General features: G+C 48.0%; 1 protein-coding gene and 1 long non-coding RNA gene across 4 annotated transcripts; one reads left to right on the top strand and one right to left on the bottom strand.

Annotated features, from left to right (window-relative positions):
- Positions 1-41,025: 41,025 nt before the first annotated feature.
- Positions 41,026-126,588, bottom strand: ZFP64 (ZFP64 zinc finger protein). Of its 3 annotated transcripts, XM_079784389.1 has the most exons (9): positions 126,448-126,588; positions 123,059-123,298; positions 109,505-109,666; positions 108,190-108,252; positions 103,770-104,021; positions 59,768-59,917; positions 59,486-59,548; positions 45,532-45,783; positions 41,041-42,866 (listed from the first exon to the last, which is right to left on the bottom strand). In XM_079784389.1, the coding sequence occupies exons 1-9, from the start codon at positions 126,491-126,493 to the stop codon at positions 42,163-42,165; spliced, it is 1,932 nt and encodes a 643-aa protein (XP_079640515.1). In that variant the 5' UTR covers positions 126,494-126,588; the 3' UTR covers positions 41,041-42,162. The 3 variants fall into 3 exon arrangements, with proteins under 3 accessions (XP_079640516.1, XP_079640515.1, XP_079640514.1); XM_079784388.1 differs by lacking the exons at positions 41,041-42,866; positions 45,532-45,783; positions 59,486-59,548; positions 59,768-59,917 and adding an exon at positions 96,038-97,781; XM_079784390.1 differs by lacking the exons at positions 103,770-104,021; positions 108,190-108,252; positions 109,505-109,666; positions 123,059-123,298; positions 126,448-126,588 and adding an exon at positions 65,184-65,569 and having other exon boundaries at positions 41,026-42,866.
- A 65-nt stretch (positions 126,589-126,653) lies between these two features.
- LOC307107261 lies at positions 126,654-134,764 on the top strand. Its single transcript, XR_013814208.1, has 3 exons — positions 126,654-126,783; positions 129,105-129,360; positions 132,884-134,764. It is a non-coding gene; the product is annotated as an uncharacterized lncRNA (long non-coding RNA).
- Positions 134,765-144,179: the final 9,415 nt, after the last annotated feature.

Genomic DNA, 144,179 nt, shown 5'->3' with positions numbered 1-144,179 from the left:
TGAGCAATGGCTCACTCTCCGGGTTCCAGCTGGTTTCTGCCCCTGCGGCACCAGGGACCTTTGTGAGTTTTCAAATCATTTGCTCCTCGTGGTCCAACCCCAGGCGCTGTCTGAAGTGCCAGGCAGGTGGTTCTCTGTCATCCAGCGATGATGATGGCTTGGGGATAGCTTCCCTCGTTTTACAGGGAACTGAAAGTGAGACCATCTTTCAGATTGAGAGATACACGCTGCCAGGCCTTTCTGAGCTGCACTGTGTTTTTTATTTCTAGGGCCGGAAGGTCAGGCTTCATATCTTCAGATGGAAAATTGTAACAAGAGAAGAAGCAGGTACTTGTGTGCACAGCGTGGCACCTCGGAGGTGCTGCCAGTGCGAGGACTAGATCTGCGTGGCACATCTCTTTCTAAATGTGATCCTGGTGCACCTCAGGACCGCCCCTGGGGACAGAGAAGTTTTCCTCTTTGCATCTTTAATGGGAACAAGGGCTTTGATGGCTCCAGCCACACGGCTGTGGGTGAGGCCCCACTGAGCTCAGACGCAGGCACCCAGGCCCCGAGGCTGTGTCCACATGACTGAAAACGGTGGAGAGTTGAAAGATTTAGTCAGCCAGCACTTAGGGGTTGTGGAGGGAGGGAAATGCCATCAATGACTCGGCTTGCTTAGGTTTCTCCATCTGATCACTTATTATTATTTTAAAAACCAACAATAAGGCAAACAGGGGGCCAAGTGCGTTACAAATAGTAACTCGCTCAGATCTCACAGTAACTTTCCTTGTCCCCATTTTAATGATGAGGAAACTGAGGCACGAAGGACGGCAAAATCCAGCCCGAGGCTCGATTGTGTCCGATCTATAAGGAGTTTGAAAGGTTGGTAAAATGCACATTAAATTTGAGCTTCTGGCTTTTCTTGGAAAAGTGTCAAGACTGGGTAATTTCAGATTTCAGCATGGAGGCCACTGGCTGGAGCACATTGGAAAGAGCGAGAGACACCCACAGGCGTGGCCCCTGCATGGGACTGGCTTTCCCAGCCACCAGAGTCCCCCCCGCCCTGCTGTGCATGTTTCTGATCCTCCCCTGTGCCCCGAGGTCACTGGAGTTGGTGACTCGTGTTTCAAGCTTTGCGAGTTCATGGGAGGGAGGGGATCATTGACGGGGGCGGTGGGAGGGGATGGGGAAGTTGAGGAAGAAGAAAATATTCCTCGAATGCATGAATGAATGGGCTCTCCAGGCTTGAGTTTCTGGGTGAGGAGAGGAAGGAGAGGGAATGTTTTCCGCAGGAGAAAGCACCGGAAAACCTTCCTGTGGTGGCCGGCAGTGGGCTGCGTGTGGGCTGCTTGGGTTCTGATATGGGAATTGGGCAAGATAACGTACAACCATCCCAGTTACATTTGTCTAATTTTTAAAAAAATATATTTTTATTGATTTCAGAGAGGGAGAGGGAGAGAGAGATAGAAACATCAATGATGAGAGAGAATCACTGATCAGCTGCCCCCTGCACATCCCTCACTGGGGATCGAGCCCAAACCCGGGCATGTGCCCTGACCGAGAATCTAATCATGACCTCCTGGTTCATAGGTCAACACTCAACCACTGAGCCACGCCAGCTGGGCACTCATCTAATCTTTTAAAACTGTAAATGGCCTTTGTCATAACAGGATTCCACATGAAAACTACATACATGGCATCATTCCCATGCAGCGGCTTCTTGCCCTGAATCATAGGGCCAAGAGAGCTGGCGGCCACAGCTCCAAGCTGGATTCCCTTTGGAGTCTGAAGCACAACACCCTCACATGACAACAGCTGCGACCCGCTGAGAGGACACTGACAGGAGGAAGCATGATCGGGAGCACTGTGCTGTGAGCTCGGGGGGGGGGGGGGGGTGGGGGGGGGGGAGGCCCAGTCAGGGGCTCCGTGACTATCCCAGGAACCGAAACTGACATGGAATCACGCAGAGACCAAAAGGCCATCGTTGTTCTGTCCCTTGGAGCCAAACTACACAGCTTCCCTCAGCCAGTCTGAGCAGCAGTGGCACGTGGATGCGATGGATGCTGGTTGTGGAGCTGACAGAAGAACCTGGTTCAAATCCCAGCTCTTCCACCTGCCCTTAGCATAGCTCTGGGCAAACTGCTCAAAATCTCCGGGCCTCAGTTTCCCTCAGCTGTAAAATGAGGATAACAGTGCCTACCTTTGTGAAGTTATACCTAGAGAGCTGTTAGCATAGTGCTTGGGACCCAGGACATCTCAATAGGTGCTAGCTCTCAGATCCGGGCAGCAGTAACAGCATCTGCCTTCCCGTTCCTTCCGTGTTTGGTGGAACCAGGCTGCAAACCTGCTCATGCCTGGTGTGCACATGTGTGTGCACATGTTCGCTACCGACTCAGTTCCCCCTACAGCAAGCATGTCAAACTCGCAGCCCTACAGCATTAGGTCTATTTAGGTCTCTGCACACTCAGTTCAGTTTTGCTGATATTTCTCTAGGACATAGTTAATTTTGCCAAGTGCTCATGTTTTTTTGGCAAGAAATTTTTATACAGTATAAAATTTCCTCTCTTTTCCTCCTATCTGTAGTTTAGCCCTCTTTTTGTCCCTAATACTTATAGTTATGTGTTTTTTTAAAATTTGCTTTGACCAGTCTATTTAGACAATTTTCTTAGATTATTAGTCTTTACAAAGGACCAGGTTTTTCCTGACTAGTTTTTTTTCCCCTCTAAAATATATTTTTATTGATTTCAGAGAGGAAGGGAGAAAGAGATAGAAACATCCATGATGAGAGAGTATCATTGATCAGCTGCCTCCCTCACGCCCCCCACTGGGGATTGAGCCCACAACCCGAGCATGTGCCCTTGACTGGAATCGAACCCAGGACCTTCCAGTCCGCAGTCCATTGCTTTAGCCACTGAGCCAACCCAGCCAGGGCTTGACTAGTTTTTTCTCTCAAGATCTTTGTTTTCCATTTTGTTCCATTAAAAATGACCTTTGTTGCCCTCTTCCTTCTCCTTTCGTTGGATTGCTCTAAATTTTCCTCACTTAATAGCTTGCGTTTGTAAGGAGAATTAAGATGCGGCTGAAGCGATAGGAGTCACTTCCGAGACTGTGGTGAAAGGTAAGGCATGATGCATATGGAGGGCCATGGGGATGGCTAGCACAGAGTAGGTGCTTAAGAAGTGGGAACTTTGATTACTGTTGCCAAGCTTTATCACCTCTGAGATGGGTCCACGGAGATAATCTGTGTCAAACCCCTGGCACACGCATCACTGACTGGGACCAGCATTGTCCCCCGATGCACGATTCACCTGTCATCGCTGATAACATCGCCACGTGCCGGGTGCCGAGAGCTGGGCTTCCCTCCCAGGACTGGCGGAACGGCCGGGCCCAGTGCAGAATGAACGCGGGGGGCTCTCGTTCAGGTCTTCAGAGTTTCAATTTGGCGGCGGCAGAGCGTGAAACCAGGAGTGCGGCCCCTGAGCACGGGGACCGGGTACAGCCCTGAGGTCGGCCTGTCCTTTCCCGAGGTCACGGGGCAGAGCTGTTGTTTGGGTGGTGGAGCTGATTTTATAAAGGCCTCTTCCCTGCCCCTTTGCCCGCGGGCGCTCGCCACCCTTCCCACTGGTTCCCCTCGAAAGGCTGCTCCCAAAGCAATCGGGGACACGAGACCCAGAGTCCGGCTGGGTCAACGGCCGGGACAGAGCCTTGGACAAGTCACAGCTGCTCACCTGCCCCTGTGGGTACAGTCCCCCTCCCCCCCAGGGACGCCTGCACCGACAGCCCGGCTGCAGAGCCAGGCTGCTGGGGAGCAGTGATAAGGAGAGCAGGCTCCCACTGGAAGCCAAGCCATACATTTAAATACGCAGGGTTTTTTTTAAAAAAGAACGCGTGATGGTTTATACTGGTATGGCTCAGAATTACATTTTTCTACAAGAAATCGTTTAATGAATGTGCAAGACTAAGTCAGATTGTGTGCGGGATGTATGAGATGAGCCTCACTGAAATGATAGTTTTCCTCTACTGCAAACACCACTCCTCCCCAGTATGGATAGGAACCCCGCGAGGAGATGGATAAGAACCACGTCCCCCCACAGGAGATGGATAAGAACCACGCCCCCCACGGAGATGGATAAGAACCACGCCCCCCACGGGAGATGGATAAGAACCACGCCCCCCACGGGAGATGTCGCCCCCCACGGGAGATGGATAAGAACCACGTCCCCCCACAGGAGATGGATAAGAACCACATCCCCCCACGGGAGATGGATAAGAACCAAGCCCCCCACAGGAGATGGATAAGAACCACGCCCCCCACAGGAGATGGATAAGAACCACGCCCCACCACGGGAGATGGATAAGAACCACGCCCCCCACAGGAGATGGATAAGAACCACGCCCCCCACGGGAGATGGATAAGAACCACGCCCCCCACGGGAGATGGATAAGAACCACGCCCCCCACAGGAGATGGATAAGAACCACGCCCCCCACGGGAGATGGATAAGAACCACGCCCCCCACAGGAGATGGATAAGAACCACGCCCCCCACGGGAGATGGATAAGAACCACGCCCCCACGGGAGATGGATAAGAACCACGCCCCCCCACGGGAGATGGATAAGAACCACGCCCCCCCACGGGAGATGGATAAGAACCACGCCCCCCACGGGAGATGGATAAGAACCACGCCCCCCACGGGAGATGGATAAGAACCAGGCCCCCCACGGGAGATGGATAAGAACCACGCCCCCCCACGGGAGATGGATAAGAACCACGCCCCCCACGGGAGATGGGTAAGAACCACGCCCCCCCACGGGAGATGGATAAGAACCACGTCCCCCACGGGAGATGGATAAGAACCACGCCCCCCACAGGAGATGGATAAGAACCACGCCCCTCACAGGAGATGGATAAGAACCACGTCCCCCCTCCCCCCTCGGGAGATGGATAAGAACCACATCCCCCCACAGGAGATGGATAAGAACCACGCCCCCCACAGGAGAGGGATAAGAACCACGCCCCCCACGGGAGATGGATAAGAACCACGCCCCCCACGGGAGATGGATAAGAACCACGCCCCCCACAGGAGAGGGATAAGAACCACGCCCCCCACGGGAGATGGATAAGAACCACGCCCCCCACGGGAGATGGATAAGAACCACGCCCACCACGGGAGATGGATAAGAACCACGCCCCCCACGGGAGATGGATAAGAACCACGCCCCCCACGGGAGATGGATAAGAACCACGCCCCCCACGGGAGATGGATAAGAACCACGCCCCCCAAAGGAGATGGATAAGAACCACGCCCTCCCACGGGAGATGGATAAGAACCACGTCCCCCCTCCCCCCTCGGGAGATGGATAAGAACCACATCCCCCCACAGGAGATGGATAAGAACCACGCCCCCCACGGGAGATGGATAAGAACCACACCCCTCCCATGGGAGATGGATAAGAACCACGCCCCCCACGGGAGATGGATAAGAACCACGCCCCCCCAAAGGAGATGGATAAGAACCACGCCCTCCCACGGGAGATGGATAAGAACCACGCCCCCCACAGGCAGCATAGGCCAGCAGCAGTGACCACGGACAGGTCCCCTGCTAGGGGCTCTACAAGGAATCTTTTCTTAGTTCTTTCTACCACACTATGGCTAGTAAATTACCCAAATTCACTTTTGAAGTGTGATTATTTGACAAACCTGTGTCCTTTGCCACCACCCAATATAGTCATCCAGTCATTATGTGAATGACAAAAAGAGGTAAAGGCCCCAAAATAATGAATATGTATGTATGTAATGAAAAACGTGCTTTACACAGATTATTGCATTTGTGCCACACATTGGTTTTGTGAAGATTATTCGCACTATCCCCATTAGACAGAGGAGGAAACTGAGGCTTGGGGGAATTGGGCACTCAGGCCACACAGCTAGTGATGGAGTTAGAGAAAGGCCATCTGAGCAGTTACCTTAGTCAGCTAGGGCTGCCAGAACAAAAGACCAGGCTGGGCGGCTGAAGAGGCAGACGTTTACTTCTCACAGTTCCGGAGGCCAAGACGCCCAAAACCAAGGTGCCAGCAGATCTGCCGTCTAGTGAGGCTCTCTTCCTCATTTGCAGACGGCCGCCTGCTCATTGTGCTCTCCCGTGGCCGAGAGCAGAGAGAGAGGCGGCAAGCTCCCCAGGTCTCTTCTGACCAGGGCACTGATTCTATCCTGGGGCTCCACCCTCCGACCTAATCACCCCAAAGGCCCCTCTCCAAATCCCGTCACGGCGTGGGGGGGAAGGGGGGGAGCAGGGTTTCAGCATATGACCAAGGCGGGTAGGAGCACGGACATGCAGCCCAGAGCAGCGCTTAGCTCTTCAGAAACCAGGAAAGAGGAATTTATTTTCTTTGCCATAGAGAACTGTACTGACAACTCTGGAATAGTTACTTACGGATTTGCTCCACATGGAACATGTTTGGCCTTCTGTGCTCCAAATATTCAGTGAGAGGTACATGTGAGGCTTCAAATTCCTGAAGCCACAAAGAAAAAAAGAAGAAGAAGAAAAAAGGTGGCTTGATGCCAGCGGCGAAAGAGTTAAGAATCTTCTTGCTTGTCAGCCTCAGTCATTGCTGAACCAGGCCAGCAACTTTTCCCCTCAGAAAAGGTTATAAGTAAACACAGTATGTAACAGCAGCTCTGCACTCCCTAGCTCCACGCCAGGGCCAGCACTGGGAGGTTCCAGGACACGCAGGGACCAACAATGCCGGGTGGGGCAAAAGTAGGTTTACCGTGGTTTGTATGGAAAACACAATAGTTAATAAGTAACACAAGAATAAACTCAGGTTTTGCATACTCACAACTGTAAACCTACTTTTGCCCACCTCTGTATATGAGGACTGGGGGTGACAGAGGTTTCCCTTCTCTTAGGATAGTTGTTTTTTTTTAATGAAGAATATTCAAATCAACTGAAAAGTACAGAATATAGCATGGCAAACACTTATATTCCCAAAGCCCCAAATCACCAAATATAGTCATTGTGTTGCAATCTCTCAGATGTTTTTAAAATAAGAAAATAAAACCACTGCCAAGATTGTGCCCAGTGTCCCTTCCCTCGAGAACTCCCCGAAAGCAACTGTTATCATGAAACGGATGCGTCCTTCCAGCCTGATCCAGTACCTTACATACTGTGTATCTGTGTCTTTAAATGTTCTAAGGCACTCTCCTTTGTATGAATAGTTTCTCGTTCCACTGCTTTTGTTTTTGAGACATGGGGATACACGCGATCTTTTCAAACGCAGGATCCAGGATCGCATTGCCGCTGCAGAACGGATCGTGTTCTATTTGTCCTTCCTCTGACGGGCGCACACGGGCTGCGGGCAGTGTTTAGCTGTTCCAGCCGCGCTGTGAGCCTCCTTAGGACCTGCTGACAGCCGTGAGCGTGTGTCCCCAGGTTGCGTGGTGTGGACATGTGCGGTGTTACCGGAAGTCCGTGCGTCACTCTCGGAGCATCACAGCAACTTATCCCCACCCTGGGCCCTGTCGTCCGTTTGAGACAGACAAGTCACCCTCCTGTACTGGCCCCGTCCTCAGGTGCTCTCTCTCCCTCTGCTCGTCGCATACACCACTTCCAGCCCCCAGACCTCGTGCTGACTGGTCCTGGCCCGAGCTCTAGGTTCTGCAGGGACCTGAGCTGGCCGGTGGATCGCCACACGCCCCGGGGCCACCACACTGTGAAATGTAGCCCCTGCATCTGAGGGACGGATTTCTAACTTTACCTCATTGCAATTTAAATTAGAACTGCAAAACCGAGACTTAATCAGCTTTTAGAACACTTTTAAGGATATTTGGTACAATTGGGTCATATGCATCCACTTTTTCAACTGTGAATCTTATAAAATCTAAATCCAGATAAAACCTTGTGAACTTAGTATCCAAATTGAGATGTGCTATTGGTATAAAATATATACTAGGTTGCAAAGACTCAGTATGAAAAAAAAAGTTTAAAAAAATCTCATTTTTCCCCCCCAAAAGTCATTTTGAAATAATGTTTTGGATACACTGAGTTAAATATATTATCAAAACTAGCCTCACTTGCTTTTTTGTGTATGTGTATTAATCCTCAACTGAGGATATTTTTTCCATTGATTTTTAGAGACAGTAGAAAGGAGGGAGGGAGGGAGAAACATTGATGTGAGAAAGACACATCAATTGAGCCTGCAAATGAGGTACGTGCCCTTGATCGGCATCAAATCCAGGACCCTTCAGTCTGAGGGCTGATGCTCTACCCACTGAGCCAAACTGGCTAGGGCTCACTTGCTTTTTTTTTTTTAAACCTTTTTAAATCTGGCTACTAGAAAACAGCACATGTGGGGTTAAATATAACAAAATATATTATTAAATACAACTTTTAAAATAAAATGAAAATAAAACTAAAATAAACTTAAGTTTTTAAAACTAAAAATAAATTAAAATTATAATACAAATCACAGAAAATATACCATTAAAATAGAATATATAATATCTTTAAATTTTCTCCACCCATTTCTGTTTACCTTTTGCTAGAAAATTGAGCACAAATACGTGGTTTGCATTGTATTTTGAATGGGCCGTGCTGCCTAACTCTGCCCAAGGCTGGCTCCTGCTCATTCTGATCTTTGCTTTAACATCATCTTTTCAAGGGGGCCTTTCCGGGGACACAAACTTGAGCATCCCCCGTTCCTGAAGTAGCCAGCCCCCTCCCATTGCCTTGTCTGTTCTCATCATCACCGCCTGCCATTTGGGGGTTGTTTATTTCTTTGTTGTTTTTCTCAGCAGGAGGACACACACAAGCATCTCCCAACAGGAGTCTTCCCTCTCCTGTCGGAGCGGTCTGCATGGTGCTGGGAAGGTGTCTGCCTCACGGTTTGCGCTCAGAAATATCTGCGGAGTCAAACGCATCCCAGCCATTTCTTAGGCACGGCCCAAGAGTTTACAAAACGGACTACAAATTCACCTTGAAATCTAACGTGAGAGACACATCAATTTCTACCTGGGCTTCCTGGCACAATTTGATCTGATGATTTTTCATGTGTCACCCAGCCTTCCTGAAAGGCAGGGTCGGGGTGGGGGGAAGAAGATAGTTAGAATTTATGAAGGAAGCAAATTTGCCCGCAATTTGATAAAAGATCACGGCGGGAACAACAACAAAAAAACAATAAAAAAAAAAATCAATCAATCATTTCTTTCTTGATGGCTCTTTAAAATATTTAGCTGAAATTGTCCTCATCTGGCGTCAGCTGTTTTCTCTGCAAACACCGCGGCCGCCTGGTGCTCACACACAGGGCGGGCCACTCTCTGGGCCTTGCGCGTAAAGCCCTGGCCTGATCGCGCACATTAACCTGGACGGGAATATACAACGTTCGGGTTGAGAAAGCAGTTTTCACTCATAAAACCCTTTGATAGTTTGGCCATCTGGTCAGAGTGGAGCCCGGCCTGAAGGAGGCCCAAGGAAGGTGAAAGGGCACAGTCTCCCAGGGTCAAGGGGGCCTCCCAGTTTGCTCTCGCGGACTCCACTAAAGGGCGCCTGACAAATTATTGCGCATTCCACAGCCCTCTGCCTAAGTATTTGATTACAGTGGCAGGAATGTTGATATTTTCAGGCTTGAGTCAGGGAGGCGTGGGGTGTGTGTGTGTGTGTGTGTGTGTGCGCACTCTGTTCGTTGATGCCTCTCAGAAGGCCTGTCCCGGTCTGTGCCTGTCCCCGCCTGTGCGGGCGGGGATGCTCTGTGCGGACCGGCGCCCCGAGCCTTTGGCTTTGGCCATGGTGTGAGGGATGCTGCCTGCCCCTCGGGGAGAGGAGAAACCCACTGTGCCACCCGGAATTGCCAGGGGCAGCCCCTCTGCTATTTTCCTTGCTGCTTAGTAATAAAATACGAAAGGAAGCCGCAATACTTGGGAGCTCTGTGCTCTTTCCGGTGTGAATGTCAACAGAACTAAACATATTTATGGCTTTATTTCTCCGAGGGGATCACAGACAGCAGGGACTTTGCGGTGATTAAGTGGCGTTTTCTCCAGAGGCCTGGACAGACGCCGAGGAAACCACTCGGTTTTATGGGGTCTTTGATAACACGAGTACAGTGAGTGGACGGCGGGTCCGAGCCGCTCTCGGCACATCCTACATGTCTAAACCGTGCCAAGAAGGCACTCCCCCCCCCCCCCCCCCCTCAAAATGAGCACCAACGAGGACACTGTCTGTGAACACACTTCCTGCCGTGGCTTTAGACGGCGATGGTCCCTCGTTCCAGGGAAGGACAGCTTCATTCGGGGAAAAGTCCCAGGCCGGCCTTTCTGCTTACGACTTCTGCTTGTCTGTGTGTGTTTACTGTAACGTCAGGAGGAAAGGAAGAGCCGGGACAGGCAGATGCACAGGCGAGTCGTGAGGGGCCCTGGCCTCCACACTTGAGGGATGCGCTGGGGTGAGGGATCCGAGTGTCGGGACCCCCTCTCCCGGGTGCCCCTGAGAGGGACTGGAAAGTCCCTTGGGCCTCCCTGTATTTCTTATTGTGGTATAATACACACTATGTAAAACGTGCCATTTAAACTACTTCTAAGTGTAAAATCCAAGGGTGTATAAGAGACGGTACATTCACAATGTTGTGCCTCCTGCCACACTATTTCGTTCCAGAACATTTTTATTAACTGAAAGGGAAACCTTTCTGAAAACGTCAATTTAAATCCTAGTGGGGACAATGCAATAAGCCCAGCAAAGGTAGTGGGAACTGGCTTACTGGATCTGTTTCCTTCACTGAGTGCAGGGCAGTGAAGAATACGACCACTAGCAATTTGCTGACCAGGGGTCATTGGCGATTTTGCCCCCATTTGCTTTGGCACTGTTAGTGCAAATGTCCATACAATGAAAGGAGGCCAATAACTTTTTAGCATGATGATAAAAATCGTCTGACCTCGCAACCCCCTGACTCAGAGGGTCTCAGAGACCCCAGGATTCCATGCACTCTACTCTCTAAGGACCAGCTGGTCTGTATCAGTCAGAGGAATTCTGTTGCCTTTTCTCAGTGATGATTCTTGAGGAGGTCATGTGACCCAGTTCTGGCCAATGAGATGGATATCAGCTGGGGGCCTCTGAAAAGGTTTTTCTCCCTGACAAAAAAAAGGGGGAAAAAAACACTTTTGCCCTTTATTCCATTTCCCTTTGCTGGATGAGAATGTGACATTGGTGTGATGGCAGCCATTTGGGGACTATGAGGCAAGACATCAGGGAAATGCTGAGAAAGGGGAAAGCGGGGATGAAGAGCCCATGTCCTGGATGACATTACTGAACTGCTAAGTCAAATTGGAGATACAAGGTTTTTTGCTTTCTGAGACAACTAAAGTCTTTGTTTAAACCAAACAGGGGGACTTTTGTACACAAATGCATTCTACACCATATATCACCTTATGGAGATACCAGAGACCGGCAGCAGATTTTAGAAGGTACATGGTTAGAAATGTAGTTTATGACTTAAACCTAGGAATGTACGTACATACTGTTCACTCATTCAGTCAAGAAAAGTTATTGAGTCCTGAATGAGGTAGGGTTGGTTCTGGCTGTGCAGCATAGAAAACTCAAATTAAGAGTGGTTTAGCCCTGGCCGGTGTGGCTCAGTTGGTTGGGTATCCTCCCATGCACTGAGAGGTCGCTGGTTCAATTCCTAGACAGGGCACATGCCCGGGTTTAGGGCTCGATCCCCAATAGGGGGTGTGCAGGAGGCAACCAATCAATGGTTCTCATTCATCCATGTTTCTCTCTTTCTCCCACTTCTTTCCCCTCTCTCTCTAATCAATAAGAGATGAGTTTATTTCTGTCAAGTACACAGTAGAGTGCCAATATAGCAATTCCAGAATTATTAGGAACTGCGGCTATTCCTTCTAGCCTTTCTGTTACCATCAAATTGTGTTTCCCACTACAGGAGCTCCAGATATTATGCCAACATTTACTTACCTTCAAAGAGGAAGGAGAGAGACCATGGGCCTTCCCCAAGGCCATTACTGGGAAGTTACATGGGACACGTTCCTTTATGTCTCATAGGCCAGAGCGTAGTCATGTAACATCTAGCTGCAAGGGAGGCTGGGAAATGTGGCTTATTTCTAGACAGCAATGTGTCCTGCCATTAATCAGGGTTTTTGCTTTTGGAGAAGAATAGGAGAATGGCTACTTGGGGACAAGAGCAGCCTCTGCCACAGGAGCCCGCCATGTGCTGTTTATGAAACCCTGATGTCACCGTTTATTAATGCATCAGCTTGTACTAGGAGAATACAGCACACTTTCTATTCACTTATACATTCATTTATCCAACAACGATTGCTTGAGGGCTGTTTGTACAACCCATGAGATGTGAGATGGTTTGGTGACAGAAAAACAAAGCAAAACAAATTTGTATGCAATAAGAGAAATAGCCTGATTGTTTATAAATAAAAAGCCAACCACAAATGTTTTTTTCTTAAAGGAATAATTAAGGGTATATGCAAAGTCCTAGCTATAAGGAAGCTTACTGTACTTTTCTATAAACTCATGAGAAATGGAAAGCAATTAAATATCCAGCTACTGTTAAAATCAACTGTGGCACATAATTAACGATGCTATAAAACAACAATTGTAGTTAGCATTTGCTTATCATTCACTTTATGTCAGACACTGCACCAGCTCTTCGTATGTGTTAATTAAGGTAATCCTCACGACAGTCCTATGAGACAGATAATTATGATTCCCCCATTTTACTGATGAGGAAACCGAGGCACAGAAAAGTAACTTGAGCTCCAGGTTGCACGGCTCATAAATGGCAGAACTGGGATTTGAACACAGAATCCAAGCTCTTATCACTACTCATTTATCCACTGATAAATATTTTGTTGAGCCTCTATTATTACCAGTGTGATCTAGGTGCAGAGGGTACCTCCTTATGAAACATATGTCAGACAATGAATAACAGATATAACAACCCATATATATAAAAGCCTAAGCGACTGTTAAGATGAACCGACTGGAACGACCGAAACAACCAGTTGCTATAACGCACACTGACCACCAGGGGGCAGATGCTCACCGCAGGAGCTGCCCCCAGCCCACAGGCCCTGATCGCTGATGGGGCCTGCCGGCCAACCTCCCAGTTGGCAGGCCCCGATCACCTGATCAGAGCCGGGCCCCAGGCTGGGATGGGGAGTGGGGGTAGGAGGCGGCGGATGCGGGCAGCAAGGGGAGGAGGTGAGGAGGCGAGGAGGCGAGGAGGCAGGGAACCTGATCAGCCCTGATCGCCAGCCAGGCCTAGGGACCCCACTCATTCACAAAATTTGGTGCACCGGGCCTCCAGTCACATTATGAAATGTCAGAAGGCTATACATGCTATGGAAAAAAATAGAGCAACAAGAGAGGGCTCAGGGTCCAGTGGTGGTATAAGGTGTTATTTAAAATAGAGGGGTCAGAACTCTCATCGGGAACATGACATCTGAGCCAAGATTTGAAGGAGGTGAGGCCATATGGATGGATGTCTGCAGGAAGAGCATACAAGACAGAGGGAACAGCCAGTGCAAAGTCGCTGAGGCAGGTGCACATCTGAGATGCTAGGAGAATAGCAAAGCGGCGGGTGTGGCTGGAGCAGAGTGAGTGAGGGGAGAGTGATAAAAGCGACAAAAGCTTTAAGGAGTGTGGGTGTGGGTGCTGGGCCTCCCCATTCATTGCACAGACTTTGGCTTTGACTTTGCGCCCCTGAGGGTTTTGAGTAAAAGAGGGTTGAGATCAGCCTTAGGTTTTAACCAGTGCCTCTGGCCGCAGTGTGAAAACTAGACTGCAGGGGGCAAGCACCAGAAACATCACAGGCAGATGTTCACATTAGAGTAAGAACTTGTTCAAAGTTAGGCAACAGCATGCACAGGTGGGAGCTGTGACCCCTGGGGAAGCTGCATAAAGGGACCCCTGTGCTCTCTGCAGTATCCCATGAGTCTAAAATTATTTCCAAACAAGAAGTAAAATGCAAATAAAAACAATATGTACAGAACGATCCCATTTTTGTGTAACCATGTCTATGCAAAGAAAAAACACTGAAATCTTAACAGTGGTTCTCCCTGGATGGTGGGATAACAGGCAACCTTTTTTCTTCTAGGTGTATTTTGTAAGTTCCGGCAAAGTTCCCTTACTGCTTTTGCACTTTAAGGAAGCAGGCTTTCTAAGACCAGCTGGAATGGTCCAAACCCGAGCGGTCTGCACACAGACAGTCAGGCACTGGAGCGGGAGGGAGGCTCAGGACAACAGTTCTCGCTACAGAGGCTGCCCCGGGGCTGAGATAAGTGGGTTGACAGATTTGGAAACTGACCTGACCCAACGATGGCACATTTGAACATCATCCGATTTATGGCCAAGGCTTAACACGCTGCAGCGTCCAGCCCCCCGTCATCACATGCCATGCTAGCCTTGGAAGAGGCCGGCACCCCCCTGGTGGTTCCATTTGTCACCAGAAACTGACATGTTTGGATAACACTCTCGCCCCACGCTGCTCGCCAGCTCCCGGGCTCTCTGCCCAGTCCTTCCCTGACATCCTGCAGTTACCTATCTCTGCGTGAGAATCTCCCTCCAGCAGGTGAGCCCCTGAAGGCAGGACCGGGGTCTCCCTGGGCTTCGAGGAGGAGCTAACATGCAATCAGGCTGAAGAATGACTTTACCTTTTGCTCGCTCAGAAAGTGACAACTCAGTTTTGTCCATTCTTTGCATTTTCTCTCTCTCTTTTTTTTTTTTTAAAAGTATTTTTTATTGATTTGAGAGAGAGAGGAAGGGAGAGGGACAGAGAGATAGAAACATCAATGAGAGAGAAACATTGCTTGGCTGCCTCCTGCACGCCCTCTACTGGGGATCGAGCCCCAACCTGGGCATGTGCCCTGACCAGGAATCCATCTGGTGATCTCTTGGTTCATGGGTCAATGCTCAACCACCAATAATCAAAATTTCCCCTCAAGGTAACAATGAACCACAAACCAGCAAAATATGAGAGGTAATGCTTTCTAGTGACCCAAGGGGTATCCCTCCAAACCCCAGATGACGCCTGGACAAATTATTTCACTATTTTTTTTTTTTAAACAAAGCTTTGGATATAATTTTTTCCTCTTTCCTTCTTCCTGTCCCTTCTTCATCTAGCAAAAGCATACGGATAGTCTCCCCTCCCTGTTCTAGAACACACACTGAGCAGGTAGTGTAGCGAGGAGAAGACAAACCGGGTCCTTGCTCGCATGAAGCTCAGGGGAGGGGCAATCAGACGCTGAGCAAATGTGAACCAGGTACCTGCCGTGCGACGAGTGCAGGTTAGAGAAGTTCTCAGGACCGCGAGGGGGTAGCAGCAGCCCTGACCTAGATGTGAGGAGGATCCCAGAAGTAGTGACGTTTTGTTTTCTGGGTCAGAATATTCACATTTATTTCCCTATCCAAACGGTTGGGAGTACCATTCTAGAAAAGCATCAAAAGGAAACCTGACCATTCTTCCAAACAATGCGTTTGGAGCTAAAAGCAACAGGGAAGAGAAAGAGTAAGTGTGTGCGTGGACATAATTACAACTGGAACTAAGAGGCCGACTTGTTTGTACCAGAGAAGAGAGCCTGCAAATGGCCTGGATGGGTTGGGACAACAGGCCCGGGAGGTTACTGATTCACGCTGTGCACACCAGCCGTGCTATTCTTGCGGATGAGCCGGAGGTCCAGCATGAACGCCCGTGACACATTAGGAAGCTGGGCACGGCCCAGGTTCTCTCTTTGTGATGGAGGACATCTGTCACCCTGGACCCACCCACCAAATGTCAGAGGCAGCCCCTAGTTCGTGTGACAGCCACAAACGCCTCAACCATCTCCCACACACTTCTGTTTCCTGCCCGAAGTCCTCAGGTTAGTTTAAAGGTCACGTCTTTGCTTCCTTGGGGTCTCCTTCTGTAGACCAGGGCCATGTGGTGGCCCAAAGGTGGGGTAAGTGGCGGGGGCTCCGAGGAAGGGACAGATTAAACAAGGGCAGAGTCTTGCCAAGGTGCACTCTGAGCCTGGCACAGCAAGCACATTTCAGAGTGAGGAGGTGGGTTGTCTTTCCCTGGGACCCGGGGGTGTGACCCCCAAGCAGGGGACCCTGGGCCTGCAGAGGGAGGGCCTGAAGGGGCCAGCTGATGCGGGAAGGGCACCCGGTCTGAAGGACTAGTCAGGAATCAATATAAGAACGGAGGAGGGCACCATGCACAGAGGCCCCCTGCTCCCAGGGTGGGGTCTCTCCACGTTGGCACCACTGACGTTTGGGGCTGGATCATTCTCTGTAGTGGGGGCTGTCCCGTGCATTGCAGGATGTTTAGCGGCATCCCTGACCTCTATCCACTAGATGCCAGGAGCACCATCCAGGTGTGACAATCAAAACTGTCTTCAGCCCTGGCCGGTATGCTCAGTGGTTAGAGTGCTGTCCTGCACACCAACGGGTCTCGGGTTCGATTCCCGATTAGGGCATATACTTTGGGTGCAGGTTCGATCCCCGGCCCTGGTCAGGGTGTGTGCAGAAGGCAACCAATTCATGTGTCTCTCTCACATGGATATTTCTCTCTCTTCTCTCTTCCCGCTTCCTTCCCTCCCTTCCACTTTCTCTAAAAATCAATGGAAAAAATATCCTCACACGAGGATTAACCAAAAGTAAAATAAAGTAAAAATAAAATAAAAAGTATCTCCAGACACAGACAAATGTCCCCTGTGGGGAAGACGGCCCCCTCTGAGAACCACTGTCCTAGAGGAAATGACTCCAGGCTGAAGGAGGAGTAGGAACTGGCCTTCCTGTGGCCCGGAGAGTTGCTAATGGGCAGCAAACTCCGCAAAGTGACAGGATCCTGCCCTCATTCCCCAGCCAGCAGGTGTCCACTTAGGGCTCAAGTTGTTCCATCTCCCTTTCAAAGATCTCCGGGGTTAAGGAGGCTGGTGGAGCGGAGCGGGCTGGGCAGGGTGTGAGGAAGGCTGGGCAGGGTGTGAGGAAGGCTGGGCAGGGTGTGAGGAAGGCTGGGCAGGGTGCGAGGAGTGGGCATGGAGAGGGGAGCTGGGCCCAGGTCTTGGTCTTGATCCAGGTGGTGCGGGGGGCACCCAGGTCGCTGCTACATTATACTTTTGTCTTTAAAATAGTCATTGCAACATCATTGTTATTAAAAAAGAGTAGAACCATGTAAACGGCAATGAATTTCATGGTTAAGAACATTTAAGTGCAGCCATATACTGAAATACCATGCAGCTCTTTTTAAAAATGTGGTAGATAGCTCTCTCTATTCTGATGCCAAGATGTCTATGGAAGTGAAAAAAAAGCAAATATAGATCAGTGTGGCTAACATGTTTCCTCTGAAGCAACAAATAAAAAAAGAGTATAAAAATATCTGCTTGAGAATGCATAGAAATCTCCAGAAAGATGTATAAGAGACTAATAAAAGGCGGTGGCCTCCAAAGTGGGGACTGAGGGCTGGGACAAAATTTTTTCACCATATAGCTCTTTGTACCTTTAGAATATAGAACCACATGGAAGGTGAATGGATTACCTCTTTTAAATAAATAAGTCACACACACTAACAACAAACAAAAATCCAACCACCAAAATAACACGGGATTAGCAAAGGCATCCTGACCTGACAGAATTAAGAAAGTCTGGCTTAGAATTCTGCTCCCACTTTAAGTCCTTAGGGAATGAGCCTTCCTAATGGGATCCACTTAAGGACAGGATCCTTCTACTCATCGGGTGTCTGTTCCGAGTTCGCACTCAAATAATGGAGTGAAAGACCATATCAGTGCCTCCCTGTTTCCCAGGCGTTGGTATTCCCAGTGATTTGTTTTGCTTCTTTGTGGCTTAAAACATTTTTTTGGTGTGTGCTGCATATGTATTTGGTAATTAAGAGTGGGAAAATTAATGTTATTTGAAATTATTATAACAAATAGGTCCTGATAAGAAAATATGAAAAAGTCTTTAAAGTCAACAAGAAGAAGAAGAAGAAGAAGAAGAAGAAGAAGAAGGAGGAGGAGGAGGAGGAGGAGGAGGAGGAGGAGGAGGAGGAGGAGGAGGAGGAGGAGGAGGAGGAGGAGGAGGAGGAGGAGGAGGAGGAGGAAGAGGAGGAAGGAAGGAAGGAAGGAAGAAATACAGAGAGAAAGACGCTTTTGCTGAGACTGTGGGTGTCTTTTCTTTCTTAGGAATATGAAGCTTCCAACAAGCAGATTAAAAACTTTAATAAATCCTAACCCAGTGAAAGTGAGCGATCCACCTCCAGTGTCACATTCCTGGGGGGACAATGACTACCCACGTCTCTGGGGTCTGTAAGCTCCGGTAAGCCCTGTGAAGGAAGAACACTTTCAAGCTCCAAGAGACAATGAAGAGATTGCTGCAAGGGCATTCCTGAATAGAGGGCTGGGGCTTTAATTACACGCGAGCAGAAAGTAGTACTTTCCAGGCCTGGGTAAGAACACTCTTCGGAAGTAAAGCTGGGGGTCGTAAAAACTGGGGATGCCTTTCGCTAGTCATTTGTAACAGGTGACACTTCCTGGAATCAGGGCTGGAGAAGCAGAGGGGTGTCTGAGGAGGAGAGGAGAGTGCGGTTCAGGGAGGGGAAGGTTTTTATGAATTTTCACAGGGTTTCGAATTCATAAAAAACAAAGGTTTCATTGTAAGAAGGAGAGCAGTTAAGGATTAACCTGTGCATTTGTAAACAATCCATTGCATGTTGTTTATCCAGTGTGTTAACTCTTGCTGTAGGAAAGGCAAACATCTTACCAAAAGTTGGAAAGAAAAACTGGAAAAAGGTCACCAAATACTCAGGTGACTTGCAGGTCTAGCCCAGAGGTTTTTTGTTTGTTTTTTTAAATTAAATTTATTGGGGTGACATCGGTCAACTTGAACATAGAGGTTTCAGGTGTGGGTTTCTCTTACATTATCTGTACATTGCAAAGCCCAGAGGTTCTTGGGTGGGGCGATTGTGTCCCCCAGGGGACCTGTGTCTGGAGACATTTTTGGATTTCACAACTGCGGGTGCCGCTGGTATCTATCGGGTCAGGAATGCGGCCAACTATCCTGCGATGCACAGGCTGACCCTTGCAACAACCAGTCATCCGGCTCAAAATGCTGTTGGTGCTGAGGTGGAGCCTAGTGCAGTGGTCGGCAAACTCATTAGTCCACAGAGCCAAATATCAACAGTACAACGATTGAAATTTCTTTTCAGAGCCAAATTTTTAAAACTTAAACTTCTTCTAACGCCACTTCTTCAAAATAGACTCGCCCAGGCCGTGGTATTTTGTGGAAGAGCCACACTCAAGGGGCCAAAGAGCCGCATGTGGCTCGTGAGCCGTAGTTTGCTGACCACGGGCCTAGTGGAATGAGGTATTGACGGGACTCTGCTCTTGCATCCAATATTGTTTACATTCAGAGCAATGCTTCCTTTTTGGGAGTGGTCCCAGCCCGTGACATAGCATTTCATCCCCAGGAGGCCTTGCCAGGAAGCACCCCAACTGTGAAGATCAGCAGGGGAGCGAGGAAATGTGTCTGTCCCCATGATGGACAACACCCCATCCCCATAAAGGCACGAAAAAACAGAAACAAGATATTTAGTTCTTCCTTTGGTACGGAGGGTGGAAGGAAAGCTAGAACACAAGGTGAAAGAGGAAGTCTGGCCTGGTGGTAATCCCTCTAGGTGGAGAAGTATCCTTTAAAACATGAACTTTTCACAGACCTTGAAATAAAATGCAAAATACAGTCTGTAGGTGCAGAGGGACTGTCACTTTCGTCAGGTTCTGGGTGGGGTCTATACTCCCACAAAAGATTTAGGACCGTGATTGCAAAGGGTTCCAAATAACACGTGTGGCTAAATGCCCTTTCTTTTCTATTTTTGAATAAGGTTTGCCACATATTTGCATGTGGTGACAATAAGATCAGACGGTACTGAAGGGTAGCCAGAACCAAGAGGCGGGGAGGAGGTCCCTCACTCATCTTGGGTGCAACATTTACAGGGAGAGCTAAAAAAATCAGGAATCCAGATAAATAAGATTTTAATGCAATATTTTAAAAAACAAAGGTAATGGAAATAAAAAATTTATAGAAAAAAATCCATGATGAACCCTGGATTTAATTTTAATTAAAACCAGGGTCAGTATTACTGATTTTTCTTTTTGCTTCAAGCTCCACGCTGACTTGGATGGGCGCAGTCACCCATCACGGCTGTTGTAGGTTTCCTGTGTATTCTTCCAGAGGGATTCCATGCACATGCAACAAATATGTACAGATCTACCACCTTCATGCGTGCTTTTTGCTACACCACACACATCATTCATTCTATGACTTGCTTTCTTCAATTACTGTTATATTCAAGATTGGTCCACATGAGAATAAAACATATTACATAGTTGTTATAAATGTATATTTCACATATTACTAGAGGCCTGATGCATGAAATTCGTGCAATAGTAGGCCTTTCTTCCCCTGGCTGCCGGCACCGGCTTCCCTCTAGCCGCCGGCAGGCACCCGGGACCCCGGCTTCCCTCACAGTCCCGGCTTCATCCAGAAGGATGTTGGGTCTAATTAGCATATTACGCATTTATTATTATAGACTAGAGGCCCGGTGCACGAAATTTGTGCACAGGGGGCAGGCGTCCCTCAGCCCAGCTTGCAGCCTCTCACAATCCGGGACAGCTGACTTCTAACCACTCGCCTGCCTGCCTGATGCTCCTAACCACTTGCCTGCCTGCCTAATCGCCCCTAACTGCCTCTGACTGCCTGCCTGATCACCTCTAATCACTCTGCCTGATGCCCTAACCACTCTGCCTGCCTGCTTGATTGCCCCTAACTGCTCACCTGCCTAATCACCCCTAACTGCCTCTACCTGCCTGCCTGATGCCCCTAAACACTCTGCATGCCTGCCTGATCGCCCCTAACCACTTGCCTGCCTGCCTCATTGCCACTAATTGCCTCTGCCTGCCTGATCACCCCTAACAACTTGTCTGCATGCCTGATCACCCCTAACCCCTCTGCCTGCCTGCCTGATCACCCTTAACAGCTCACCTGCCTGCCTGATCTCCCCTAACTGCCTCTGCCTCAGCCCCTGCTGCCACAGCTTTGTCCGGAATGACGTCCAGAAGGTTGTTTGGCTGTCCAGTCTAATTAGCATATTATGCTTTTATTATTATAGATAATTATGCAAGAAAACTCACTTATTGTCTTCTCTTTTAAAGTACCGATTTAACCAATTGCTTTATATAATTAAACCTCCTTCTGCAAATCGCACTTTTCCTCTAAAATCCATTTCTCTAACACTGGATGCTTCATTTGTTTGCCCAGTCACATCATTTAAAAAACACCACCACCACCCTCCAGAGAACCATACTTAGCTTTGTTTTTAAAAAGCGCGCACCTTCCGCCCTGCGGCTGCTAGTGTCTAGAGTGGCGAGAGGGAAACTGAGTGTTCTGCAGGCCAGCTGGCCTCCTCCAGCTGGTCACTGTAATTGGCTTAGAGAATACAAACCCTTCATATTCACAAATTCCGTTTTCAAAGACACCGGAGGCTTAAGGCGCCACAGATGCGAATGATGGCACTAAGGGGGACCGCGTGAGCTGCAGTGGAAAATCCCGGGCAGCCCAGCGTCTCCAATGAATTCTGAAGAATACACGCCTCTTGTTTCAGTTCAAGGGCAAGGAAAAGAAGAAAGTGAAAAGGAACGCTGTAAAAAGGAATCTGGTTGGACACTTGACCAGTCTATTGGCACTGAGGGCAGTGATTTGGTAACACTTACTTTCTGTAGCTCCCTTTATTGCTCCCTGGTCACGTGTTTAGTACATACAATCACTCCACAGGTAAATGTGGAGGGTCTACTTTGTGCCTGGCCTGGGTCCAGGACCCGTGATCCAGGATGACAAAGGCAAACAAACAAAAACATCGAGTCTCATGGAGTAGGGATGTCCCATGGAAAGGAAAGACCATAGCGACTCGCTCTGGGATGATGGACGTCTCCAACATTTCCCCCTCAATGCAAAGGCTAACATAGATTTTACAACAATGGCGATTTCTTGTGTGTATATGCATACACTTATACAGCCGTATAGATATTCTCAATTAACACCTGTGAGGGGAATAAGATCTGCCAAAGAAGGGATTTAAAAAATATTCCTGATCATCTTTAAGCTTTACAAAGAATTGTCCTTTAAAATTGCTGAAACTTTGAACCTATATATATAAAAGCCTAATATACAAAGTGTCCCCTCGGGAATTCGACCAACTAGGAGTTCAATCACTCGCTATGATGTGCACTGACCACCAGGGGTTGGCGTGGAATGAAGGAAGGCCCAGGCCTTCAGCTGGCAGCCGACAGCAGCTAGGGACTCTAACCGTGCACAAATTTCATGCACTGGGCCTCTAGTATTCTATATTTAAAGGAATGCTCTGCCCTGGTCGGGTGGCTCAATTGGTTGGAACATCGTCCCTAGGCACCAGGGTTGTGGGTTCAATCCCCAGTCAGAATGTATGCAAGAGTCAGCCAGTGGATGCATGAATGGGTAGAACAACAAATCCGTGTCTCTCTCCCTTCATCTTTCTCTCTAAAAGATCAATCAAGACATACGAATTCTCTTACATAAAAGAATGCTCTGTCTTTGATCTTGGGTCCATGTTGTCATTTCAGTGGATAAAAATGACAGCAGTAACTAACCATAGAAACAGAAACGCTCGCTTACTGAGGTCTGCCTACCTGACAGGCACACGGCAAAGAGGTCGCTCAGGCTGGTGCTGGAGCCCACAGCAGCCTGGGGCAGGGCTGGGACACCCCCAGGTGGAGATGAGCGGGGGGGGGGGGGGGGGCGGGGGGGGGGGAGGCTCGGAGCAAGCACTCAGCCACCCTCCCGGGTCTGCTTGGCTGCCAAACAGCACTTCCTACTACAAAGCCATCGAAGCAAGGAAAGCATCCACAAAACCCGTAAATCTATACGTAGGACACCAGGCTCTTGCCAGCTGCTGTATTTATGTGACGGAGCAGATGCCACCAGAGGAATCAGGGTTTCTAAGCCCCAGTCCCGCCTTGTCACTGGCGGGGACAATAGATGAGCCGGGTCCCCTCTCATGACAAAATGAGATGAATATCCAAAATATGGGCCCCAAATGGGTCCTGTCCCAGAAAGATGGAGCCAGAGAGTGGACGTGAGAAAAAGAAAAAAAGTTTGGCAAATGTTTAAGTGCTTTCTAAAGCTTAATTACTCTATTATTTTTTTTAGAAGATCGTCTCATTTTACTTATTTTTTATTGAAGTGAAATTCACACAACATAAAAATGGACCATTTTAAAGTGTGCCATTAAGAGGCATTTCGTGTATTCGCGATGTTGCGCCATCACTGCCTTTATGAACATCTATGTTGCACGTGACTATTATTTTGTCCGTTAGTCATTCACCGCCCCTCAAAGACACTAGGCTCCCACAAGACTCTCCGGACCCCCAGGCCTCCAGTTCACCCAGGGATTCCTGCCTCTTCTGTCTCGTCATTGAATTTCAAAGCCTTACCATCACACCCAACACGCTGCTGTGGGTATTTATTTAGTCTCTGTGTCATGTGCCTGTTTTACAAAGCAAGCGAATGCCTGCATCTTTGATTGGCTCCAAAGCCAAAAATGATCCAAGGAACGAGAAAATTTCAACTGTGATCATACTTAGTTTTAAAGACACCCAAACACTGAATATTTGCACACAAATTAAGAATACCCCCCAATACCCCCCCGCCCCCCACCTTGTCAGGTTCCTTGGTGGAGGTTCCTTAGCGCTTCCTGTCGAAAATGGCTAGAAATAGAAGTCGGGCGCAACAATATTTAAGACCTTTAAGTGCCAGTTCAAGGCCTTTTCCACATTTGATAACCGGATATACCGTTTCTTCCCAAACGCCAATCAGTCATTCTGAGTATTATTAGGAAAAAACGGAACTATTTGCAGCGCAGTGTGGGAGGGCGGCTTTCCACGGGGCCCGGCCCCGCTTTAACTTCTAGGCGGGTCGTTCACAGACGCACACACTGCGAGAGGCCCCGGCTGTTTCTCTGAAGCCACAGCCTGGCCCTGTGTCTCTGTCCGTTCCTTTCTCCTCTAGGCAGTTTGTCTGTGGTCACACCGGCAACCAGTTCAAAGTCGGGGTGGGGGGGGGTTGGGGGGGTTGGGGTGCAATCTTAACAATGCAAGAATTTCCAAAAGTCCAAACATCCCCGGCCACACGGCTTCCACACATGGAAATGGTGTCAGATCTGCATCATAATTGATCCTCCAGATTTCCAGCCACAAAGGAAGGATGTGGTCAATAAGGACAAACACTACCCGGGCAACAGGAGCCTTTTGGCAAACGTTCCCCCCCCTCCACCCACCGAAGCTCAGCAGCCGACAACAACCTCAGCGTAATTGCTCCAGATACCGCTGGGGGTTCATAAAGTGGCCCCAAGAGCAGACCTGTGCTGTTTTTCCTCCCTGAGAGTGAAATGCTAATAAATAGCCACGTTAGGGAGTCGCCCCTCCGCACCTCCGCCCCTCGTAATTCTTTGATTCTTCAAAAGCAAAACCATTTGAGGAGTGAAAGCTTTTTGCCTCAGCCCTTCACAAAAACAAAGGGGAAGGGGGGGGGGGGGAAGAGGGCAAAAATGAGGGCGAGCGAGAGAAAAAAGGAAAAATTGGATAGATAAAAAGAAATTAAGCGCGTCATAAAGTCTGGCCTTTATTTTAACTGGGCTGCGGGGTCCAGCTGTGCGGCCCATAATCCAGCTGGGAGAGGGGCCCCTGCTGGGTGGCTAATTAAAACAATTATCAATACAAAGAGGGTATCAATGGCATTCCGAGAGTCAAACAAAGAGATAAAGCACTGAAGGTTTAAATTGTCAGTGGCCCGATCTCTTTTAAGGCGGCTCTGAAGAGGAGCCCGGGTCCCCAAGGCTGCCAGCTCCTTTCTGAACATGTTTGCTTCCCTGGGACCCTTCCTTCGGCCGGGTTTATAGACATCAAAACATGTCAGTGATGGAATTAAAGCATGTACTTAGAGGCTCAGAGACCTCATTGTCCTCGCCTGCCGGGACGGTGGGGCTGAATTTAAAAATAAGATCTTGTATGGGAGCAGGTCCCTGGCCCTCCTTCTTGGATCAGATTTTCAAAAACAAGAAACCAGAAAAGATCCTTTTGCCCCAAATCAAAGGGTCAAAGTGAACGTCTACGTAAAACGTGATTACATACGAGGTATTTAAAAAGTACTGTAGGTAATTTGAGGAATGTTAAACATGTAGCAAGTGTGTTAGAATGTGATTGGCAGAATTAAATGTATTACCCAACAAAAATGAAAATCTTTTTTAATTTTTTAGACCAAGCCTCCCCTCTCCCTCCACCTTCTGGCTTTTGTAGGTCGAACCCTGAGGGGAACACTCAGAGGCATAACGACCAAGAGCTGCATACACTGTTTCTCTGATTGTGGCAAATGTTCTCAAACGGTGTGGGACTGAAGCCACAGGTAAGACCGAGGAGAATGTCCGGCACCTTTGAGTGGTTACAGAGCAGGACGACATGTGGGTGGGACCCGGACTGAAATGTGGGAAGAGCGGTGCCCCGATTCCTGTGGGCAAAAGCAATCTGCCTTCTTGGAAACAGGCCAGCCTCCTACCTACGGAACAGGGTTCCAGGTATGACTCTGCGCACACCTTGCGACTTCTCAGCCTGCACGTGCAGCTGAGGAACCTCGGGGGCTGCAACCTGGCAAATGTTCCCCAGGGAGTCCCGTGGGGAGGGGCCCTCTGCTCTCAGAGCAGAGCCGGCTGTGACAGCGAGTCTGTGGGCTGTGCTCCAGGAGGAAGAACCAACAGCTCCAACGTGCCCAGGCTCACCCTACAAGGAGCAGGGCTCCTTAGAGGAGGAAGGCAGTGCGGGTCCAGGAGGCTGAGCTGAACACACCAGTGGGGGTAGGAGCCCTAAAGAACCTTTCCCTTCCTCCTCCCTTAACTCCTCCCCTGCCTCCCTCTCTCCTCCTCTTCCCTCTCACTCTTCTCACCTTCCCCCTCCTGTTATTTTGCCTCCAATTGTGTGTGCGTGGGGAACTTCAAGGGCCTCACTCTTGGCCTCTGTGCTGTTTTCTCTTACAGGTTTCTAGAAGGTTGTCTCCTCCTGGTGATGAAGCATCAGTACAGAGGTCGGAGAGACTGAGGGAAACGGGCCCAAAGCATCCGCACCACGCACCCCGGTCATCAGGAGAAGGAAGGAGCGGATCTGACCAGGATGAATGTCTTTTGCGGGGAGTGGGGGATAAAAATGTTGCCTCAGAAATAAGAGATGCTCTATTTTTAAATTATTATGTAACCAGAGCATTAATACAAACCACACAAGCTCCCCCAAATGAATGTTCAGTTCAGAATTTTTCCTGATTTGAACAAAACTCCACATGCAAGCAAAGGCTTGAGAACTCTGCCCAGTGCAACAGGAGGCGGTAGATGCTGGGGTGTGTCACTTGAGTCCCCTCAAATTGTTTAGGCGATGGGAAGACTGGAACTGAAATGTGCTCACTGGGCGGACCTTCCACCACCATCTGTGGGCCTCCGCCAGGTAACGTACGCCAGGATGTCGTAAACCAAGCCAAACAAAGCTCGCATGGAACACTTAATCCTCCTGCTCTGACACATCGACACCCTTCATGACAAAAGCCAAACACAGATATCATGCTATTAATTATGGCTCAAAGTCAGAAAACTATCCAAGATGAGAGAATTTACTTATTATTGCACATGTCTAGGCATTTTGTTGAGAGGCCTGTGATATTATTAGTATGAACAACAAATAGAACTTGTAAATTATATATTTATCCCATAATATTTCTTTTTGTTGCTTCAATTTCAGTAAAAAGTCACTAAGTATGTAGTTACAGTCAAGTTTTTACATAATTACATTCTACTAACCAAAGGTTGGCAAACTACTGTTGTAAAGAGCCATATAGTAAATGTTTTCGGCTTTGTGGTATATATATTTTCTCTTTCATGTATTTTTCTTGTTTTATAAACCTTTAAAAATATAAAAACCATTCTTAGCTCATGGGCTAAATATAGCCCTTAGAGGCCAGTGGTTCCTCAACCTTTCTAATGCCGCGACCCTTTAATACAGTTCCTCATGTTGTGGTGACCCCCAACCATAAAATTATTTTCGTTGCTACTTCATAACTGTAATTTTGCTACTGTTATGAATCGTAATGTAAATATCTGTGTTTTCCAATGGTCTTGGCGACCCTGCTAATGGTTCTCAACCTGTGAGTCGCCTTTGATCAGAACTGAGTTACTATTACAATCATCTTTATTTTTTTAAATCCTCACCAGAGGATATTTTTTCCACTGCTTTTCAGAAAGTAGAAAGGAGGGAGGGAGGGTGGGAGGGGGAGGGGAGAGAAAAGAGAGAGAGAGAGAGAGAGAGAGAGAGAGAGAGAGAGAGAGAGAGAGAGAAACATCAATGTGAGAGGGACACATTGACTGGTTGCCTCCTGCATATGCCCCAACCAGAGGGCAGGGAGCAAACCCAAAACCTAGATATGTGCCCTTGACTGCTTGACTGGAATCAAACCTGGGACCCTTCAGTCTGAGGGCCAACACTCTAACCACTGATCCACACAGGCTACGATCATCATTTTTAAGTCACTGATGAAAATAAGCTGAATGCACTACAAGATCAGAATGACTATTAACTGTTGAAGCTGGGTCATGGATGCAGACAGAGCATTGAGATTCTCCTCTGTATTGTTTGAAATTTTCCATAATAAACAGTTTAAAATCTTACTGAAGAAATTAGTATGACCCAAATGCTAGTTAACCATCCTAAACAAGAACAAATTTTTAAAAAATCTTCATCCAAGGATATGTTTATTGATTTTAGAGAGGGGGTGGGGAGAGAGAGAGAGAGGGAGAGAGAGAGAAAGAGACAAGAGAAACACTGGTCAGTTGCCTCCTGCACCCACCCTGACTAGGGATCGAACATGCAACCTTATTGGTATACGGGATGACCCTCCAACCAACTGAGCCATCGGCTGGGGCAAAAAGTAAAATTTTATTGGCAATAACATTTAAGAAGATGGGTATGACTTGAATGGTCCTTTTCTTTGATGCTGATCAAGGAGCAACTATTATCAGGATCTTTCCAGTGACAGTGGATGAATATCTAAACAAACACATACTTTTAAACATACAAATGGTAGCATATTGTATGTACATTCTGCACCATACTTTTTTTGCATATGTGTCTTCACATATGACCCTGTTCTATCAGTATCTATGTACACACACACATACATACACTTGCTTTACATCTATAATAATAAAAGCATAATATGCTAATTAGACCGGACGTCCTTCCATTCGACCTTCAGGATGAAGCTGGGGCTGCGAGGGAAGCCCGGGACCCGGGTGCCAGATGAAAGAGAATCATTGATCAGCTGCCTCCTGCACCGCCTTACTGGGGATCGAACCACAACCCGGGCATGTGCCCTTACCGGGAACTGAACCATGACCTGCTGTTTCATAGGTTGACGCTCAACCACTGAGTAACACCAACCAGGCCATTTGACATTTTTTAATGTCTTTAGAGAATTCCACAGAATGAATGACCATAGTTATCTAGCTAGGCCTCTCCCTACCTGGGGACATTTAGGCCGTTACCAATCTTTTGCTGCAGTAAATAGCCTTCACAAATACTGCTTTGCTCATCTCTGGGTTTAGCTTGGAAAACAACACAAGTTTTTAGGACTAGTTTCACTGGAAGCATGCCTTCTTTCAACAGCTTAAGAAATACCTTTCATCAATTTAAAAACGGATCAAAGTGGACTCTTGTGGCTCACATTCAGGGGGTTCCTAATCCCCCTTCCTGCTTTTCTAATTAACACTGGCCAACCTCCATGACTGGGTACACATCTCCCCTCTCATTATTCATTTTCCCAATACTCCAGTGCAGCTGGTTGCCCCTTTTCTGAAATGACGGACAGGGCAAAGCCAGCATTTATCCAGAACCTATGATGTGCAGGTACCAGAGCAGGAGATGTGTTACATGACATATGTTATCTCCTGGAGCCATCACAACAACCCTACAGAGCAGACATTGTTTAACCTTTTGCACTCGGATGTCGAGTGTGACTCAACACGGTTAGCATCGGTAGCAGCTCGTATGTCGAATTGTATTGAATGTATCAATAATTTTTGAAATATAAAAAAATCCAAATAAATAAGTTTGTATGAAAAGTAACTCCAGTTTTTTATTCTACTGCCGCGCTTTGTAAAATCTGGGGTATTTAAAAAATTAAATCCCTAGTAGAATAAAGGAATCGAGAAAAAAGCAAGCGAGTGCAAAGGGTTAAAAATAAGAAAACGGAGGCTGTGAGAGGACCCTTGTCGCAGAGCTGGTAAAGGGTGGGAATATTCATTCCCAGGTCTACTTGGTTTCAGGAATTCACTCATTGTCTTGGGAATCCTACAACATATGCCACACCATCCACACCACCACAGTCTTGCACACTTTAAAACAACTTAGACTTATGGGAGGGTCATGCAGAGAACTCCATAGATGCTTCCCCTAGCTCCTCCTAACAAACTAAGACATTAACAGGGTGCAGCTCTATTAATTAAACTAGACTTTTTTTTTTTTTTTTTGGTATTTTACCCATTTTCCCACTGATGTCCCTTTTTCCTGCTCTGGGATCTAATCCCAAATACCACGTTGCCTGCAGGATTTTCTATTACATTTAGTTCTTTCTTTCCTATGTCCCAGCTCCCCATGACTTGAGGGCAGAAATATCATTGGGAAGTCTACCCCAGGGCCCTGAGGGACAGAGGTGGGCCCGCAGCATGGAGTCAAACACGACATGATTTCCCAGGCTGGCCTGACTTAGGAAGGTTCTGGCTGCATGGAAGGTTCCGGGGCCCCGGGGTATCAGGTGTGCTAATGGGCGTCCTGCAAAGCCAGGGCACATCGGCACCCTGTCACCTTATCTGCCAGGCACTGGAGGAAGCGGGAGATTTGTTCCTAGCATCAGGTCATTTCCTCCCTTCCGGTCGGACCGCCCAGCTCTGTCACCACCAGCCAGCGGATGCCGTGGACAAGGCACTTAGTGACATCTGAAGATGAGGCCAAGAATTGGCAGGCTGCTGGTCCTACACTCGAGGGGACCTTCCAAATCCAGAGTCCCCCTCCCGGGGTTGCCACACAGCAATATGCGACGTCTAGACAGTGAATGGACAACAGGAAGTACTTTATAGAAGGAAAAGTCTGCCATGTACAGGTCCCCATGATTATCCAGTACCTACTACCCATAATAAGGTGATTTGTTTTTTCCCCCCAAAATGTGTGAGGTTCATTCATTTACTTGTTTAACAAATATTTACTGAATACTTACGATACTCCTGGCTCTTTTTTTAGGGGCTCGGTAAAAGCAATAAATGACAGAGTCCTAAGCTCAGCCTGAAAAGAGTTTATACGGATACAGAAAGCAGCACAGCAATCAATTAGTCAATCAATCAATCAATCAATCAATCCAGTACACAGGCAGGTGAAATGTTTGCCAGCTGTTTGGTAAGTGCTTTGAGCACCTCTGGGTGCCAGGCGCTGTTCTAAATCCCGGAGATGTGACCAGGAACCACACAGTCCCTTAGCTCTGAGACACTTAAGACAGAGTCTGATAAAAGGGGAGTTGTTTCACATAGGAAGGGTCAGGGAGGAACTCTCCAAGAGCATAGTACCCTTCAATCTGGGATCTAAAGATGCAAAAAGAGTTAGCCTTTGGAAGAGGGCTGAGAGCATTCCAAGCAAACAGGGCAGCATGTGTAAAGGGCCTGGGGTAGAAAAAAGTTGGCGGGCTTGAAGAACTGAGAGAGACAGAGAGAGAGGGGAACATGGTGGAGAGGGTGCCTGTCTCTAGAGGTTCATTTCCGAAAGCCAGGCCTGGTCTAGCCCCTGGGGCAGACACGCCCGTATCTGTCTGTCCACAGCCTTCGCCCATGCTTCTCCCGGTTGGATTGCTTGTCCTTTACTTTTGAGTTGGAAAGAGTTCTTTGTTCGTCCTGAATATGATTCATTTACTGTTACTGGTGTTTGCAATGTGGAGCTGTCAGATTTCTTTCTTTGATGGTTTTTGTGTCTGTTGAATAAAGTCATAAATGCACTCTTCCATATTTTCTCCCACAACTGTCAGTTTTGTTGTTTAGGTTTTGTTACTTATGTAACAACAGGATTTATTTTTTGCAACTAAAGTAGGAAATATATAACTTTATTTCTTTCCAACTCAAGTTTCCCCAGCCAATCTATTGAATTGTCCCCCATCTTTCTCTTTTTAAATTATAAGATTTAAATCTTTTACAAATGATCATGTATTTTTTATAATAACAATAAAATAAAGACAACTAGTTAAAAGGAATAAAGTCATATAGTGACGTCTATCTTGCATCTCAGTGTCTTGCACAATGCCAGGCACATAGTGTGTGCTTAATAAACACTTCTGAACTGACAGCATCAACTCTTCCGTTTTCTACGTAGTGTTTTGGCAACAGAATCTTATGTCAGCTACGGCATCATTACAGGTTTTTAGAGGCAAGATGACACCGGGGGTTTTGTTCTTCTAGTTTTTCGGAGAAATTGTACCGAATCCCATTCTACAGATATAAAAACAGTGATGTTGGGTGCCAGGATTCTCTATTTCAAAAGTGAAATCAGCAAACTGCATATAATCTTCCAGCTCTCTTATGCCCTTTTTTAATTTTATTTTTTCTCTCTTATGCCTTTAATCATTAACAGATTATTCATATCACTCATTTTTAGCTGTTCCTAAACTAAGCTTCTTTTCCTTCCTTTCAACTATGTAAAGTTTTACGTAATCGCCTCCCTCCATCTCCCCCACCCATTCCCAAGGCACCCATTCATTTTCTGACGTAAGCAGCTTTGTCAACCACTGCACATTTCCACTCTTCAGGCTGCCCTCAGTTACTGAAAACCCGGCAAAGCTGTTCATTCATTTTTCTGCGTGGCACCCATCCCCATCCCATTTCCTTGATCACTGCTTTGTTCAACTTTCTAGAATGACATTTAATTATAGGAGTAGAAGCGGTCTTTGAGGCTATTAGCAATGAAATATAATCAATTGAAAATGGTTTCCTGATGGGCAATTTCCAGGCAGAGTCATCAGCCAGCACCAACTGTGCTCACAGCGTTTGGTCGCCATGAGCATCACTGTCCAGCGAGGAGCCCTGTGATTTACATACAAATGCTATTTAATGTTGATGAAGCAAATGGAGGCCCATGGGATAAATGCCCAACATTCTTGGGGCAAAAAGGCCAGGTTTTAAATAATTTCCCTTTTTGCTGCTTACTGCAATAATTATGTGTTAAACGAAGTGGTGAAATGTCAAATGATTTTATGTCTACACAGTGCTTACTTTGCTGCTGGTAGAGGGGCTGGTGGACTTATGTTTGTTTTATTGTTGCTGCTGCTGTTAATCCTAACCCAAGGATATTTTTCCCATTGAGTTTTTTAGAGAGAGTGGGAGGGAGGGGGGGGGAGAGAGAGAGAAACATTGATGTGAGAGTGACACATCATTTAGTTGCCTCCTTCATATGCCCCAACTGGGGCCCGGATTGAACCTGCAACCCAGGCACATGCCCTTGACCAGGAATCAAACCCGTGACCCTTCTGTGAGTAGGCCGATGCTCTAACCACTGAGGACACCAGCCAGGGTGGGTTGGTAATTTTATATTTGCATAGTGACACCTTGGTATTTTTTGTTTTACATTATTTTATTTAATACTAGTGACCCAGTGCACGAAATTTGTGCACATTAAAAGGAGATTAATTAGAGGAAATAATTTAATATTGCTATGTATATGAAAACCTTCCTCCTGTCAGAGTTTGGGGCTCACCACAGGACCCAGAGTCAAGTCCCTGCACACCCACATGCACCTCAAAATCGCAGGAGACCCAGACCCGGCCACACACCCCCATTGGGCTAGATCCAGACCTGGCCCACCCTTGTCAAGCCCTGCCGGGCAGGGGGTGTAGCCTCAGGTCCCCTGGCCCGGTGCCAGGATGGGGGGCGTGGCCTGAGGTCTCGGCAAGCCCTGCCAGGCGGGGGGGGGGGGGGGGGCGTGCGCGCGTGCAGCCTCAGGTTCCCCGGCCCAGCACCAGGATGGGAAGCGCACCTTGAGGTCCCCTGTCAAGCCCTGCCAGGTGGGGGGCACAGCCTGAGGTCCCCTGGCAAGCCCTGCCGGGTGGGGGGTGCGGCCTGAGATCCCCTGTCAAGCCCCATGGAGGCGGGGGAGGGTGTAGCCTCAGGTCCCTGCTGATTGCTCGTTAAGGCTCCTTATGGGAACTTGGCCTCAGCTGTGGGTGCATCCATCTTTGTGACGGAGTGATGGTCATTGGCATATTCCCTCTTTATTAGATAGGATACTATACATCACTTAAACTATGCAAATATATGATCCCATATGTATTTTTTAAAAATATTTTTTAATTGATTTCAGAGAGGAAGGAAGAGGGAGAGATAGAAACATCAAAGAGAGACTCACTCTTTGATTGGCTGCCTCCTGCACTCCCCACACTGGGGATCGAGCCCACAACCCAGGCATGTGCCCTGACCAGGAATCCAACTGTGACCTCCTGGTTCATAGGTCGATGCTCAACCACTGAGCCACGCTGACTGGGCCATGTATGGGTATTTTTAAAGCTCCTCTACGAATGCCATTAAGAGTTACTGATGCAATAAAGATAAGCAGCTTATCTAAACTACACGGCACTTAATAATAACAGCCGGTTTTGGAGAAGGGGAAAGGATACTTGCTATTCTGCATTGCTGATGGGTGCAAACTGGCACAACCTTTGTGGGAAGCAATTTGGCAACATTTAGCAAGAGCCTTAAAGATGTTCACGAACTCTGATCCAGTCATTCCATTTCCGGGAATCTACCTGAAGAAAATAATCCTACACACGGAAAGAGATGCACACATTAAGATGACAGATGCGGCATTATTTTTAAGTCTAAATAACTAGGAGAAACCCAAATGTCCACTGAGAATAATGATAAGTAACTTACGTTTGTAAGTTGTATACGGCAACACGGGTAACTGTCATATTAGGTTTCAAAGTGCATACATTAACATATGCTAGATAATGATATAAAAACATACTTAGTCAAGCAAAAGACTAATAGAGGAACACACTAGCAACTATTGCCTATGGGTTTGGGACTAGGTTATAGATAATTTTACTTGTCTTTTTTAAAAATACATTTTTATTTACTTCAGAGAGGAAGGGAGATGGAAAGAGAGACAGAAACATCAATGATGAGAGAGAATCATTGATTGGCTGCTGCCCGCACGCCCCACACTGGGGATCGAGCCCCCATCCTGAGCATGTGCCTGACCTGGAATTGAACTGTGACCTCCTGGTTCATAGGTCAACACTCAACCACCGAGCCATGCTGGCCTGGAGGTAATTTTACTTTTCTACATTATTTTGTATTTTCCAAATTTTCTGTAAGCATGAATTTAACATATAATAGAAATAACTCACTTATTATAATTAAGGTGAATTTTTTCTTTTGGTGTGAAAATACCAATGATGTGTTGTACTATCCCCTCGTACAGTGTGACTTGTTCTTGGGAGTGATGTGCTTTGGGAATGTTTTATTGGAGACGAAGCACCGGAGTGGAAGGTAAGTTGTGGATGGAATGAGGGACAATCCAAAAGGTCAGCTGCTGAAATGCCTACTGCGTGAACTAAGTGAATAAATTCTGATTTTATCCCAAGTTAGAATCCCAGAGGATAGCAGAGAAACAGAAATGCACGAAAGCCATCAACCCCTCCAGGCTCATGCTGGGAAAGAATAGGTCTGTGCAATCCACAAACTGATCTACGAAGAACTCTCTTCAGCTCGGCACCCAGGGATTTCCGGAGACTGGCAGAGAATGAGGTTAAAATGTGCAAGGGTGGGAGGCAGGTGGATAAGTGAGAATCGATGTAAAATATGAGAGATGTTTACAGAATTTTTAAATTCCAAGGACTTTTTCACATTAAAATGAACGTATCGTACGTAGTTAAAACATGGTTATCAAAGTGAATAAGCTGGCAGAGTGAGTGAGAACCTGGCAGGTAAATAAAGGTATTTTAATCATCTACTTAATACAGGCTGTCATAAAAACAAGACCAAAATAGAAGGGAATCCTATATAATAAAGATGTAATATGCAAATGGTCGTTATGTGGTGAAGCATAACAACTAATGACCAGATCACGGATCAGCAGGAGGGTGGGCCTGCGAGCTACAAGCGGGCAGTGGAGAACTACAGGAGGGGGCAGGGCAGCAAGCTATGGGGGGGGGTGAGGGGAGCTACAGGAGGGTGGGGCAGTGGGCGGAGAGCTACTGGAGGGCAGTAGCGAGCTACTGGCGCACGGATTTGTGCGCAGGGCTACTAGTTAAAGTAATAAAAGCCTTCCTCGTCTCCCTACATCTCCTTCACTTACCAGAAATAGCCACCATTCAAATTCTTTCGTATCCTTTGAGACAATGTCCATACACATACCTTCATTTTTAAACATCAGCAGGGACTGTACTGAAAAGAGCAATGCAACTTACTTTTTGTTCATTTAATGACTGACCTTCAACCACTCTCCATGTCAATACACGTGCACCAAACAGGCCTTTGTGTTCTGGAAAAGCTTCGTGTGGTCACCGGCGAACTTGACCAGCCCTACACTCACGGAAACGCTGGTTGGTTCCTGCTAACTGCTCTCACGAACAAGGCTGCTCTGAACATCCTGGCACATACTCATTTGAACACTCCATCAAATTCATTCCACGGAAGAAAAACCTACACACAGAATTGGTAAGCCGAAGGGAACTTGCAGCTTATATTTCGGTATTATCGCTAAATTGCTCTCCAATAAGTCTCCCTCTAGCAGAGCATACGAATTATCTTCCCCCGTCTCTGACTGTGTGTGGAGAGCGGCCACAGTGTTTGGACAGGTTTAAGCCTCGGACTAATGAGAGGGCACAGTCCTCTCATGGCCACGTGCAAGTCCCAGCTTGGAGGGCAGAGCCCTCCCAGCACAATTATAGCCAACAGCTGGAGTTGTAAGCGTGAACCTATGGTCTGAACACGTGGTCCCACGTGTCTGAGCGATGTGGGCTTGATAGAGTTCAGGTGCATGTAATTGAGTAGGATCGAAACCCACGAGAACGTTGTAAACATCTTGACCACGCCCTTACTTTGCCTCATGGCATCTGGCTATAAAATAAAGACACGGCTTGTAGTCCGTGGCTCTGTCGCTAGCTGTCCATCAGAGGGGCTCTCCATCAGGACAGCGTCCCACCCAGACCCAGCTTTCTTCTCTTGTCTGTCTTTTCTCAATCCTTCACCTCCGCCTCAGGCTCACCAACTGTGGAATTCAATTTTGTTTATAATGAACAGATGATTTCTGTTCCATTGTGTTCACTTATCTCTCTTATGTTCATTTATCTTCAAAGTACAGGCACTTTTTTACTTGACCAGAGAGGATAAAAGTCACACATGGCATGATTAGGGGATTAAGGAAACTCTTGCACATCCTCATAGGCATGAGTAATTGAGAATTATTTGTAATTAATAACTACTCATTTAAAAATATAAATTCTAATTAGCTGGCTCTTGATCTGGGGCTTATTATGTGCCAGACACCCTTCTAGCTCTTATTTAATCTGCATAACAATTCTGGGAGGCAGGCACTCAGATTATCTCCATTTTATAGGTGAGGAAAATGAGGCGCAGAGGTCTTAGGTAATAGAACCAGTCACGCAGCAAATAAAATGACAGAGCCAGAATTCAACCCGGCATCCTGACTGAGCCTTTGGGCTCCTGGGCACCAGGCCATCTTCCAAGCTCATCTTTGGGAGACGCAGATGCACAGCTCCCTGCAACTCTTCATCTCAGCATTTACAGCAGGAAGCTCCTTATCACCCCAGTGGGAGGCGCCCGAGCTGCAGCTGCAGCAATGGCTGGATGACAGGTTTTCATTCTTATGTTGCTGCTTTTGCAATAAGAAAGCAAAGTTATGTTAAAATATTGACAGTTCTTAAGGACAGAACACTTTCAATACCAGAAAGTGGCTCATCTCTAATGTCTTAGCCAACCTGCCTACCCACAGCCGCTCAGCGTTAGGAGGGTTTCATGACCTCAAACCACAAAACACCAGAGGCAGTTTCAAAATTCCCGACGGTAACAGCTGTCCTGTTGCTGTCTCACACACATCTGGGAGAGCCTGTATGTCCACAGAACGTAGCACAGACTGAGCACCGTGGGGTCTGCACCCCGATGGAGTGTACCACTGGAGGGGAGTGAGATGTTTGGGACAGTAACAAACAATACTCCCCCCGCCCCCCCAAGCAGGGTCTAATGAGAACTGTCTGCTCTGGGAGAAGAGGCAGTACTTCTGTGGGGCCAGGGTAGGAGGTGGCATTTGAAATGGGCCTTTGTGACCAGAGATCACAGCGTGAAGACCATCACGTGCAGAGTTCCTGGAGAGCCTCAGACCTGATGGACAAACACATGACGTCTGTTTTCTAGAGGCCGACGTCCCACACACTCACGTGAGGATCGAGCCATCTTATGAGCCGTTTATCAGGAAAAGGCTGTACACAGGTATTACACAGAGCCCTGATGGGTGACCCCTCCGAATGCAAGATCTGTTTTGGTGGCAGTGGGGGGATTAATTATTCAAATGCTGGCACTACTCTATCTAGTTAGGATGGAAGCAACTTCAAGTTCAAATTTTACCAAGAAAACCAGACCCCAGAAATTCCTTTAGCACTGGAGGTCCCAACGTAGGGTCAGGCTTGGATGATAAAGAAAATGATCTTTATTTCACTAGCCTCTACCTGAAACTGAGCAATTCTGTCCATTCTGGATGTGGGCACCAAACCACAGTAGCATTAGCAGGACCTGTGATTTGGCCAACTAATTAGATATATTTCTGTATAACATCCTGGTTGTTATACGGATCTCGAAATACCACTTACGCTCACCAGAGATCCCCAATGTCACAAGGTCACAGAACTAGTTATTGGTTCCTTCCCACCCACCCTCTCCCCAGACAAAACAAGAAATGAGAAAAGGACAGACAGGTAAGCCAAAACCAGCTGATTGTTATCACTCGGCCAAAAGGCTGAAAAGGACCCATTTTAGAGATGAGGAAACGGAGAATCTGAAGCAAAATCTCGAGCCAGGTGTCAGCCAGTTATTACCAGAGGCAGGGTCTTCTCACCTCCTTCCTCCTCAACCCCTTAACTCAAACAAAAGGTGTTAGGAGTTACCCTTCTTTTGGACTTTCTGTCATCACCCTATTCAGGTCAATTTGTTACTCTAACAAAATACTTCTATATCGGAGACCCAGCCCAGCCCTTGAGTTACAAATACGGATTCGGGAGCCATACTGCTTGGGGCTGCAGCCCACTCCGTCCTGGAAGTTTCCTCACCTTCCTGCTTCAGTTTCCAAATTTGAACAAGGGGAGGGAGTAGGGTAAGATGCGTGAGGCAGCACCCTCAGGTGCAGATATAGAGTGCTGTCAAAAATCTCACTGATCGCCCGGCTGTGGTGGCTCAGTGGATTGAGTGGCATCCCATGGACCAAGAGGTCCCAGGTTCGATTCCCAGTCAGGACACAAGCCCGGGTTGTGGGCTCGATCCCCAGTAGGGGCCTGCAGGAAGTAGCCGATCAATGATTCTCTCACATCATTGATGTTCCTATCTCTCCCTCTCCCTCCCTCTCTGAAATCAATAAAAATATTTAAGACCTTAAAAAAAAAAACAATCTCACTGATCAAGGTGAATTCTAAACGCAATTTTCTAAAATCCAAATCCAATGCAACAACAAAAAATCCACAATGAACAAAATGCCAGAATTTTAATTACAGGCTCCAACTCTGCCCTGCAATTGCAGGGTCCCTGCCCTAACTCCCCGGCCAACTTCTAAATAAATGATTTACAAAAACAAAGTGGCTGACCTGTGGGTCATAGTTGCCAATTTAAAAAGCACTGTAGTGAAATATTATTCTTTGGCTACTAAGTTTTTGGTGCCCTGGGCGAATGTGCCAGTGGCCTCCTGGTCCCAGCTCTGCATGGCACCTGGAGAAGCAGATGAGTGAACACAGGCCAAGTTCTCAGGATAGCGCCTGGCTCAGAGGAAGGACATGTCACCATGGCAACAGAATGAGACTCATCCTTTTTCTTTCTTTTCTTTCTTTCTTTCTTTCTTTCTTTCTTTCTTTCTTTCTTTCTTTCCTTTCTTTCTTTCCTTCCTTCCTTCCTTCCTTCCTTCCTTCCTTCCTTCCTTCCTTCCTTCCTTCCTTCCTTCCTTCCTCCTTTCTTTCTTTCTTTCTTTCTTTCTTTCTTTCTTTCTTTCTTTCTTTCTTTCTTTCTTTCTTTCTAACAATACTATGTATATTTTATTGATTTCAGAAAGGGAGAGGGGGAGAGAGAGATAGAAACATCATCGATGAGAGAGAATCATGGATCGGCCACCTCTTGCACGCTCCCCATTGGGGATTGAGCCCTCGACCCAGGCATGTGCCCTTGACCGGAATCGAACCCGGGACACTTCAGTCCACAGGCCGATGCTCTATCCACTGAGCCAAACCAGCTAGGGCTATCCTTTTTTCTTTAAGGAAGAAATTAAATGCAGGGACAAACAGAAACTTCATGTTCTATAGTATTTAGAAGGCAGCAAACGTCTTAAGCAGAGGCAAGCAAGAGGAGGTCACTTTGATTTTTGGACTTTTCACTGCAGATTTCATAGCTGATTTGAATCAGGATCAAAAGGACGTTTTCCCAGCGCCCACCTGGAACTCCCCCATCTTCTGCACCGAGCCCCACCTTCCTCGGAGGGATCCCAGGAAAGGTAGCATTCTTAGCACTTCTCCCCTGCATTTACCAGGACCACTTACCCTGCTGTTTACACTCAAACAGGGTCAGTAAACTGAGGCCCTCCAAACCAGGGCCTGCTTTTTGTAGACAAAGTTGACTGGCATACAGCTATACCCATTTGCTTGCCTATTACCTGCGGCTGCATTAGTTACAACGCAGAGTAACTACAACAACAGAGGTGACAGCCTTGAGCAGTTTTGACAGAGACTAAAGCCAGCAGAGCCCCACCTATTTACTATCTGGCCCTTTGCTGAAAAAGTTCGCCCACCCCCTGGTCCAAGTGAAGTCAAACACACTCATTCATCCATTTCCCCTTCCGACCCACACCAGCCTTGCAAACGGAGGTGGGTATAGAAACGGCTTATCTGGGCGGCACCACGCCGGCCGCCCCTCGGCCATTATGGCTGTTTCCCATCTTATTTGGTGACAATCTGTGTATTTATCAGTCTCATCCTAGCGGGATGAGCCAGTCTATCCTCCCACTTCCTAAATTATTTCATCAAGTTTTATCGGAACACAGACTCACTCATTCTTTTTCTTATTGCCTATGTCTGCTGCTGTGCTAAAACCAGAGTTTACTCACAAAAGAGACTTAGGGCCCCACGAAGCCTCAGGTATTTACTAGTATCTGGTCCCCACACTTGCCCCTGATCTCGGGTGCACTGGGAACCCAGACTCACAAGGTGAGGCCAGGGCAGATGTTAAGACCTGAAGTTCATGCAGCTGTTAAAGAAGGCCGACGTCTTTCCTGTTTATCGAGGGAGATAACCCCGGAAGGAGAGGGACATCTGTGTGATTCTGATCTCTGGGCTCCCACTTGAGAGGTCAACAGCCCTCCCGTTATTAGAAGAGACGCGCAGATGACTCCGGTGACAGCGGGATCTGCACAACGCACCGCACGCCGCGACCACGCGCTTCTCTGAGCCACCGGAACAATGTTTGAAAGCAAAGCAATGATCAGTTCTATCGTGGGGGGCAGGCTCCTCATTTTCATCATTTCCTTACAACAGAGGGATTCAACAGGGCATCACTGGCCTGACGTCAGACCTTAATGCGATCAGGTTTGTTCCGACGACAAGATTCATGACAGAAGAAGCTGCATCCCTCGTGCTATTTCAGAAGGGAAACAGTCCCTTTTATACAATCTATACACATTTGTTTTCATGTCCCCTTTCCCACTTTACCGAAACCAGTGGATCTATTTAATCCGTCTTAACAGCATCGATTTTTAGCCTGATCAGGGACACACAAGAACTTGTATCAAACAGACTGTATTTGAAGAAAAGATGCCAAAGTAGGACCAAAAAAAAAAAAAGAAAAAAAAAAAGCCATTTTAGATCAGTCACAAGCCACTGGTGTTCGCAGCCTCCTAAGCAAGTACCGCGTCCATTTAAAAGAGGTTTGGATGTTCACGTCTTGGTTGGTTCAGTGCACACCACGCTCTTCCTGTGATGAAAAGACGCTGGTCTCAGGCTGACCCATGCCCCGCAGGCCCAGAAACCAGCCCAGGGCCCACTGAGCCCCTCGCCCCTTCTTTACACAAACCTTGAATTTCACAAAGCGGCGACAGGCTGGGCTTTCGTTAGCTTATCTTTGCTGCCACCTACAGGCCACACTGCCTCTCCGGTCCCGGCAGCGCTGACCTTGGGAGTCTGAGCATCTCTGATCCCTGAAGGAGGGGTGGGCGGAGAGCAGGCCACCGCCTGTCCACGGAAGGAAAACGAGGGTTCCTCTTACCGCATTAGGCAGATGAGTTTTATTTTAAGACAACTGACAAAAGGAACCATACAAAAACGTATAAGGCGAACACTCTTCAACCAACCACCACCAGGGTTAAGAACTAGAGCTTCCCAGAGCCTCCGCGTACCCAGCCTCACCCGAACCTTTCCCACTAACAGGTCAGTTTAGTTTTCCTGTCCCGTGTAGTTAAGTCGTTTAATAATTGCACCAGAGATGGACCCGTCTTAGAACGGGAGTCCATCAGAAAGAAGCTGGTCCTACGGACAGAGCAGTGCTCAGTGGGCCCCACCCTGGGACGACTGGCCACCTTGCCTTGTGGGTTCATGGAGGGAAGACAGCGACGGGAGGCGTCTGCCCTCCGGCCCCAGGGACTGCAGCCCTGGCGTCTGGAGGCCCATGAGTTGGGGGCAGCCGTGCCCAGAGCTGGTGACAGTCTGGCTTGATGGCCTCACCCAATGGCTGGGAACAGCATTTGCCTGGGTTTCTGGGCAGCTCACCACCCTCCTCGTGTGATCAGAGGCCGGGCTCCAGGGCGGCCTCCAGCTGCCCCGCGGAGACCAGGGCGCCCAGCTGCCCGGAGGCGCCGCTTTCGGGCGGGAAGGTGACCACGTCCGCGCTCTTGCTCTCGCTCTGGTCGCTGTGCTGCTTCCGGTGGCACCGCAGGGAGTCGTCCCGGACGAAGGCGGCCCCGCAGGTGTCGCAGCGGAAGGCCCTCTGAGTCACGATTTTGGCCACGTGCGGAGCGCCGCCGTCGTGGGGCCCCTCCTTGCCCGGCGGGGCCCGGTTCTCCGTTTTGGCCTCGTCCCTGTGCACCTTGTCGAAGTGCTTGGCCAGGCTGCTGGGCCGCTTGGTGTCGAAGCTGCAGAAGTCGCACTTGAAGGGGCGGTCCTTGCAGTGGACCCGGCTGTGCACGCGCAGGGCGGCCGCGCTGGAGCAGGAGTAGCTGCACTCGGGGCACTTCTCGGGGTGGTCGGCCTGGTGCAGCCGGCTGTGCTCCAGCAGGTCCGCCCGGTCCCGGCCCTGGAAGCTGCAGTGCAGGCACTTGAAGGTGTGCTTGATGCGGATGTGCGACTTGAGGTTCGCTTTCATGGTGCAGCGGACGTCACAGAACTCGCACTTGAAGGGCTTCTCCCCGGAGTGCACGATCATGTGCCTTTTCAAGTCCGAGCTGATTTTGAACTTGGCGCTACAGAGCCAGCACTGGAAGGGGGTGTCCCCTAGCAACGGAAGGTGTGTTTCCATTAGAGCAGGCAGGCAACACAGATCTCCCCCCAAACATGCGTCAGAACACTTGGCCGCAAAGGGACAGTTGGGTCTTTGAACTCCAGCTACCTGTAGCCTCCTAATAGCACCATCTACCATGTTTATTAACTCACTGAATCCTCACAACAGCCCTGTGAATGGGTACCATTGCCCCCCTCCCCCCATTTTACAGATGGGATAACTGAGGCTCAGAGGGGTCAACTTACTGATCCTAAATAGCAGGGATCTGAACCCCGGTATCGTGGCATCCAAGCCCATACTCTTCATGAGGGCACTTCAGCTTCGATTCTAAACTCTCACTTAACATGACATTTCAAAACTGAACACAGGAGGAGGAAGAGGTGCATACAGTGTTACAAACCACTGTCCCACACCCAGCTAACACTTAGAAGCATGCTTATTCCGGCGTTTAAGCTAAATTACATCAGTTAACTCCCTTGTATTCCTCACGGAAGTTTCACATTTTCCCAACGACAACACCAGTTTTATTTCTAGAAGGAACACGTGAAGATGGCAGCAGGAGACACACACGGAGAAGCTGTAGCCTCCTTGGCCCCCCGGAGGACTGCGAAGGGTTTTTAGTTCTTGTGGAGGTCGCTACTTTACGTATCATCGTCGTGACACTAAGCCAAGACGAGGTCTCACTTCTCCTACACCCTACACGGGCATCCTTTCCTCCAGCGTCCTCCCGCATTGCGGGCTGTGGTCCTGGCCTTCTAGCATTCCCTTCCAAACGGACAGCCTCACAACTGTGAGCCCATCCGCTTCAGAGGTGTTTTGAGGATTCCCTCTTCTTGTCAGGAATAGCTTTATTTTTACATTTAAGTTCAATAACATTTGCAAATTCTCAAGCTTTAACTAGTTGTTTTCAACTTTTATTTATTTATTTATTTATTTATTTTTTTGGTTAATCCTCACTGGAGGATATTTTTCCACTGATCTTTTTAGAGAGAGTGGAAGAGAGAGGGAAAGACAGAGAGAAACATCGATGTGAGCGAAACACATTGATTGTGAGCCTCCTGTGCACGCCTTGACCAGGGAGCCTGCAACCAAGGTATGAGCCCTTGCCCGGAATCGAACCTGGGACCCTTTGGTCCGCAGGTGGATGCTCTGTCCACTGAGCCAAACTGGCTAGGGCTGTTTTCAACTTTTAGAGTTCAGCTCTACCGAGTCCTCTCTTAACGTCGTCAGAACGACGTGTAATGAAACCAGTTTTACCACAGGCTAACTGATATAAACAGAGTTACGTTCCTATCAACGTTATAATGAAACAACATTGAACAGAATAGTGTGATTTGAGGACTGCTGTAGAATTAATTTATATCATGACTGAGTATGTGATATTCATGAGAGCCAGCTACAGATTATGTCCACCCCCTTCCAGGATCATTGCCACACCTGGGTCAGTTGATAATATGCATCAAGGCTGAATTGATCCTCTTTTCCTGCAGGCGCATTTTGGGCCACATTTTATCATGCATGCTCTTGACTACACTGTTCATTTCTTGAGTAAAAAGAACCTCACCATCATCTCAAGTTGACCAGTCTTTTAGTTATGTAAGCATTTACATGGAATTTCTAATGAATTTTCTGAGTTTCTGATTTACTAATTTATTTTTCTCTCTTAGCCTCCTATACAAGTTATCATCTTGCTATTTCCCTTTATTGCAACCCCAGATAGATACCAATTAGAACTGAAAAATTCTCATCTATCACCCAGGTACTCACTCTGTTAGCTCCAGAATTAGTTATTTGTTAGACTTGGCGCTTCTTACACCATCATTTTCCACAAATGACTCATAACCCACAGTTGACACTTTGCCTAGGAAGAGTGGATTGGCCTAAGGGTTAGGCACAGGTGCCATAGATATTTACCTGCTGGGTAGTTTGGGCCATTTTGCCAACAGGCTCAGCTTCTCTGAGCTCTGGGGCCTTGGCTGTCGACAAGTCCGAACTCTCAGGCCAGCCAGACGCTGGCTGCGAGGGCTGGCTCCAACTGCCTGGCTGCCTCCCACTTGTCTGTTGGGACAGTTTTCTTTACCCAGTTTTAGGTGACAACATATTTCTGTCTGCTTGCCATCTTCCATGAATTCACTGAAAATTCTCATTTTAGGAACCTTCTTATGAGACCCCCAATCCCCATTTTTCTGTGCCACGATGGATTATTTGGGTCTATCGATTGATCGATCATTATTTCAATGGGGGTCTCACAAAGAAGGGAAGGAAAAGCTTTTTGCAAAGTCCAATTTCTAGAACTGGAAGTCTGTGATCTGCAGTTACAGTCCACTGCTTTTGCTACGTGTTTCTGGATTAAACTATGCAATCAGAGTTTTAGTGAAAAGACTGAAACACCTAGCTTATACTTCAGATAATTCAAGATACGCCTTAGCTTCCTGGCTGCTGTGCTGGGTACTCATCCAGCTGCATTCTACGCAGTCACGTTAGGAAACCCAGCTGTTGGGTTTTCATCTTTTAAGTAAAACCACAAGCTTCACCACCACCACAGAGAGTCCAAGTTTCTTTACTTAACCACCAGGGTGTTTACATTGCTTGTGTTTTAGGTAAATAAAGGTTAAGAAGTTGGCAGGTCAGGCCCAGGTTCCCTGGTCAGGGACTTACCCGTGTGGGAGCGGAGGTGCACGGTGAGCTGGCTGGAGTTGCGGCTGGCGTAGGGGCAGAGCTGGCACTTGTAGGGCCGCTCGTCCGAGTGGATCCGCAGGTGCTTCTTAAGGCTGCTGCTGTCCACGGCGGCGTAGTCGCACAGGTGACACTTGTGGGGCTTCACGCTGGTGTGGCACCGCATGTGCATGGTCAGATTGTCCTTCCGGCTGAAGCACTTGTCACAGAACTCACACTTGTGTGGTTTGTCTCCTTCAAAGACATCAAAGATTCAAGGATTTACGGGTTCCTCTTATCAAGACTACTGCAAAGAGATCTGACCAAAGTGGTAGTTTGGGCACATGGGTCTGCCTCTTCCTTCTGCCCAAATGCCCGGGATAGAAAGATACTTAAATCTAGATGCCGCCCGGCTGGCATGGCTCAGTGGTTGAGCATCGACCTATGAACCAGGAGGTCACGGTTCAATTCCCAGTCAGGGCACATGCCCGAGTTGTGGGCTCGATCCCCAGTGGGGGGCATACAGGAGGCAGCCAATCAATGATTTTCTCTCCTCATTGATATTTCTATCTCTCTCTCTCCCTCTCCCTTCCTCTCTGAAATCAATAAAAATATGTATTTTTTTAAAAATCTAGATGCCCACAGGGAGACGAGAAGGTGTGCCATGCATGGGAAGCTCAGGAATCATGTAGAATTCGAAGGACAGGTTAGATAAAATCAGACTGAAGGAGAAAATCACAGGCCAAACCCCATTTGGGAACAGGGGAGTGGTCACAGAAGTACTCAGGTCTAAGTGTCTTAGAACAGCTTTCTGGCTCTAGTTGATGAACCCATAAAGAATGGCCAGGAGGGTCCCTCCCTTATGTATACCAAACTGCAAGTAGCAACAGTATCCACCCTCCCATAGTTCCCCTGCCCCAGCTACTAGGAAATGAGGGTGCTTAGACCAGAGAAATAACGCAAATGGCCCAAAGAGTTAGAGATACCCTGGGAGACAGAGAACCTCATGCTCAGAACATCTCTACCAAATCGAGTGTTCCTTTCCTCCCCTACAACCACTTCAGACAGATCAGGTCCAAACACACATGATTTCACCCAGGAGCCGAATGCTTGGGAAAGCCAGAACCAGGAAGACACGCCTAAATCAATTTGCTCAAGGTTGAAGTTGGGATTTGAACAGAGGCATTTTTGCTCCAGTATTCTGCTACATTGTGCTGTCTCAGCAATCTTTGTGTGTGTGTGTGTGTGTACATGTCCAAATCAAGAACTTGAAGTTATAAAAGCAGTTTTCATTCCCAGAATTATTTCCATTCTCTTCCAGTAAGTTGACTAGCAAAAGGATGTTACAACAGGGAAAGTAAAAGAAAAGATATGACAGCTAGTTCTAGATTGGGTAGGACAGAACAGAGCAAATAATTATTTCTCAACACCAAACATGGCCATGGGTCTTAAGATGCCTTATCTAGAAAGGGTGGCCAAATTCAGAAGCCCAGAATGGGAAGCTATTAAAGGTTTCAGAAAGAAAAACGTTCAGATCAGCACACAACTCCTCAGACCACACTGGATGGTAGCAAGATGGAAATCGTATATAATCCTATATAATAAAGAGGTAATATGCAAATTGATCATCACTCCAACACACAAGATGGCTGCCCCCATGTGGTCAAAGATGGCTGGCAAGGGAGGACAGTTAGGGGTGACCGGTCGGGCCTGCAGGGGAGGGCATTTAGGGGTGACCGGGCTGGCAGAGGAGAGCAGTTGGGGGCGATCAGGCCTGCAGGGGAGGGCAGTTGGGGGGGACCCAGGCCTGCAGGGGAGGGCAGTTGGGGGCGACGAGGCCTGAAAGGGAGGGCAGTTGGGGGGGACCAGGCCTGCAGGGGAGGGCAGTTGGGAGGGACCAGGCCTGCAGGGGAGGACAGTTGGGGGGACCAGGCCTGCAGGGAAAGAAGTTGGGGGTGACCAGGCCAACAGGGGAGAGCCGTTAGGGGCAACCAGGACGGCAGGGGAGGGCAGTTAGGGGTGACCAGGTCTTTAGGGGAGGGCAGTTGGGGGCAACCAGGCCTGAAAGGGAGGACACTTGGGGGGGACCCAGGCCTGCGGGGGAGGACAGTTGGGAGGAACCAGCCTTCAGGGGAAGGCAGTTGGGGGGGGGCAGTCCTACAGGGGAGGGCAGTTGGGGGCAACCAGGTTGGCAGGGGAGGGCAGTTGGGGGTGACCAGGTCTGTTGGGAAAGACAGTTAGGGGTGACCAAGCTGGCAGGGGAGGGCAGTTAGGGGTGACCAGGCTGGCAGAGGAGGGCAGTTGGGGCGATCAAGCCTGCAGGGGAGGGCAGTTGCTAGGGATCCAGGCATGCAGCAGAGGGCAGTTGGGAGGGACCAGGCCTGAAAGGGGCGATTAGGCCTGCAGGGGAAGGCAGTTAGGGGTGACCAGGCTGGTAGAGGAGGGCAGTTGGGGGCGATCAGGCCCGCAGGGAGGGCCATTGGGGGGACCGGGCCTGCAGTAGAGAGCAGTTGGGGGTGACCAGGTCTGCAGGGGAGGGCAGTTGGGGGCAACCAGGCCGGCAAGGGGAGGGCAGTTGGTGGTGACCAGGCCTGTTGGGAAAGACAGTTAGGGGTGACCAGGCTGGCAGGGGAGGGCAGTTAGGGGCAATAGGGCTGGCAGGGGAGCAGTTAGGCATTGATCAAGCTGGCAGGCAGAAGTGGTTAGGAGCAATCAGGCAGGCAGTCGAGCAGTTGGGAGCCAGCAGTCCTGGATTGTGAGAGGGCAGTTGGACATCCCTCGAGGGGTCCCAGATTGGAGAGGATGCAGGCTGGGCTGAGGGACGCACACCTCTCCCCGGTGCACTAATTTCGTGCACCGGGCCTCTAGTAAAATCTATAAAGTTCTACAGAAATTACTTAAATAGAGTCCTACATTTGAACTAGCATTCAGTGGAAAAAGAAAAGCCAGCTGACAGATGACTCAGGGTATCATACTTGAATTGTATATACACATCAGGGGGAAAAAGGAAGTGGATAAAATGTGGGATATGAGAAAGTAATGAAATGGAAAGTATTGCTTCCATACCACAAGAGAGAACCAACCATTAAGAAAAAAAACAAAAAACACAACACACAAAATTTGGTAAAAATCAAACTAAATGTAAGTACAACAAACATAAATGGATTAAATTTACTTGTTAAAAATTTCAAAAAGTCAGCCTGGCTAGTGTGGTGTGGTTCCGTGGTTTGAGCGTCGACCCATGAACCAGGAGGTCAAGGTTTGATCCCTGGTCAGGGCACATACCTGGGTTACAGGCTGGTCCCAGTAGGGGGTGTGCAGGAGGCAGCCGATCAATGATTCTCGCTTATCATTGGTGTTTCTCTCCCTCTCACTTTCCTTTCCTCTCTGAAATAAATAAAAATATATTCTTTAAAAATTTCAAAAAGTCAGCTTATGTGCTTAAGAGACCTAAGTAAAAATGACAAAGAATAGAAAAACATTCTAGAAAAATGCTAAAAGAAAGCAGGAATATCAATTTTAATATCGAAATTGTGATGATGAAAGCCACTAGAAATTTCATATTAAAGAAAAGATAAAACTCACCAAGTAGACGTGAATCAAACTTTTAGGAATCTAACATGGTCTCACAAAAGGTTTTTGAAAAAGTCAGCCTGAAAATTGTAGGACATATTTTCAAAAAATTTTTGTTCATGAATCCAAATCAGATTACAAACCTCCTAGGGATGGGCAGTGAGAGTGCCATGTATCAAAACCCACAGCCTGTCACTTTTTTGTTGTTAATCCTCACCCCAGGATATCTTTTCCATTGCTTTGTAGAGAGAGTAGAAGGGAGAGAGGGAGGGAGGAGAGAGAGAAACATCAATGTGAGAGGACACACTGATTGCTTTTCTCCCACATGTGCCCCAACTGGAGCTGGGGATTGAACCTGCAACCCAGGTGCATGCTCTTGATGGAGAATCAAACCCAAACTCTTTGATACATGGGCCACAGCTCTAACCACTTAGCACACTGACCAGGGTGCCATAACCTATCACTTTTTAAAAATATATATATATATTTTATTGATTTTTTACAGAGGAAGGGACAGGAATAGAGAAACATCGATGAGAGAGAAACATCGATCAGCTGCCTCCTGCACACTCCCTACTGGGTATGTGCCCGCAACCAAGGTACCTGCCCTTGACTGGAATCGAACCTAGGACCCTTGAGTCTGCAGGCCAACTCTCTATCCACTGAGCCAAACAAGTTAGGGCTAACCTATCACTTTTAAGTTCATTTTTAACAAGACGGAAAACAAGTGAACCATATGGGAGTCAAGAAACTAGGAGGAATAAATGAAGATTCCAGCACTTGATCAAGAAAACCAAATTTGGTTGTTAAAAGGGGAGGTCTGCTCAAAAAGAGAAGATTCCGCCCAGCTGGTGTGGCTCAGTGGTTGAGTGTCAACCCACGCACCAAGAGGTCGCTGGTTTGCTTCCCAGTCAGGGCACATGCCCGGGTTGGGGCTCAATCCCCGGTGGGGGCCATGCAGGAGGCAGCGGATTGATATTTCTTTCTCATCACAATGTTACTCTCTCTCTCTCCCCCTCCCTATCTCTCTAAAAATCAATGAAAACATTTTTAAAAATGTATTTATTTTTTTAAAAAAGAGAAGATTCTAATAGACCAGGGTTTTCTATCTCTGCACTATCGCCATTTGGGGCCAGGTTCTTCTTTGCGGTGGGCTGTCCTGTATATCGCAGTCTATTTCACAGCATCCTTGACCCCTCCCCACTGGCTGCCAGTAGCACCTCCCTCCCCAGTTGTGAGAGTCAAGTAAGTCTCCAGATATTGCCGAATGTCTCCTGTGGAGGGAGGGGAGTGACGCTGTTCCTGGTTGAGGACACAGGCATTGCAGAGAGAAAGGGGACTATCGATGGTCAAAGTCCATCACAACTCTCAAGTAGAACTTCACCCCAATAAATTTGGAAGACGTGATAAAATGGATGATGGCCCAGGAAGATATACAATTACAAAGTAAAACGGACCGATGACAATGTAAAAAGCTGCTATGTCAGAGATGCACCCCGAAGTAAGTTGTTTACTACTGAGGTGTCTGCTGTCCTTCCCGGGAGAACTCTGCTCCCTGCCCCAGGGACTGTGGGTGTGTGGCTCGCTCTGCCCAGGGAAATGCGATCACAACTGATGAGTCACTGTCAGGCAAATGCTCTTCCGAGCCAGCGTGTCATCGTCTCTCTTGCCCCAGATGGCCTGTAACATTCCAGATCCGGGATTCTTCATTTGGGACTTGTAGATAAAATCCAGAGGGTCAAAGACCTTGTGTGGGAAATGATCACACTTCTGTTTCTAAAACTCCTAACTGAATTTCAGCATTTCCTCCTGTTTTGAATTTGGTTAGCTGACCACACTAATAATGGTACCTGAGACCCTTGTGAATAGACATGAGCCAGTTCTCAGAGCAACATTTATGTTCATCGCTGCTCCATAATGAAGGTGAGTTAGTTAGCAGACCAGCCACGAGGTCCTAACATTCAATGTGGGGCTTCTCAGTGCTAATGCCCATACTAGTCATCTGGGGGTGAGGTGGGGGTGGCATTAAAATGCAGAACCCCGCCCCCTAACCTTGAGATACTATAATCCTATATAATAAAAAGGCTAATATGCAAATTGTCCCTTCCGGAGTTCAACCGACCAGGAGTTTGACCACTAGCTCTGACGTGCTCTGACCACCAGGGGGCAGCACAGAATGAAGGAAGGCCCCGGCCAGCAGCAAGCAGCTGGGGGAAGGAAGGTCCCAACCAGCAGCCAGCCCCGATTGGCCCTGATCACTGGCCAGGCCTAGGGACCCGACCCATGAACAAATTTCATGCACCGGGCCTCTAGTTGACATATAACATTGTATAAGTTTAAGGTATACAACGTGATGATTTAATATCTATGTATATTGAGAAATGATTAACCTTATTGTGGTCACAGCTCCATCACCTCTGATAATTACTTTTTTTATGATGAGAACATGTGTTACTCTTAGCAACTTTCAGGTATATAACCCAGGATACAGTATTAACACCAGTCACTTCACTGTACCTCGGATCCCTAGAACGTATTCATCTTATAACTGAAAGTTTGTACGCTTTGATCAATATCTCATTTCTCAAGCTGAACTCATAAAAACAAAAAATAAAATATAGTTTCTGACTCAGTGGACCTGGGTAAGGCCCGAGGTTCTGCATTTCTAACAAGCTCCCAGGGTCGTAAGGATTCAGTGTATTAAACGTTCCAGACCGCTGTACCGATTTTTCGGTAATTTCCGAATCTGCCGCTATACCGCTGTACCTAATTTTCGGTACTTTGCCTAGACCTATTTTCTACAATGTCTCCAAGTTCCATCTTATTCTAACCACTTGTTTGCATGTAACTAACATTTTTCTATTATCATGTTGATTTTTTCTCTTTAATGCTCAGGAGCCCAGGTATAGGGGACAGTTAGGTTCAGGGCCTCAGGTCTGGTAAGGTTAAAATACCACACACTTAACAGTTTGGTAGCAATTGTACTAAAATATAACTTTTAATGGGATTTTACTACATTTAAAAACACTATTCTGGGAAGGATCCTAGCTTCACAAAGTTGCCAGGAGTCCACAGCAGACACAAGGTCAAGTAATGCCCTTTATCTGGCGTGTTCCAGACAGAGGCTCCCGCTGGGTCCTGCAGAAAAGCCCACAGGCACGGTGCTGTGACTCACCCGGATGGGGACGGGGACAGGGACAGGTGGGGGTGGGGAGGGGATGCTGGGATGAGCGGCGCAGCCTCCAGTTGCCACTGAGAGCGGTTCTACCGGCACAGCCTCATCTACAGCCCCTCTGCGCCCTCTGAAAAAAGGCACAAGCAGAGAGGATTGTGGGCACAGACGATCCTAGCAGTGTTTCCACATTGGATTAACTGCTTAAGAGCATAGGGAAAGATAAATGCCTCAACTCACTTCATGGGAGATGAACTCGGATATCAATGCTAAATGAAGAAATACAAAGTGATATTAAAAATAAAAACATTATAAGTCAATCTCCTTTATGAGGCCAGAGAAACCCCATGGGACCACTTTAAAGGGAGCAAAACATCTGAAAGTCAGCCATCATTCTTGATTAAAGATGGTGACAGAAGAGCCTTCCTTTTAGATAAGGAATTAAGATACGATGGCTTCTTCTCACTGTTGCTCTTCAACTCAGACCTGGAGCTCCTAGACAGAGGTGTTTAGGATCAAGTAGAGAGACAGGAGAAAACGCATTACTTGCATAAGATAGTCTACCAAGACACTCCAAAAGTACACTTGAACTATTAGAGTAAATGAGGGCATTTTTTTTTCCATTGATTTTTAGAGTGGAAGGTAGCGGGGGAAGGGGAGAGAGAGAGAAACATGATGTGAGAGAGACACATCAATTGGTTGCCTCCGGCATGCACCCCGACCAGGGCTGTGGATTGAACATGCTTGACTGGGAATAGAACCCATGACCCAGCAGTGCATGGGCCAACCCTCTAACCATTGAGCAACACTGGCCAAAGCTCAAATTTCATTTTAAAGTGGCTTTGCTACTATCAGATCTCTATCAACTTTCTGTCCATTACCACATTCTCTCTGAATTGGGAGGTGAGGGAGGAAGGGTATGGCAATGACTAAATTAAACGCAAGGTGATATATGGTGTTCTGCAATTCACTATGTTAATACAACCAGATGAAGAAAAGACAGTATCTAGATTGCATTTTCCTTTACTGCTTATGGGCTTTCAATGCAAATATTGGCATTTTTACTTCTTAGGTGATTTCCTGTTCATATTCTTTCCCTGGGATTATCTTTGACTTGTAGGAAACCTTATATGTGCCGAAGATTAATTCCGCCCTATGTTACAAATTTTTTCTTGTGGGACACTTGTTTTCCCTTCTTAGCGGTGTCTTAAGTTTTAACTTTAGAAACATCAATCTGTCTTCTCTGTGGTTTTAATTGTCTACTGACACCATAAATGTGTCCTACCTTTCCTAATACATTATAGACTTTAATCCCTAACTTGTTTAATATATTTGGAATTTCTGAATGAGGCGAAGGGCAATAACTTTTGTCCCAATAGACTGCCAACTGTCCTGGCCCCACATTACCAGAGTTCACCCACGACTCCTCCAACTCAAAATGCTGCCTTCAATTTGCACACACACATCTCTTTCTATGCTCTGTCCCATATTTCTTTACTCCACTTCTATTTATTTATTTATTCACACTGTTTGATTTATAGCTTTTCAGTAATTTTAATTTCTAATAAAGCAAAAGGTTTTGCTGTCCAAGATTTTGGGGCTACTTTTGTGCCTTCTTTTCTCTTCCAGATGAATTTTACTCCCCAGAAAGCAGGTGGGAGAGTGGTATGGAAGTAGAGGGGGCAAAAGACCTCACCCTGTCATTGCTAGCATTCAAACAATACCAGATTCACTTCTGATAGAAGGACTTAGAAATTTGCGCTGGCTGGTGTGGCTCAGTTGGTTGGAAGGTTGATTCCCTGTCAGGGCACATACCCAGGTTGTGGGTTCGATCCCTGGCCCGGGAAGGTACTGGAGGCAACTGATAGATGTTTCTCTCTCACATCGACGTTTCTCTCTCTCTCCACCTCCCTCCTTTCTCTCTTAAAAAAAAAAAGCCCCCCATGCCGAAACCGGTTTGGCTCAGTGGATAGAGCGTTGGCCTGCGGACTCAAGGGTCCCAGGTTCGATTCCGGTCAAGGGCATGTACCTTGGTTGCGGGCACATCCCTAGTGGGGGGTGTGCAGGAGGCAGCTGATCGATGTTTCTCTCTCATCGATGTTTCTAACTCTCTATCCCTCTCTCTTCCTCTCTGTAAAAAATCAATAAAATATATTTAAAAAAAAGCCCACCCCCCCCCTCCAAGGAAGACAATAAGAGCTATATATATTCAATGTATAAAGTTGAGGAGAAAACTGGCGCTGTTTTTATAATTATCCAGATATATTTACTGTTTACATTGACTTTTCTGTATTTTCTTGCTTAAGATTTTACTGGGGAAAAAATAGAAATGAAGCATTTTCTACCTTGTTCCTCCTCCCTCTCACTCCTCACTCTGTTTCAATTGTCTATTTGAAAATTTAGTTTTTCTTTCCATCCAAGACAGACTCGCATTTAAGGTATAAACGCATATACATACACATACATATACCCCAACATGACTTTAGAATAAATGTAATAAAAAGAAAGACTCAATCCAAGTTCAAGGCCTGACTTCCCAACACTCCCCAAATAAGCCCTCAGCAAGCCTGCATGCTAGGCGCACAGATGCCTGTCCTTAGCCACTCCTGTATTTGCCTGTCACACTCAACCTCCACGGCCCTCGAAGGACAGTCTGGGAGTACCCAGGGGTCCTCGACACTTATCTGGTTGAGTCTGTGGTCAAAGTATTTTCATACCCCTCCTCCGACACGCTTTGCCTTTTTCATCGCTGGCATTGTCACTGAGGAGGAGTGATAGGGGCTGGTCTGCTGACACCTGAGCTCTCCCTGCTGTCCCGACAGCCTTCACAGCTGCCTCCCTGCCTCCCCCCACGACCCCTTCCCGGGAAGCCAGAGCCAGCTTCACTCTTAGGAATAATATCCTTTCCAGCAGTTGAAACCATCTGATTAAATCTCTCCCCTGAATAAGCCTCTTTAACACCCTGTGTGATGAAACGGGATGTAGGATGTAGAAGTCGCTGCTGCTGCAAACCACAATACACGGCTGTCTGACAAGCACTTGCAAACTTTATCCAGGCCGCACCGTTGTGATTTGAAACAACTGACAAACTATGGCTTTCTTTGTGTGTTGTTTTCAGATCTGGTATTTGGCCCAATGAGCTACGTGAGCCTGTCACTTCAAGGACAGTGACCAATACCACAATGATAACATTCAAGAATGCTCCAAAAAGGGAAGTTAGGATTTCAGAACACAGATCCGCTACTCTGGGCTTGCAGCTTCCTGGTTCTTAGATTTTCAAAACGAGATTGGTAATATTAACAGAAGTGATTTTTCCCTGTGCTGGAATGAAATGAGTCAACATTTGGAGGAATTACATTAAGTTGGTAAGCCAGTGTTTTCCCAACGACCAATGCATGGCATGTCAACAATCAAGCTTGGGGAAAAGCATTCAGATCACTGGATTTTAACGTAACAGTTTGAAAAGTCTGTGGATATGCGGTTGCAGATTCCACTTAGCCACGAATCTTTCAGAAGCTACCATTTATTGTGTTGTGGATTAGTGTTAAAGGAAAATAATTATCTGCAAAGGCTATCAACATACCCCTCCATTTCCAATCACATTCAGGGTGGGGCAAAAGTAGGTTTACAGTTGTTCGTATAAAAAATGCAATAATTAATACATAATGATACAAGAATGAGCTCTGTATTTTGTGTGCTCACAATCGTACACTTCCTCTTGCCCGCCCTGTAAGTGAGGCCAGGTTTTCTTCATATGCTTCAACCAAAACAACACATGACAATGGACTGTACACAGAAACAGCTGAGGACCCAGCCGACTACGAAGCCAGACATAAGAGATTTGCGAAGGCATAAACAATGCTACTTTTTGGTATGTTAATGTAGAATGGGTTTTCTGTTATTTTTAAATGAATAAATATTTTAAAGTTTCAGATTGCTAATGCCACAACTATAGATAAAACAAAAACTTTTTTGGGGGGTGGGGGGAGGCTTTAGTTTCTAAATGTAAAAGGATCTCAAAATAGAAGTTTAAGAACCACTGTCCTACCTATTTGGCAAAGATGGGGCTCAAGACTTAAATGATCACCTACAGATGCTTCCCACCCGGGCTGGGCCCGACACACCTCTAGCCTGCATGTCAGTTCTCCTTTTTCTTGGTGAAGAGACTGTTCTCTTCGCAGCCGGGCACTTGGCCACACGGATTCAAGACTTCATTAATCCAAGTGATGTGTGTAGCTTCTAGCATTTGTCTTTTTTTTCAAATATATTTTTATTGATGTCAGAGAGGAAGAGAGAGGGAAGAGAGCGATACAAACATCAATGATGAGAAAGAATCATCAACTGGCTGCCTCCTGCACACCCCACACTGGGGATCGAACCCACAACCTGGGCATGTGCCCTGACCGGGAATCGAACCATGACCTCCTGGTTCTTAGGTTGAGGCTCAACCGCTGAGCCACACCGGCCAGGCTAGGATGTGTCTTTAAGGTGGCAGTAAAGACCATGCCTGTGAGAGGAACATCCTTGGGATGTCAAACCAACAAAATAAGAGCCGGAGTCCCTGAAGCCAGAGGGCCAGCCACCACACTGAGCTTGGGCTGCGTTGCAGGACAGAAATGCGTTGTTTCTAAGTCACCATCAGCTGGATCTCACTATTCCACTAACCACGAGGGACACTACTCCTGGCTCATGCCCTGAGAGAGGTGCTGTGAGACCCCAGGCCGTCTCCTACTTTCCACTGGGTAAGAGAATCCGACAACTGGAGCAGTTGCCTTGGACCCAGAGAAGGAGCCCAAGGATACATTTATTAAGGAGCAATCCATCTGCACCACATCTGCACGCCTGACTCAGAGTACCGCCAAGGACAGAGCCTTGCCGGGACTTCCTGTACCCCCATCATGCTCTGCGTGACTCCAATGAAACACTATTAACCCAGCCGCAGCCTCTCTTTCTAGGTCCACCCTAGCGTTTGGGGCCTGATAACAGGGCCTGTCCAGTGCAGGCAGGATTCGGACAGCACTTTTGCCCCCACCCACTAGATGGCAGCAGCACAGCCACTGCTGAGAACAGCGGCTCCACTGTTTCCTTCACTTCAGTCACCGGAGGGTTCTCAGCTTTGCTCCAATGGCTCCTGCACGTTGCATGCTCTTACTGACCTCGTCATCCCGCAGCCTTGTCTTTCAAGATGAGGATCATCCATTCCTTTCACTAAGAGGCCTCTCATGGTCTACCCTTCCCGGGAAAGAGCGACCCTTCATTCCTATTTCCACAGCACAGTGCCGGCTGTCCAGAAAGCTGTCCTACTCCTGGTGCTGCAGCGTTTCACTGGGTATGTGGCTGCCCTTCCTGAAACCATTCCCAGTCCCCTCCCCGCCTCGATGCCTGAGCAGGCCTAGGTCTGCTCATCCCCCACTGGCCACAAGGTTTGCTGCTTCTGGAGCACGGCCGGTGAGGGAGGCTGTGAGCCCTCCCCCTCCACTTGTTTTCCACGGGGTACGGAATCTGGACCGGAGGTGAAGCGCTATGTTAAGGATGACAAAGCCGGTCTAACAGCTGTGGTTCTCTTGCTTCTGAGAGAAATAAACCTGATAATGTTTAAGCCACTTAGCTTGGTTCTGTAAGAGCAAACAGACCAGTATCCTAACTCACACTACCTGGTAGAGGGTCTACACTACGAAGGTTGGCAGAGCCAGACAGCCAATACCTCAGGCTTTGTGTACCACCCCATTTCTCCAGTAACTACTCAGTGATGCCACTGCAGGGCCAGAGCAGCCACAAAGGTAGGGGCACAAGGGGCATGCCAGCAGGCTGCCCGGGCCTACGGGCCAAGACGTGCAGGCCCTGATGTAGATCAGGGAATTCTTTCACTCCAGCATCTTATTTCTGTGTTCTTAGCAGCTGGTGGCACCTCGGAAGGCACCTTTAAGAAGCAACCTTACTGCTCTTATCTAAGACTAGAGGCCCATTGCATGATATTCGTGCAAGAATAGCCCCCTGGCTTCACTCCCAGCTGCCCGGGAGCCGGCAAGTCCCCGCTCCCCGGCTGCCCGGAGCCGGCAAGTCCCCGCTCCCCGGCTGCCTGGAACCGTCAAGTCCCCGCTCCCCGGCCTCCTGGGAGCCGGCAAGTCCCCGCTCCTGGGCCACCTGGAGCTGGCACATCCTCGCTTCTGTCCGGAGCACCACTCTAGTAGCTCCCTCCACCGCCCCCCTTCCCCTCATAGCAGGCTTCACTCCGCTCTGCGCCTGCATGTGCAAATTAACTGCCATCTTTCTTTGGGTTAATTTGCATATTCGCTCTGATTGGCTGTGGGTGTAGCGAAGGTACGGTCAATTTGCATGTTTCTCTTTTATTAGGTAAGATTACTATGCCAACCTGTCCAACTTCATCACATGCCCATTTAAAAACAACAGCAAACATTATCTCAGTAAATTTCTGAGCAGGCTAGCTGATTAGTTCTGGCTAAGGTTTTTCTCATTTATAATAATAGAAGCATAATATGCTAATTAGATCAGACAGTCGAATGACCTTCCAGACGTCATGAAGCCGCGGCGGGGGCTGAGGCAGAAGCAGTTAGGGGCGATCAGGCAGAGTGGTTAGGGGTGATCAGGTAGGCAGGTGAGCAGTTAGAGGTGATCAGGCAGGTAAATGGTTAGGGGCGATCAGGCAGGCAGGTAGGCAAGCGGTTAAGGAGCCAGTGGTCCCGGATTGCGAGAGGGATGTCCGACTGCCGGGATTGGGCCTAAACTGGCAGTCGGATGTCCCCCGAGGGGTCCCAAATTGTGAGAGGGTGCAGGCTGGGCTGAGGGACCCCCCTCCCTCATGAAGTTCGTGCACTGGGCCTCTAATTAGGTTATAACTGAGATACTGACTGGACCTGCAATACTGTGAAGGCTTGACTAGGGCTGGAGAATCTGTGTTCAAGTTCACGTACACCTCATACACAATTTTGCTCCTCCCAAGCCTCTGCAGCTAGATCACATCCCTCTAACATAGGTTCCTGAGCACTTTTCCCTTATTCCTGTTAGCTAACATTTTGGCCTATTTGTTACTTTTTAGGTCACAGCCCGTCCCACTGGACTGAGTTTCATGAGGCAGAGACCTTATCCATCCTGCTCACCCCTATATACCTAGCACTTAATTCTTATCCCTTTCCTTGTGTGCTGTTGTTTGTTTTTAACACTAAAATTCTGAGCAAATGAATGGACACCTACCCGTATGGATTCGTAGGTGGCGGTCCAAATCTTTCATGCCGTGAACAGTTTTGAAGTGGCAACCTAGAAGACAAAGAAAAAAATATAACCTGGAAAAGAAATCTACTATGAACTGGAGTTCCGGTGAGGCACACGCTGAGCAGCGATGCTCAGGACCCACAGAGGATGCCCCTGCTGCGCATGCGCAAGAGAAGCGCAGGGATGCACTCAGTGCTCAGCGAGCGAGTTCCCGCAGCGCTGGACAGCGCCCCAGGGGCTCCGGTGCCCCAGGTTACCCTTTACCTGGGTAGCAGCAGTTGAATGTCCTCTCTCCGAGGGTCGCCGTTTGTTGCTTTGACTCGGAGGGAGGAGCCACGACAGGGGCTTTCTGGGTGTCGCTGCTGTCGGAGGAGGGGCAAGTTGGTTTGGGGGCATCATTATCTAGTTCTGAAGCTGAAATGGAGACCAAAAGGTGTTCCTTAATTTCTCAAATATTAGCACCATGGTAAGTCTTATAATAGAGCAGGCGCGGGCTTACTCCACCTCCCTTCACCACTTCTCAAAAACACACACAAAACCTGAAAACCTGAAAGTCACATGCATTCTGGCCTTAGCAAAGTCATCTTCTGCTAATGACCGGTTTCCAGGATATATAGGGGACAAAAGAACACAGCATCATGGGATGCGATGGCCAGATGCGGGCTGTTTAACTTGGCAAAAGCGCCTCTCAACGGCCTCCTTTGTAAGAGAATGTCCGATCCATCACAGGCCACAATTTTATAAAAGGTAATGGACACAAATTATGAGAAAAGGGAAGTAAGACAAGAACCAAAGGCCAGGAGTTATGATGGACAGAACAGAAAGCTGGATGTCGTGGCAATGCCAGGCTATTTTTAAATGCTTATGTCCCATTTCCGAACTTGTTTGCCTCAACAGCAGTACAGGTCACAGACCACACCTCGAGTACCACCGCGCTCCAGGACGAAATGCAGGTGTTTCAGGAGATGACATGAAAGAAGGGGGGAGCCAGAGACTAAGACTTGATGATGGTCTGTAATACCAGGATTTTGATTCCGATTTCAACAGACTGTAAAACCACTGAAGATGGTGGGAAGCTGAACCCAACTAAAAGCTTGAGAAGGGTTTTTATTTTTAAAGTGGGAAGATAAAATTAGACTTTTACTAACAACATTCTCACAGTTTAGAGAGGAATATTCATAAATTGCATATATGTCTGATTCACTTTAAAACACCCCCAGGGAAGGGGAACAGCTGTACGGAAGAAACAAGGCCGGCCACCTGTCATTACCTGGTGAAGCCCAGCTATGGGTACCAGGGACCTCACTGTGTCATTCTATTTTCAGTAAGGTTGAGTCATGTGCAATCCTCGTTTTCATGGGCCCAAGTGATCGGATGACAATTTCATATGGCTCAATTTAAATACACAGTTTAAAAATATTCCATAACAATGATTAAGTACTCCCTCCTACAGACGTGCGAGCCCTGTCTGAAGTCTTTAAGGAAAAAGATCTCGACTAATTTATGAGTTAGAGGCCACGGTCTGAGGCTTTTGGTTTACCCCAGCACAGAAGGCTGATTCCATTTTCCTTGAGGGTCTATCAAGGTAAACCTTCTCTGACACGAGAGGCTGTGCAGCACATTGGTGAGGGCTTCGGCTCTAGGTACAGGGTTTGCTTAGCCATGAAACTAGCTGTGTGCCCATTGGCACCTTACTTAACCTTTCTGAGCCACAGTTGACTCGCCTGTAAAAAGGAATCGCTGACCTGTCTCAGGGTTAAGAGATAGCAATGTAAGTTCTCAGTACGGGGCCCAGCCTGTCTGAGTAACACGCTTAGAAAGGACTGTGGGAGGCCCCTTAACAGGGTCTGAACAGGTGACCCAATCCTGTGGCTCTTCACTGGGGTTCGTTTTGCCCCCAGGGAACTTTTGGCAATGACTGGGGACGTTTTTAATTGTCAGGATCATGTGGGGATAGTGGCATCTAGCAGGTTAAGGCCAGGGATATTGCTGAACGCTGTACAAAGCGCAAGACGGTCCCCATACCTGGATCAGCATCACCTGCATTGTGGGTTAAATGTAATGCCCTAGAGCAGTGGCCAGCAAACTCATTAGTCAACAGAGCCAAATAGCAATGGTACAACGATTGAAATTTCTTTTGAGAGCCAATTTTTTTAAACTTAAACTTCTTCTAACGCCACTTCTTCAACATAGACTCGCCCAGGCCGTGGTATTTTGTGGGAGAGCCACACTCAAGGGGCCAAAGAGCCGCATGTGGCCCGCGAGCCGCAGTTTGCCGACCACGGCCCTAGAGGGCAGGGGTGTTAGGGCAGATCCCCAGGAGCCTGCATTTTAAAGCCTTCCCCAAGTGACTGTCTTACTACTCTAAACCTCTGCTATTCAAAGGATGGGCCACAGAGCACTAACATCAGCATCATGGGAGCTCGTTAGAAATGCAGAATCTCAGGCCCCACCCCACCCCAGACTCCGTCCCACCTACAGAGGCAACCTGCACTTCCACAAGAGCCCCAGGCGATTCCTCTGCACCAAGCATGTCAAACTCAAAGGCGAACACGGGCCAAATAAACAAGGCATGCAGCCCGCGGGCCACGAGTTTGACATGCTTGCTCTGCACGCTACAATCAGAGAAGCACAACTCCACGCCCTCGCTTGCCTAACACAAGTGCATCAGAATCACCTGGAGGGCTTGTTAAGACACAGGTGTCTTGGCTCCATACCTCTAGAGTTCCTGATTCAGGAGGTCTGCAGCGGGGCCGGTGATTTTTCTAACAAGTTCCCTGCTGATGCGGCTGGTCTGGGGAACCACACTTTGAGAACATCTGCCCGGGGAGGATGAAAAATGACTCTGAGGAGATGCTCAAGATCACAGGGCTAGAAGTTTTCAGCCGACTAGAACCCACACTTGCCATCTCTGAAGCTCATCAGGATGCCCCTCACAGGTAACCAAACCTGTACTACTTAGCAATTCCCCCTTTAAAAAGAAACCCATCAAACTCTTGAGTGTTTTAACCCCCCAGACAGAGTTAGACTGAAAAGCTGAAATCTAAGTGAGAGGGATCTGACTGGGAAGCCAGCTAGTAAGTTTCCAATTCCAATTCTATCCTCTATTACCTGTGTGACCCTAGGTAAGTTACTCAACTTGGCTGTTCCTCAGTTGCCACATCAGCAAAATGGGGATTTAGCCCCTAACTTACAGGGTTACATGAAGATTATGAAACTTAGCATCCATAAAAGAACCTTGTCCATAAGTGAGCACAGTGTAAACATTATTGGCATTATTCATTGGTGTGTACATATGCGCACTACCAGATTCTTGGAGAGGGAAATGCATTGTGCAATGCAAACTTCAAAATAGGCAGAAGAGAGATGGATGAGTTCTGGTTATCGGAAAACTGTGCCCAACAGCTGTCAAGGGCCACGAGAGACTTCCTTCACCTTTAGACACCCAAGGGCCCCTCGCTCTCCTGGGAAAGTTACAGCGGGAGCAGAGACCTTCTGCTTGACGGAAGGGGGGGGGGCGCGCCCCCGCGCCCGCAAACGTTTGGCAGTTAGAACCTCGGTGAGCACAGTGGGCCTTTTTTCACCCTTTGAGAAACTGCTGATGTTACTTTGTAAGGTTGTTTTCCTGCCCGTTACTTCCTTCTTTCACTGGTGGTGCCTCAAGTCTACCAACTGACCGGCTCCATTATACTTCCTCCAAATGTTACTTTGGTTGCAAAGCGATTTATTTGCAAGAGTGGCCTAACTTAAAAAGAAAGGCAAGCCCCCAGCCCAGCACCACAGATGTAAAATACAGGCGAAAAACCCCATCAGCAGTAAGGCTGCTTTTTCTCTGCAGCGGTGGCTGGTGTTGAGGCGTGTTTGGGGCGTAATTCTGATTATGCCCTGCCCATGGGGGCACCCCAGTACTGCAGGGTACAGAACACAGGCCCACCCCAGGGCCCGCGCTGCTGGTACACAGAAAAAGTAGCCGGTAGCAAGAACTTTGAAAAACAGCCTGGGGTAATTCAGGAAGTCTTCAATAATCGCTCCCCCCCTAAAGATTCAACATCCCCAAGTCCTTTCATGAGGACCAGTAGGAGGCCTGGTCCCCACCCCAGAAAGACCGCCCTTGTCCAGCTACCTGTCCCCGTTCAAGGCCTTGGACATAGAAGTAGTTATGGTATTTTGGTGACGGCAATTCATGCAGCCAAGCTTTAGTTCCAAATACAAGCTATTAATTTAGGAGTGGCTTGGTTAAGGTTTTTTCCCCTCCGCCACGCCCTGGGGAGAGGGTTTGGTTTTTTTTTTTAAGCGCTGCTGGGGGTCTGAGCCTTCCCGGATAAGGGACTCGATCGAGATCCCCCGTCCAGAAGAACGCAGGAAGGGAAAAGACAGTGCAGTTAAAACTCCACTCCACTTCCTTCCTAAGAAAAAGGTATCAGCTAGCCACGGGCGGGATGGGGAGGAAAGAGGAGGGAGGAGGAGGAGAGGCAAAGAGGAGGGAGGCGAGGTTACTTCGTCTCAATCAGTGTCTGAGTGCAAGATAATCAGAAGCGGAAGCGCTTTAGAAATGCAGATTCCCCGACCTCCCCCCACCCCTCCCCCCGACATTCCAAGGGGTGGGGTACCTGAGAGTGGCCAGAAGAATCTGACCGGCTGGCAAAGCTCCCTACCCCGAAGGCGCTTTAGAATTGGTGGCTCCAGGGGCCCCAGGGTGAGAACTACCGCCCCGCGGTGTTGGGGGAGCCGCGGGTCTTTCCGCTTCGCCGGGGCTCCACCGGCTACGGGGCCCCCGAGGTGAGCCCGGCAAGTCCGACGGTGGCACCGCCCACCCGACACCCCCTCTCCCTAGCGGCTCCACTTCTCCAGGGTGTAAGGCACAACCTCAAGGAGTCCTCGGCGCCCCCGTCACCCCTCGGACCTCGTCTGACCCGCCGCAGGTTCCAGCCGCCGAGCCCTCCCCTCTGAACCTGCGGTTCCCTCCGCCTGGAATGCGCTTCCCCCGGGCATCGCCACGGCTCGCTCCCGCACACCCTTCAGCTGTTCACTCCGCGGCCGGTCCGGACAACGCGTGTGAAAGCGCCCCTGTCCCCGGGCCCACCCCTCCCTCCAGTGCTTTTCTGGCGTTCCCCCCACAGCGCACACCCCCGCCCCCAAAGCGCACCCCTAACCACTTTGCGCTCCGGGCTCCGGCGCCCGGGCCAGCTCTGTCCTCCGCACGGGCCACAAGCTCCAGCGGAGCCGGAATTCCGTCCGCCTGGTTCGCTGCTGTGTCCCCCTCCAGCTCTAAGCCCGGGTACCCCCTAAGCTCAGACATTTGCAGACATTTCTCCATCCTCCAGAAGGTCGCTCTGCGCGCGGGGCTCAGTGCCCGTTTTCCAGGCGCGCAGCCCCGCCAGAGGGCTCGGGGACCCGCGTTCCGACACCCCGAAGGCAGCCCCGGAAGGGGTCCCAGGGCATCCCTGCGGCGTGCCCGGCGATGCACCGGCGCTCACAGTCCGCGCAGACACAGGAATTCACGGAGGGAAATTTACCCGGTGGGGGAGGGGCCGGGGCGCCGCCGCCCGAGCCCCGGGACAAGTTGGAAGCTTCAGCCCGTCTTCCACGCCCGGTGGCGGAACCTCGCCCGCGCGCGGGCCCGGAAACACCCGAGGAACGGCATCCAGCCCCCTGGCGGGGCGACCGCAACGCTACTCACCCGACTCCCCGGCCGCCTCGCGCGCCACCTCCGCCACCTCCCGGCGCGCGGGCTCCGGCTCCGGCTCCGGCTCCGGCTCCGCGCGGGCCAGCTGCTGCGGCTTCGCCTGCTTGCGCCGCGACATGGCGTGACGACCCGGCGCCCGCGAGCGGCCTACTTCCCACCGCCAGGTCGCGGAGTAGGGAAGTCACACCCCTCGGCTGAGCGCGCAGGTCCCGCGATCCCGCTCCTCGGCGGAGCCGGGCGATTTATCCCGAGTCCTGACGGCTGATTGGCCCGGGGCCAAGGCCGCGGGGTCCCGGGAGCGCGGTCCGCGCCTCGCAGGCCGCACCCCCCGCAGCTCCTGAGAAATGCAGACTCTCGGGCTCCGCCCCGGCCCGCTGCACCAGAATCTGCATTGTAACGAGCTCCCAGGTGGTTCGCACGCACATTAAAGTTGGAGAAGCCGCGTCTGCATCTTAACAAGCTCCCAGGTGATTCGTGAGCCCATTAAAATTTCAGAAGCGCCACTCGCCTCCAACTCGAACGTGCGCAGGAACCACCGGGGAGCTCGTTAAAATGCAGATTCTGACTCGGTGGGGCTGGGCTGGGGCCTGCGCTTTTGGATTCCTAACGAGCTCCCGGGTGAGGCCCTGGCGGCGCTTCCAGATCCGGACTGAATTGGCCTGGACGCTGCGGCGGTGGTTAACGCTCCCCAGGCTGTTCTGAGCGGGCGTTACGGCACGACTTCCACTCGCGGCTCTCAACCTTGGCTGTATACTCGAATTTAAAATTTAAATGAGGCCAGAGTGTCTCCAACTGCAGGGTGAACCACTGCTCCTGGAGAAGCCGATTAAAAATACAGATTCCGAAAGTTTTGGCTCCAGGCGGCGGAGCCCGGGAATCCGTGTTTGCGCAGCGCCGCGCGGGTCCAGCGCCACACACCCGAGAAGCCACACACCCGAGAAGCCTTTGGGCCCCGCCCAGCAGGCAACTGAGGCGTGGTCCTCGGGGGTGGGGGTGGGGAGGGTGTGTGTGTGTGTGTGTGTGTGTGTCTGTCTAATTGGCGTTCGTGCTCAGACTGGCTGGGACCTTGATGAGACCCGAGGGGTGTTGGGGGGGCGGGTTGGAAGAGACCCCTCCTTGCACCAGGTGAACGACATCCTATTGGGAGCAAGAAAGCCGCCGACATCCCAGGTGTTGACTTGTTCCCAGGTGGAGTTGTTACTGAAGGCGGGGCTGTGCCCCGAGCTTGCCGGGACCTGATAATCACGTGGAGCCCGAGTTGAAAAGACCCAGGTTCAGCTCCGAATCCGGGAGTGGTCTGGGCACCCGTATTCCCCACACCTCCGCGGGCGGGGGCGCGGGGGGTTCCGCTGTGGCGAGTGCGGGCCCCGTGGGGTTTCTCCGCGTCCGGTAAACCGCCTGCTGTGAGGTTACCACCGTTGACAAACCCTAGGGGACCGCCTGCGAGAAGAGCATTTTTATATTTCCCCCAAACCGAGCTCTTTTCCTCAACCTTCCTGTTTTCAAGTTGTGAATTGATTCTAGGATGTTTGTGTAACGCGAGATGAAGTACTCGAGGTAAAACAAACAAAAAATTAAAGCAATTTTAAAGATTTCTTTGGGATGTATATACACATAAACGTAATGCCATTTGAAAACAAATGCCATGTGAAAACGTAATGCCAGGGTCTCCGTTTGGAATGTTGCAGAAGGACACTGGGTACACTGGGGACAGTGGTCACTGCCTCTGGGGAAGCTGAAGGGGAAGGGCACCCAGCATGGAGGATGGGTGACATCTGACACCCTGGTCCTGCTGGAGCCATGTGCCTGTGTGTTTGCCTGCCTGAGCTCGCTGCACTCTTCAGCTCAAGGGCACCCAACTGGATCAGTCCGTCCTTGCTACGGGACACCTTGTCAGTACTGATCCATCCCTGGCCTGTATTCGGTTGCTTGTTAGTTCCTTGGCTTATTATGACATCATAAACACCAGGGGACCCACCACCCAAAACTAAGCCCTTAACCATAACCTACATCTCATCCACCTTCTCCTTCTCTCTCCTCTAATAGCCATCAATCTAAATCCTACATATTCATTCCTTTTTCTTTATAGCAAGTGTTTTTTTTTGCACCTACAAGTATTCTTAAAAATATATACCATTTTAATTTTAAAAGAAACTTCATATAAAGGGTATGTAATCTTCCAGGAATTATTTTCCCCACACTTAGTAGATTACTAAGATCATCTAAATCGCTGTGACTGGCATTTGTCCGTTTTAACTAGTGTGTAATCTTCCATGGTGCGAACATACCCGAGTTCATCCGTCTGCTCTCCTGCGGGTGGGCACGTGGATTGTTTCCTGGCCTTTGCCATGTGTGCCGTGTTGACTCTGATCTAGGATCTTTCTAAAAAGTGCCCTAGTTTCTTACGGGAGTGTCCCCGTAGGTTGGATGGTAGGTGACCAGGAGATAATGGCACTGATTGATACCTGCCCTGCAGGGCAAGAGATACTGTGGGGCCACATCCTCTCTTCATTTTTGCCCGTCAGACTCACACACAGTGATAGTTCACTGTGAGCCTGCATTTTCCCTGCGTGCAGTGTTTCAAGAAAAACAAAATTACTGATGTTTTCCACAAATATAATGACAGCAACTGATTACATCTGTTTCATTTTTCGAAGGCACTTTTTAAATATTTTACACTACATGCATTCAAAGTTGTGCTAAGTTAAGTTGACTGCTGTGTTTGGGTTTAACGGTTTGATTTCAAGGGTCATAATTGAAAAACTGAAAAAAAACTATAACACAGGATATAGAAATCTAAATGAAATCCAGGTATGATTGGCTATGCTGAATAAGTTGTTCTGCTCTTTCCATTCCATTTATCAAGTATACAAATTGACTAGTCATTTAAAAATAAATCCTGCTTGTACATGCTCACCTTCCCTGCTAACCATCCGGGGCTTTTGCAAATTCAACTGAAGCAGGTGCATCTCCATATCTTGAAGTGGATTTCCAACCCACGGAAGATACTTAAACAGATTAGAAATTCTGTTGCTAAGTTTAACCACTCAGATGAAGGTGTTTATGTCATAATTTTTCATGGTTTTCAGTAACAGAATCGCTTAACAAGGGGATCAAGGCCAAATGCGCATTTCAAAATACTTTCTCCATAGGATGTTCCTCTTGCAAACTAGTTACTTTCTCATTCTTTATATATCACCTTTACCCTGAATTTTTTTTAAGTGGTTAAGTAGTCTCCTTTCTTCATGGAGAAAGTTAATAAATTTTCAACACTTGTCACTTCATAAAAGAAAAATGGAGACTATCTGTAATTCTGACAACTCTAAGTATTTTGCCAAGAGAGGATGGGGCACCTCTGAACTAGACAAAGGTTCTCCTGGTCACCCACACCTCTTTGCAGAGTACCGTGAAGACCCGGAGGCAGTGGCATGGAATGGTAAGGGCACCGTGGAGCCGCCAGAGGAGAATCCTGGCTCTGTCGCTGTGTGCCCCACTTTCTCATCAATAACATGGCAATGCGATAACGGGTGGTTGTGAGGACAGACTCATGTGTGTACAGTACACAGAGCAATGTACAGTACAGAGGCAGTACTCTCTATGTGTTCTTTATTATTTACAACCATAGAGTAAGCTTACAGTTACCTGTAATAATAGCTAACACTTATCTAGAACTGGTGCTTCCAATTGACTAGGCACAGATATTATTTTACATGGAAATTAATTGGACGCAAACAAGCCCGTGTTGACATTACTCAGCCCTTCTGAAGTGTTTCCCATGCTTTGCATACCAGTTCCAATATATAAGTGAGGAATTTAATACTACTCACTTAACATTGCTCAAGTAATTGCCTTTTTTTTCAAGAGCAATAGATTAAAAATAAATTACCATGATCTCCCTGACCGTCCTAGGCCTCCTGGGGGTGCGCTCACCTCGCCTGGCTCGTGGTCCCCTAAGCCACCTCATTTGACTTCTGTCATCACCACTACAGTTCTCCACTATGGATACAGGATTGAACGATCCAGGTACAAGTGATTCCTGAATGGGGTGGACATCTAGACAGAAGCTAACCTTATTTCTTCATCGGCCAGGAATTAATTTATTTGTTCATCTGCTAACAATGTTTTGACCCACATGACTTCCTGGTCTGTTGCAGGTGTTGGATACAGAGTGATATGCAAGACCAACAAGACCAGCAGGGCAGTCAGAGAAGGAAGGAATGAAGAATGAATGAATGAAGTCATGCATAAGGTCATTTCGGATAACAATGGGTGCTACGGTCAAGAAGAAATGGGATGGTGACGGAGAATCACTGGGTGGAGGTGGTGGGGAATCTGAGTTGGGCTAGAAGGGGCCGTTAGAGCTAAAGCCATGGGAAGAACCAGGAAGATGGCATCCTGGGAGAGAACACAACAGCAAAGGCTCCAAGGAGACCAGCTTTGGTGTGTTTCAAGCAAAGCAACGAGATTCACTGACTAACTGGTTCCCAGAAAGGAAAACCTGGCTTGTAAAAAAAACTAAAAAATGTCTAAGGTCACTTGTGATTAAAGACATGCAAGTTAAAATAAACTGAAATACTGTTCTATATCCTGCCTGAATAAAAAGACTAAACACATATAAGTAAAGGTGAGCATATGCTGTGATCCCGCTATTCCTGCCCCACCCTGCACTCTCACACGTACATCATGAGAATCAGCCAGGACCTTGCTAAAATGCAGATTCTGACTCGGGTGTGTCTCAGAGAGTAACGGGCACAGATCACCTGGGGACCTTGTTAAAATGCAGATTCTGACTCCGGTGTCTCAGAGAGTAACGGGCACAGATCACCTGGGGACCTTGTTAAGAATCGGATTCTGATTTCCGTGCTGCTCAGACCTGAATGGGAAGAAGAACGACCTGGAGATCTTGTTTAATGTGGATTTTGGGTAGCAATCGTGCAAGGGGGGTTTAGCCTCACTAATTACAAGGAGTGAATATTAAGTAGCAAGGAATTCCTCTTTTTTTTTTCTTCTACCTACCAGATCAATAAATATTGAGAAGGCTGATAGCATCTACTGCTAGCAGGAGAGCAGGGTAATTGGTTTCCTAATGCATTGCTAGCAGGAGCGTGAATGTTTGTAGTCACTTTGGAGGGCAATTTGGCAATAAAATGTTAAATGTGCCCCGCCAATGATCTAGCAATTAATTCTCCTTTCCATCTAGTCTTCTCCAGAGAAACATCTTCGCATGCGCACAGAGGAGTGTGTCCGAGGATGTTTGTTGTGACATCGTTGCCACAGCCCAAAAAAATTGAGACACAAACTAAATGCCCAATCATAGGGCAGTGGTTCGATTAAAGTGAGGGTTATCCACACCGTAGAATACCAGGCAGCAAATACAAGTAACCAGCCAGATTTCTTGTATACAAGCCTGGCTCAAGTCCCAGATCTACTGCACTGAAAAAAATAAAACAAGTTCCCTCAGATATACACACATTCAAACCGACATATACTTCCAATACTGCAACAAGAAAATCCAGGATAAAAAGGTATTGGAAGGCAACACACTGGCTATGTGTTAAGCAAGGTAGGGGCAGGGAAGCAGCTTTGAGGGGGAGGGCAGAAGGATTGAGGAACCTAAATTTTCTGTGGATTCATAATACAGTAATACTTCCTTTAAAAAATGAATGTATTCACAGACTATAGTTAAAAAGTAATAAATAATTAAATTGTGATTGCTCCATACAATGGAATAAATTCTCTATGACCATAAAAAAGAATAATATATTTCTGTGTGCTTTGATAGGGAATATTCTTCAAGATATATAAGTCTTCAAATGTTCAAATAACACAAATTATGCTGCTGTGTGTATGTAGATATATGTATGTAAATACATAAAGATCTAACAGCATCTCTCTATATAAAATTTAATATATATAGGGTTTGGCAAAATTAGGTTTACAGTTGTGAGTATGCAAAACAGAGTTTATTCTTTTTAAAAATATATATATTTTATTGATTTTTTACAGAGAGGAATGGAGAGGGATAGAGAGTTAGAAACATCGATGAGAGAGAAACATCGATTAGCTGACTCCTGCACATCCCCCACTGGGGATGTGTCCGCAACCAAGGTACATGCCCTTGACCGGAATTGAACCCGGGACCCCTCAGTCCGCAGACTGATGCTCTATCTACTGAGCCAAACCAGTCAGGCAAAACAGAGTTTATTTTTATATTAGTTATTGTATTATTTTCTATATGAACAACTGTAAACCTACTTTTGCCATACCCTGTACACACACACACACACACACACACACACACACACACAGAGACGTGAATGCGGAGGAGACCAAGGAATTATCCCTGAGGACAGGGCAGCAATATTAGTGACGTGATTGTCTGAGTGACTGACATCTTGCTACATAGATACATACCTTTCTGCAACTTTCAAGTTTTAAAATTTTGAAAAAAATAAAATTTGGCACACATACAAGAGCGTATAAAACATTAATGTGCAATTTAAGGAATAAAACTAACACTCATGTAACCACCAATGTTAGATCTAGAACCTTCTTTGTACCAAGGAAACCCTTCACATGTTCCCATCCATGAGCTTCTCCTTCCTTCTGCCACCTTGTTCCACTATTTCTAATTTTGCGTATGATTTAAAAGTAGTTTTGCCACCCACATAAGGCGTTGCTGAGTCTGGCCACCGTTTGAACTGTACGAGTAACTTGCCTCCACTTCTTTCAGTCGGTGAGACTAAACAGGTTGCTGCAGGCAGCTGTAGCTCATTCATTCTCACTCTCGCGTGACGTCCATTGCAGGCATAGACCACATTCGGTCTGCACTGTCACTGCCAATGGGCGGTGTCCAATCTGGTCATTATGAGTAACGTAGCTGTAAACATCCTCGCTCAGGTTCCCTGACTCATGGAGGGAAGCTTCTCTTTACCATTAAAAGCTGCTTCTTCACAGGGTTCCCAGGTGACCTGTGCCCACGTTATAGCCTGAGACACACCGGGGTCAGAATCTGCATTTTAACAAGCTCCCCTGGTGATTCTCCTGTGTGGTCGCTTGGAAGCACAGTGTGGGGGAGGAATAGCTGGATCCCACCATATGCTCCCGTTCAACTTCCCTAGGAGATGCCTAAGTATCTTCCAATGTGGCTCTATCAACTTACATTCCCACCCGCATATATCATTTAAAATGAAGGAAAAAAAAAAAAGCACTAGTTTAAAAGCCACTAGGGCACAGTCTTAGTTGAAAATGTGAATAACCAGATACAAATCTTCGCTTCCTCCTTCTCTTTCCTTTCTGCTTCTACCCCCAGTCCCTCTCCCGAATCTGAAATGAAGAAATGACACCCTGGAAGCAGCTACTGTGTGGGCAACAAAGAGGATCAGGGCCTTTATTCACAGAGAAATTAAACAGCCTCCCATTCGCCTGCTGGCTCCTCCAGGTTTGTAAGCTCCTGAACTGTAAAGGAATGTCGTCTAAGCATAGGAATTTGCAGATTCTAGACCTGGGACAGGGTGGCAGCCTGAGGCGGTGAGTTGTTTCACCTACTCCTGAGAAAAATGAGGTTTCGATCCCTTTCAAGCAACATTGAGATCACCCAGACCTATCATCGTTTTCCATGTCTCATGCCACAGTTTCCCTGACTCTGACATCCTCTATGAGCGTTTGTTCCAGAGCCATTCATTTGTTTAACAAACATTAATTGGGTTCTATCTGAGTGTGAGGCATCATGCTAACATCTAGGAATGCAACAGCAAACCTTCAAGGGAGTCACATAATAATCATGAGGAAAAATAAGTGAACAAGACAGTGCGATAAAGGTTCACACAGTGGTCAGGCAAAGCTTCCTGCAAGAGGCAGATTCATAACCCCAGATGTGTAGGTCTTGGGCAGGCAAAAAAGTGAGGTGAGGGGGCTTCCAGGCAGAGGGAATAGTTTGTGCTGAGACCAGGAGGTAAAGTGATGGCGCGCCTTAGCAACCGCAGTCTCACTGTAGGTGGGTGGAATGCTGGAGATAAGGTGAAGGAGGTAGGTGGAAGGTAGAGGCAAGCAGGATATGATTAAACCATTTCTATTTCTCCGTTCCCCTCTTTCCCTATTAAACCTCAGACACATCCAGAGGCCAATCCTAGGCTGGTTTGGAAGGTTACTTTACCTCTCCTTACCCGAGAAGCAATGAAGGGTAATAATGGTGGTGGTGGTAGTAATGACAATGAAAAAAGTGAACATTCACAAATGTTCTCCATGAGCTAAGTACTATTTTAGAAGATGTTTTATGTGTATTATCTCACTGAGCCCCAGTTCTTCACAGACGTGTACTTTTGAACCCGCTTTTAACCTCCTTGAGCCTCAGTTTTCTCATCTGTAAAATGAGGATAATAATCCTACCTACCTAAAATGGTTTTTCTTTTTTTAAAAAAACAAACAAACAAATGTAATGAGATATGATCACACACCATACAATTCACCCTCTCACTGTACAACATAATCACTTTCAGTAGTTCAGAGTTGTGCAACCATCACAGTTTTAGAATATTTTTATCACCCTAAAAGACACTACCTATTATCACTCTCCATTTTCCCCAGCCCTAGAAAACTATTGATTTGCTTTCTGTCTCTACAGAATTGGCTCTTCTGTCTATCAAATAGTTTTTATGAGTATTAAAGCAGACTATATGTAAAAGGGAGTGACAAACAGTAAATAATCAAGGATATTGGTTATTATTATTGGCAGTCATCTACCTACTATCCTTACACTATAATAACTTTTAAAACCATTTTATAATATAACTAGAGGCCCGGTGCATGAAATTTGTGCACTGGAGGGGGGGGATGTCCCTCAGCCCAGCCTGCACCTTCTCCAATCTGGGACCCCTCGGGGGATGTCTGACTGCTGGTTTAGGACATTCCTCTCACAATCCAGGACTGCTGGCTCCCAACCGCTCGCCTGCCTGCCTGCCTGCCTGATTGCCCCTAATCACTTCTGCCTGCTAGCCTGGTCACCCCCTAACCACTCCCCTGCCAGCCAGATCGATGCCTAACTGCTCCCCTGCCAGCCCGATCGCCCCCAACTGCCCTCCCTTGCTGGCCAGGTCACCCCTAACTGCCCTCCCCTGTCGGCCTGAGTACCCCCAACTGCCCTCCCCTGCAGGCCCGGTTGCCCCCAACTGCTCTCCCCTGCCGGTCTGGTCACCCCTAACTACCCTCCCCTGCTGGCTTGGTCACCCCAAACTGCCCTCCCCTGCTGGCCTGGTCACCCCCAAATGCCCTCCCCTACTGGCCTGGTCCCCCCCAACTGCCCTCCCCTACTGGCCTGGTCCCCCCCAACTGCCCTCCCCTGCTGGCCTGGTTGCTCTCAACTGCCCTCTCCTGCTGGCCTGGTCACCCCTAACTGCCCTCCTTTGCTGGCCTGATTGCCCACAACTGCCCTCCCCTGCCGGCCATCTTGTGGCGGCCATCTTGTGACCACATGGGGGCGACCCTCTTGTGCGAGGGTGTGATGGTCAATTTGCATATTACTGCTTTATTATATAGGATAATGATAACTGTAAATTTACTGATTCTATTGAATACTGACATTGTGCCAGGCATGCTGGGGATACATCAGAGAAAAAGACAGGAGGGGTGTGTTTGGAACACTTAGTTCAGCCATACTATAATATAGGCCCTCCTGTGATCCCATCTTTAGTTAGGCTATTGCTTTGGGTTCTTCAACAGAGACCAAATAAAAATGACTTAAATAAAACAGAAGGTTGCCGAAACCGGTTTGGTTCAGTGGATAGAGCATCGGCCTGTGGACTCAAGGGTCCCAGGTTCGATTCCGGTCAAGGGCATGTACCTTGGTTGCGGGCACATCCCCAGTAGGGGGTGTGCAAGAGGCAGCTGATTGATGTTTCTATCTCATCGATGTTTCTAATTCTCTATCCCTCTCTCTTCCTCTCTGTAAAAAATCAATAAAATATATTTAAAAAAATAAATAAAACAGAAGGTTTATTTCTGCTGGATGATGCTCCACAAGATCATCTAGGGACCCAACTCCTAGCTTGTTGCTTTTTTATCTCCTCGAGGCAAAGATCCAGACCAGCGACCCAGCCCATGGGAAGGAGCAAAGAGGAAGAGGAAGGCAAGCAGCTGCCTTTTACAGAGGTGACCAAGAGTATGTGTTATTCCTGGTTTTGTCCCATTGGCCAGAATTTAGTCACATGTAGCTGCAAGGGAGTCTGAGGATGTGGATTCTAATAGGGTGGTTGTGTGTTTGACTTAAACTCAGAGGACTTCTGGGACTTTATCCTACAGATATACAGGCATAACACACCAAATGACCCATCTACAAGATTATTCACTGTAGCACTCTCTGAAATGGCAAATGCTTAGAAATAACCAACTGTTTGTCTATAAGTCATTTGTTAAATAAACCATGGTAGAGCCACACAATGGAATACTCTGAAGCTGTAAAAAAAGAAAAAATAAATAATAAAAAAGTTCCACCTGTACTAACTAGAGGTCCGGGGCACGAAATTTGTGCATGGGTAGGGTCCCTGGGCCTGGCCGGCGATCAGGGCCAATTGGGACCTTCTGGCTGCCGGCAGGGGCCTTCCTTCCGGCTGCCAGCTGAGGCCTTACTTCTCTGGCTGCTGGCTGGGGCCCTCCTTTGTTCAGCACCGCCCCCTGATGGTCAGCACACATCATAGCGAGCAATCGAACTCCCAGTCGAATTCCTGAGGGGACACTTTGCATATTAGCCTTTTATATATACGTATAGATATGATAAGAATTTCTGAACATATTATTGAAAAAAGCAAGGTATAGAACTGTGTATATAGTATTCTTTTTTTTTTTTTTTTTTTTTTGCAAAAGGAAAGGGTAAATGGAAGAGTATATTCATATTGCTTATGCATTGGCATAAAGAAATGATGGAAGGCTATACAGTGTAGCAAATGCTGTTGCTGCCTCACCCATAGCCCCTCGTCCATGTCACTTTGGTGCACGCTGGACTGACTTTCAACTGCCAGCACCTGCACGTCTTTTCCTGAGGGTTTTCTCTGGTTGCCAGCATACCCTCTGCCTAACTGTGCAACAACCTGAATGACTTGGGCCCTTCATTTCCTCCACCAGCTCAGGAGCAGCCCTCCACCAATGAACGCTGGGATTGCTGGACAATACCTCAGCTCTCGCCCTGCAGGTGGATAACTCTGAGGCACCAGTTCCTCCCTCTTGTCCAGGGGCTTCCAGCAGGAGTAAGCACCAGCTGCCCACAGTGGTGAGAGTGTTGCTAACACACTCTAATCTCTCCTCCCTACTGCTGCTGGGGAAACTCCAGTAAGTAAAAAAATAAATAAATAAATAAAAGTTACCCGAACAAGCAGACCAGAAACAGACTCATAATAAAAAATAAAATAAATTTTAAAAAAAGGAAACAGACTTAGATACAGAGTACATTTTGACAATTGCCAGATGGGATAGTGGGTTGGGGAAATGGGTAAAAAGGTGAAGGGATTAATAAATACAAATTGGTTGTTACAGAATAGTCATGGAGATATGAAGTGCAACGTAGGGAAGATAGTCAATCCTATCTAATAAAAGAGTAATATGCAAATAACCACCACTCCGCTACAACCACAAGCCATGCCCACCAGCCAATCAGGAGTGATTATGCAAATTAACCCAACCAAGATGGCTGCGGCTAAGGAGAGAGCAGGAGGCTTGGGTTTCCCTGGCAATGGAGGAAGCCAAGCTTTCTACACACCCTGGCCAGCCCAGGCCTCCGCTAAGGCTACAAAGTTTCAATTATAGAAGACAAATAAATCCCAACAAAAATGGCTGCGGCCACGGAGCAAGCAGGAGGCTTGGCTCCGCTCAAGGCTACAAAGTTTCAATTATAGAAGATAAATAAATCCCAACAAAAATGGCTGCGGCCATGGAGCAAGCAGGAGGCTTGGCTCTGCTCAAGGCTACAAAGTTTCAATTATAGAATTATAGAAGATAAATAAATCCCAGATACCAGGGCCTCCACTTGGGTTGCTGGGGGGCATGGCCGGCCTGCAAACCACCACAGGCCCCTTGCCCAGGCCGCCCCATGCCCCAAGGGAACCCCCACCCTGATCCGGGACACCCTTCAGGGCATACCAGCTGGTCCCACCCATACACCAGGCCTCTATCCTATCTAATAAAAGAGTATTATGCAAATTGACCATCACTCCAACACACAAGATGACTGCCCCCATGTGGTCAAAGATGGCTGCCCTCATGTGGACACAAGATGGCCACCACAAGATGGACAGCAGGGGAGGGCAATTGGGAGGGACCAGGCCTGCAAGGGAGGGCAGTTGTGGGCGATCAGGCCAGCAGGAGAGGGCAGCTGGGAGGGACCAGGCCTGCAAGGGAGGGCAGTTGGGGGCGATCAAGCCTGCAGGGGAGGGTAGTTAGGGGTGACCAGACCGGCAGAGGAGGGAAGTTGGGGGCGACCCTGCAGAGAAAGGCAGTTGGGGGGTCCCAGGCCTACAGGGGAGAGCAGTTGGGGGGGGACCAGGCCTGCAGGGGAGGGCAGTTAGGGGTGACCAGGCCTGCAGAGGAAGGCAGTTAGGGGTGACCAGGCCTGCAGGGGAGGGCAGTTAGGGGCAAACAGGCTGGCACGGGAGCAGTTAGGCATCAATCAGGATGGCAGGGGAGTGGTTAGGGGGTGATCAGTCTGGCAGGCAGAAGCGGTTAGGGGCAATCAGGAAGGCAGGCAGGCGAGCAGTTGGGAGCCAGCAGTCCTGGATTGTGAGAGGGATGTCTGACTGCCCTAAATGGGCAGTCGGACATCCCTGGAGGGGTCCCAGACTGGAGAGGGTGCAGGCTGGGCTGAGGGACATTCCCCCCTCCCCCACCATGCACAAATTTTGTGCACTGGGCCTCTAGTAATAGTATAATAGCTGTGTATGGTGCCAGATGGGGACTAGATTTATTGGTATGATCACTTAGTAAGTTATATAATATCTAATCCCTGGGTTGTACAACTGAAACTAATATGATGTACATCAACTATAATTGAGAAATAAAAATTATTTTTAAAAAATTATTTTAAAAGCAGTTCCCCTTAAGGACCGGGAAGGGAACACAGGATGGGAAAGAGACATCTCAGTGTATACCATCTTATACTGTTTTGCTGTTTGGACACTATAAATATATGAACTATTCATGAAAGACCTCACAAAAATGCGTTTGCCAGAGCACCCATTACTGCTTTGCTTACGGTATTTCTGCTTTGATCCCAAACCACCACTTGCCATATTACAAAAGTGTGAGTCCCCCATTTCCTCTCTCTCTGTTCTGTTAGGGGCACAAGTCCAAGGCTGCAAATAGAATGGGGGAATTAAGGGTGATGGTGAATCCTGGCATTGCTTGTCTGGCAGTGAGCAATGTGGACCCAGGACTTTGGGGCCTCAGTTTCATCACCCAAGAAGTGGGCATAAACACTCATCTAACCTTCTTCTCAACGTTGTAAGAAAAATGACCCCTGTTGGATCTAATAAAGTCCACCCTCCTCCTAAGGAGCTTATGGATTGCTAAATCAATCAAACATCGGTCAATCAATCAATACAGTAAATGTATTTAACTTGAGGTGCTGGGTTTGTAAAGTTTCTACAAAGAAGTAAAATGCATGATGCTTTTACCAAAGAGGCACTCACTGAAAAGTAATGTAGCCTCATGAACGCTCAGAAAGATATAAACTCTGACATAAGACAGAGCTGGTCAAGTCACAGTTCTACGGCTTGGACCAAATGGGTGAACATTCAGGGCCTGGGCTTTCTCATTTGTGAGAAGAGCATTACTGCATTAGCCGCTGTTTAGAGCTGTCACAAGGGCTGCTGAGGTAGTTGTAACATGCTTAGGGCATTACTTGGCACAGGGAACAGTCAATGAAAAACGACCTTTTCTCTCAACTACTATAGGTACCCAGGTGGCTTTGGACTAAATTTCTGTAATGGAGCATCTTTTAGTTGAGGTGATATGCTTGAAAGCCACAAAACACTCAACTAATACCGCCTTAAGAAAAAACAGTACTTTGTCTTAAATAACTGAATGGCGAGAGTGCATTTTTATTTTAGCTCTGGCTTGATCCAGAGTCTCAAACTCGGTTATGCCAGCTCAGTCTTGCTCTGCTCTTCTGAGCACGACTTTGCTGTGTGCTGATTTCCTCCAGGGAGTTCCTTAAAGGGGAAGACATCTTCTGACATGGCTCCTACTGAGCCCTAACCCCCTAATATTCTTGCTCTTGGCTAATCACCTCCCCTACAGGTTGGGCTAGACCCAGAGACCCATTTCTAATGAACAGACTCTGACAAAAGAGATGGAATGTCACTTTTGAGATGAAATTACAAAGGAGACGCTGGCTTCTCCTTGCTCACCCTGTCCTGTTCTCTCTAGGTTGCTCACTTTTATGGAAGCCAGCTGCCATGTGGTGAGCTGTGCTATGGAGAGGCCCAAGTGGCACAAAACTAATTACAGCCTCTGGCCAATAGCCAGTGAGGAAATGAGTCTTTCAGCCCAGTGGCCCACAAGGAACTGAATCCTGCCAACAACCATGTCAGTGAACTTGGAAGCAGATGTATCCCCCGGTCCAGCCTTCAGATGAGACCCCAGCCCTGGCCAACAATGTGATTACACCCTTGGGAGAGAACTTGAGACAGAGGATCCAGCTAAGCTATGCTTGCATTCCCGACCCATCGAAATTCTGAAATAATACATATGTTTAAGCCACTAAGCTTTGGGATAATTTGTTACATAGCAGTAGATAAATAATACAATCTCTACTTGGAAGTTCAGGCAGGACCAGCCTTATATTCTCATAGATCCAAGGTAAAGAAAGTGCCTTTTTCCCGATCACTCAAAAAAAGTCCTATGACTCAGCCCTGGTTAGGCCTCAATGGCTTACCTTGATTCATATGCCCATCCTTTAAGACCAGGAGTTGGCAAACTATGGCCTGTGGACTAAATCTGGCCCACGGCTTGTTTCCATAAATAAAGTTTTATTGGAACACAGCCTCATTCACTCACATGTATTGTCTATGGCTGCTTTTATGCTAAAACTAAAAAGTTAAGTACCTGCAACAAACACTGGATGGCCCTCTACATCTAAAATATTTACTATCAAATGTTCCTGTTGAAACCAGCAACCATTTCTGTCACTTTAGGGAAAACATTGCTGGACCTTGCATTAGACCAATAACTTTGACCAAGGTCACTGGGTACCATGATTGGCCAAGTGTAGGACCTGCCTCCCCTTATGTAAAGAGTATGTCAGCCCCATTTGAAGCATATGGCTGAAAGTGGGGGTGGACTGGACCCCCAAGGGTCTTTGGATGATGGTACTTACCCACATGTTTAAAGGCAATTTGGGTGTGTCTGTGCTGTCTACATGGATTAGGTTGAGAGCCACTCTGTAAAGATGACCGCTGATTTGCAAGAACTTTTAATACCCCCCAAAATCAAATGCTTGCTGAACCTTCAACATATTAATCTTTCAAACTAATATGAACTCGGCTTATCTTTCTGAAGACGCATGGTAGCTTAGAGTTGGCTCAAAATGAACAATATCCTCTCTAGGAAGGTATAACATCTCATAAAAATGGAGGCATCTCCATGAGTTTGATCCTTTCATGCAGCTTCTCCTGGAAGGGGCCTGGTCTCGGAGCCAGTAGGGACGGGCTGCCTCTCCACAGAGATGTCCACATGGAGACCAACGGGTCTTTGGTAGATTGGGTGGGGAGTCCTATGGGCAGGTTCTCCTCTCCCTTTCCAATGAAAGGGAACTGACCAGAAATTAAGGGGGAGGGGGGCGTGGGGAGAGGAGAAGAAGGAAAAGAGGAAAAGGGGGCAAGACAAGATGGGAAGAAGAGACCTGCTGAATTGTAGGGAAGACATAATGTCATTCATTCACATAAATACTGAGCATTGGCTATGGCCATTCAGTAGGTCATCCTAAGTTGAGGATTGTACCAGTAGTCTCTCGTATTAGTTTTTGCCACTGCAACATCTCAGTGGCTTTCCATAAGAAATGCTGATTTTCCTTTCACGGGTCTGTGAGTTCATGGGGGCTGTGCTGGGTTTGGCTCTGGGCTGCCAGTGGGGTTCACGGGCCCACATGTTTGCTCGTGTCTCATTGGGCCATCAACTACACAGGCATGTTCTTCTCACGACAGGTCACATGAGAGCGAGAGGATGAGCCAAATTGTACAGGCACATTTAAAGCCCCTCTTCCAACCAGCCCCACTGGTATTTCGTCAGCCAAAGAGCCAGAGTGAGACAATGGCCTGGCCCCAAACCAATGGGGCAGGAGCACACTCCACTCACCATGATGCCAGCGGGCAAAGGTGGACGAATATAATTCCGTACCAGGGAGGGAATGCCAACTGGAAACAATGATCTCGTTTACCACACTTACTAACATTAAAAACAGGAATACAATCACCTGGCTACAAACAAACAGATTGGTAGATATATTTATAGTAATATAAATGTTTATATAAACATTACGTAGAAAACCCAAATTTTGATCAGCTTTATGGCATGTGACATATTTTTCTGGAAAACTGACCCATGGGCTATGGAATCCTAATCTTTGCTGCTTTGCACCACTGTGAAGCACTGTCATTATTTTACAGCTTCTGGCTTGGCTTTTTATTAGTAATAACGGTAAATTAGAAGCTGATTTACACCTGCTCACCCAGCATAATGATCAATAATGCCACTTCACTCTCAAACGTGTCCCAGTTTGGATGACAAGCTGTATGATCATCTTAATATAAATACAGGATTTTGTTCTCCAGAAACAAACAACCTTCCTAAGAGCTAACACTTGCCAAGAAGCACCAACCTTAAAAAACCCCACATATATTGCTTTCCCGTTAGAAAAATGCTTGTTACAAATGACCTCTCTTCCTCCAGACCTTCATATGTTCCAGCCCACCTTAAGCTGCTCACCCCATTTCTGTTTTCTGCATTCAACTGTGTAACTCCTACCCCTCATTTTGACTCTATGATTCAAGTCAAATGAAACAAACTAGCTGTGTGAGCCTGAGCCAGCTGCTTACTCCTGCTGGTTCTCAGCCTCATCAGCCCTAAATGGTGATGGTAATAACAGCTCCCGGGTAGGACTGGGGGGGGATGGTCCATGAGTTAATGTGACTGACACAGAGCAACTGCTCAATAGGTAGTGGACACCCAGATAAAAATTCACAAATGATTCTAAAAGCCTGAGTAAAATGATATCTTAAAAACTATGGCAAAGAGTCGAGGAAAAACCCAAATTTCTATCAGTTGATGAAGGGATAAACGAATTGTAGTATAGTCATACAATGGAATATTATTTGGCCATAAAAAAAGGAATGCAATACTGATACAAGCTACATGGATGAACCTTGAAAACATTATGCTAAGTGAAAGAAGCCAGACACAGAAGATTCCATTTGGTATGATTATAATTATGTGAAATTATAAAAACAGGCAAAGCAAGAGCGACAGAAAGTAGGTGGGTGGTTGCCAGAGGCTGGGGAGAGGCAGGGAAAGGACAGTGACTGCTAGTGGGCACAGGGTTTCTTTTGGGGGCGATGAAAAGGCTCTGCCATCAGAAGCTGGAACTGGTTGCAAAAATACAATCATAGTGAGAGGTTTAAAAATGCTTTCAAAGTTTATCAAATAGACATAATCTACGGGAAGATTACAAGAACTGAATAACAAGTCAACATGCTTCATTCACAAATCTCCACCAAACGTTTACAAAAATCACTCATGTACATGGCCATAAAGAAATCTAAAATTGTCCGGCCGATGTGGGTCAACGGTTGAGCGTCAACTCATGTATCAAGGTATCAAGAGGTTCTGGGTTCTATTCCTGCTCAGGGCATATGCCCAGGTTTCCAACTTGATCCCTAGCAGTGGGCATGCAGGAGGCAGCTGATCAATGTTGATGCATCGGTGTTTCTATTTCTCTCTCCCTCTCACTTCCCCTCTCTCTAAAAATCAATAAAAAAATATTTTTAAAATAAAAAACTAAAATTACAAGAAGTACTTTTACAAGTCACATTCTCCGACCAAAACCCATTGTTATCAGAAACCAAAAGCATGGTTTCACAAATTGGAACTACTTGAAAAATAAAAAACATACCTTGATATAACGCTCAGGTTTGTTCCCCCTGACCCACCAACCCAACCAACCAACCATCCCTGAAACTAAAGTAACAAAAGATCTAGACATTTATGAAAGGACTAGCGTTCCCGTTGCAGGAAAAATCCTGCAATAGGGTTTCCTGCTGCACTCTACCCCACCCTGCCTGCTCTCCTCCCTTGTCCCCCGCCCCGCGATCTCCGCCAGCCCCCTTGCTTTTCTAACTTCTCTGCCAGCCCGCTCTCCTCCCTTCTCCCCTGGCCCCGCCTCCGCTCCTCCCTTCTCCCCCCGCCCCTCTTCCACTCCTCCCTTCTCCCCCGGCCCCTCCTCCGCTCCTCCCTTCTCCCCCGGCCCCTCCTCCACTCCTCCCTTCTCCCCCGGCCCGCCTTCTCTGCCAACCCGCCTGCTGTTCCCTTCTCCCCCGGTCCCGCCTCTGCTCTTCCCTCCTCCCCCGGCCCCGCCTCTGCTCCTCCCTTCTCCCCCGGCCCCGCCTCCGCTCCTCCCTTCTCCCCCGGCCCGCCTTCTCTGCCAACCCGCCTGCTTTTCCCTTCTCCCCCGGCCCCGCCTCCGCTCCTCCCTTCTCCCCCGGCCCGCCTTCTCTGCCAACCCGCCTGCTTTTCCCTTCTCCCCTGGCCCCGCCTCTGCTCCTCCCTTCTCCCCTGGCCCCGCCTCTGCTCCTCCCTTCTCCCCTGGCCCCGCCTCTGCTCCTGCCTTCTCCCCTGGCCCCGCCTCTGCTCCTCCCTTCTCCCCCGGCCCGCCTTCTCTGCCAACCCGCCTGCTTTTCCCTTCTCCCCCGGCCCCGCCTCCGCTCCTCCCTTCTCCCCTGGCCCCGCCTCTGCTCCTCCCTTCTCCCCCACCCCGCCTTCTCCCCCAGCCCCGCCGGCTCTCCTTCCTTCTCCCCCGGCCCCGCCTCCGCTCCTCCCTTCTCCCCTGGCCCCGCCTCTGCTCCTCCCTTCTCCCCCACCCCGCCTTCTCCCCCAGCCCCGCCGGCTCTCCTTCCTTCTCCCCCGGCCCCGCCTCCGCTCCTCCCTTCTCCCCTGGCCCCGCCTCTGCTCCTCCCTTCTCCCCACCCTGCCTTCTCCCCCAGCCCCGCCGGCTCTCCTTCCTTCTCCCCCGGCCCCGCCTCCGCTCCTCCCTTCTCCCCTGGCCCCGCCTCTGCTCCTCCCTTCTCCCCCACCCCGCCTTCTCCCCCAGCCCCGCTGGCTCTCCTTCCTTCTCCCCCGGCCCCGCCTCCGCTCCTCCCTTCTCCCCTGGCCCCGCCTCTGCTCCTCCCTTCTCCCCCACCCCGCCTTCTCCCCCAGCCCCGCCCGCTCTCCTTCCTTCTCCCCCGGCCCCGCCTCCGCTCCTCCCTTCTCCCCTGGCCCCGCCTCCGCTCCTCCCTTCTCCACCGGCCCCGCCTCCGCTCCTCCCTTCTCCCCCGGCCCCGCCTCCACTCCTCCCTTCTCCCCCGGCCCCGCCCCTTCTCCCCCGGCCTCGCCTGCTCAACTTCCTTCTCCCCCGGCCCCACCTCCGCTCCTCCCTTCTCCTCCCGCCAGCTTGCTTGCTTCTCTGCAGCTTTGCTCCCTTCTGCAGCTCTTGGCTTCTTTCTACGCTGTCGTGATATGCAAATTAGCCGCCATCTTTGTTTGGATAATTTGCATATTCATCCTGATTGGTTGGTGGGCGTGGCTTGGCTGGTGGGCGTGGCTTGGGCGTAGCGAAGGTGTGGTCAATTTGCATATTTGTCTATTATTAGATTAGATGCTTTGGAGAAAAATCTATACAAATATGGGTGCCATGAAAATTTTTGAAAGACTTCAAAATAAGCAAAAGAGATTTCTGAGTGTCCTGTTAGTTTCCAGCTCTGGATTGTCTAATTCTATAGGAGTTAGTGCCTTTCATTGTTTCTGAGGTATTTTATAACCTTGTGGGTTATAGAAAAATATAATAATGCAAGTAAATCATCTACATAAATGCAAACAGACTGTTGCCCTGGAGATACCAACCAGTTGCATCTGTCTGTAAATTTATTTTTGTGTTTCTGATGGCTGTTGTAAGTATGCATTTGTTGAATTAATTCTCCTTTGAACCTGTTGTACCATTTTACTGAGTCCCCAATTAATTAATTAACTAATTAATTAATTAAAATCCCTAATATGTTCATTTTATATTTGTTTGACAGTCATTTTAAGTTTCTTAAAAATTATCTTTTAACATGGGTGAAGTCAAATGGAAAATATATAGCTTTAAATGCTTTCATTACTAAAGGCTAAGAATTAAGTGAACTTAGGGAAATTAGAATAACAAAATAAATGGAAAGAAAAGCACAGAAAGAATGCATAAAAAGCTAAAAGCTAAAATGAATAAAATGGAGGAGTAGAGAAAAGAAATAAAAGCAAAAGCTTTACTTTTACTTAAAACAAATGACAAAATAAACTCTTGGCAAACTAAGGCGAAGAATGAAAACACAAAACAAAAACAACAGAAATAAGAAAGCTGCTAAACAAATGTCAAAGATTTAAAAATAATTTTAGGAGAATGTTAAATGGAAGGGCCACAGATTTGAAAACTTAGAGCAAAGTGAAAAAATTTTTTTCTTTTGAAAACTATAAATTACCTAAATTGATCCAGACTGAAAATTACAGAAAAAATTGGAAAGATTATTAAGGATGTACAATGATAAAAGGCATCAGCCCAGATGATAAACAGATTAATTACTGAGATAATTAAATATTTGCTGGTTACTGACATTAAAAATAGGAATAAGAAGGAAAAAGTCCCAATTTATTTTCAGAGTAGAATAACCTAAAACAAAGAAACCAGCAAAACTCCAAGCACACACACAAAAAAACTAGACATCAACTGTGCTTACACATGTAGTTGTAAAGTAGTCAAGGAAAATATCAGTAAATGAGATCCAGCAATGCATTAGAACAGTGGTCGGCAAACTTATTAGTCAACAGAGCCAAATATCAACAGTATAACGATTGAAATTTCTTTTGAGAGCCGAAAACCGACTTCTGCGCATGGGCCACGAAGTTTCAATTGCACTGTACGTGCGCGCCCGCACGTGGTATTTTGTGGAAGAGCTACACTCAAGGGGCCAAAGAGCCGCATGTGGCTCGTGAGCCACAGTTTGCTGACCATTGCATTAGAAGATGAATCCAACACGACCAAGAGGGCTTATTTCAGGAAAGCTAGGTGATTCAGCACCAGGCTATGTCCTGCACTGATTTACTATATCCTCATACTTAAGTGCAAAATCCAAATATTTATATCAAAAGATACTGAAAAGATATTTGATAATAGTAAGCAACTCACCCCAATGAAAACTCTAAGTAAAAATTAGAGTAGCCCTAGCAGGTTTGGCTCAGTGGATAGAGCGTCTGCCTGCGGACAGAAGGGTCCCAGGTTCGATTCCGGCCAAGAGCACATGTCCAGATTGCAGGCTCAATCCCCAGTAGGGGCGTGCAGGAGGCAGCCAATCAATGATTCTCTCTCATCATTGATGTTTCTATTTCTCTCTCCTCTCCCTTCCTCTCTGAAATAAATAAATATATATATATATATATATATATATATATATATATATATATATATATATATATATATATATATATATATATAAATTAGAGTAGAAGAAAACAACCTAAGTATGTAAAAACCAACACCCAAAGGAACTGTGCATTTTATATTAAACTAGAGGCCCGGTGCACGAAATTCATGCACAGAGGGGAGGGTTTCCTCAGCCCAGCCTGCACCCACTCCAATTGGACATCCCTCTCACAATCTGGGACTGCTGGCTCCTAACCACTCACCTGCCTGCCTGCCTGACTCTTCCTAACCCCTCTGCCTGCCTGCCTGATCGCCCCTAACCTCTCTGCCTCCTGCCTGATCACCTCTAACCTCTCTGGCTATCTGCCTGATTGCCCCTAACTGCCTCTGCTTGCCTGATCACCCCTAACTGCCCTCCCTTGCTGGCCTTATCTCGCCCCCAACTGCCCTCTCCTGCTGTCCTGATTTTGCCCCTAACTGTTGCCTCCAACTGCCCTCCCCTGCCGGCCTGATCTTGCCCCCAACAGCCCTCCCCTGCTGGCCTGATCTTGCCTCTAACTGCTCTCCCCTTCTGGCCTGATCACCCCTAACTGCCTCTGCCTGCCTGATTGCCCCTAACTTCCCTCCTCTGACGGTCTAATCTCACCCCCAACTGCCCTCCCCTCTGGCCTTATCTCACCCCTAACTGCTCTCCCCTGCTGGCCTGATCACCCCTAACTGCCTCTGCCTGCCTGGTCGCCCCCAACTGCCCTCCTCTGCCAGCCAATTTGGTTCTGATTGGTCAGTTTCTATGCCAGTCAGCATCAAAAGCTTCGCCTCCTAGGCAGCCATTGGCTCCTCACAGTTGACCCAGATTTGGTTCTGATTGGTCAGTTTCTATGCCAGTCAGTGTCAAAAGCTCCACCTCCTAGACAGCCATTGGCTCCTTAGATTCACCCAGATTTGGTTCTGATTGGTCCGTTTCTATGTCAGTCAGCGTCTTTGGGCCTATCAACTGGGCCTGATCAGAAAGGTGGGGCTGATCAGCAGCCTCGGTGGAGGCCTGGAGAGAAATGGAGGTGTGGCTGTTGGCCAGGCCGGGAGAGAAAGAGAGGCAAGTTCTGATCAATGGCTGCCACAGAGGCTACAGATCAGACTCTGCCTCTCTCTCTGAAGGCCTCTCTCTGGGCCTGATCCTGATCTGCAGCCCCCTAGGCAGTCAGTGCTGGGTCAGGGCACCGGCAGAGGCCCCAGTCAGTGCTGGGTCACCACAGCAACCCAGCACTGACTTCCGGTCTGGTCAAGCCTTTGGTCATAATGGTTGTTACGACCCTGGCTCTTTATTATATAGATTTGAAAATTCTAAAACCATTCAAGTTAAAATTAGAGATGCAACAAGGATGCCAGCTGTAGCAACATTGTTTGGAGGTTCTGGCTAATGCAATAAGACAAGAAAACAAAATTAGTATATATACTGTAAGAAAGGGATAAAACAATGTGGAGATGAAATGACTATATCATGACCATCATATATCATATTTATCAGAGACTAAGAGTTTCTAATAAATACCATCAATTAATAATAATTTTTGTGAGATTGGGACTCACGGCAGATCTACCTAATACAGAGACACAAACGCAAACAGGCAGCCAAAATGGGGAAACAAAAAAACAAACCCCAAATGAAAGAAGAGACTTCTCCATAAGAAGAGCTAAATGAAATGGAGATAAGAAATTTATCAGATACAGAGTTCAAAATAATGATGGCAAAGAGGTTCAACAGCCTGAGAAAACATATAACTATGAAGAATAACACAGCACTAATAAAGAATACAGTGGAAGGAATACCAGATTGGGGGAGGCTGAGGATTGGATCAGTGAATTAGAAGACAGGGTAGAAAAAAACAATCAGAGAACCAAAAGGAAAAAAAACAACCAATAAATAAAAGGAGGACAGTTTAAGAGAGCTGTGGGACAACATGAAACATAACAATACTTGCATAATAGGTGTGCCACAAGGGGAAGAAAGTGAGCAAAGGATAGAGAATGTGTTTGAAGAAATAATGGCAGAAAACTTCTTTAACCTGGTGAAGGAAAAAAAAAAAATCACACAATTTCAGAAGGCACAGAGAGTCCTAAGCAAGAAGAACTCAAAGAGGTCCATCTCCAGACACATCATCATTAAAATGCCTAAAATAAAGACAAAGCGAGAATCTTCAAAGCAGCAAAAGGAAACTGTTACTTACAAAGGAGTTCCCATAAGGCCGACACCTGATTTCTCAGCAGAAACTCTACAGGCCAGAAGGCAATGGCATGAAGTATTCAAGGTAATGAAAAGCAAGGATCTGAAACTAGGATTACTATGTGCAGCAAGGCCATCATTCAAAATAGATGGTGAAGTAAAGAGCTTCCAGACAAAAAAAGGTAAAAGAGTTTTTCACCACCAAACCAGCATTGCAAGAAATGCTAAAAGGACTGCTGTAGAGAGAAGAAAAAATAGAGAAAAAGAGAAACAAATGGGGCTACATCAAAATAAAAAGCTTCTGCACAGCAAAAGAAACCATTAACAAAATGAAAAGGGAGCCCACTGTATGGGAGAACATATTTGGCAATGATACATCTGATAAAGGGTTAATATCCAAAATATATAAGGAATTCATTCAAATTAATAAATGGAAGACAAACAATCCAATTTAAAAATGGGCAAAGGACCTAAATAGGCACTTTTCCAAAGCGGACATACCAATGGCCAAGAGACATGAAAAAAATGCTCCAAAGTCACTGATCATCAGAGAGATGCAAATTAAAATGACAATGAGGTATCATATCACTTCACACCATCAGAATGGCTGCCATCAACAAATCAACTAATGACAAGTGCTGGTGAGGATGTGGAGAAAAGGGAACCCTCGTACACTGCTGGTGGGAATGCAGACTGGATAACAGTATGGAGTTTCCTTCAAAAATTAAATAAATTTGACCCAGTGATCCCACTGCTAGGAATATATCCTAAGAAACCGGAAACACCAATCAGAAAGAATGTATGCAACCCTATGTTCATAGCAGCACAATGTACAATAGCTAAGATCTGCAAACAGCCCAAGTGCCCATCAGTAGATGAGTGGATATAAAAGCAGTGGTACATTTACACCATGGAATACCATGCAGCAGTAAAAAAGAAGAATCTTTTACCCTTTGAGACAGCATGGAGGGACCTGGAGAGTATTATGCTAAGCAAAATAAGCCAGTCAGAGAAAGATAAGTATCACATGATCTCACTCATATGAACAAAATAAACTGATGAACAAAATAAACTGATGAACAATATAGATTCAGAGATATAGAAGCATGGAAGAGACTGTGGAATCTCAGAGGGAAGGTGGGAGTGGGTGGATGGGTGGGAAGAGAGCAACCAAAAAGAACTTGTATGCATACATTCATAACCCATGGACACAGACAATAGGGGGTGAAAACCTGGGGTAGGGGGTGGGGGCAAGCTATATGGGGCCAATGGGAGTAAGAAGAGGATATATGTAACACTTTCAATAATAAAGATTAAAAACATTTTTTTGTTGTTAAGCTAGCTCAATATATTCAATTACGCCAAAATAGCTATTCTTTATGCTTGCAACAAATGATTATTTTAGTTGAGTTTTAAAAAAGTAATTTTTATTTATTTCAGAGAGGAAGGGAGAGAGAAATATCAATGATGAGAATCATTGATCAGCTGCCTCCTGCACACCCCCTACTGGGAATTGGGCCCCCAACCCCGGCATGTGCCCTGACTGGGAATTGAACTGTGACCTCCTAAGGCCGTCCGTGACATGTTATTTATTTCCCTGTCCGTTTCCCTCAGTTCAGAAGGGTCGTTTCTATCATGGCAGTGTTCCCCAGGCAACGATGTCTGCAGTTAGAATGTCTGGGCAGACCCGTGAGGCGTGCCATAGCCCTGTGCATCACGCGTTTGTGGCTGTGTCATGCTGATTAGGTCGTCTTTTTCCCCTGCCTGGCGGTATCCAATTACTCGGGGTTCCCTCTCCTTACACGAATAACATTCCATGTAACCACGTAGTTGAGTCTCTCTCTCTCTCTCTCTCTCTCTCTCTCTCTCTCTCTCTCTCTCTCTCTCTCTCTCTCTCCCTCCCCCCCCCCCCACCATTATTCAGTATTTCGCGTGATTTGTAAGTGTCGCTATCTCCTTCTTGTAACTGCTTTGCAGTGATTTCCTTTGAAAGATGCGTGGTGGCAGTGCTGTTGTCTGGTTCGTTCAGCTTTCCGCGTGTTTCCTTTGCTGCATGCTCGTTACTGTGGTTACCCAGGACCAGGGGTCCTGTTTCCAGGTATTGTTTGCTGTGCTTTTTTTTTGCAGTGACAATTCCTGCTAGCATTTTCATCCCGATTGATGTTACCTGTCTTTACCTCAGAGAAGAAGGGAAAGAGTGAGGGAAGGAAGGAAGGAAGGAAGGAAGGAAGGGAGGGAGGGAGGGAGGGAGGGAGGGAGGGAGGGAGGGAGGGAGGGAGAGAGGGAGGGAGATTGGAGGGAGGGAGTTAGGGAGGGAGGGAGGTGGAGTACAGGCTACCTGGGTGAGGGCGGTTGTCTGACCTATATGCTCCCCGTACCACTGCCTAGGGTTGCAAGCTGCGTTCGCTGGGTGTACCAGCAGGTAGTTTTGCTGTGTGACAATTACTGCTTTCAGGTTGCTTGTTAATTGATAGGTGCTTACAAATAACTAGCTGGATTCTGGAAACCCTGTTACTAGGTTTCAGTTGCTGGTTTCATCTCCTTAGGTTGCCAGCTACTGCTTGCAAGTGCTGTGTTGCTGGTTGCTGCATGCCAGGTATCTGTTTGCTGCCTGTCAGATTTGTACATGCCACAAGAGTGCTTAGGTGGCTGCAGGTTACCACATTGCTGGTTATTTTACTGGAGTGCAACTTACTAGCTAGTTTTTTACGGGGTTACAGGTTGCCTGTTACCACCGCTACCATTTCAATTCTCATTACTTTCCCCTTTACTTGGTTGCCAGTTATTGCTTTCAAAGTAAAAAGGTTGCCCAGCTTGCGTTTACCTGCTTGCTGTTAACCAGGTATTTCTGTCAATAGGTCGCCAGTTACAGGGTTAGCGGCAAACAGGGCACCAGCCATGTTAGCAGGTGGTGACATACACTGATACTAGGATGCCGTTTCACTGACTGTGAGTTACCAGGTTACTGACTGATGTTATGGGTTACCAGGTTACTGGTTAACAGTTAACCAGTTAAATGGTTACTGGTTAATTGGTTACTGTTAATCGGTTACTGGTTACCAGCTAACCAGCCACTGGTTACCAGTCAACTGGTAACTGGTCACCAGGTTACCGGTTACCAGTTAACTGATCACTGGTTATCAGGTTACCTGGTAACCGGTAACCTGGTGACCAGTTACCAGTAACAAGGTTACTTGTAATCAGTTCACCTGGTTAACAGTTACTGGTTAATTGTAATCTTGTAACTGGTAACTGGTAACTTGGTAACCTTGCAACTGGTAGCCAGTAACTGGTAACCAGTAACCTGGTTAGCTGGTAACAAGGAGCTGGTTAGCAGGTAACCAGTTAACCAGTAACCAAGTTACCAGTAACCATTTAACCAGTAACTGGTAACCAGTAACTGGTAACTGTTAACCAGGTGAACTGGTTACAAGTAACCTTGCAACTGGTAACTTGGTAACCAGCAACCAGTTAACCAGTAACTGGTAACTTGATAACCAGTGATCAGTTAACTGGTAACCTGGTGACCAGTTACCAGTTGACTGGTTACTGGTTACCTGGTGACCAGTTACCAGTTGACTGGTTACTGGTTACCTGGTGACCAGTTGACTGGTTACTGGTTACCTGGTGACCAGTTACCAGTTGACTGGTTACTAGTTAACCAGGTTACCCGTTAACCAATCACTGGTTATCAGTTTGCCAGTTACTGGTTACCAGGTTACCAAGTTACCAGTTACAAGATTACTTGTAATCAGTTCACCTGGTTAATGGTTACCAGTTAATCAGTTACCTGTTACCAGCTAACTGGTTACTGGTTACCAGTTACCACTTAACCAGTAACCAGGTTACCCATTAACTAGCTACTGGTTATCAGGTTACCAGTTAGTGGTTACCCGGTTGCTGGTTACCGGTTACCAAGTTACCAGTTACAAGGTTCCAGTTCACCTGGTTAACAGTTACTGGGTTGGGGTTGGGGCTAGGGGAGCTAGGGCTAGGGTTAGGGCTAGGGCTGGGGCTAGGGCGAGGGGCTAAGTAATAATTATTTAAAATTGGAAAAAATCTATTTACAATTATAGTAAAATTCAGAATATGAAAATACAGGCTTATATAATAAAACTAGGCTGTATATGAAGAAAATTATGTAATTTCATTGACTAATGTTTACAACAGCATTTGAATAAAAGTTTTTGGGTGGAAGATTTAACATTTTAATCAAGTTATTCTTTTCCTAAGTTCATATATCACATTGATGCAATTCTAATAAAAATCCTCAATGAGTATTCTTTTTCTAAATGGGGGGAGGTACTGGACAAGTGACAGTTAATCTAGAAGTATGAATACCTAAGAAATGCTAAGAAAGTTTTGGAAAAGATTATCTACAGTCTTTGTAAGTCCGAAAGCTATTAAGGTTTACTTTAATGTAAACATAATCAAATTATGTGATGTTGGCAAACCAGAGAAGATATGAAGATCAATGGGACAAAACAGAGATTCCAGAAATAGATCCAAGTATTTTTGGGTACTTCATCTAAAGGTGAAATTAGGATTTCCGTCCCAAGGGAAATAATACCTTGTTTAACCAACGGGCTTGGCATACGTGGGCGACCAAACTCCTACATCAAATGTGTATAGAGATGAATCCCGGCAGCAGCAAAGTGCTAACTAAGCCAAACAATAACAATATTACAGAAAGGCCTCGGGAGGGAGGGCTTCATAGGAGAGACAGGAACCACAAATTAAGCAGAAGAATCCGACTGCATAAAAGGACAGTCATTTTTATATGCGAACAACACCATAAGGAAAGTCAAAAGAAAAAGGACAGGAGGGGAGAAAACTCAGCAATATGTGATGGACATGGGTTCGAATCCTCAAGTTCCCAACAACCCAAGAAAAAGAATGAGTGTGCAGTGCTTTAAAGGTCATAAGAGAAAAATGCAAATGATCAAACAGTCTATGTAGAAACAAATACAGATCAAAACACCAGCTGGGGAAACGCACAAGGACTAGACAACTCATTTCTCTCATCAGATTAACAAGACTTCAAAAGCCGGAAAACACCCAGGGTTGGTGATAATTGGGTGCACACCAGCTGAGACTACCATTTTGAAATCTGCACAGGTACAGACTATAGAAATGCACTGAAACTCCAAAAGTACAACTGGATATGAGGAATTATGTAGGATGTTTACTGTGGATGTTGTAATGGCAAACAAAACAAAAAAACAACCTAAATATTCACGAAGAAGATGGCTGAGTAAAGCATGATTTGGTCATAGCCTCACTTTTGCTTAAAAAATAAAGTTAGGGCCTGGCTGGAGTGGCTTAGTTGGTTGGGTGTTGGCTGGTGCAGCGAAAGGTTGCCAGTTCGATACCCAGTCAGCGCACATTCGGAGGACAACCTATCAATGTTTCTCACATCGGCGTTTCTCTCTTTTTTCCTTCCTCTCTCTAAGCATGTTGTTGGGTAAGGGGGCATGCAGGAGGCAGCCAATCCATGTCTTGCTATCACGTCGATGTTTCTCTCTCCCTCCCCCTTTCTCTAAGGAAAAAAAAAAAATCAATTACAAATAAAATAGTACATAGAAAGGAAATAGTATGATCAATTCAATATCAACTCTGTAACTGGAGTAGAAAACATAGAGACATAAGCAGGGAAAAAAGATCAGGATAGTAAGATTAGTGACTAATTTATTCTAGATAATGTTTCCGATACTTTCTATATTTTAAAAATTATGTTTATTTTATTGATTTTTAGAGAGGAAAGGAGAGAGATAGAAACATTCATCAGCTGCCTCCTGCATGTCCCCTACTGGGGATTGAGCCTGAAACTTGGTACATGGGATGGTGCTCAACCAACTGAGCCACACAGGCCAGACCCATACTTTCTATCTTGAATACACATTAGTTTTATAATCAGGGGGAAAAATCTTTAAAAGCTGAAAAAAAAAAGGGGGTACTCTGGGTAAAAAGAAAGAAGTAAAAAAGCAGGTTCATGAAATGGAAGTTTCCCTGCTAAAATTCAATAGCTGAGCTTCCTAAAGAGCTACAAGCAATAATTCTAAAGCAATGACATTATTAAAATACTGACATTGGACGCTGCATGTTTTTTCGATTTCTTATCAAACAATAGTTAATGAATCATTATTACCATTGCTGATAGGAAAAGACAGAAATTCTGGCAAGAAAACACAATGGAAAAAAAAAAAAAAAGGAAAGCACAATGAATTATCAGCATTGTGTTCAAGCAAGTAAGGAGCAAAGAAAGACAAGCCCAGCTCAAACTCTGTATCTGTTTCCAACGGACAACCCTCAAGGGTTCCATCTTTGTCATTTTGTTATTTCTTTACTTTGCTTTATATCTTTTATGTAAAAGTAAGCTGATGTGCATGATAACTTTAATAAGTGTGGTATTAGGGAAGTAAAAGTGTGTAAAAACTCTGATTAAAAAAAGTAAGTGTTCTTATATTTTAAATATACTTCTCTCACAAGCATAACCTTTCTAACTCACAATCCTTGCTGACATTCTGTGAGAGCATGCTTCATTCATTCAGTACTTACTAAGAGCCTGTCATGAGCTGAAGATCACGCTAGAGGCTGGAAATCAGAGATATTAGGACCCTAGTTCATGTATGTCGTATAATCCTAGCTTGCTCTCTGGCGCCACCTACTGGTCAAAAAGCATTTCCACTCAAATCACTTTAGGTACCACAGATAATTTGACCGTTGAGGTAAGACGTTTCTATAATACTTCTAAGCGAGGGCTACACACCTTTGCTTGTTCAAGTTCTCTTTAATGATAAGCTCATTCACATCCCCTCAACCCCAAATCATACTGTGACTACAAAATCATTAACATTCAGTATATTTTAATCGTGTATCAATTTATTAGAAAACCATTCCCTTTTTATGTTATTAGAACTAAACTTTTTTTTCTGGAGGGGGGTGTCAAATACCCATGTAACATTATGTAGAAAATGGTCCTTCATACCACAGATTTGTAGCCATGTATTTTGGGGGTGTTTCAGAATGGCATGTGAGAAGCTGGGAAGTACCATCTATTCCACAAGTTCAATGAGATGGAGAAAACCTTTATTAGAGTTGGGAAACAAAGTTGGAGACAAATGTACTCACTACTCAATGCATTTAATTCCAAGCTCTAATCATAGTTATCCCGGTAACATTGAAGATTCTACAACAGTTACAACACTGCGATTCAAGAGGAGGTCTCAAAGTCATTACATCATTAAAAATTATAGTGGGCAGTATAAAATTACAATTTATTATGGGGGGGGGTGTTTTCACAATAATGTTTAAAAACATAAAGGGCATACCTCTTGCAGAATTCTATGTATGACTTGTCACAGTTTTCCCCCTATTTTTTTTAAGCTCCCCCTTCCCTCTTTTGTTTTTTAATCTGGTATGGAATCCGCTGGGCAGAGCAAAGCTGGGTGGGCCCCTCCTTGAATGATAGAGTAAGTCTGCTTAGGTAAGTCTTGCTGGGAAGAGGAGAATATTGGTGGGGCCGTGGTGGCCACAGCGATGTTCTGGCCCCCATCGCTCACCACAGTCACCTCGGCCGTGCCCTCCTGAATCAGGGCGTTAAGGCCTTCAAAGTCGGTGCAGGTAATGCCGGAGCTGGTGATAAAAGTCTGGTTGCCAGCGCCTTCCTGGGGGCCGCCTGGGGCCGTGGGGATGAGAGTCTGGTGCAGGGTGGCTCCGTCCGTCTGGTCATGCGTGGTCAGCAGGACAGTGGGCTGGGCCATGGCACCCACCTCGCTGGGGCACCCCGAGGGCTGGGGAGGGGCGATGAGATTGACCTGGCGCAGGATCTGCAGCCGGCTGTTCGCGGGCAGCTCCTCTGCGTTCTGGGCCACCAAGGCCGACGGCACGATGTTGACGGCGGCGGCCGCGGCCTGGACGATGGTGTTGGTCTGGGGCACCTGATGCCCCACAATGATTTTGACTCTCCCCTCACTGAACTGGGGCCCTGGGCTGGGCTGGAGGGGGACCTGGAGGTGCCCCACCGTGAGGGGCGCGGCCGGCTGCTTGCTGGGGTCGATCTGAAACTGCAGGACGGTCACATCGGAGTTCTTGCTCTCGTGGTACTCACTGTGCTGCCTCTTGTGGCTGCGCAGCGAGTCCTCCCGCATGAAGGAGGCTTCGCAGATGTCACAGTGGAAGGTCTTCTTGGCGTCCAGCTTGGCCACCTGCCGGCTGCCCTGGCGGCCCGCGTCCTTCCTCTCCGAGGCCTCGCTCTTGACCTTGTCCGCGTGGAACTTCTTCATGTGCTTGCTCAGGTTGCTGGGCTGCTTGGTGTCGAAGCTGCAGTGACTGCACTTGAAGGGGCGGTCGGTGCAGTGGATGCGCTCGTGCACGCGCAGCGCCGCCTTGCTGGAGCAGGAGTAGCTGCACTCGGCGCACTTCTCGGGGTGCTCCGCCTGGTGCAGCCGGCTGTGCTTCCGGAGGGTGGCTTTGCTGTCCCCCAGGAAGTCGCAGTGCGGACACTTGAAGTTATTCCCGCTGTGCTTGATGCGGATGTGGGACTTGAGGTTTCCCTTCATGGTGCAGCGGACATTGCAGAACTCGCACTTGAAGGGCTTCTCCCCCGAGTGCACGCGCATGTGCCTTTTCAAGTCCGAGCTGATTTTGAACTTGGCGCTACAGAGCCAGCACTGGAAGGGGGCGTCCCCTGTCAACACAAGGTGAGTTTCGATGAGAACAGGCAGGCAACAACCACAGCGGATCCCCCCGAAGCAAACACCAGAAAATCGCCTACACCAGGGCGGCGGGTGGAGACCTTCTAACTGCAGCTCCTAGCAGCCCCTGGGAGAAAAAAAAAAAGGGGGTGGGGGCGGGGGTGGGGGGCTTCTCTTCTTTCCCCAAACCTAAGCCGCCACCACATGCTTGGTGCACCACCACCGTCTCAAAACCCAGGAGAAAAGCGGAGGTTGGAAAGAGCTCGTTAATTGTCCCAAGTAAAACAAGGCGTGTGAATCTCCTCAGCACAGTCTTTAAAACAACCGAGCTACCGCTCCCAGGTGACCACTCTGGCTCGGGGTTGTACCATGTTGCGTGATCCACTGGTTGTGACTGCGTTACATGTTGTAACAGACTGAAGGACACATTTCGAACCAGTCATCTCCGTGCTCACTCATCAGAATATTCTTTTTTTACAGGGATTCAAATGGCCAGCTTACACTTCAGGCAGAGTTTCATTACTAAAGACGTGTTTATTGCGCAAACTTTATCCCACATTGCCAACGGCGTTCTTTGCTGGTGACGTTATAAAATCCAGCCGCTTGACTTTCTACTTTTTGTTTTTACATTCATATTCGCTGAAAGATGAGCAGGGAAAGCGAAACTGCCAACATCTGCACGGCGTGATACTCCAAAGTGACTGGGCCAGTGAGTGCCAGGTCCAGGGTATCTAAGGCACCGTGGTGGCCCCGCCCATGTCAGTTACTGTATAATTAGGCAAAACCACCGCAGCTAACATTCTTCAGGGTTGCTTCCAGGACAGCAGGCACGCTGCTGAACACTCCACAAGAATGGTCTCATCAGGTGCTCGACAGTCCCAGGAGGTAGGTGTATTAGCAATGTTATCATTCACACCATTGTTCACATGAGGAGCCTGAGGCCTAGAGAGACTACACAACTTGTCACAGTCACCTGGGAGCATGGAGCAGGCCTGGACTCCAAGGCTGGTATGCTTAGATGCCAGGTGATTAACCATGGGTACCCACGGCCAGTGTTCGCTGTCTTGGGCCACAGGCTTCAATGGACAAAGCCTGTGCTCCTGCTTTTAGGTGTAAGGCCTAACACATCACCATGAGCTGCTTAACACATGCAATTAAAGATGACAGGGAGCGCCCTAGCCAGTTTGGCTCAGTGGATAGAGCCTCAGCCTGTGGACGGAAGGGTCCTGGGTTCGATTCTGGTCAAGGGAACATGCCCGGGATTGTGGGCTCAATCCCCAGTGGGGGGTATGCAGGGGGCAGCTGATCAATGATTCTCTCTCATCATTGATGTTTCTATCTCTCTCCCTCTCCCTCTCTGAAATCAATAAAAAAATATTTAAGAAAATAAAAAATAGCCCTGGCTGTTTTGGCTCAGTGGGTAGAGCGTCGGCCTGCAGACTGGAGGGTTCTGGGTTTGATTCCAGTCAAGGGCACATGCCCGGGTTGCAGGCTTGATCCCCAGCAGGGGGCGTGCAGGAGATTCTCTCTCATCACTGATGTTTCTATCTTGCTCCCTTCCTTTCTGAAATCAATAAAAATATATTTAAAACAATAAATAAATAAATAAATAAATAAATAAATAAATAAATAAATAAAAAGATGACAGGGAGGGGAAATAGCAAGCTTCAAGAAAATTGGGAAGCCCAAACCTAAACAATGCTTTATGTGTAACTAAATACCACCAAGATCATGCACACTAAATTCTAGAATGGTAAGCTATGGCCAAATCCGGCTCACAGCCTGTGTTTGTAAATAAAGTTTTATTGGTATGCAGCCACACCCATTTGTTTGTTGTTGTTTATGGTCACTTTCAAGGCAGAGGTGAGCGACTGTGACAGAGACTGTGTAGCCCACAAAGCCTAAAATATTCACTATCTGGCCCTTTACAGAAAAAGTTTGCTGACCCCCTTTTCACGCCATCAACCCCTTTTTCCCAGTTCAGTGAAACCCATGGGCCCTTTCTCAGAATAATGCTTAAATATTCAAAGTAAACTAAAAATGAATAGGAATACAAAAGGAACCGATTACATTGAAGTAATTATTAAAAATTAAAAGAAAAAAATCTGTGATATGGCAATGTATGTGCTTACCAATGTATTAAATAGTAAGATCCAACCGCAGGTCCAGTGACTACAACCCTTTCTAAATAGAGAAGAGCATTAAGGAAATTCTGATCGTCCTGCAACCACTGGTATGGAAGGACCTGTGGTTTCTACTGGCAACGAGTTCCGTGCACTGTGATCAGACTGGTTGCCAAGTGCTGTAACTGAAGGACACATCACATTTCAGTACGGGTGAGTGAAAATGAGGATGTAAAATCTTTCCCCATCCAACTTCATGGACTTCCTAAATTCTATCCATGGCTCTGTGGGTGGCCATGTCTGTGGACTCAGAGGAAGACTCTCTGCTCCAGAATGTTTTACTAGGTTTTCCCGTTACATCCCTGCTGAAATTAAGGACAATCTTTTGCCTTTTTTAAAAAAGCATCAGCAGAGGTGAAACCCAGAAAAGGCAGATAACCAACTCTCACAGAGCTTAACAACACTTTTGACATGAAAGTCAAAGGTTTAAATCCCTTTGCCATCTTCTTCTTTATTCCCCTTTAACCATAGATTTATTTCTTAAATGAGGAGTGCCCACTACCTCATCCTCAGTGTCCGGCAGTGGGGACTTAATGGGTGTTGTTGAACAAATAAATGACAGACACATTTAAGGGGACAGATCTTTCTTGAGTTTAAGTTGCTCCTAAGATGACTGACAACATAGTTGATCAAAGCGAAGAAAGAGTAAGACAAAATCCTATTAATTTTACAATTTGTAAAATGTTATAAGTGCCGCAGACTTAAAAAGGGGAAATGAGTACTCCATGGAGACATTGCATACATGGAACACATTCCAATTTTTAGATAATACACTTTTCTGGACCAAGTTAAAGATGCTACAATAAATGGTAAGTTTATCCATGTAAATCAAAATGATTCTGAACCGTTTCCATAAATGAATCCTTCAGCTCCTCTAACTTAGGTTGGGGAGATTTCTGAAGATCGGTTGGGCATTAATTATGTCAATGTCTTAACGTGCTATAGGCCACAAAAATGTCCCCAAAACTCCCACCTACCATTTCTCCCTGTAGCCATGGCCTCTGTCACATATGTCATCATGCATGCTCTCCTGACCAGGGCAGGATGACCTGCCATGACCTCAGACAACAGGACCCATCATGTCATCAGATTCAGCTGATGATATGCTGCGTAGACCTGACATAGTAATGGCTTGAAATGGGCTTGTGCTTTGGGATTTGTTCGCTTGCACGTCTGTCATCCATCGCCGTGAGAAGGTCAAGCCTGGCCTGGCCCACTGGTCCCAGGAGGAGGAGGAGGACAGGTGCGTGGAGCAGTAAAGGCCAGTGCACAGCCAGGCCATGGCCAGCTGAGTCTCACACTTGGAAGTGAGCCCGGCCAAGATCAGCAGAGCTGCCCAGAGGACACCAGCTGATCCCCAACGTGGGAACAGAAAAGGCATGTTGTATCCACTGAGGTGTCGGGCTGTTACACTGCATTATTGTGATACTAGATAACGGATACAGATACCAGGATCGAGAAGTGGAGCGTTGCCACAACAGAGAACTGAGTTATGTAGCACTGGCTTTTGGACTGGTTGGCAGGAGGAGGCTGCCGGTACACTATGGGATGGCAAACATTCGGTAAAACTGTCACCTGCAGGAACTTAAAAGGTAGAATCTGCACCTACTGAATTGTGGACTTGATCGAAGAGGTTAATTCTAGGCAAAACACCGAAAGTTCTCACAAGCTGCACAGGATGAGCTATCACAAGAAAGAGACAAACACACACAAAAAAACCCCTGGCCATTTTCTAAATGGAACTTAGAGAGAGAATATAGAAAATCAAAGATGCGCTGGGTTGAATAAAGATGCTCAACTTGCCTGGCCGGTGTGGCTCAGTGGCTGAGCACCGACCTATGAACCAGAAGGTCACAGTTCGATTCCTGGTGAGGAAACGTGCCCAGGCTGTGGGCTGGATCCCCAGGGAAGGGTGTGCAGGAGGCAGCCGATCAATGATTCTCTCTCATCGTTGATGTTTCTCTCTCTCTCCCTTTCTCTCTCAAATTAATAAAAATATATTTTTAAAAAACCACAAAAAGATTCTCATCTCCAGCCAGCAGAAGGTTTTCAAAGAAAACAAACTGTGGACCAAGATCCTATCCAGGGAGTTGATCTCGAGGCGGCGAGGGGGTCGGGGGGAAGGTGAGGAGTGGGGGAGAAAAGACTGAATGAGAAGAGAAGGATGTGAATGTAGGTTCTCTGTTAAAATCTCTACAAGAGTGAAGCTGGTGCCACGTAGATTCTCTCCGCTGGACACAGAGTCCTACAGGTCTCAAGGATCCGACCCCCAGGAGGTTATGTGCCCAGAGCGCCTGCGCTGGGTTCAGAGGACGGCCAGTCTCGGGAGGGACTGTGGTGTGGCCGCCGGCACAGACACACCGGAAGCTCCAACGTGTTACAGCTCTGCCAGCGAAGCCGCCCCCAACCTGGACTAACACCCGAAAGAGGTGCCCCGCTTTCGGCAGCCGAGACACAGGCTGAGAAAGTCTCCCAAAGGCGCGTGTTCACCCCTTTTCAGAAGTAGCCAAGGAAGGTGAAGGAAAGGATGTGCCGCGGAACAATCTAGAAACCAGGGAGCTGAGCCAAAGCTAATCACGAACCACTCCCTGTCCACAGAGTGGGGGACCGGGGACACCGGTGGGAGGGACTTCAGAAATGTGTGGACCAGTGACTGCCGCGTGCCTCAGTCCTTACCCGTTCCCACAGCAAGGCGACTGACTGCAGCTGTCCTGGCTCTGTGCCCCGGGAGTGGGGGACGGACTTGTCTTTTTACCGCTAGGGTCTCTACTCAAGAGGACACGTATCCACACCTGACGGAGATCGCGAGATCCTGGACTTGGGAGGGTGGGAGTGCATTTGCACGTCAGAAAGATGTGAATGACGGTGGGGTGGCCTCCATTCTCTATCCCTCCCTGCATCTCTCTCGCCTCTGCCATGTAACCATGTGGTGACCTCCTCCTGCAGGTGAGCTCGGCCCCAACCCTTTACACCAGGCCCAAAAGAGAATTTTCTTTAGCCAATGGGATACAAGTACAGGTTTGAGATGGGGTTACACACTGAGACATGCTTGCTTGTATTACTGCCACGGTCATGAGAAGGACAAGCCTGGTCCCAGAAGGAGGAGGAGATGTATGGGGAGCAGAGCTTAAAACCCTGCTTACCTGCCCCAGCCAAGGCGATGGACTGCCAGGTAGCCCACAGCTAACAGATCCCCTGCCAAGGGCAATGGACACCCAGCCTTCCCCACACATGTGACTGAGCCCAGCCAACATCAACAGAGTTGTCTAGCCACGCCCGTGCTGACCTGAAGTATGTGAGCAATGAATACTTAGTATGATATGCCACTGGGGTTTCACGCTGGTTGTTACACAGCATCACTGTATCAAAAGCTAACGGATACACTTGACAAAAGGAAAACACACACAATCTGTTAAGTTACCTACTCTGCTGAGATTTTCCATCAAGCTGTCCCATGCTGAACTAATCAGAGTATACTTTAAGACGGAGGGAAATGACTAAACAACCATTACGCAGAAATGTATTAAAAATGCACCACTTGTATCTCTATTTCGTTTAGCATATCTCCTCAATTAAATACTAGTGAGTAAGTTATAAAGTTACATAAAGCTATATACAGAGAGAGTTATAAATTGGAGGTTTCCCCTATTTTACCGAGGAAGGCGCTTCTGGGCAGATGAAAAGCAAAACTGCATACAACGGGATCATCCAACGTCCCCAGTTCACGTACGCATGTTGTGCCTGTGACGGAAGCAAGAGCACGTCCGGGGCACAGAGCGGGCGCGGCGAGGGACTTACCCGTGTGGGAGCGGAGGTGCACGGTGAGCTGGCTGGAGTTGCGGCTGGCGTAGGGGCAGATCTGGCATTTGAAGGGCCGCTCGTCCGAGTGGATCCGCAGGTGCTTGTTGAGGCTGCTGCTGTCGGCGGCGGCGTAGTCGCACGTCTTGCACTTGTAGGGCTTCACGCCCGTGTGGCACCGCATGTGGGTCTTCAGCTTGTCCTTCCGGCTGAAGCACTTGCCACAGACCTCACACTTGTGGGGTTTGTCTCCTTCAAATACACAGAGGGCATCAGGAAACAGCGTAAAGAAGGAGGCTCCTCTCCCACCGCCTTGTGAAGAGGTAATACGTGATCACCGAAGTCTATTTAGAAACCCCCTGAGCGGGATGGGAGGTTGGCAAAGAGCTAACATCTTGGAGGGGGGCGGGGTGCCTCTATTTTGAAGATGAATCTGCTATTATGGTATTTTCTAATTTTTCCTATGTTGAATATGAATTTCTTACTTATTAAGAATAGAATGCAACCCGGCCAGTGTGGCTCAGTGGTTGAGCATGGACCTGGGAACCAGGAGGTCACCGGTTGATTCCGGGTTGCAGGCTCAATCCCCAGTAAGGGTCATGCAAGAGGCAGCCGATCAATGATGTTCCTCTCTCACCCATGTTTCTGTCTCTCTATCCCTCTCTAAAAATCAATAAATACATATATAAAAAGAAGAATAGAATGCAACTTAAATTTTTGAATGACAGCTCAGTAAAATAAAGTGTCCACTGTCCCTTGTATCCATTCTCTCCATTTCCCTTGTCACCACAGACATGCCCTAACCCTCAGGCCCCTTAGGTTGTAGGGGCTCGTGGCTGACCAGCTGCGGACCATGTCTCTCGGCCTCATGTGCAGCAAGGGGTGATTCTGCAACCACGTCCTCGTCAGTGAAATGGCAGAGAAGGAAAATGTGCCCCTTTTGGAAAAAGAAACTGTGCTTTCTACCTTGTCTCTCTCCCCTCCTTCGTGTCAGCGGTAACCAGGACACGGGGTGAACTGGCAGGTGTGGGCAGGTTAGGCCAGCGCACCTGCAGACGGTGGGGAACGTAACATAATGGTCTGTGATGGCACAGAAGGAGCGTAAACCCCCGCCTACCTGCCCGGACCACCTGCTCACCTCTGGCCAGGCATGTGACAGAGACACAAAGCCCTGCCTTGTCCGAGCTGGTGCCGGGTTTCTTTGCTATACCTGCTTCATCTGGACTCGCTAGACACATGTCAACTGGTCACCCATACGGTTTTTTTTAACGTAAATTGTTCCAATCTCTTTTGTATCTGTGTGTACCTGTACTTTCTCTGGTACAAAAAGACCTCTTGGCTGACATCAATTAAAAACACTTCCTTTCTGAAAGGCACTGTGCCTCTGAGTGGTTTTACTGAATTCTCTCAACAACTGGGATTAGAATCCAGGACTGTCTTGCTTTCTTAGCCAAACACAACACTGCCTCCCCACTGACTACATCTTTTCACATCATTAATAACTACACGATCCCTAACCAGTTTGGCTCAGTGGATAGAGCGTCGGCCTGCAGACTGAAGCGTCCCAGGTTCGATTCCGGTCAAGCGCATGTACCTTGGTTGCAGGCACATCCCCAGTAGGGGACGTGCAGGAGGCAGCTGATCAATATTTCTCTCTCATCGATGTTTCTAACTCTCTATTCCTTTCCCTTCCTCTCTGTAAAAAAAAATAAATATATATATATATATCAATAAAATATATGTAAAAAAAACCCTACATGATTTTTATTTTTATTGATTTCAGAGAGGAAGGGAGAGAGAGACAGAAACATCAATGATGAGAGAACCATCGATTGGCTGCCTCCTGCATTCCCCCTACTGGGGGCTGAGCCCACAACCAATGCATGTACCCTGACCAGGAATCGAACCGTGACCTCCTGTTTCATAATAGGTTGACGCTCAACCACTTATCCACACCGGCCAGGCAATACCCACATGGTTTTAAGGCTGAAGCATTTCATGTGTAGATGTACTGTGAATTACTGAACCAATTCCTTACTTGGCCATTGAAAGAGTAAAATAGGTATGTGCATACTGCTGTGGGAAGATGTCCAATAGTCAACAGAAAACAGCAAGGTGCAGTGATAATATATACAACATTACGCTGGATCTTCGCCAAAAGGCTGAGAAACTATCGTATATACAATATTACCTTAGTAAGAGATGGAAGAAGTAAATTGTGTGTGTGTCTTAGGCTTGGTATCGGAATGCCAAAATCTAAGAATGAGACCTACTGGACGATTAAGACTGGTGACTTATGGGCACTAGATAAGAAGGAGATGGGATGCGAGTTAGGATTTTCACTTTTACTTTATATCAAATAGGTAAATAACCAAGTGCTCATACCAACGTCGGCCCAAACTGATCACTACCACCATAGAATAAACATCTGGCATTCAAGAACACCCCTAAAAGTGTATGAAATATGACAATTTTATTATTAAAATGCAATAGTCAATTTAAATATCCAGGAACAATAATTTCTCATTATTGTCACCTGTTAGGTGGCCCCTGGGGTCCCTGTCTGTGTGGCTGCAGCACTGAGCAGATGCTGGCCGGCTCTGCTGGTACAGAGCCCTGCTACTCTTTTTTTTTTGGTTAAATATAGTTTTACTGATGTCAGAGAGGAAGGGAAGGGAGGGAGGGAGGGAGGGAGGGAGGGAGGGAGAGAGGGAGAGAGGGAGAGAGGGAGAGAGGGAGAAAGAGAGAGAGATCAATGATGTGAGAGAATCATTGATCGACTGCCTCCTGCACACCCACACTGGGATGGAGCCCACAACCCAGGTATGTGCCCTGACCAGGAATAGAACCGTGACCTCCTGGTTCATAGGTCGACGCTCAACCACTGAGCCATGCCGGTCGGGTGAGCCCTGCTATTCTTGCTCCTGGCCACGTCCTCTCCTCTGAAAGTAACTAAAGTAAGGACGCCTTCGGGTCAACTCTCCACCTTGAAGATGTTGGTGGACATACTGCAGTTATGTAGAAACTACCCTACGAAACCAAGCCTGGCTAACTGTATGTAAAAGGTGCTTTCTGAAGATCTCAGACACAGACTGAAGATTGTGGCCCTTACTTATGTATACATATACGTTTTAAAAGATCTTTTAATTGATTTTTCTAGCAAGAGAGGATAGAGAGAGAAAGAGAGAAAAAATATCAATGTGAGAGAGATACATTGATCAGCTGCCTCCTGCACGCCCCTGACCGGGGATCGAGCCTGCAACCCAGGCATGTGCTCTGACTGGGAATCAAATCGGCTACCTTTCAGTGCATGGGACAATGCTCAACCAACTGAGCCACGCCAGCCAGGGCCTTACTTATATTTCTAGAATGCTTCCCCAATCCTCATTAATAATTACAGCACTGTACTCTTGCAATGGTGAATATGTGACACGTGACTGATGGAACTTGAGCACGTGAAAGCCACATGGAGAAATTCACTGTTTGTTACATTGAGAATGCTTACCAATGCTTGAAACCTAAAACTGAACATTCTGATCATTAGAATAAATTCAAGTGACATGTCACTGTGAGGTTGACTGGACGCGATGGTGGCCGCCAGTGCAATAAGGCAATCATTGGCCAGGGCCAAGGAATATCAGAAACAACCCATCTTCCAAATGCTAAGGCCAAAATGTGGTCTTCAGGCAATCAGTGACACCTAAGCCAGCTCTCAGTGTGTCTCGACCTTATACACTTGTTTTTAAATTTATACACGTCTGTATCATCGAATTAGGGGTATCTCATACTTGTTAAAAAATAGTGTAAAAATGCAATTCCTTTTCCTTGCAGATAATTGGGGAGACATAAAAACAATATATTAAATAAATTTAAAATCACTAGAAATAATCACATTTTTCTTTTTCCACACACTATTTTCTCTTCTTTTATAAAAAGTATTTATTTATGAAATCCCCCCTTCAAATTGCATAAATAACACACTCACTGCATCCAATGATACGATGTAAAGATACATAAAAGAAATGTTACTATTCTTCCCCCTTACTCCTCTCTTTTCCAATCATCTCTCTCTCACACACAAACATCCACACAGAGACACATTCACAGGATCATCTCCTCAAAAATGACAAAAATAGGTGCTTTTAAATTTTAATTCATTCTGGCAAATTAATGTTCCCAATGGCTGCAGCAGTTCACATTTCCACTCTTGAAGTTCGCTCAGGCCCGTTTCAGTCCTGGATTTATTGCTTTAGACATTTTCTGCCAAAATCATGTTTAGGAACAGCATCTTGTTTTTATTTATTTGTGTGTGTAATGCACTGAGGTTCTATGTCATGTCCTGTGTCTGACTGGTCTGGACCCCCAGCTCTTAGCACAGAGCACGTGTTCAGGCCGCAGGTGCCAAAGAAATGTGACTTACCTGTGTGGATTTTTAAATGACGCTCCATGTCCTTCATGCCATAGGCAGTTTTGAATTGGCAACCTTAAAAAGGCAAGGAGAGATTAATTATAAGACATAATCACTTTAGAGTGGAGAAACTTGGCAGAAACTTCCTCAACCAAGTGATGAGAGTTAAATACCCGCCCAGAAACAGGACACACAGGTGTCCCGTGCCCCCGATGTGATGAACCAAGGTCATGACATCACTCCTGCGCTTCCTGCCCGCACTGCAGAGCCTGTATCTAATCGGGAGGACACCTCAGACCAACCCAACGGCGGGACACCGTACCCAATAACTGGCCTGTACTTTGCAAACATGTCAAGGTCATGAAAGAAAAGCGCAGGATGAAAACCAAATGCAATGTGTGATCCTGAACTGGATCCGGGACCAGGGGAAAGATGTTTTTCTTTTGACACAGGGACAATTGGTAAAATCTGAATAAGGTCAGTAACTTGACAATAGTGTGTATAAAGGTGAATTTCCTGACTTTGATGATTGTACTGTGGTTATAGGAATTTCCTTGTTTCTAGGAAATACATATCGAGAGGCATTGAGGGACAAAGTGACAGCGTGTCTGCAACTTACTCTAAAATGGTGGGTGTGAGGGGAAAAATATATATATGTATATAGGAAAAATGACCAATTACATGTAAGATGTTAACATTTTGAAAATCTAGATAAAAGAATACAGAAAATTTTTTGAAAAGTTTATTATTTTTTTAATATATTTTTATTGATTTCAGGGAGGAAGGGAGAGGGAGAGATAGAAACATCAGTGATGGGAGAGAAGCATTGATGGGCTGCCTCCTGCACGCCCTCCACTGGGGATCAAGTATGTGCCCTGACTGGGAATCGAACTGTGACCTCCTGGCTCATAACAACACCCAACCCTGAGCCACGCCAGCTGGGCTTGAACAATTTTTGTAACTTTTCTGTAATTCTGAAATTATTCCCAAATAAAAATTTGTATTTTTTTGTTTTGTTTTTTAACTAAGAACAGAACAATCTTTCTAGATGTCTTCCTAAGCTGCCGCCCCACACGGAAAATTCACAGGAACCTGAAACTCTCGTATGTCCCCACTTCCAAGTCCCACGGCTGTGCAAGTCTCCAGGGCCTCGGCACACGGTGACCCGGGATAGCGGGGGTAGGGCGTGCGGGATGATGCACACACAGGGCTCTGACCTGTAAGCCAGGGAGTTTGGAGCACACCTACGTCGAGTTCACGATGGAGGACCCTGGAGCCTGCACTACGTCCCATCCTTCCCACAAGCAGGACCCAAGGCTGCCTTTACCTGGGTAGCAACAGTTGAGCCTCTTCTGAGCAGGGGGGGCCGAGGGCTTTTTGGCACGTGACTTGGCGGGCAGAGAGATGACAGTGGTGGTCTGGTTTTCGTTGCTCTCCGTGGGCAGATACGTTTGGTAGCCATGCTCAAAAACAAATTCTGGCGCTGACACTGAAAGACAGGGCAGTTATTAACTTTCATAACGTGAACACCCAGCAGCCATTCCTTTTGCCTACCTGCCTCTCTAGAGCATGAACGTGTTAGGTTGCCTCCCTAGCTGCTTAGGCGTGTTCACGTGGCCCCGTTCCAGCCAGTGAAGCACAGGAGGAGACATGCTGGGGGTTCTGTAAAAGATTTTCTCCCGGATTAAAGCCAAACAAACAAGTGGGGGTAGAGAGACAGCGGAGGAATGCTCATTCCTGCTGCCCTGGTTACCCCACCACTTCCTGTCTTTGGACATGCTGGAGTGAGGACGTGACGCCTGGACCTGTGGCAGCCATTCTGTGAGCACAAGGGAACAGCGAGAAGGACCAGGTGTTGAGCCAGAGTTCTGAAACCATCCGAACCCAGGCTTCTTTAACCAACAAGAACCGTCCCCATCATTTACACCGGGTGGGTGTTCTGTTAATTCAGGCAAATGCTTTAGGTCCTTTCTTTTTTTGTTTGTGTGTTAATCCTCACTGGAGGATGTTTTTTCCATTGATTTTTAGAGTGGAAGGAAGGGAGGAAGGGGGAGTAGAAGTGGGGAGAAGGTGGGGGGAGGACATCGATGTGAGAGAGACACATCAACTGGCTGCCTCCTGCACACAATACAACTGAGACCGGGGACTGAACCTGCAACCCAGATATGTGACCTGGAATCAAACCCGAAACCCTTTGGTGTGCGGGCCGACGCTCTAACCACTGAGCAACTCCGCCCAGGGCTTTACCACAAAACTCCTAACAAACAAGTGGAAAGAAACTGATTGAAGAAATCCTGGGTAAAACTACAAGTTCTCCCAAAAACACTCTTTAACACAGTACTCCTAAAAAAAGTAATCCCGTACTCTCACTGAAGTTTTGAGGGGAAAAGGAAAAAGAGGGGACCGCACATATTTATCATTATACAAGATACAACAGGAAGTCTCAAACCTCTTTATTTAAATTAACTCACATCATTACCTATTGGGCTGTGGCTGAAGCAACAGCATCTCGGCCACAGGTGTGAGGTGCTGTATTTTCTCTTAACAAACATCTTCCTTCTCTGAATGTAAGGCATTATAGATTGTAAGATGTACCGCTGTTTTGTGTATAACAGATTTTAAAAAGCTGCCAGTTAAACACCTGACGATGCAATGCTTTCATATTCCTCATTTTGTATCGAGTATGGATATTCCTTAGAAATTTCACACATACTGAATGGGTCCTTTCAGACCTCCTGGGCTGTTTGGCCCGCCACCTCCCGGGCACCGTGGCAGGAATGACATCAGTCTGATGCAGGTCAAGGAGCACCTGGTTCCGTCAGCATCTGGCGTTTGAGTAAACCCATGGCTTCCTTGTCCTCACTGAAACATGCAGAGGGAAGTTAAGCGGCTTTGGCCAAACCATTCTGAAAGCGGATGTTCTGCCTTCATGCCAAGTCTCTCAGATCAGATGTGTCCATCAACCACACCTGCCTCTACTGACCTGCCTCATCTACTCCGTGGGCTTCGGCTCTTGGCTCCAGCTTCCTTTGCTCTGTCTGGACCCCAGTCAGCAAGCACTGACCTACCTAGGAACTTGCTACAAAGGCAAATTCTTACCACCACCACCCCCCCCCCCCCCCCCCCAGCCTACGGAATCAGAAACTCTGGGGTGGACCCAGCGCTCTGCGTTCTAACCATCTGCCCAGGTGAGCCTGAGCCTGAGGACCACTGGCGCAGAGGGCCCTTTGCCGTGCATCTCAGCGGGAAGAGCCCAGCTTTGTCGAGCGGGGGCAGCCCACCTTTCTCGTTGCTGCTTCTCACGAACAAGAGGGCTGTTCCTCCAACACAAACACGTGCTTCATCACTGTCAGACTGAGCCCCCACGGTTGTTTCCAGGTATCTCTGGGTACAGTTACGTCTCATCTTCAGCCTGAATCATCACGCAGCATCTGGGAGGCGTTCTAAACAGCAATTAAACTCAAGGTGTGTGGTTCCTGAAAAGGTACACACCTCTGCCGAAGTGACCAAAATGTGCTCCGTACGCTCGAGCTTGTTCACGGGTCCAGAGAGCGTCTCGTTGTGACTGCCTGCCGGCCGACGGCAACCTCCTTAATCCTGAGGTGCACCTCCTTGTCCGGGACCTTACACTGTAGCTTTGGACCGATGTGTCCAGGTCCAGCTGTTTGCTCTGGGAGACCGCAGGCCAGGCGTGTGAGCCTCAGTTTCCTCCCCTGTGAGCAGAGACAGTCACTGTGCCCACCTAAGGTTGTTGCAAAGGTTAATGAGAAGCAGAAGCCAGGAAGCGCCCATGCTCGAGTCTACAGGTGAACAGAACTGGGCAGTGGCACTAGATTCTCAAGGGGAGTTGGACCGAGACCCAGGGAGACCAACCGCCTCTGTTTGCCTGGGGCAGAGGGTCACCCAGGACACAGGATTTGCAGTGCTAACCGAGATGGCTGGTCATGTGCTCATGACCTCCAACTTTCGGCTCTACAACTTTCTGCACACAAAGAAGGCTGGCAGGTGTGTGTGGTGGGTGGGTGGGGGCAGGGTTGTGGCGTGGCCAGGTCCCCCACAGCCCAGCTCAGGGAGTCCCTCTCAGTCCTCCCGGGAGGTGAATGCAGGGCCCCGGTCCTCCTGAGCTGAGCGTGAGACTCCCTGGAGATGGGACTCCCTGGAGATGGGACTCCCTGGAGATGGGCGGGGCTTCGGCTCCTGACCTCCCGCCGGCCCCTCTCCTGGGAGCCTCAGCATCCCAGGACTTCATGGCAGGTCACAGCAGAGGGGGCTCGCGGGAGTAACGTGGTCATTAACCAGGTCTCAGATGTGTGGCTTGCAAATATTTCCTCCCATTCTGTAGGCTGCCTTTCCAGTCTGTTGTTGACTTTGATGCGCAGAAGTCTGATGCAGCCCCATTTGTCCACTCTGCCTTTGTTGTGCCGGGGAGACGGCAGGAAGCAAAGGGCCAGGCACCCAACTGCAGGATCACTTCAGAGGCAGGGCTACTCACACATAACATGTGAGTCACCCCAAACAGATGTCTCCTGGAGGGAAAGGGTTTGTTCCAGAGCTTGGGCTCCTAAGTCTTATCTTCTTGAGTCTCGGTTTCCTCACCTGAAAAATAGGGGCGATTCCCATTCCTATGCCCTCGGGCTGTTGTGAGGATTAGAGATCAAGCCTGTGACCCTGTTACTGCTATTGCCATTATTCACTGATTTATTCAGCAAAAATTTACGAAGCACCTACTGTGCGCCGGGCATAGAAACACATCAGTGAGCTGGAGGCAAAACCCCTGCCTTCATGGAGTTGGCACTCTAGTGGTGAGTGTGCAGGCAAAAAAAAAATTTATATAAATGCTCTACAGCTAAATGCTATGAAGACAAACACAGCAGGGAAGTGGGACAGGAAGTGCTGGGGGCATGCGACTTTAAGTAAGGTAATCCCGGAAGGCCTCGGTGAGGAGGTGACATTTCAATACGGAACACAGAAGCGTGTAACTATTAATCGTCTTCTGTTGCAGGTGTCTGGAATTCAACAGCCAAGTTACCCATCTTGTTGGGGCCTCCTGGATGGCTTTATCAGGGTGCCCCTCGCAGCCCGCCCCCACACTCGGCTTCTTGCCAGGGACACTGTGAACAATGGGACCTGCAGGTCCCACAGGGAAAGCCTTCAGGTGGCCTTGATCATGGAGGGGCTGCTTTGGGTGTCTGTGTGCAGTTTGATGTTGGAGTAGCCACTCGTTCCCAGGGGTGAGTGTGAGTGTGTATGTGTTGTGTGTGTAAACGCTAGGCTGACCTGGGACCAACCTCTGTCTCCACCACTCACTAGCTCTGGGGCCTTGACCAAACCATGCCGCTGCTCTTCTGTTCTTTTGCCAGTAAAATGGGGATGTGAGCAGTGACTGCACGCTCAGCCCTTCCTGTCCTAGCAGACACCTGGGAGGCCAATCAGATCCGCCTGCCCAGGAATTAAGAATTGGGACTAAGACTGCGTTTTGGTGTGGACTTTCCTTCTGAAGAAAATAAAAGGCATAAAAATTGGGAGCGGTCACGTAGACGGCGCGCTTCTCCCCGGGTAACAAGCACACAGACCATCTTGAGATCTCTTTAAAATGCAGATTCGGGGTCAGCAGCTCTGGGTGGGCCGAGACTGGGTTTCTAACAAGCTCCTGAGCAGTGGGCCTGGTCCTTGGGCCACACTTTGAACCGTGAACATGTGAAATCCCGAATATATTTGTTTCCTGGTGTCCATCGCTTTTTACATTTTTATTTTTATTTTTTAAAAAAATATATTTTTGTTGATTTCAGAGAGAAAGGGAGAGGGAGAGAGATAGAAGCATCAATGAGAGAGAATCATTGATCGGCTGCCTCCTGCATGCCCCCAACTGGGGATCGAGCCCGTAACCCCGGGCACATGCCCTGACTGGAATCAAACCCGGACACTTCAGTCCGCAGGCCAAAACTTTATCTACTGAGCCAAATTGGCTAGAGCCACTTTTTAAAAAATATATATTTTTATTCATTTCAGAGAGGAAGGGAGAGGGAGAGAGAGAAACATTAATGATGAGAGAGAATCACTGATTGGCTGCTTCCTGCACGCCCCCTACTGGGGATCGAGCCCGCAACCCGGGCATGTGCCCTGACTGGGAATCAAACCCTGACCTAGTTATAGGTCAACGCTCAACCATTGAACCACACCGCTGGGCAGTATCGATCTCCTTTGAGTTCCAGCCACATCCTTGCCCTTGGTCCTCAGTGACTCCCTATTTCCTTCTAAATAAAAGCCTCCTCTTGGGCTTCAACCACGATAGCCAGAGCAGGGGTCTGTCACAGGCAAACACAAACCGTCCGCCCTGAAACAAAGGGAGCCTGCGCTAGACTGGGAATTCACTGAACAGGAACAAAAACCAACATTACAAGCGGAATGGAGCTTCCTTCCCACTTCCCACACCCCTTCCCACTCCGAGTGCTGGGTTCACTTATTCATTCAGATCTCCTGAGCACCTACTATGTGCCAGACACCGATGCCAATAGATTTCCTTCCTTTCTCCCCTCTTCCTGGTCCAGTGGTTCTCGAAGTTGGTCATGTACCAGAGATTCTGATGGAGATATCAGGGGTAAAGTCTGGGTATCTTTATAGCTGTATTTTTAAACTAGATTTTTATTGGGATTTTAGAGAGAAAGGGAGAGGGAGAGATAAAACATCAATGATGAGAGAGCATCACTGATCGGCTGCCTCCTGCACACCCCTCACTGGGGATCCAGCCCACAACCCGGGCATGTGCCGCGACCAGGAATCGAACTGTGACCATGACCTCCTGGTTCACAGGTCGACGCTCAGCCACTGAGCTACGCCGGCCGGACTATAGCTGTATTTTTAACAAGATTTCTAGGTAATTCTTCCTTCCCATCAGCTCTGACTCCCGCTCTGGTCCAGTCTACAGAGACTGCGGTTGGGTGGCTCTCCAGAGGGGCCCTTGGCTTGGATTCCACTGCTGAGCCCTCCTCCCTGTCCCTGGGTGGCCCAGCCGCCTCCACGGCAGTGGGCCTGGGCCCGTGTCCCATCTTAGCCAATGGGGTCTGGAGTTCCTGGCAAGCACGTCCTCCCTGCTAAAGAGCAGCTGTCCCTCTCTCGATCTGTGGACAGGGCTGAGCGAAGGCTTGAGGCGTAAAGCAATGGCAGCCATCATTTCACCATGAGGTGAGTGAGGGTTGAGGCCACAGGACAACACCGACCACCAGGACACCAAAAAGACGCCAAGAACCTGTCATCTTTGAACTGTAGGATGGACCCTGGGTGAGCCCTGCCTGTTCTTGTCCGAAGGGATAACCCATGTCTTGCTGCCCGGCCCATTTGCAGTTGGGTGTTCAGGGCAATGGGAAGCACTGGCTGGCTCCGATTCCCAGGACCCTGCCTGGGTCCATGGGAACCTGGGGAGGGGCCTGGGGGTCTGCCTTCCTCACTCAGCTCCAGGTGGTTCTTTTGAGAGATGCTGCCACGAGGAGTTTACTAAGGGCCGGTGTGGCTTTGAGACTGGTTCTGGCGATTTCTGGCTCTATCACCCCAAACAAGTTATTTAACCCCTTTGTTCCTTATCTTGGTTGAAATGGGATAATGACTCTCAGTATTTAATTTACCGTTGTGAAAAGGACTTCAGACAGATTACTTCATAAGAACTCCTTGAGAATTAGCTATGCCCGGACCAGGAGGTCACAGTTCAATTCCCGGTCAGGGCACATGCCCGGGTTGCGGGCTCGATCCCCAGTAGGGGGCATGCAGGAGGCAGCCGATCAATGATTCTCTCTCATCATTGATGTTTCTCTTTCTTTCTCTATCTCCCTTCCTCTCTCTGAAATCAATAAGAATATATTTAAAAACAACAACAAATAATTAGCTAGCATTATTGTTGCCACATTGTCTGACAAATCATTACACAGTTTGTCTTACTCCATCACTCACGTGCTCAACAACCTTCAATGGCTCCCCAGCTCCTTCAGAAAAAAGGCCTGAGATGAAGCATGGCTCCCACCACCACTCCCAGTGTCATCGTCAGGCACGGTTATCAGATCTTGCCTCGAGCTGCCCCACCCGCAGACCCCCCCTTTCCACCGTCTTCCTCCCTCAGGCAGGCGATTCTTTCAAGGCTTATTGTACTTTTGGCCTCACAGTATTTTCCCTGGCTTTCCCCAGGGGACTAACTACTCCTTTTACTTCCTGACAAGGCTGTGCTCATCCCACAGGGCTGGGCGTGCATGTCTCACACCTCGGTCCTCCTCCCCTGCTCATGGGCCTGGAAGTCTCCAAGGGAGAGCATCTCCATATCTCGGCTCCAGCGCCTGGCGCACAACAGTCCCAGAGCTACTGTCACTGGGCCCTGGGATGGGGATGGGGCAGGCGCCGGGCCTTGTGCTTCATGCACGTTAATGAACTTCATCCTTACAGCTGAGCCGCCGGCTCCTGTTCTCGCTCGGTAACTGCTTCATTGAGTGCCTCTGATGTGCCAGGCCTGCCTGCAGGGAGACTGACAGTCTAGTAAACTAGAAATTAAACCACTAATTAGTGGCTCACAGGCCAAAACAAGCCTTCAGATTCTTTATTAAGGCTTTCAGAATCAACGAGGTGAGTTTGGTCTTCCCACAGACCAGGGACACACTTGCAGGTGCCTACGTTTATTACTCACTGCACGGAGGGAACCCTCAGACCATGGGAGCCAGGGAGTCTCAGTGACAGGGTGCTAGAAAGGACTCAGATTTGGGGCTCATGCTAGGTAATTTTGGGGGAGGGTTCAAGGAAGCCTGCAAAAAAAAGCTGCCAGAAAATGGGGGAGCCTGGCCGGTGTGGTTCAGTGGTTAAGCGCCAACCTATGAACCAAGAGGTCATGGCTCGATTCCCAGTCAGGGCACATGGGTTGTGGGCTCGATCCCCAGTAGGGGGTACACAGGAGGCAGTCAATTGATGATGTTTCTCTCTCATCATTGATGTTTCCATCTCTCTCTCCCTCTCCCTTCCTCTCTCTCTCTCTTAAAAAAAAATCAATAAATCATATTTAAAAATAAAAGAAAAAGTGGGGGAAAGTCTGTGATTTGACATCTTAATAAATATTAGCGAGAAGCAGAGGAGGCTAAAGCTGTAACAGGTAGAGAAGCAGACGTCCCTCAGATCAGTGTGGGGGATGTTTGCTATTTTGTGGCTCCAAACGATGACGAAGGCGTTTTGTTCTTCCGGTTCCTCCACGGTCACAGAGTGGCCCTGACCATGCTGATGCTCTGTGACCCTGTGTATGTTCGACAGAACAGCATGGCCTGTGAGAGCCAGCCCGGCTCCTAGCAACACCAAAACCTCCCTGCCGATGGCTCCTGGCTGTCCGGCCGCTTTCCTCTCTCAGCTGGCTGCCCACGGCCCTCCCACTCTCCGTCTGCTGCATCCACCACACTGCCAGACCGCCCGCAGCGCCTCACTTCACTTCTCCGTCCAAGGAAAGACTGCTTGCCACCAAATACCTGGTTCATTACTACTGTGGTAAGTGCTAGGTGGCAAGCAGCGAGAAACCTAATCTCAGGCGTGGAGGGAGGGGAAATCACGGCTAGCTTCTAGGTGGAGGTGACTTTTAACCTGGAACCTGAAGAGTGAAAATGAACCAAAAGAGATGAAAAGGTCATTCTAGATCAAGTGATCAATTCAAGTAATATTGGCTGGGGACCTGCCATGCGCCAGCATTTTCTGGGTGCTGTATCATATACTTTTCACAGCCTGATTCACCGGACAAGAGCTAACACTGAGCGCTAAGTGTCTTCCATGCAGGAGCCCTACAGCCTGGTTAGAACCCGCCAAGGTGACTGCAACCACATCACTGCCATGTTACAGTTGGGGAAACGGAGACACGGGGGCTAAGTGACCTGCCCACGGTGACTGCAAGTGCTCACGGCAGGAGCTCCGCCCAGTCTGGTTCAGGGCCCCGAACTTTCTATTTATTCCTGTCCCCACTTTAAAAACGGGACACCGAGTCCTTGGCTCCTACGGCCCTATGAGGCAAGACTCGAACCCAGGCCACTGCCGCCTAAGCCCCATAATTCTAAGCCAGAACTTAGAAAATGCACGTGGGATGCTATTTTTCCCCACCAGCATCAACATCTAGTTTTACTGCTCCTGGAGGCAAGTTCTTCAATCCAAAGTGAAACAGGAAGCTTCCAAACTAGCGGCGGTGAATACATTTTACTTTCCATCCAACTATTGTAGGACAGAGAGACCCAGGAGCTGGGTGAGGAGGAGGTCGGCTTAATCAAGGACCAAAGAGCGAGAAATAAGCCTGGACAACGTCCGGGTGAGGGCATCTGGAGTAACCTGCCGGTGTGGTGTCCGGGTTCGGGCTGTGGCCTGGGGCGGTGAGGGGCTCTCCCGCCTGGCTGAGGCCGGAATCGCCCGGGAGCTTGTTAAGCACCAGGTGCCTGTGCCTCAGCCAGCGGTGCAGCGCCGGGAGGCGGAGCCCAGGCACCGGGGTCCTGACCAAGCTCCCTGGGGACTCTGGTCCACAGGCAGGTCTGGGCACCGTCACGCGTGGGACACTGAAGCCCCGGCTTGGGGGGAGCTAGGCCCAGAAAACCAAACTAAATTGCGTGAAAGAAAGGAAACCAGCAAGATGCCGCCTGTTTTGTGGCACAGGCGCAGGAACCATCGGAAAGAGCAGCCGAGTCGGCAGAAAAGCAGCAGATCTGACCATCTGTTCCCTCCTCTCCTCCTTAAGAAAAGCGGTGGCTTACCGAGTCCCAGTCCTCTGCCCCAGGCCCTGTCTGTGATCACTGCAGAGTCCTCACAGTACCCGGTGATATCAGGTATCAGGCACCCAGCTCTATGCCCTAATAGTGTTAGGTGCCATAATGACCTCTTTGTACAGACGAGGAATTGTTCTTTTTAGTCCTCACCGAGGGTATTTTCCCAGCACTTTTAGACAGCGTGAAGGGAGGTGGGGGGAGAAGACGTCGGGGAGAAAAACATCCATGTGAGAGACACATCCATGGGTTGCCTCCTGCACAAGCCCCGACCGGGCCAGGGATCCTGCAACTGAGGTACGTGCCTTTGAACAGGAATCGAACCCGAGACCCTTCGGTATGTAGGCCGACGCTCTAACCACTGAGCACACCAAGGAGGGCCAGATGAGGAATATTAATCAGAGCGAGGAAGGGGCTTGCCCGGTCCAGGGCTGTGGGGCGTTAGACTGGGATGCGAGTCCAGCAGTCTGTCCTGGGGCTCGGCGCTCCCTTCGACATGTGCAGTGGGTGCCACCATGAGCTGGGCACGAAGAGGACTCCAGGTCTGGCCTGAGCGTACAGGACGGTACGCACAACAGAGGCACAGCAAGAGTGAAGGAAGGTGGGTAGTGGAAATGCTGAGATGGGTGTCATCGGGCCGAGAACTACGAGGACAGAGGAGGAGCCACTGGGGGTGGGGTCAGCTTCACGGGTGAATGTCACTTGGGCAGTCAGTGGTTCATTTACTCAACCCAGAATGAGCACCCTCCTGCCCAGCACCTTCTTGGCGCTGGGGATGCAGCAGTGAACATGAGGGGTGCAGCCCTGACCTCAGTCATGGTGCTTATGGTTCAGCGATGGGGCAGACCGTAAGGTTCTTGCCCAAATAATCATTGATTTATGGGGACCTGACCTGGTCTGAGAGAACAGTGTGTGTGTGTGTGTGTGTGTGTGTGGTGTCAAGGAGGGGGGATGAAGGAAATGCCTCTAGGTGCAGCTCTGAGGTCCGCCTAAGAATTAAGTCAGTTCCAGGCAGAGGAACAACCCGCACGGCGGCTCTGAGGCCAGAGGAATCCTGGCGCCTCTGGAAAACAGAAAGGTGTGCATGGCGGCGGCTGCAGGTCACCGGGGAGGGGGTGTTCCAGGATAAGCCAGATGCTCTGTGCAGACAGTCATGAACCTTAAACTCTTAGGCAGAGCTGGCGTCAGCCAGGCAAAGACGGGAAAGGTATTTCAGGCAGAGGGAACATCATAGGCAAAGGCTCAGAACACGGAGGATGTAATTAACGGCCACCAATAAAGTGTGGGCCTCGACGCCTCCTCACACTGCGGCAGCACGGCACAGCGTGAGGTTACTGGGCGTCTGCCTCTGAGGACAGGGAACTGAGTCTGCAGAGAGAAGGCGCCCGGGGTAAGGGCCATGATACCTAAGTCCCAGGACTGTCCTGATGTGTGGTGGGACCCTGGCCATGTCTCCTCCACGTCCATAGCTGCACTGGTCTAGCTGTAAAATGAGAAGGTTGGACCAGGCCCATCTCTAAGGTGTATTTTAGGTTTCAAATTTTCTTGGTGACTTCCTCTAAAATAATAATTAAGACAAACTCTGGAGAAAGTGGGAAGACCTCGAGGTATTATTATTAAGGTTTGTGAGGTGATCGTTTAATTATATTTCAATGTTTTAAAAACTCAGCAGAAACATTATTTTGGGTGCATGAGGGAAACCACTGCAGAACTTTGCTTATTCCCAAAAAATTCAAACATCACAACAACATATATTTGATGAAGAGAAAGTGGGTGGTGTTCGCCACGCCTCAGCTCCAGATGAACTGTTTGGTAAACATGAGACTATGCTAAAAAAAAAGCCTGTGGCTCAGCCAGGCTCACAGCTGTATTTTGTTTGGCCATCAAAGCTGTAACGTTTGGGAAATTTCACATTTGGTTGGCTTCTCTGAAAACTCAAGTATCTGACTGCATCCAAAGAGCAGCTTTCTCTGCTTCTTCACTGTCCTCACCATTCCCTGATGTGCAGTTTACAGTTCTCTCACTGGTGTGTATCACCTGCCTCATTCCTGTTCTAGAAGCTTCTCTTGAATATAATGATATATCTGTATGCATCTGTATGAGTTTTACACTTTGAGATTTTTCTATGTCTGCATATAGATCCAGCTCCCCTTTTCAAGGCCAAGTTTTACTCCACTGTCTGAATCTCTGATATTGATTTATCTAATTCCCTCTTGTTGTAGACATATAAAAGTTCCACTCTCTTTACAGTATATGCTATAAAGTTTTACAGGGTAAATACCTGGGAGTGGACTTACTGGGAAAATGTGTTTCATGTACATTTTGAAATGTGAAAGATCTTAAATCTAACATTAAAAATTCAAAAGAGCCGAAACCGGTTTGGCTCAGTGGAGAGAGCGTCAGCCTGCGGACTGAAGGGTCCGGGGTTCGATTCCGGTCAAGGGCATGTACCCTGGTTGCGGGCACATCCCCAGTAGGGGGTGTGCAGGAGGCAGCTGATCGATGTTTCTCTCCCATCGATGTTTCTAACTCTCTATCCCTCTCCCTTCCGCTCTGTAAAAAATCAGTAAAATATATTAAAAAAAAAAAAATTCGAAAGATATCACAAAACCACCCAGGTTATGTGAATTTACCTCCCCAGAAAGGAGAGCGGCTCCTCCCCCTAAGCCTTGTCGACGTGCATGTCTCTCACTGCTGAGGCAACAGGCATCCTTCCATGCCCTTTGCCCTTTGCTGACTTTTCCACTTGGTTCTTTTTCTCCACCTCATTGGTTTTTAGGAGCTCTTTACATATGACTAGTAGCCCTGCGCACGAATCCGTGTGTCAGCAGCTCTTTGTGGGGCCTGGCTGCTCCGCGCCCGCTGCCCAGAGGCTCTTGGTGGCCCAGAGGCCCATCTGTGGCTGGGTGCAGAACACTTGCCTCATCGCCGCGGCGACGAAGCAAGCATTCTGCTAGGCCGCTCACGCTGCCTGCTCTCAGCGGCAGCCCCCCCCCCCCCCCCGCCCCCCGGGACTGGGGGGACTCTGGCAGGGCTGAGAGGACTGGGCGCCACCATCTTGTGGCTATGGGTGCCGCCATCTTTGTGACGGAGTGACGGTTAATTTGCTTATTACCCTTTTATTAGATAGGATGAACATTAGGCCTTAGTCATATATGCTGCAATTATCTCCTCCAGTTGTCTTTAGACTTTTCAATACATTGTTTATACTTTGGAAAAATTGCAAGTTAATCTGCAACTACTTACACGCTTCTTTTCCTTTGGAGGAGGGGGGGGTGTCCACAACCTGTCTTCTTTGGTAGGCACAGTATTTTTTTTTTTTTAATTTAAAAATGTGAATGCCTTTAGCTAAGGAATACATTCTCTAATTCCCCACAGGACCCTACAATGTCAGTGCTAACTCATAAATGGGTTACTTCATATTTTAAAAGTTTTCTGTCTGACCCCTTAAGACAGATTATATAGGTGTACTAGTAAGTGTAGGTGTACGTGTACGTGTGTGTGTGTGTGTGTGTGTGTGTGTACACATGTGTGTGCGTCTGTGTGTATAGTATTTACTCTAGGACTTTCATGGTTTCATTATACACAGTTAAATTTGGGATCCATCTACAATTTATTTTTGGTGGAGTGAACGGATACCACCCAGAACTGGGATGAACTTTTCTGTGTTCCTAGTTGTAGCCCATGGGAGGGAGGCAGCAATGCCTGCTTATAGGGTTAAAAACAAACAAACAAAAAACCCTCTTTTTTTTTTTAATCCCTTAATACAAATAATGCAAATGCAAAGACCATATACATATTCCCATCACCCAAAATAACTATCTTTTTTTTTTTTAACTGCAGTGCATTTCCTGCGAGTATTCTTCCTTTTAGTATTAGGTTTTTGCTTTAGAAACTTGTTTTTTTAATTTCGTTTTGTTTAACATGTGACAGCATTTATAACTGCTAACACTTAATGTTTTAACCCAGCAGTTCCCAAACCCTGCTGGGCGCCTGGTTTCCCAGTGGAGCTTGTTAAAAATAATGAACCAGCAACCCTAGCGGGTAGACCCTGGGAAACTATATTTTCACAAGTTCCATGGTGGCGTCTGGGACATGGCCCACTTTGACCGGCTCCCATCCCCCCGCCATACCTGTGATGGTCTGGGTCTCCGAGGTGATGGTTCTGGTGGTGGTCTGCGTCTGGGTGGCCGGCACCGTTTCCTCGGATACGAACTGGACGGTGCTGGGGGCCGCCCCGGTCGTGCTGGTCAGCTGGCAGCCACTCTGCTTGTGAGCTACGAAGGCGTCCAAGTTGTTAAACTGCTGCTTGCAGATGCCACAGATATGGATGTCGGGGGTCAGCTCGACCAGCACCGTTGTGCCCCCAGGAACTCCATGAGACAAAGGGAAAGTAACAGATTAATCCCAAACAGTTTGAAATTACAATGCAAACCAAATCCATGTAGGAAAACAGGGCCTGGTGGCAGACATGGCTAGCTGCCGGCTCAATGTCCATTCCACTTCCCTCTTCCTCCTTGCAAACAGATTTCCGATTCTGTCCTAGCAGTAACGTACCCAGACCCAAGTGATGGCTCATAACACATTTCTGTCCTTAGGGGCACTCGCGGCATTTTACATGAGAATGTTCTTTGATGTGCATGTCTGCCCTGCACTTCGAAAATCAGCAGCCATCTACTAGCCCAGCTAAAGGATGGTCGTACCTCTTTTCCCCCCAAAAGGATTAAAAAAAGATAAACAAGAAAAAAAAAAAAAAGAATGGTTGTACTTCCCAGTCATGAAAACTAATCCCTTGTCCTAGCTGGTTTGGCTCAGTGGATAGAGGCCTGCGGACTGAAGGGTCCCAGGTTGGATTCCGGTCGGGGGCACATGCCTGGGGTGTGGGCTTGATCCCCATTAGGGGACATGCAGGAGGCAGCTGATCGATGATTCTCTCTCATCATTGATGTTTCTATCTCTTTCCCTCTCCCTTCCTCTCTGAAATCAATAAAGATATATATGTATATAAAAAGAAAACTAATCCCTCCACATTTTCAAATCCTATCCCCCCATCCCCCCAGTTGTAAGGACCACCACTCTAAATAATCATGGTCCCCTACATACTTGGGAAGCCCTGCAGCACACTGCTAAAGGAGTTTCTGGAGAAAGTCTGGCTTTCATGATAAAAAGGGTACAGCCGTTTTGCCTTGAATGCAGGTGTGATAACAGGGGCTTGTGCAGCCATATTGTAACTATGAGGAAAATATTAAGATGCCTACCGATGCTGGTCCTTACTTCACTGATCTCCTGAATTAACCAATTCCAGACTTCTCATTAAGCTAGTGTTTGTTACTTATGGCCAACATCCATTCCTAACTGACAGGGACATTGTGTCTCCCGAGTAATGATGCTAAGTAGTAATACTGTGTTAACATTTACAAAGTACCCGCCGCAGTACCTGGCACTATATTAGAAAGGGCTATGTAAATGCTTATTGAATAAAGAAACACCACTAGTTAGTAAGTCTCTCACATGAGATCCTTAATTTTTATTTTAAAAAATTTCTTTGTCTTCTTATAAGGAAACTCATGTTTATAACAGAAGATTTAGAAGAGAAGCAGCATGTGTACCATGAACATTACAAATTATTTTCTTCCATTCATCTTCAATTAAAAATTGTTTTTTAATTGAAAATTAAGATCATAATGTATTGTAAAATGAACTTTCCCCCACATAAGATCGCATAAGCATTGTGCTACATCTTTAAAATGTATCTGTAAATACAATTATGTAATAATACATTAACATTATTTCATGTTACCCATGCTTCATAAATTTCAGTAATTATTAGGTCTTTATATTATTTCTAACTTTTCCCATGCCTAAATTACATGAGACATACTTTGCGCATATATGACTGGCATCCATGTATCAACTTTCTGAAAAAAATTCCAAGGCAGTTACATTATGTTCAATTTCCCCCAAGTCTCACGAAGACAAGAGACCTTTGTGGGGAAATGCAATGTGGTTGACTGGCTGAGGAGCGTGCTCTGAGGCTGGGCGTGGCAATGCTTTATCAGCCATCTTGCACTTAAGTACTTTGAAGTCAATGGATGGGCGGAAGGAAGGCTTTCCTTCAAACCCTCCCGCACAGCTGCTGAGGTGCCCGGGGGACTAGCTGGAAACACGGGACCAACAGATGAAGGGACCTCATCGCGGACGATCCCGATGGAACTGGGCTGATGCCCGGGATGAAGCGGGGAGAAGTTTCTGCTTCACAGCCTGGTTAAGAGGCTTCAATGAGATGGTGCTTGTAAAAGGCCAGCGCAGGGGTCCCCAGCCCCCAGCTTGTCTCCGGGTTGGGTTAGTACTGAGGCACCCCACTATCCCCCTCTGAAAATCTGGAGTGATAATCATACCTACCTTTGTAGTGAGAATGAACTGAGACCAAATAAAAATCTCTGGGCACAGCTCGTGCTCACCACCAACAAAAAGAATTTATTCTTCTTTGCAAAGTTCTCCAAACCTGTTTCAGCATCAGAATGACCTGGGGGGGGGGGGGTGGGCTAGGAGTTAAACATGGACACACCTGAGTCCCACTTCCGAGAGGAGTCCTAAAGGAGGCGAGGTGAAGGGGCGCTGGGGTTTAGGAAAATCTGTGCTTTTCACAAATTATGCAAATTACATACCCAGCCAAGTTTGGGAGCCAAAGTCTCCCAAACTGTGGACAGGAACAGCTAACGGGCTAAGCGCTTACTATGTGCAGGTGTCTGCAAACCCTTGTGCCAGGCGTTCTCAAACTTGACGTGCTCCCGAATCTCCCAGGGAAAGGGCGGGTCTCTCTTCCCCTCCATCATCCCTCCGGCAACCCAGCCCCGACCAGATGGGTGGGGCCCCGAGAGCTTTCTGTTTTTTAAAATAAGCGCCCGCGCTCCCAGGTGGCTAGCGTGCGCGCAGTCCCGGGACCACACTTGGGGGAAACAATGCTTCGGGCGAAACCAGGGACTGCTTGTCTCAGAAGGAAAATAAAAATGAACCCCAAACTCCGAGGACGACAACGGCTCCATTCCCCATTCAAATCTCCACCTTTAATGTGGACAAGGCTTTGCCGTAAGGCGGCAAGCCCCGCCGGCCAGACCTCGTGAGACCCGCCGACCCCCACACTTCAAGGATCTGGGGCCACCGAGGCAGAAGTTTTCCCACCAGCGTCGCAGCGGTTACCCCAAATCTCCCAAACTCCACCGGGGGGGAGGGGGCGGCCCGGGAAATGTCCCAAGGGGGTGGCGATTGTCTGAACGGCATGCCCTCCCCCGCCGTCCCCTTCCAAGGGGTCTGCGAAACTGGAGAGCGCCCCCGGCCTGGCGCCGCGTAGGGTGCCCGCACCCCAAACCCACCCCGGCGCCTCCCGCCCAGCGCGCCCGCCGCGGTCTCCGGGACGCAGACACGGCGTCACCCCGATTTCGGGGCCCCGGGCCTGCTCGCTGCGCGCGGACGGGCCTGGGCCCGGGCCCCGGAGCGCGCACTGCGCCCGGGAAGCACTTACTTTGCACGGAGCCGGGGAAGCTCTCGCCCTCGCTGGTCGCGTTCATGGCCGCAGACGGGGGGTCCCGGCCGGTGCTGGGGTGGGGGGCACGGGTCTACATGGTAGAGGGCTTTTCCTTTATTTTTCCACACCCCCCCCGCCTTCCTTCTCCCAACTCCGGCGGCGGGAGGACGGATGTAAAGCGAGCTCCACTTCCGCTGCCTAGAGGGCGCTCGGCCCGGCGCCCCGGCCCGGCTGCAAAGCGGCTCCAGGGCGCTGCGCACCAGTCCCGGCACCCGCCGGCCCCGGACTCGCGGGGTCCCTCGGGACCTGGACGGCGCACCCGCGTCCGGGAGGGTAGGGCGGACACGGGTGGGAGGGCTGTGCCCACTCCCGCAGCCCTGCGGTCGGGGCCGATGCGTTTGGCTTCCCCTGCTCGGGCGCCTTTGCACCTGCCACCCTGGGCGCCTGGTCCCCGAGGTGGCCGGCAGCCGCACCGCTGGGATGGGGGGCTGGGTGGCGGAGAGGGCCGCCTCGGGCTGCAGTTCTGGGTGGGCGCTGCTGTGGGCCTGGGGGAAAGCCCCGCTGAGCGTCAGCGCGCGGCTAACGGAGCGCTGGTGGGTGCCCTGCCAAACTGGTGAAGTAAAGAGGACCGTGATCATATGGAGAGACTAACACCTGGGCCCAAACTCTGAAGGCCCCCGCCCCAGAGGCCTGCGAACCTTCCGGGCGGGCACAGTCACCCGGAGGGCTTGTCAGAGCACAGTCTCCTGGGCCCGCCCCAGAGTTTCTGATTCAGTAGGTCTGGGGCGAGGCCCGGGAACGAGCATTTCTCAATTCCCAGGGGAAGTCCCTGCTTAGAGAGACCATCCCTGGCTTGTCCAGTCTAATACTGCGGCCCTCTTCCCCGCACCCAACCGCCTTGTCTCCCTCCCTCTGCTTTAGCTTTCTTTTTTTAAAAAAAATATATTTTTTATTGATTTTTCACAGAGAGGAAGGGAGAGGGATAGAGAGCTAGAAACATCGATGAGAGAGAAACATCGACCAGCTGCCTCCTGCACGCCCCCCACCGGGGATGTGCCTGCAACCAATGTACATGCCCCTGACCGGAATCGAACCTGGGACCCTCCAGTCCGCAGACCGACGCTCTATCCACTGAGCCAAACCGGTTTCGGCTGCTTTAGCTTTCTTATTAGAACTCATTATATCTAACTTTATACTATCTGGAGTCTGTGTATCTATATCTATCTATCTGTCTGATAGATCATAATTTATTTTTGTATTACATTTCCCCTTCCCCCTAACATTCAATAAGTCCCCTTGAAGGTGGGATTTTTTTTTTCTTTTTTAGAATCTCTGCTTCACTGACACATCTGTCCCCAGCAACTTGGCCGAGAGCCTGGCACAGAGCAGGCTCTGGGTAAATCAGGTGGTAACTAATGGAATTGCCTCTATGCTTCCTTTAAGGGTGTGTCCCTTCCTCTAGGGACTCTTGGCTTATAAGTATTTGCAGTGTGCCAGGCACTGTGCTAGACCTCGGAGGTGCAGGGGTGATCCAAAAAGAGAGTTTTGCGAGTGGCTAGCACTGCTCATCAAATCAGCAGGGTTCTTGCTTGACAGTGATGAGGTCTCAGAAGACATAAAACAAGGATGTGCTAGTGGCTGTGGGAATGGTCCAGGAAGGCCTCTCTGAGCAGGTGCTGCTTGAGTGGGGATGGAGGATGGCAGAGCAAGAGCCCTGAGGCAGGGGTGAGCTAGGTGTGGGTTGGCTGTTGTCCACCAGTCCAGCTTCCTGCCGGCCAGTCCTCTCCTGTTGTGCCCAGGCCCCTACCACAGCCTCCCAGCTGTTGCTCAAACACCAGCTACCCCTGAGGCCCTCTCTCTGCTTTTCCCTGGTCTTGGCAGGACTAGCTTCTTTCCACCAGTCAGGGCCAAATGGAATGTCCCTTTCCAGGGAGGCCTTTCCAGTCTCTTATGGAAAGCACCTGCCTCCTTGGGACTCTTTACCAGGTCACCTTCCCTATACCTGTCCCTAGGGAACACGACTAAAAAAGGTGTGCCGCTGAGGGCAATATTTGTTTCTTATTGCATATATATATATATATATATATATATATATATATATATACACACACACACACACACACACACACACACACACACACACATACTAGAGACCCGGTGCACGTATTCGTGCACATTGAAAGGAAATTAATTAGAAGAAATATTTTAGAGGCCGTGGAGGGACTGCGGGAGGGCTCCAGGGCATGTCCAGCCCAGTTCCCATTGGCCAGACCCCAGCAGCAAGCTAACCTACCTGTTGGAGTGTTTACCCCCTGGTGGTCAGTGTGCATCATAGTGACTGGTCAAATGGTCAGACACTTAGGATATTAGGCTTTTATATATATATAGATATGTGAGTGTGTGTGTGTTGTATTCATGTATTTTATAAAATTATTACTAAAACTTACATGCTGTTTTTAAATCTCCTTTTGGGGTATATATTATGACCATTAGGTAGGTAAGTTGGATGTAGTCCAGGTCGCTAACTTCTTTTTTTTTTACATAAGCCTGAATATCCGTTTGCTAGGTCATCACCCTTGTGCTCTATGTATTAGAATTGATTCAAAATTTCCAGGTCACTAACTTTTTTTTATTTTTTATATTATTGATTTCAGAGAGGAAAGCAGAGGGAGAGAGAGATAGAAACACCATTGATAAGAGAGATTCATTGATAGGCTGCCTCCTGCACGCCCCACACTGGGGATCGAGCCCACAACCCGGGCATGTACCATCAAACTGTGACCTCCTGGTTCATAGGTCGACGCTCAACCACTAAGCCATGCTGGCCGGGCCGCTAACTTCTTTATGGAGATGTCAACTAGATTGCCTACTTCTGAGCTTCACGAGAAATGCATATTTATCTTGTGCCAGGTACTGTTATTTGTGTGTGTGTTTGGGAGTGGGGGGTGTTGTTTCTTTCACATGCAGCTGAATCAAACCCTAATCAAACGCAACACGATGCATACTGTTTCATAACTGGCTTTGATTCTGAAGTGTTTTCACAGTTTGGTTGGTGCGTTAGGAGGACTTGTGTAGTTGTTAAATGTGCAGACTCACCAACCCTGTTTGTGGAGACTGCTTCGGGGGGTCTGCTGTGAAGTCTGGTACACGTGACAAGCTCCCTGGGTGAACCTGGGCACTCGGTGCTTGCAAACCTCTGCTTCCCACTCTTGTCGTGGTTGCATAATATTTCATTCTAAGGTTGCATCATGATTCATTTTGGGTGCTGTTGGTGCTAGTGGTTTTTTAGATGTAAGTAACATATGTGCAGTTGCTTTGTTATCGGTCCGTGTGAACACATGTCCACGCCAGCCATTCTGAGCAGAGCTGCGGGATCCGTTGTTCCAACACCAGTGGGAAGGGCGTTTTCCTCCTCTCCCCCTTCAGATCACTCCTTCAATACGGGTTCCTTCCAGATTGACTTGCTCAGTGAGGATGACATTTCTTGCAAAGTTAACAGCCTTTGTTTGACTAGAATGTGCATGGTTTATTCTGTTCTCAAGTTTTTTACCTCTTCTCATTTAATAGATGAAATACAATTTAGAAATGGCAACCTTTCTAGGGTTCAGACATATGGGCAATCCTACTCCATGTTCAAAATCTAGAATCTAAAATAAATTAAAATCTGTTGCCAATGCTTAAAAGATGATAGATTTCTCATAAAAAAATCGGGATTTGGAAAGTTTTTTTAAGTGTAAAGATCTGGCAAATCTGAGCCTGGATTATCCTGTAGTGACACGTGGCTGCGTGGAGTCTGGCCTCTCCTGTTTGCCCCCTCCTGCCTACACTTCTTCTTTAAATATACTTTTATTGATTTCAGAGAGGAAGAGGCAGGGGGAGAGAGAGAGAGAGAGAGAGAGAGAGAGAGAGAGAGAGAGAGAGAGAGAGAGAGAGAGAGAGAGAGAGAGAAACATCAATGATGAGAAAGAATCACCGATTGGCTGCATCCTGCACGCCCCCCACTGGGGATCAAGCCCGAAACCCGGGCATGTGCCCCTGACTGGAATCGAACTCCGGACCCTTCAGTCCTCAGGCAGACACTCTATCCACTGAGTCATACCAGCCAGGGCCTCCCTACACTTCTGTCATAAGCCTGAATATCCGTTTGCTAGGTCATAGCCCTTGTGCTCCATGTATTTGAATTTATTCAAAATTTCCCATGTGTTTCTAATAGAAGAAGGGAGTTATCCTTCCCTACGGTTTAAACTTTTCTTTTGACTAAAAATCTCTACCAAGGAATTACCGGCATCACATGTGCGATGTCATTTAATGCCTGAACAGCAGAGAGGCGACACTTCCCACTGTTTTAAGGATGCAGAAACTGAGTGTCACAAACGTTAAATAATTTCCTCCAGTCAAAAGGCCAGGAAGGACTAGCTCAGTGAAGCATCTTTGAGGACAAGTAGCAGAAACGGTAGAAGAACAGAGATTGGCCTGGTGTTCCAAAAAATCAACCTGTTAGAAGTATTTCCCCGCCTAAATAATTTCTGGAAGGAGATTTCCAGACACTTTCTTAAATTATTAAGAGAATATACAGTTTTTCTTCTGGTAATATTAATCATAAGAGTAATGAGATCCCAGTCACTGGATTAACTGTCATACGTTTTGTGAGCAGAGATATCCTTCTCTTAACAAAATAGTTCATAATTGCAGGTGATTAAAATTTGTTCCACAGCAAACATGTTAACAAATATAGTTTTCTATAGCAAACATGCATAGTCCACTAAAATCTAATTTCTCAGGACAGGAACTTGTATTTCCTTGTGTTATACGTCAGCACTGTGACGTGCCCGGTATATAAAAAGGGACGGATGGATGCATGCATGTATATATGGATGGACGAGTAGATGTCTGCATGGACAGGTGGGTGGGTGGACAGATAGATGGTATCAGGTTCCTTTGGAAGGTCACTATTAAAGCAAACCTTTGACTTTTACAGGAAAGCATGTTTTCCTTTTTAGTAAACATGCGGAGAGTGTGATATGATGACAGAATCTAGAAAAAATTATAGATCCCATTTAAATTGGTAACTAGTATTCAAATATTTTTATTGTATGCTTTTATTTTTTATTAATTTTTTTATCGTCTAAAGTTTTACATATGTCTCCTTTTCACCCAATTGATCCCCTCCCCCATCCAGCCTGGGCAAGCCTCCACTACCCCCGTGTCTGTGTCCATTGTTAATGCTAGTATGCATGCATATAAGTCCTTTGGTTGCTCTCGAATCCCCCCCCCCCCCAATACCATTTGTCTCTAGATCCATCTATTCTTGTTCATCAAATTATGTTGATCATTATATCCCACATATGAGTGAGATCATGTGATATTTACCTTTCTCCGACTGGCTTATTTCGCTTAGCATAATGCTCTCCAGTTCCATCGATGATGTTGCAAATGTTAAAAGTTTCTTCTTTTTAATAGCGGCATAGTATTCCATTGCATAGATGTACCACAGTTTTTTAATCCACTCACCTGCTGATGGGCACTTAGGCTGTTTCCAAATCTTAGCTATTGTAAATTGTGCTGCTGTGAACATAGGGGTGCATATACCCTTTCTGATTGGTGTTTCTGGTTTCTTAGGATATAGTCCTAGAAGTGGGATCACTGGGTCAAATGGGAGTTCCATTTTTAACTTTTTGAGGAAACTCCATACTGTTCTCCACAGTGGCTGCACCAGTCTGCATTCCCACCAGCAGTGCAGGAGGGTTCCTTTTTCTTAAGCCTTCCTTATTTTTCTAGACAAAGGCGGGCTAACTCAGGGCTTTGCAGCCTCAAAAGCACTTGTTTCAACAAATTCAAAAATTCTCAAAAGTACTTCAGAAAATTGTGGCCCAAGGTTTCAGCTGTAAATTTAACGAAGCTGGTGGGAGGGCTGTGAGCCCGCTGCCCTCCGACCCATTCCTCGCTCCCCTGCTCAGCACCCCACAGGGCAGCCCCTGTGTGTGTGTCCAGGAGTCTGGGGCTTCTAGCTTCCTGTTGGGCTTGGCTAATGGGTGGAAGGGAGAAGCCAGAGTATTTCTTGCCCTCCCTCCCTATTTTGGGGACAGTGGCTGCAACCAACCCTGCTATGGCCCGGGTCCCAGAGGGGTGCGCTTTGGCCTTAGTTTCTGCCCTATGGCTCTGGTTCCTTGGCTCTGGAAAGCCCACCTCCTCTCTTGCTTCCCAGCCTCCTCCCTGGGTGGAAGCGGTAGAGCTTCCCGCTGTTATTAGTCTCTCGGCTGCCTAACCGTTCCCATGTGGCTTTCCAGCTCTTTCACCACCTGTGCATCTATTTCCTGCATTAAATGCACCTAAATCCTCAGGGCTGCTTCTCTTCCTGGTTGGGCCCTGACTGACAGCTGGAGGAAGGTTTGTGGAGCTTCTAAGGTGTGCCCTGCTTTTCTGGACGCTGCAGGTGATTCTTACGTGGAGAGTGCCTTAGCGTCTCCTGGGGAACATGCTGAGGACACACCCAGCTGCCCTGGGACGGGATGGTGGCAGGGCGTGCGGTCCAGGCACGCAGCATAGAGACACGCCTGGGTGACTCCAGCGAGCATTCCCGACTTCATCACTGGAACCTGATCTGAAATCTTGGAAAGGGACGAGGGGAAAATTGGTCCCCAAACGGATTCACCAGCCATATTTACCAACTGCCTGCAATCCTGACAGAAACATACAAGTCAAGGAAGAATCATGTGAAAGTTAATGTAAGTGCTGAGACCCTCTGTAACAGGACATGATCAGACTCAACCTGTTGGGCATTAAGTGGTGATTGCACAACTGATAAATTGATGAGAGTTGGCTTTGAGACGTGCCTGGCACCTGACTGAGGGTGGCACACCTGTATTTTAACAGTATATTCACTTGAGATAATTTCACACAGGCAAGCATGCACAGGCCTGATTCTTTTCACTCTTATGCAATTAGCGCAGGAACATGAAAGTACTCAAACCGTCTAAAAAAGGGTACATGGCGAAAAGTGGGTCCCTCTTCGACCTCCCCTACCCCCCCAGTTTCCTTTCCAGGAAGCAGCAACTATTACCAGTTTCTTGTCAAACCCCCTCCCCAATTATACTGAAATGCAAACAACATTTTACATTCTGCTTTTTTTGCATAACAATGTATCGTGGGAAATATTGCTTATACATGGGTCTAGATTTGCATCATTGCTTTAGGAGGAGTTCAGTTTTCCATTGTGTATGTTCATATACTGAAATTGACTTCAACAATCCCTATTAATGGACATTCAGTTTGTTTTCAGTTCTTTTATTACTACAAAGTGGCACCGAATATCTATACCTATATCTGTACATGAGAGAGAATAGCTGTAGAATAATTTCCTAAAATAGAATTACTAGGTCAAAGAGTACACGCATTGGAAATGTTGAAGTGTTCCAGGGGGTTGTGCCACTTAGAACTCCCGGCTGGCTCGTCAGAGCACCTGTTTCCTGCAGCCTCGCTCACAGGTGCTATCACATTTCTGATCTAAGCTGACGGGTGAAAAATGCTCTGTGGTAGATCTAATTTGCATTTCTCTAAACCGATGCAAGGCTTGAATTTAAGCAAAGAAAAGCAAACTCTCCACATCCATTTCCAGCAAAGCAATGCAATGTAGTCACAATCTGTATAGTTACTGACTCCAAAGAGGTTCAAGTATAGCGCATTGATGGGAAAGGAGACAGTTTCAAAGTTGGAAAGTCAAAGAGCTAATCTGAAAGTACAAGTGAACTTGCGGGTGTCCTCAGAGTGTTAAAAGTCAGGACTAATACTGCGAATTTTCAGATGGCTTTGATAGGATAAAAATCAAAGCAGATATTGGCTGAGCTGTTGAAACACCCTCAGTGACACTGGTGGTTTGAAAGCCACTGATCTAGTTCTCATGTTATAGAAGAGGAAACGGAGGAGGCCCTTCCCTTCTTGTGGGAATCCAAAGCTACTGGTGGAAATTTAAAAAAAAATTTTTTCAACCTTTTTGGAATATATTTCTATACCCTTTCATTCTGAGATAGTTTAAGAGTCACCAAAAGTTACAAAAATACTACAGAGCGTTCTCCTGTACCCTTCACCCAGCTCCCCATAATAATAGCGTCAGGTTATTTTTGAATTGCAAAAACTTTCAAATGCTCTTTACCCATCCAAGTTCATAGAAAATACGGAAGGCAGCCATGTCACGATTGTACTGATAATCCAGACATTTCATTAAAATGTTCTGGAGCTCAACCAGTGTGGCTCCAGGAGGTTACGGTTTGATTCCCGGTCCAGGGCACATGCCTGGGTTAGGGGTTTGATCCCCAGTGTGGGGTGAGCAGGAGGAAGCCGCTCCATGTGTGGCGGGCTGGCACGGCCATGGCATACTCAGCCCCATGTTGGGCGCCTTATGTGCCGTGCCAGCTCAGCCAGGTTCAGTGACCCTGAGAGGGGGTGGTGAAGGGTTAGAAAAGACAGACAAGAGAATGAAAGCTGGGTCTCGGTGGGACGCTGCCCTCTCTCGTGGACAGAGACAGAGCCACGGACTACGAGCCGTGTCTTTATTTTATAGCCAGATGCCACGAGGCAAAGTAAGGGCGTGGTCAAGATGTTTACAACATTCTCGTGGGTTTCGATCCGACTCAGTTACGTGCACCTGAACTCTATCAAGCCCACATCACTCAGGCACATGGGGCCACGTGTTTGGACCATAGGTTCATGCTTACAACTACAGCTGTTGGCTATAATTGTGCTGGGAGGGCTCTGCCCTCCAAGCTGGGACTTGCACGTGGCCATGAGAGGACTGTGCCCTCTCATTAGGCTGAGGCTTGAACCTGTCCAAACACTGTAGCTGCTCTCCACACAATGACTCTCATCATTGATATATATATATTTTTCTCTCTCTCTCTCTCCCCCTTCATCTCTGAAATCAATAAAAATATATTTTTAAAATGTCCTGGAAGCAGTTAGGGTCACACTTTCCACTGAAATTAATATTCCCCAAAATACAAAGGTTCAAAATCCTAGAAACTATCTTCTGGAACCCCTTGGAATTTTCTAAATGTTGAGAGCCATAAAGGTGTCTTTTGTTATACTAATGAAGTAATTTCTGGAAAGACCCTAGGGCAGTGGTCGGCAAACTCATTAGTCAACAGAGCCAAATACCAACAGGACAACGATTGAAATTTCTTTTGAGAGCCAAATTTTTAAAACTTAAACTTCTTCTAATGCCACTTCTTCAAAATAGACTCACCCAGGACGTGGTATTTTGTGGAAGAGCCACACTCAAGGGGCCAAAGAGCTGCATGTGGCTCACGAGCTGCAGTTTGCCAACCACGGCCCTAGGGAATCTAGGGATGGGGGCTGGTTGCCTGGAGAATCAACCCCATTAACTTCCTTCTCTCCCATCCCTCCCATCCCCCACCCCTCTGCTCCTGGAAGGGAAGAAGGGCTGACTATTGAGTTCAATCATCAATGGCCAGTGATTTAATGAACCAAACCTCCACAAAAGCCTGGGGGAGGGTGGGCTTCAGAGAGCTTCCGGGTTGCTCATCCTGTGGAGATTTGTGGAGAACAAGAAGCTCTGTGGCCCTTCCCACAGGCCTTGCCCTAAGCATCCCTGCCCTCTGGCTGTTCCTGAGTTGTACCCTATTATAATAAACTAGAGGCCCGGTGCATGAAATTTGTGCATGGGGGGGGAAGGGGAGAGGGGTCCCTCAGCCTGGCCTGCACCCTCTTGCAAACGGGACCCCTTGGAGAATGTCTGACTGCCGTTGTAGGCCCAATCTCGGCAGTTGGACATCCCTCTTGCAATCCAGGACTGCTGGCTCCTAACCACTGGCCTTCCTGCCTGCTTGATTGCCCCTAACCACTTGCCTGCCTGCCTAATCACCCCTAACTGCCTCTGCCTCGGCCCCTGCATCCAGGACCCAGGCTTCCCTCCTCCGGCTGGCCGCAGGCACCTGGGACCCTGGGCAGCTTGTCAGGAAGTATATCCGGAATGATGTCTGGTCTATCTGGTCTAATTAGCATATTATCCTCTTATGAGTATAGGTATAGACTAGAGGCCCAGTGCATGAAAATTGTGCACTCGGAGGGTCCCTCAGCCTGGCCTGCACCTTCTCACAGTCCAGTAGCCCTTGGGGGATATCAGGCTGATGGCTTAGGCCCTGCAGGGAGTGGGCCTAAGCCATCAGTCGGACATCCTTAGTGCTGCCGCGGAGGTGAAACAGGTTCCCACTACCACCTCTGCACTTGCCAGCCATGAGCCCAGCTTCTGGCTGAGCGGCGCTCCCCCTGTGGGAGTGCACTGACCACCAGGGGGCAGCTCCTGCATTGAGTATCTGCCTCCTGGTGGTCAGTGAACATCATAGTGACCAATTGTTCTGCCATTCAGTTGATTTGCATATTAGCCTTTTATTATATAGTACTAGAGGCCCAATCTATGAATTTGTGCAGGGGTGGGGTCCGGCCAGCGTGGCCCCAATTGGAGCAGATTGGGGCTGGGCCTGTTGGGAGGAGGAGATGGTGAAAGGTTGTCTGGCTGGCCCAATCAAGGTCCGATCAGGGCCAGGTCGGCTGGGGGAAGGAGCCGCTGATTGGGAATGGGGGAAGGATTGGGGGTGGGGCCGGCCATAGGGAGGGGCTGTGGGCCGTGGGCCATCTGGCCCCATTCCTGAATCAGGTGGGGGGGTTCACATCAGGGGCCAGTGACCTGGGGGAGGGGCCATGGGTGGTTGGCCGGCCAGCCCTGTCCCTGATGTAGTGGGGAGGCCAATCTGGGGTGGGGCTGGGTGGGGGGAGGGGCTTCAGGAGGTTGGCGGGCCAGCCCCGCCTCCTACTGGGGTGGGGAGGGGCTGCAGCTGATCAGCATGTTGGGGGCCCATTGGGGGCATGGCCAGCCAGGAGGAGGGGCTGCAGGAGGTTGGCTGGCCAGCCCTGCTCCCTATTGGGGTGGGGGGTGCGATCAGGGGTGGGCAGCTGGGAGGAGGGGCTGCGGGCCTATCGTGGTGGGGCAGGCTGATTGGGGGTGGGGCTGGCCGGGTGGGGGGTGCGGGGGGAAGGGAAGGGGCGTTTAGCTGGAGGCCAGATCTTGATCAGGGTGGGAGAATCCAATCAGGTGCAGGCTGGCAGGGGGGAGGGGCCAAGAGGTTGGCCAGCTGGCCCACCCCCTGATTGGCCGGTTTGCTGGTCATAGTGGGCGTCATAGGGACCAGTCGTTATGGTCGTTATGGCCACTGGCTTTTTATATATATAGATTGGTAATCTAGAAATTAAGATGTTTCTTTGGGCTCTGTGAGACACTCTAGCAAATTAATCAAACCCAGCCAGGGGTAATGGAACCTCTGGTCAGTGGCTATCCTCAGAACCACAGGTGACACCCTGGGCCTGCTATGGGCTTCTGAAGTTGGGGTGGGGAGGATGGTCTTGTAGGACTGAGCCCTTGGCCTGTGGGATCTGCTGCTATCTGCAGGCAGCGTCAGAGCTGCGCAGAGTGGGACACCCAGCTGGTGTTGGGGAATTGCGAGGTGTTGGGAAAACACACACATCAGAACATGTGACCAAGCCCTGTTCTGTACGACACACAGGGGATCTGCAGCTTCTGAGAAAGATGTCCCACCCCCCAAAGAAAGAGGCATGTAAGAAGGAAGCCTGTCCCCACTCCATTCCCAGTGTCACCCTCAATGCTGTGGGCACTGAAAGGAATGTATGACTCTAGCTTCAAGGATGGCACTATCAGGGACGGCTCACTCCTTTTTCTCTTGGCCCTGATTTAGAAAGAAACATTTTTTTTTCATGTTAACGTTTTAATTTTAGTTTTAATTTGTGTCTACATTATACAGGCACATAGTTTCCAGGGTTAAATGGTTCTACAAGGGCAATGTCTTCTCACTCCTATTCCCTGGGCCCCAGAGGAATTGTGTTTAGATAAATAGTCAGTGTTTACATTGTGTAAATCCTCTTTGCAGCTGAGCCCCAGCATATTCTGGTTACTGCTCCTAATCTGCACAACTCTTTGTTTTCATGAGAGTTTAAAAAAATCTCCTTTTCTGTTTGCTTCCTTTCCTGTGTCCTCATTCCTCTGAATGAGTCACCACCAGTTGCCGGAATCTCTTCTCAATGCATCCAAACACATGATCGTTCTGTGGTTTCCATCTTTTGAAGAAGAGTCTTCAAGCTGGATTGGGGAGCTCAGCAGCTATTGTCTTGGGATGTTGTCGTGACCATCGTCCTGGGATTTCTCATGTTTCTCCTCCGGACAGAACCCCTGTCTTTGCAAATCTTTTACCTTCCCCTGCTTGGTTTAGAGCCTTTCTTTCGGTGTTCTCTAGTCCCCTGGTAAAGGATAAGGGGGTACATAGTAAGAGTGAACATGTATATTTTCATACTTTATTGATGGTTTGTGTCTAACATTCTAGGCTTGATAGAATATTACACTGAGCCGTGGGAAGGAATGAACTACTGATACATGTAAAAACTTGAATGAATATTTAAGACATTATGTTGAGTGAGAGAAGCCAGTCTCCAAAGGTTGCATACTGTCTGATGATTCCATTTATGTGACATTCTTTAAAGGGCAGTACAGTGGTGACGGAGGACTGATCCGTGGTCACCAGCATTAAGGGGGAGAGGAGGGTTTGACTACAAAGGGGCAACATGAGGGGATATTGGGGCGATGGAAATGTTCTGTACGCTGACTGTGATGATGGTTACCCGAATCTGTACATGAGTTAAAATTCACAGAACTGTACACTGACAGGAAAAACCTCACTATATTATTAAAGAAAAACACTCTAAGTTAAAATTATAGTTGATTTGGGGGACAGCTGTAATAGTGCCAACAATAAAAAAAGTAAAATCATACTTGACTATTGATATTCCCAGTCGTTGTGTTCTGTAGTCACATGACTGCCGAATGAGGGAACACTGAGCCCCTCCTGCAGGAGAGCCAGGGCCGGGTTCCTTCCAGCTGCTGTCGTGACATTTTCACCAACCATCAGTGCAGCGCCTTATCTTGTGTGTGTTTCTGTTTAAAGACGCCTTATTTAATACATATTGCCAATATGTTAGCGTTGAACTCTGCCAACAGCACTGTTACTTATGCCTAACAGACCAGTGCTCCCTGTAAGATCAGCCCAGCCGCTGGCTCTTAGGAGCACTAGGCAGCAGGCACTTCAGCGCTGTGCGTGGGGACCATATTAAACAGTTGGAAAATACTAACAAAAATCAGAAAAAAATGCGGAGAATGCAGCACTAAATAGTGAGGCGGACACTTGCTTCGCAGCTGAGAGCTGAAACGGGTGCGGCCGCCTTGGTGGCCCTCGGCTGGGAATGTTGTGTTGCTCACGTTTCCTGCCCCTCTGCTCCTGTCCCCGAAGGAGCAGGGAAGCATCGCAAGCATCGGTTTCAGTGTTGAAAGTAAATGTTGGCGAGCAGGTAAGTCACAAATACTGAGCTCGTGAGTGCAGAACCCACTGTAACGGTCCCTCGGAAACCTGAAGGCGTTATTCCATTGACCTTGAGGTTCCGATGTTACTGATGATACAAGTCCAATGCCGTTTTGATTGTTGTACTTTTAGATGAAAACTTTGTGGTTTTTTTTCCAACAGCTTTTAGCTACTTTCCTTTAGTCCTTTAGTAGCCTAAAATGTTTTTAAAAATGTTTATATTGATGAGAGAGAGAGACAGAGAGAGAGAGAGAGAAGAGGAGAGGAGAGGAGAGGAGAGGGGAGGGGAGGGGAGGGGAGGGGAGGGGAGGGGAGGGGAGAGGAGAGGAGAGGAGAGGAGAGGAGAGGAGAGGAGAGGAGAGGAGAGGAGAGGAGAGGAGAGAGTGAGAAACATCTATCATCTGCCTCCTGCACGCCCCCTACTGGGGATTGAGCCTTAAACCTGGGCATGTGCCCCTGACTGGGAATCGAACCTGTGACTTTTTGGTGCACGGGATGACCCTCAATCAACTGAGCCACACCGGCCAGGCCACCTAAAATTTAATGGCAATATTTATTGTTTGGGTCTGTTTTCACCCATTGCACAGGATGCTCAGAGGATTCCTGTCATCTCATCACTGCTGTCCTCTGATATGAGTCCTGGGACATTTGAATGATGTTTTTCTTCCCCTGTTTTCTCTGTTCTCTTCCGAGGATTCCTGGTGTTTGGGATGGGAACTGGTCCTCTCCTTTTCCTATTATCATTCCCTCCAATTCCATGTCTTGGTCTTTTTGCTCTACTTTCTGGGATATTTCTTCAAAAGTATCTTTCAAGCTTTCTACTTAGTTTTATATTCCTGCTCTCATATTTTTAATTTCCAAGAACTCTTTGCTCTTATCTGATTTTTTAGGAATGGCACCTGATTCTCATCTGTGGGCACATTACACTGAGTGGCCAGATTATTATGATCTCTGAACGCATAATAATCTGACCACTCAGTGTAGACTGACCACAGAGTTGGGATTTTAAAATAAGGTTTTTCCTTGTATAAAAACTGCATTGTGGGTAGTTAGAAAGAAGCAGAGGACTTACTAGCCAGAGGCTGGGGGCCACTATCACCTGGTCCCTTGACATATCAAGATTTGCAAGCTTTCCCTTATACGTAAGTACACTGAGTGGCCAGATTATTATGCATTCAGAGATCATAATAATCTGGCCACTCAGTGTATTTCCTCTTGTCTGACCACGTCAGTGCTTTGGGGAGGGATCCCCCCACCCCCCACCCTGCACAGCTTTGGTTTCCTCCCTGTAGCCTGCCCCTTTTCCATTCAGTTGTCTGGTCTTTGTCTTCTTGGTTTCCTCAAAGGTCTTGTGCCCTTGGCTGTCCAATCTTGCTCTAGAAAGAGGCACGAAAGAGCTGATTGGCAGCTCTGAGAGCATGGGGTGGGGGTGGGTGATTTGAAAAACTTGAGCATCTGGGCTGTGTCACTGCCCAGACCCCTAACTTCCTACACCCACATGTCAGTATACTTAGGTTTCTTTTTCCTACGCTGGGCAAATTTTCTAGCATATTCTTGCCCACTCAGCTGCCTAAAGGGTATCAGCCTTCTTGCTGGTGGTCTTGGGAGGCATGTGTGTTGGGGGGGGGGGGGGAGGAAGGTCAGGGCGGTCTCAGCAACCAGTATGTAACCCTTCCCCTGCCCCCTCCGATTCTGGTTTAGTCCCTGTGCCTGAAGCCCCCTGTCCAGGGACCTTCTCTTGAAACCTCTCAAATGACCACAGACGTAGTGCCTTCAGGCAGGAAGCGGCTTGCTACCTGCCGGTTCTGGAGGTCCCGTGTCCTAAAACCCAGGGTGTGTCAGGGCTGCTTCGTTCTGGAGCCAGGCTGGCTTCCTCGTTCCCAGTTTCCCTCCAAGGCGCCCACATCCTGGTTCAGGGCAATCATGGACTCGTTACCTTACATGGCAAAAGGACTTTGCAGATGTGATAAGGGAAAGATCGTGACATGGGGAGCTTTCCCCCGATTGTCTGGATGGGTCCCATGTCATCACAAGGTCCTCATTAAAGGGAGGAAGGAGGATCAGAGTCAGAGGAGGTAAGAAGAGGTGTGTGGGGGGGGAGAGAAATGGAAGATGGAGGAAGGGGCCAGGAGCCAAGACATGCAGGCACCCTGCAGGAGCTGGAGGTGGGTCCCCCCAGAGCCTCCAGGAGGAACGCAGCCCTGCCAAAAGCTTTGCTCTAGGACTTCTCCCCTTGAGAACTAGAGGATAATAACCGACTACACTTATGGCAATTTGTTACAGCAGCAGTAGGAAACTAATACACCTCTTCGCACATTCACTTCAAGATTCCCGGTCTGTGACTGTGTCTGTTCTTTGACTTCTCCTTTGGCCTGGCTGTGCCACCTCCACATGCAGCCAGACCTTGAATTTAGCCCAATGAGACTGCGTATGGACGTCGGACCTCCAGGGATGTAAGATGATAAATTTGTTTCCAGCCCTTAAGTTTGGGACAATTTTGGAAGAAGCAGCAAGAGGAAACTTCCTCTGCTGGGGGACACAATGACAATCTTAGTCCCGGTGCCTGAGACGAAAAGGTTGGTGTGGAGATGAGCTTGAATAGCTCACTAACTTAATAAATAACTCAACATGAAGCCCGCAGCCTGAATTAAAAAGTAAGCTTTCATTGTATCGGGATCATTTATATGGATTTTGAAATGTATTCAAGTCCCCAAACTCCTATTAATGTAACAGAAATTCAAGTGAAAGTGTGAGCACCATGGATCTTGTTGGGTCAGCAGTAATGTCTGACCGTGGACATGAAAGGGTCCCGGCCTCCTGCAGTCATAGGAAACCACGCCGGTGTTAATGAGGCCACGGCCAGAAGGTGTCAGAGGCAGGGGAGACTCTGCAGCGAGAGTCACAGGCTTTAATCTCTTCTCCTACATTCCAAATGCGACGTGATGGTTGAAACATCACAACGGACTTCCTTTTTGATTTTTACCAGAGATTTCACCACTCGCTTCATTTCTTTGTTGGCAGATATGTGACATATTTTTTTTTTTCCCCGAAAAACTTATTCAGCACTTCAAGGTGTCATTACTCTTTAGTCCTGTGTCTAGCATATTTGGCTCAAGTTTTAAAAAAAAAAAGGGGGGTGGGGCGGGGGGATAGTTTTGGTCTGCGTACTTGGCTGAACAGGCTCAGAGTGAAATGGAAAAAGAGAAAGGAACAGAATTGACCAAGGAGATTTCAAGCTCATTCCTGACATGCATCCCACTTATTTATTCTTTAATGGCCTCCTACCTGGGAAATAGCTCAAGAGACACAGGAAGAATTTGGTTTAGGGCCCGGCTTTTGCTGTGGACACACCAAAAAATGACCTGGTACAGGTGTAGACCCTGATACTTATATGAATGTGACTTTATTTGGAAACAGGGTGTTTGCAGATGTAAATAAGATGGGATCATACGGGTGTAGGGTGCACCCTGAATCCAGTATGTCTGGTGTCCTTGTAAGAGGAGGAGAGGTACAGACACGCACACAAGGAGAAGGCCCTGTAAAGACAGAGGCAGAGATGGGAGCGATGCCGCCCCCAGCCAAGGAACACCAAGGATGGTCAGCAACCCCAGTGGCTAAGCAAAGGCCCGGGACAGGTTCCCTCTCCTGGAGCTTCCGCGAGAACATGGCCGTGCTGTCAGCTTGATCTTGGGCTTCCAGCTCCAGAACTACGGGAGAATACATTCTCTTGCTTTAAGTCACCCGGTTTGTGGTACTTTGTTACAGCAGCTTCGGGGAACTAATACAGCTTATCAACCAGGACCCAGCTGGCACTTGGGGCCGGGCCATTCTTTGTTGTGGGGCTGTCCTGTGCACTGGAGGAGGGTTAGCAGCATCCTTGGCCTCTACCCACCGGATGCCAATAGCACCTGCCCACTTGTGACAACCCAAGTGCCTCCAGGCATTGTCAAATCACCACTGCTTTATAGTTGAGGAATCTTCTGTCCCTTGAAATGAGGGGGGGTGTAGCTAGAATCACTGACTATAAAATTGTTCGTTCTTTTGACCAATAACCACTTCTGGCTGTGGACGACTCTTTGTGAAGCGTCGCTTTCCTAAGCAACATCCTCCAGTCCTGTACTTCCCCCGGCATGTCTCCCCCTCCAGGCAACGATGGGCTCGGCTTTTCTGTGTCTCTCTCCTTGGGCCACACAGAAGTCCCCAGGAGGTCATGCTTGAATGCTTAGAACAAGGCCCATCTCCACGTGGCTGCACACTGCCTGCCTTGCGCCGTCTCAGAGGGACAATTTGATAAAA

Source organism: Cnephaeus nilssonii, assembly GCF_951640355.1.
Source record: "Cnephaeus nilssonii genome assembly, chromosome: 11".
NCBI lineage: Eukaryota > Metazoa > Chordata > Mammalia > Chiroptera > Vespertilionidae > Cnephaeus > Cnephaeus nilssonii.
This window is presented reverse-complemented; position numbering and strand designations above follow the sequence as displayed.

Coding starts and splice junctions, on each gene's coding strand:
- ZFP64 (XM_079784388.1), bottom strand. CDS start 126,493: ATGAACGCGACCAGCGAGGGCGAGAGCTTCCCCGGCTCCGTGCAAA. Junction 109,667..123,058: donor GGAGACCCAGACCATCACAG/GTATGGCGGGGG, acceptor CCTGTCTTTCAG/TGTCAGCGCCAGAATTTGTT. Junction 97,782..103,769: donor GCACCTCCGCTCCCACACGG/GTAAGTCCCTCG, acceptor TTGTGTTGACAG/GGGACGCCCCCTTCCAGTGC.